The sequence below is a fragment of the Aquarana catesbeiana genome, linkage group LG10 (genome assembly GCF_042186555.1).
Source record: "Aquarana catesbeiana isolate 2022-GZ linkage group LG10, ASM4218655v1, whole genome shotgun sequence".
Lineage (NCBI taxonomy): Eukaryota > Metazoa > Chordata > Amphibia > Anura > Ranidae > Aquarana > Aquarana catesbeiana.
Genome location: NC_133333.1, coordinates 231,148,375 through 231,270,270, shown reverse-complemented (window position 1 = coordinate 231,270,270; position 121,896 = coordinate 231,148,375). Strand labels below are relative to the sequence as shown.

Sequence of the window (121,896 nt, the reverse complement as noted above, 5' to 3'; positions counted from 1 at the left end):
CACCAAGTACTAAGTCATATTTTGCATGGGGATAAAATACTTATTTTACTCACTGAACTACAACTCAATTTATAGCATTTCTTTTACATGGTTTTTCTGGATTTTTGGTTGATATTCTGTCTCTATCGTTTAAAATACATCTATGATAAAAAAATTATAGACCCTTCATTTATTTGTAAGTGGGCAAACTTGATCCCCCTTGAGGGGATCAAATAATTGTTTTCCCCACTGTATAATATTTGGGTATTCTAAGTAATTTTCTTGCAAAAAATACAGATTTTTACTTGAAAACAACAAATGTAAAAAAAAGCCTGGTCTTAAAGTGGTTAAACCTTTGCAAACTCAGATGGCAATCATAGCTCAGTCAGCACTATTCCCATGACTGCTTTATAAATATATTTATGATTATATTACAATAAAATGTAACCACCTTATTTCAAAAGAATTTTAATAGAACTCAAACATTAAAGTTTAGTTGAAAGCAGAAATCAAAGAGGTGAAGTTCAGCATTGCAGGACGATGGATTCCACAACACATAAATTCTATCATGTACATGGAATGGATTCCAGAAGTCATCTTGATACATATTTCTCTAATAAGGAGGACATGGTCTTTGCAGAGGATACTTTAAAATTTCCAATGGTGATGATTCACTATCAGTTCAGCACCGGTATGTACAGCATAGATTGATATTTTAAACAAAAAATGTTGTTAATAAATCTAATGCCGCGTACACACGAGCGGACTTTACGGCATACTTTGCCCGGCGGACGGGATTTCGTCGGACAATTCGATCGTGTGTGGGCTCCAGCGGACTTTGTTTTCTCAAAAGTTGGACGGACTTAGGCTCCATTCACACTAGTGCGTTTTTTGATGCATTTTGCATTTTGCAGAAATGCACGGGAATTTTTTAACATGGGTTCCTATGGAACATGTTCACATCAATGCCTTTTTGTTTCTCTGCATTTCTGGAAAGGGTCGGGGACTTTTTTTCATGCAAAAAGCAGCGTTTTGCATGTAATGGATTTCAATGGACAAGCATCAAAAACGCAAGTGCACCGTTTTTGCAGCGTTTTTGATGCGTTTTTGATGCGTTTTTGCCAGTTTTTTTTTTTTTTTAATTTTTTTAAATTTTTCTTTAATTTTTTTTAAATTTTTTTTTAGACTGTAAAAAAAAACTGTAAAAAAAAAACAAAAAACGCAAAACGCAAATCGCGACAAAAACGCCGCAAAAACGCCGCAAAAACGCTGCAAAAACGCTGCTCAAAAACGTGGCAAGCATGAAAAAAAAACCTCCAAAAACGCTCAAAAGCAACATGCATAGGTGTGAATCGAGCCTTAGATTTGAAACATGTTTTAAATCAATCCGTCGAACTCGAGTCCGGTCGAAAAGTCCGCTGGTCTGTATGCTAGTTCGACGGACGAAAGGCTAGGCTAGGGCAGCTATTGGCTACTGGCTATGAACTTGCTTGTTTTAGTCCGGTCGTACGTCATCACGTACCAATTTGACGGACTTTGGTGGATTGTGTGTAGGCAAGTCCGTTCATTCAGAAAGTCCGTCATAAAGTCCGTTGAAAAGTCCGCCGGGCAAAGTCTGCCGTAAAGTCCGCTCGTGTGTATGCGGCATTAGAGTATCACTCACATAGGTGGCAGTCCCCATAGCTCTGATCTCACAGTTCCTATTGCTGGTAGAGGGGGAATGCTTTATTTCTTACTCAAATATCATGCTGTTTCTATAAAAAAAATTATATAACTCACTATGGGCTCTTCCACATTTTGCTGTGTTACAACCTGCAAATGAAATTGATTTGATTGATATTTTATAACACCGAGGTACATTAAATTAAATTGAATTTGTAAATAAATAACAATAACAACACAAAAACATTGGGTTTCCTCTGGAGCAACCAACCGCCCTCTGATTTAGTATAATTGGTTGAATGAAGTCTATTTTTGGGTAAATGTTCCTGGAGTAAGCAAGTCCAGGATAAGGGTTTAGACAAGCACCAATCAAGGTTGTGTTCCAGAATTTTTTTTTAGAAACTTCTCCAGAGGGTTTTGAAAAACATTTTATTGTGAAAAGCTGTCTTGGGTGCCACTTCCATGGGAGGCAAACAACAACTTTCAGATTAAGTCTCTGTCCATTTACTCCATCCAATGGCACAATGAAGAGATGGAGAACTCCAACTTGAGGTGGAGAGGTCAACAGTGGCAGCCTGATCCAAAGAAGATTATTGTAAAACAGAATCATAAACTGGTACCACATTATGATGAGACGATAACAAATGATAATTTATTTCTTATGACTGCTTTATTTGGTGAATCACTCTTGTCATTACATTATCACTTTTTATGTATTTGCTTGCAAAAGGTCAATTCACAAACATTATCATACTTGTTTTCCATCTTTAAGGCCCAGTTTACACTTGTATGACTTGTCATGCAACTTTGGACCCCAAAGTCACATGACAAGTTGCACCCCATGTTTTCCAATGAGTATTGTTCATATTTGTGCAACTTAAGACTCAGGACTATTTTCCTTCTACGTTTAGCAGCGTCATGCATTTTTTTTAGTGGCATAGGAGTTTTCAAGCTGCAAAAAACCCCAGGGCCAGCGTGTTCTTGAGCAGCAGCGTTACAGCTGTAAAAATGCCTGATGCTGCTAAAAGCATGTTAATGCTGTATACAGCGATAGGCCACGTCAAGCGTTTTTAAGCTGTAGTAATTGGATTTGGGAGTGGAAAATAGAAGAGGGCAGAGAAACGCTGCTAAATGCAGCTAAACACAGCTAAATGGGCATTAACGCCAATGCGAAATGCTTCTAAAATCGCGTTTTTCCTGGTGTCAGTACTGGCTTTGCAGCTCGTTTTTTTCATGCACTGTGTGCATGAGGCCTTACAGTCACAGTGACTTTAAAGTAGTTCCTGTATTACTTTGGTCAGACTTTTATGCAACATGAGGGCCATAGACTTCAATGTAAACCCTCAAAAGTTGCATGAAAGTCACACCTGAATCATATACATGTGTGTGCGACTTTGTAGAGCACATGCAATCACATGGTCAAAGCCAAAGTCGCAGGCAAAGTCACACTCAAGTGGCATCAAAGTGGCATCAAGTCACACTGTAAAGTCGCAGTGGAAATCACACAATTTGGAAGTCGCACAAGTGTGAATGGAGCCTAAATGATCCGAACAGATGTAGAGCAAAGTTTCTCTGCAAATGGCCCTCTGACCCCTTTATACTCTCCTTACCCTCCATCTCTCTCTCTGTCATTAAAGAGGAGTTCCCATTTAAAAAAATAAATAAAAGTCAGCAGCTAGAAAATACTGCAGCTGCTGACTTTTAATAATCGGACACTTACCTGTCCCACGGTCAAGCGATGCGGGGGATAGAAGCCCCGCTCGTCTTCCCCTCCGTTCGGTGCCACCGGCATTGCAACTGTGGGCGCCGGGCTGTGGCTTCACAGCCGAGCACCCACTGCACATGCGCGAGCGGTGCCGCGCGCCGTGATTGGCCGCTCAGTCATCTGGGACCTGTAATGTGTCCCAGATGATTGACAAGAGGGAGGGAGCAGAGCTGAGCCCTTCCTGTGCCGAGGGGAAGTGATGTCACCAGCCCATGCACTGAAAGAGGCAGACTACGAGGGACCCCCCTAGCAACAGGCATTTAGAGGTGAGTTTAAAAAAAAAAATTCCAAATTTTTTTTTATTTTTTTAAGCACATTCATGCATTTTTTTTTTTTTGGGTGGAACACCACTTTAAATGCCAAATGTTATGAAAATTTGAAATCTCTTTGGCAGTGAAATTAGTTTCGGGTAAGATAACATCTGAATCTCTAATATTCCTCCAGGTCGAGCTGAGGGTACATTTTTGATTGACATCAGCATTGGTTCCTTCATTCACCATCTTTATTCCGCCTCTAAGTTTTTCAAAAAAATAGTCCTATTAAAATTCCAAGAGAAATGTATTATGGAACTGAACAGATGGCTACATGACCGTACCGGAGCATATGATTGGTCGCATACATCATCAGCCGCAGCTGAGTTGGAAGGAACGAGGTGATTTGTCCCCTTTCTGATTTTTGTATTTTAGGTTGCAGAAGATTGTTTCTTTAAAGGCAACTTCTATTGTTTTTGAGTATATTTCATTTATTAAGTTGTTTAAAATACAAACTTTTTTCATTTTTTTAGTCAGGTAACTTTGAAATATTGTATTTCAAATGTTCAAATCTATGTTTTCATCCAGAAGATGGAGCTCTCTGCTCTTTATAATGTTTTTATTCCAGCTCTCCTTATCTACTGTGCTGAAAAAGCCTATTCACTTTTTTAAAGTAGAAGTCCAGTCAAATCTAAACTTAACCCTGCTCTCACCCCCATTCTAAGCCCTATACTAACTACCCTGAAAAACAAAGGATGTCTTTGCTTACCTATTCTGAGGGCCCTCCAGTCCAAACCGACTACGGTAGTAAGTCTATGGGTGAAGAGTAATCACTGCTCAAGGTCGATCTCCACCTATACCACCTCCACGGCACACTACCAGGTGCTGGCCCTGTCCATTACAGGCTTCACAGTAGAGGAAAAGGGTCTGGTCGGCCGCCCATTTGATAAAATCAATTTTATTAAGGAGACATATTCCAAATAGACACTCCACAATGTACAATTGAGGGAAAAAAAGCACTAGCTGGTGTGCCATTTTCCCTCGATTGTACATTGTGGAGTGTCTATTCGGAATATGTCTAAATTAAGGTGATTTTATCAGATGTGTGGCCGACCAGACCCTTTTCCTCTACTGTGAAGCCCATAACGAACAGGGCCAGCACCTGGTAGTATGCAGTGGAGGTGGTACAGGTGGAGACCAACGTTGATTACGCGCAGGCCCGGACTGGCCATAGGGCAGACCGGGCATTTGCTCGGTGGGCCAGGGCCTCCCGCTCCCTGGCCTGTTGATGATCAGGCCGCACAGCGAAAGGTAAGCGGCGCCCGCGGCCTGGAGAGTGTTAACACGGGCTGCGACCGCTGCTCACCTACCACTATGCGGTCAAGCCTGTGTCATCTCCAGGCTCCGGCGCAACTACAAATGACATTAGCGGCTGATTGGCTAGCTGTGTGTGAGAGAGACACACAGCTCAGCCAATCAGCCGATAACGTCAACTGCTTGGACACTGCTCCTCCTCCTCCAGCCTCTCTACTCCCTGTGAATGCCCCGTCCATTCCCCTGTGTCTGCCCCGCCCACGCTCCCTGTGTCTGCCCCGCCCATGCCCCCTGTGTCTGCCCTGCCCACGCCTCCTGTGTTTGCCCTGCCCACGCCCCTGTGTCTGCCCCACCCACACATCCCCTGGGAGATGTGAAGGAAGATTTAACACAAGATTAAAAGCTGCAGGCAGCCTGCGCCTGAGCCTGAGCCTCCAACCTGGGGTGAGTAAGGTCACCCTCTTTCCTGCCTCCCAGTGTATACATAAAACAAATTTAGGTGGTGCTCTGTGGACTCTGATGCAAGAGGGGGGCTTTGGTGAGCAGAGACCCCCTTACATCAGAGTTCCCCTTTACACCAGAGTCCACAGCATTCCCCTCTAAATCAGGGTTCTCAGAACACCACTGTGTGGACTCTGATGTAAGGAAGCAGAATAAAAGGGGGGGCAAGATTGCAGGGACACTGTAATATAAAGGGGACTGCACTGTAAAGGGGCACTGTAATCATTACAGTGCAGTCCCCTTTATATTTATATCATATTTTTATATGTGCAGTGTCCCTGCACATTACAGCGTGGAGGACCGACACCCCCCCTCGGGTCCCTGGGCTGCTCAGTCTAAAATGCCCGGGCGTATTTTTTGTCCCAGTCTGGGCCTGATTACGCGTAACCTATAGGCTTACTATGGGGCATCCTTAGTTAGTTGTCCCTCCAATACACTGAAGCCGACTCTGGGAGCTGATCATGTGACCAACCAGACCATTTTCCTCCACTGTGAAGCCTATGGGTGATGTCACCACCCAGGCACTGCAGCCGTTGTTGGCGATCTCTCCTCTCCAAGGAAGCCGGCTGCTGAGAAGATCATGTGACCAGACCAGAGCACCTTCAGAATAGGTACCAATTTCCTTTACAGGGTAGTTAATATAGGGTTTAGAATAAAGGTGGGAGCAGGTTGAAGTTAAGAGAGTATTTGATTGGGCTTCTACTTCAATAGCTCAATCTGTAACTTATATATAGAACTTAGATCAGCCATGCCCTGGATTTGAGCAGTTCCAGCTCTCTCTAGTTTTTCTGATATACATCAGCTTGGGTGTCACCAATGCAGATAAAGGATTTCTACTGTGTTCAAGTCAATAGGGGTACATTTTTTGATGGTCACTTTTGGCCCTTTGATAAGGGAGGTGTATTACAAAATCCCAGCAGGCTTGTATTTCATAAGCAGCTGGTATTGGCCCATTAACATGTAGAAGAGAAAAGTACAGAGATCTTGTACTTACTGTAATTGCTCATTAACCACTTGCTTACTGGGCACTTAAACCCCCTTCTTGGTAAGGGATCTGTGATCAGCCGAGTCTCATTGACTGGATGAATAAGGTGAATATTTATGCATATAAAAAAAGAAAGGTAATAATAATTTTCTATAATGAGATGTATTTTGTAATATATATATATATATATATATATATATATATATATATATATATATATATATATATATATATATATATATATTAAAACTGAATTTTAGGCAGATATAAAAGACTCAGATTAACGGAGCTCTGTAATCATTTTAAGTGCAAATGTTGTCCGCCTCTTGCAGTCTCTGTAGTACAGGACTGGAGTGTGAGAGGAAAAAGCAGCACACGGCGACGCTTGAGAAAGATACTAAAGTAAGAAGATTAGAAGAACTCATGGGATTCTGTGGCAGTGAGTAAGCAAGTCTAGTGAGAGAGACTGGGAGCTCAGTGGGCTGAGAATCTACAAGAAGTGATTGTATAAAAGTAAAGGAGTTTGTTACAATTTGTGTTAGGAACTGTTCTAAGACTGTTGCCAAAGGTGACAGCGCTCCTACACATGCAGATGTGGTGTCTTGCTGGATGCCTTTCCCTGCATGGCTGTCTACCTGTAGAAGTCTCGGAGTCTGCCAATTGACATTGCAACTACCTAAGGGTGTCCTTGCTCTAAACTCTCCCTTCCACCGTTCTGTTCAAGAAAACATAAATCTCTTTGCATTCAAGAAGTGTCTGGGGCCCATAAATCTACCTTACATTATACTCTATACAGAAGGATGTCAGCTGTCCCTGGCTCTGGAGGTTCTCATTAGAATAAAGGAGGCCTGGGACATTGCTACACCAGATATGTTAGAATAGCTGGTGGGTAGGGATGAGCTTCGAGTTCGAGTCGAACTCATGTTCGACTCGAACATCAGCTGTTCGCCAGTTCGCCGAACAGCAAACATTTTGGGGTGTTCGCGGCAAATTCGAAAGCCGCGGAACACACTTTAAAAGTCTATGGGAGAAATCAAAAGTGCAAATTTTAAAGGCTTATATGCATGGTATTGTCATAAAAAGTGTTTGGGGACCTGGGTCCTACCCCAGAGGACATGGATCAATGCAAAAAAAAGTTTTAAAAACGGCCGTTTTTTTGGGAGCAGTGATTTTAATAATGCTTAAAGTGAAACAATAAAAGTGTAATATTCCTTTAAATTTCGTACCTGGGGGGTGTCTATAGTATGCCTGTAAAGGGGCCCATGTTTCCTGTGTTTAGAACAGTCTGCCAGCAAAACGACATTTCAACGGAAAAAAAGTCATTTAAAACGCGGCTATTAATGAATTGCCGGTCCAACAATACACATAAAAGTTCATTGATAAAAATGGCATGGTAATTCCCCACAGGGGAACCCCGAACCAAAATTTAAAAAAAAAATGACGTGGGGGTCCCCCTAAATTCCATACCAGGCCCTTCAGGTCTGGTATGGATATTAAGGGGAACCCCTGACAATTTTTTTTTAAATGGTGTGGGGTCCCCCTCAAAATCTATACCAGACCCTTCAGGTCTGGTATGGATTTTAAGGGGAACCCCGCGCCAAAATTTAAAAAAAAAATGACGTGGGGTACCCCCAAAAATCCATACCAGACCCTTATCCGAGCACGCAACCTGGCAGACCGCAGGAACAGAGGGGGGGACAAGAGAGCGCCCCCCCTCCTGAACCATACCAGGCCACATGCCCTCAACATTGGGAGGGTGCTTTGGGGTAGCCCCCAAAAACACCTTGTCCCCATGTTGATGAGGACAAGGGCCTCATCCCTACAACCCTTACCCGGTGGTTGTGGGGGTCTGCGGGCGGGTGGCTTATCAGAATGTGGAAGCCCCCTTTAACAAGAAGACCCCCAGATCCCGGCCCTTCCCCCTGTGTGAAATGGTAAGGGGGTACAAAACTACCCCTACCATTTCACAAAAAAACTATCAAAAATGTTAAAAATGACAAGAGACAGTTTTTGACAATTCCTTTATTTAAATGCTTCTTCTTTCTTCTATCTTCTATCTTCTTTCTTCTATCTTCTATCTTCTTTCTTCTATCTTCTATCTTTTATCTTCCTTCGGTTTCTTCCTCCATCTTCTTCTTCTTCTGGTTCTTCTGGTTCTTCCTCTGGTGTTCTCATCCGGCATCTTCCTCAGCGGCGCCTTCTTCTCTTCATCTTCTTTTCTCGGGCCACTCCACATCCACGATTGGATGGGAGGCTCCCGCTGTGTGACGCTTCTCCTCTTCTGATGGTTCTTAAATAACGGAGGGCGGGGCCCCCACCCCAAAGCACCTTGTCCCCATGTTGATGAGGACAAGGGCCTCTTCCTGACAACCCTGGCTGTTGGTTGTCGGGATCTGCGGGCGGGTGGCTTATCGGAAACTGGGAGCCCCCTTTAATAAGGGGGCCCCCAGATCCCGGCCCTCCACCCTATGTGAATGAGTATGAGTACATCGTACCCCTACCCATTCACCTAGAGAAAAAGTGTCAATAAAAAAACACGCTACACAGGTTTTTAAAGTAATTTATTAGACAGCACCGGGGGTTTTCTTCTGACTTCGGGGGGTCTTCTTCCAACTTCGTCGCTCTCTCCGGCCTCTTCTCCCGGTGTTCGGTTCTTCTCCCTCTCTCCGGCCTCTTCTCCCGGTGTACGACCTCTTCTCCCGGTGTCCGGTTCTTCTGCTGGCTCCTCCCCTATCATCTGCCGCTCTTTTGCTAGTGGTGGCCCGGACTTCTGCGTCGTCTTCTTCCCTCTTCTCTTCTTCCGATGTTGACACGAAGCTCTCTCCCACTGTAATGCTGTGTGAGCGCTCCGCAATGACTTATATAGGTGGTGACCCCGCCCCCTTATAACGTCACAGTCCCTGGGCATGCTGGGACTGTGACACTATACGAGGGCGTGGTCAACATCACCCGGTGACCAAGGCCTCTTATGATGTCACAGTTCCAGCATGCCCAAGGACTGTGACGTTATAAGGGGGCGGGGTCACCGCCTACATAAGTAATTGCGGAGCACTCACACAGCATTACAGCGGGAGAGAGTGTCGCGTCAACATCGGAGGAAGAGAAGAGGGAAGAAGACGACGCAGAAGTCCGGGCCACCGCTAGCAAAAGAGTGGCAGAAAATAGCGGAGGAGCCGGCAGAAGAACTGGACACCGGGAGAAGAGGTCGAACACCGGGAGAAGAGGCCAGAGAGCGGGAGAAGAACTGGACACCGGGAGAACAGGCCAGAGAGAGTGGTGAAGTCGGAAGAAGACCCCCGAAGTTGGAAGAAGGCCCCCGGCGCTGTCTAATAAATTACTTTAAAAACCTGTGTAGTGTGTTTTTTTATTGACACTTTTTCCCTAGGTGAATGGGTAGGAGTACGATGTACCTCATACTCATTCACATAGGGTGGGGGGCCGGGATCTGGGGGCCCCCTTATTAAAGGGGGCTTCCAGATTCCAATAAGACCCCCGCCCGCAGACCCCAACAAACAACGGCCAGGGTTGTCGGGAAGAGGCCCTTGTCCTCATCAACATGGGGACAAGGTGCTTTGGGGTGGGGGGCCGCAGGGCGCCCCCCCAAAGCACTCACCCCCATGTTGAGGGCATGTGGCCTGGTACAGTTCAGGAGGGAGGGGCGATCGCTCGTCTCCACCCCCTTTCCTGACCAGCCGGGCTGCATGCTCGGATAGGGGTCTGGTATGGATTTTGGGGGGACCCCCACGCCGTTTTTTCGGCGTAAGGGGTTCCCCTTAAAATCCATACCAGACCTAAGGGACATCGTCACCTCCCCCTCGCGCTCGCTGCAATAGGAAAATTTATTTTTCCTATTGCAGCGAGCGTGAGATGTAGTACCCAGCCCTTGCATCGTATCTGGTCCGTCGGACCAGCATACAGACGATCGGGCTTTCCGTTAGGAACTGAGTCCAGTGGAGTTGCAACATCAAGATTTGAAGCAGGTTTCTAATCTAAAGTCCGTGGGATTTCCGACTGAAACGGTCCGTCGGAAGTCCGATGCAGCCCACATGCGATCGGATTGTCCGTCGGATTTGGTCCGTCGGACCAGTCCAGTCGGAAAGTCCGCCCGTGTGTACACGGCATAATGCTGCATCCACTGAGGTAAGTATAAATCTAAAAAAAACAAACCCTTACTTCTCTTTTAATTATTAATATTGGAAGTAGAAGAGAAAACTACAGATCTTCCAAAGTCCACCATGGTAAAGGGAATAGGATTGACCGTGTCATGTGTTAAGGAGGTAGCATAAGACGACCATATTGCTGCCTTAAAAATCTCCAATGGAGTGAAATCTTCTGCATGTTGCTATAGACAAGGAATCTCAAAACTACAGCCCTCCAGCTTTTGCGGAACTACACATCCCATAAGGCATTGAAAAACTGACATTTACAGACATGACTAGGCATAATGGGAATTGTAGTTACTGAACAACTGAAGGTTCATAGTTGTGCAAGTAAATTAATTTACTTGCACACAAACACAATATAATACCCAACTTTTGGTAAAATATAAAAGATGATGTTACGCCGAGTAAATAGATACCTAACATGTCACACTTTAAAATTGCATACGCCCGTGGTATGATGCCTAACTATGGTACTTAAAATTCTCCATAGCCGACGCTTTAAACACTTTTACAGGTTACCCGTTTAGAGTTACACAGAGTTACTTTTTACCTGCTAACCACTTGGGCCAGGTGAAGCGTGCAGCGGCTGGACTATATTTTCCTATTTCTGCAGTATGCTTTGGGTCTGGGCGGACCTCTCCTCAGCCTGCACCCTCACTAGTCAGCAGCATCCAACTCATGGGACCTTGACAACATGTGCGGGTACCCTTAAGCATTTATCATGGGTCACAGTGAGTACGTCCGGGTTCACTGGTCTCAGCTTTGGTCCATTGTGTACTTATTGAAGCTATGCACTTTAGAGCCTGATTTCTATACAGGATCTTGCTGCTTGGTCCGTTTATATTTATATTTATCCTTATCTTCATTGCTTATGATTTATGCCTCACCTGAAGGTACTACTCTGGTGAATGAGCTGTCAGCTGGGGCACATCCCAGCATGTACACAGGTCTAAACAATCTTAACAATGAGGCTACGTTCTTGTCTCTGACTGGATCAAATGGCCGGTTGTGAACAGTTGGACAAATTACCTTTTTTTTTTTGAGACTTTATGATGGTTTAGCTGCAAGTATAATGCCTCCTTGGATGTCTCAATCTGACACTTAGCTGAATGTGTGAGCCATGGCTGATATTATTAAGTTACACAGCTGGAGCATTTTTTCTTAACCTTTTAGATGCAATTTTCTGCACAATTGACCTTTGTTTAGGGGTCTAAACTTATCAGATTATTTTATATTTCATTTGTATATTCACTTTTTAGTGATCACGTATAAAATGAGACCTGGAGGAGAAAATGGACAGAAAGGCTGCATGACTAAGGGAGGAACAAGGTCAATGAACGGTCAGCTAGGTCAGTGTGTTTGGTGGGGGTGTAGCCCTTACCTGATTGGAGGCAGAAGTCGAAGTGGCAGGGTTCAGATTAGAGGGTCTTTGTGGTGAGGTAGTTCTCTCACATTCCAAGGAGTCAGGAGAAGTGACAGCTTCCGTCACCCCCCCTGCTGGAAGAGAGAGACAGAATGAGTGAAGTGGAGGCCTTGTTGGGCCAGGTCAGGGCTGCAGCAGAGGATCGGGGTCCGCAGTGGCTGCAGCAGCAGCAGCAGCTATCAGACATGCTGGGGGGGTCAGGAGCGGCTCCCTCACCTGCTTCTTCCCCATCTGCTTGGAGACAGGCTAGCAGGGTTCCCCCTCCTAAGCGCCTGAGTCCTTCACCTGTCCCCCAGGTCCAGCATCCACGTAGGAGCCCCTCCAGGGCCTGCTGCTGGTCTTCCTGCTCTAAGTCCCAGTGGTGGCCCCGGGAGGAATCCACGTCACCGGTGGGAACCGAGGGGGGAGGGGACATCCTGCTCTTACTCCCCCTCCTCCCCCTCTAATCAGATGCCAGAGTTTGTGGATGCCCCCCCTGCTGAGGTTCCAAACAGGGGAGCGGCTCAGCATGGGAGACGATCGGGAACACGCAGTTCCCAGCTGCTCACTGCGGCAGATCATCTGCCCTGGATGCTGGAGGAGATTGAACCGAGGGGGGGTCCGCTTTACTCCCCTTCCCGCCGCCACCGTGAGGATCCGTAGCCATCAGCTCTCTCTGTGGCTTCAGTACAGAGAGGAGCTCGGCCAGAAATTAGATCAGCTATGGGCAGCAGGAGGGTTCGGGCACCCTCTGCTTGCCCTCCAGCGTCGCTGCAGCCTGGTAATGCCAGTGGAAGGAGGCTGGAGACTCGAGCTGGGGGATCCGCCACTTTAAAGAGACAGCATGTCCCTGCTGCAGCTGAGGGTTCTAAGGTACCCCGCAGCTCATCATCTTTGCATGAAATGACTGGGGCAGACGATGATGCTTCCGGGAGCCCATAGCCAGAGTCACCAGAACGCAGGGTGCAAGGGACGCCAATGCAGTGGGAATCTTCTGCAGCATCCGGTGAGGTCACCAGCGAAGATGATGACCGATGGTCGACTGAGAGGCACCCTGCCTTGCGGAGCCAGCTGGGTTCCGGACGAATGGCTGAGGCAATCACGTCCTCCATTTCCAGTGTTATGTCTGCATCACAGATGGAGATGGCTGGGGGTTGGAACCCCTCAAGGCAAAGGAGCCATGGAGGATAGGGGCGGTTATCAGATGCGTCAAAGCGCAAGATCTACGTGTGCTTTGAGGGCCCACTAGGGGTCCATCTTAAGCAGGATGTCAGGGACAAATCTGAAAGAGGGAATATGTTGAACTATTCTATATCTATAGAGAAGGGTAAGGCGGATGAAAGCAAGAAAGAGGAGGAGGCGAAATGCCACTGGCGGCTTATCCCCGGCACTTTTTCTAATTGACTTCAGGCTTTTGCCATCTTGGCCAGCGTCATTGGCGAAAAAGGCACCGGAAAATTGTTCTCCACTTTTTGCTATCTTGACGCCATTGGGGAAGCGTATAAAGTTTACAGGGTGTCAGGTGAGTACTTACCGAGGCCGAGATGCCGAGAGCGGTTCGCCCTTGCCACTACGCACACCCTATCCCCTGGAGATGAAACAGGGAATGGGTGGCACTAAGGAGCATGGGCCACCAGCAGGTATGGGTCCCTTGTAGGCAACTGCAGAGCCGGGTCTGAGGATGCAGGAGTCCAGGAACCGGTGGAAGTCCCGTTGCTGGGTGGAGCAGACAAACTGTAAGCAAGCAGAGGGTCAAACACAGGCAATAAGCAAGACAAGTCCGTGGAACAGGCCGGGGGTCAAACACTGGTATCAAGCAGAGGAAGTCCATTAATCAGGCCGGGGGTCAAACACTGGTATCAAGCAGAGGAAGTCCGTTAATCAGGCCGAGGGTCAAACACTGGTATCAAGCAGAGGAAGTCCGTAAATCAGGCCAGGGGTCAATCCAGGAGAGAGGCAGCGTGGTGAGAGCAGTTCGGGTCACAACAGGAGATCAGGTGAGCATAAACAGGAAACAGGAAGCAACAGGAGCTGAAGACAAATCAGCAACCAGTCTGGGTGCTGGAGCTGATTTAAATAGCCCCGCCAGAGTGTCACAATGGGCGTGCATGAGTCACCACGCGCACCTGTGTGCTATCGCGCACACGCGCGCCGCTCCATCGGGCCGTGAGCACGCATGCGCCAAAGCCCCAATCCAGCGCGCACGCGCCCAGGGACAGGATGAATGTGACTGGAGAGGACCCTTCTCTGATAGTGCCCCCCGAAGAGGCGGACTCTGGACGCCCAGACTAGACATCATTTCAGGATGTTCCCGGTGAAAAGCTTGGATTAAACGTGGGTCATGGAGATTCCTAGCAGGCTCCCAGGAATTGTCTTCAGGAGGGTACCCCTTCCACTGAATTAGATATTAGAGCTGTCTGCCCCTCTTCCTGCAACTCAAAACAGACTCCACTTCGAATTCATTCTCCCCATCCACTTCAAACAGGTGGAGGAAGAGGTTCCTTTCTCCCAGGGAAAGAGCTGGCTACCACAGGCTTAAGCAGGCATGCATGGAAAACTGGGTGTATTCTAGAAGATGTTGGTAGTGCCAGCTCAAATGCCACGGGGTTGACCATTCTCTTGATTTTAAAAGGCCCAATGAACTTTGGCCCCGGTTTCCGTGAGGGCAGAGGTAATCTGAGATTTGTGGTTGCCAACCAAACTTCCTCACCCACTTTGAAGATTGGATTTTCCTTCCTTCCTTGGTCATACTGTTTCTTAAAATTGACCTGAGCTTTCCGTAGAGTGTCTTGGATCCTTTGGAAGTTAGATTGAATAGAGCCTATCCGGTCTTGTACGGCAGGAACAGACATTTCAGGGAGGATGTTAGGGAGGATGGAATCCAAAGTTTGCCCAGAAGGATGTTTGGTTTGTTGCGTAGTGAACGGAGTTGTTATAGGTAAACTTAGCATATGGTTGGAGAGTCGCCCAATCATGAACCAGAACAAAAACATTGGAGGTACTGCTCCAAGGTTTGATTTGTCCTCTCAGTCTGGCCATTGCTCTGAGGATGGTACGCAGAGGAGAGGCACATTTTAATTTCCAGGGTCTTGCAGAGCTCCTTCCAAAACTTGGAGGTAAATTGAACACCCCTGTCAGAGACGATGCTCTTGGGCACACCATGGAGTCTGATTATTTCCTTGAGGAAGATATTAGCCGTATCAGAAGCAGAGGGGGTGCCCACCATGGGTAGGAAATGCGCCATCTTGGAGAGGCGATCAACTACGACCAAGATGGTGGTAAACCCCTCCGAAGCAGGTAAGTCCACAATAAAGTCCATTGACACTTCCCGTCCATGGTTGTTCCGGGATGGGCAAGGGTTTGAGTAGACCCCAAGATTTGGTGTTTAGACCCTTATTGCATTGGCAAGGTAAACAAGAAGAGACATAGTCTTTACAATGCAGTCTCCACCCCGGCCACCAAAAAGAACGGGAGATCAGTTCAATAGTCTTCCTTGTTCTGAAGTGGCCTGCAAATCTGTGATCATGGAAGGTTTTGAGGGCTAGAGGCCTTACATCCTGTGGAACAAAAATTTTCTCTTTGGCCCAGAGCAGCTCATCATGTTTTTTAAAAGAATGTGTTTCAGGAGCGGAAAGGCGGCTAGATGAGGATTTGATGGAAGTCATTAGATCAGATTGGGTGACTCCAAGGAAGTTTTGCGGAGAGAGGATGGTACTAGGCACAGTGATCTGAGGAGTCTCAGAGAACATCCGAGAGAGCGCATCTGCTTTTCCGTTCTTAGAGCCCAGTCTGTAGGATATATGGAAGTTAAATCTAGAGAAGAAGAGGGCCCAGCGGGCTTGTCTGGGCCTCAGCCGTTTTGCTGTCCTGAGATACTCTAGATTCTTATGATCGGTGAAGATCATAACAGGATGAGACGCCCCTTCCAACAGATACCTCCACTCTTCTAAGGCAAACTTGATGGCCAGCAGCTCCCTGTCACCTACATCGTAATTGAGTTCTGGTGGACTCAGTTTCTGGGATGTGAAAGCTACAGGGTGAAGAATGGCCTTGGGCCCATGTCTCTGGGAGAAAATGGCTCCTGTAGCAGTTTCTGAAGCATCCACTTCTAACACAAATGGTAAAGCTGGATCAGGATGTCGTAGGATTGGTGCAGAAACAAACAAGGTTTTGAGCTTGGTAAAGGCTTCCTGTGCTTGCTGTGACCATTGGAAACGGTCGTGTTGACGGGTAAGTTGAGTGATAGGTGCCACAATGGATGAAAAGCCACTAATAAACCTTATATAGAAGTTAGAAAACCCGATGAAGCGCTGTACCCCTTTTTTGTCTGATGGAGCCGGCCATTTTTGAATTGCCTTGACCTTTTGTGGGTCCTTTGCGACCCCATTGGTGGAGATGATGAATCCCAGAAACTGCACCACAGTCTTCTCGAATTCGCATTTCTCAGCCTTGAGGTATAATTTATGATTCCTGAGTATGGTAAGGACTTTTTTAATGTGGACTTGGTGAAGCTCAATGGTGGCAGAGAAGATGAGGATATCGTCTAGGTCAGGGGTCTCAAACTGTCGGCCCTCCAGCTGTTGCGAAACTACAAGTCCCATCATGCCTCTGCCTGTGGGAGTCATGCTTGTAACTGTCAGCCTTGCAATGCTTAATGGGACTTGTAGTTTCGCAACAGCTGGAGGGCAGCCAGTTTGAGATCCCTGGTCTAGGTAAACGACTAAGAAATCATCAAGGTATTCTCGGAAGATATCATTAACTAGATGTTGGAAAGTGGCTGGGGCGTTGCATAACCCAAAAGGCATCACCAGGTACTCATAATGGCCAAACCTGGACCTAAAGGCGGTTTTCCACTCATCCCCGGGCCGAATCTGATAAGATTGTAAGCACCCCGAAGATCCAGTTTAGAGATGATCTGGGCCGACCGAAATCATTGGAACAATTCGGGAATGAGTGGTAGTGGGTAACGGTTCTTTACCGTTATGTTATTTAGTTGTCTGTAATCCACACACGGCCTTTAGGACCCATCTTTTTTCTCTACGAAAAAGATACCAGCTCTGGCTGGCGAAGAGGAAGGACGGATGAAACGTTTTTCTAAGTTTTCATCAATATAATCCTTCGGGACCTTCAGCTCGGTTTCTGACAGTGGAAAAATGCGGCCAAACAGGATTTCTGAGCCAGGAAGGAGGTCAATGGGGCAATCGTAGGGGCAGTGAGGCGGTAGGCAGTCCGCCTTCTGTTTGTCAAATACACCCCGGAACTCAAGATATTCTGAAGGGACATTGTCACGGACACTGGCTGCAAGGACCTTTTTCTGTCCACATTCACCCTGTTATTTGGTATTTCTATATTATTCTTTTATTTTTTTGGACTTGCCCAAAGACTATTCTTAGTTGTTTATTCTGAACAATACATGATTCTTGAAAGAGCTGATCACATTAACCTGCAGAGACGAACTGTCTGGTCACCAGGTCTGCCTTAAGTGTTGTGTTAATTAACATGTTAATTATATTATTGTCTTTTAAGTTTTTGCTAGAGGGGAGGGGGGGGAGTGTCCATGAGTCAGCCCTACCTCGTTATCTAACCCCTTGTGTTAAATGTGTATAAAAAGGCTGTATTCTGCCCAATAAAGCAGTCAAGATTCTACAAGCTATTATCGACTAGACTTGTATTTAATGCAGCTATAATATTATATCTGTCTGATGGTCATACTGGAGGAAGCGGTGTTATTGACGGAGGCACTCAGTGGAGTGTGGGATGGGATCCGTCACAATTGGTGGCAAGCTCTGGGATGCTTCCTCTTGACTAGGCACACCTAAATCACCACCGGGACCCCCTGCTCCTAACAGCAGATGGAACATCACTACGCCAAACTCAAGCGCAGCACCTTGAAGGATCTCTTGGAAGCCCATGGAAAAGTCTCCAGCAACAAATCCAAAGCGACTCTCATCACCGAACTAATGGAGATTGATCAGACCAGCAACCCACCAGCAGACACCTCAGAGGCGACAGAGTTCCAGCGTGACGTCCAGTGGCGACTGGCCTTGTATGGTACTCACCCCTGCAGGAGGTTATCAGTCAAGTGTTAACAGAGGTGTCCCAGCTGCGAATGGCTGAACTCCAGCAGGACCAAGGAGCGTCAGTTATGTTCAACCGGGAAGCTCCAGCGGCCCGCAAAAAGCTACCCTATGCCGCCTTCCGCATGTTTCAAGATGGTGAAGATGAGATGGATGTTTACCTGCAAATGTTTGAGCGGCAATGCAGTCTCTAAGGTGTCAATAAAGCAGCTTGGGTCACGCTCCTGGTCAGCCGTCTCACAGGAAGGGCTGCAGAGGCGTACAATAATGTCCCTGATGAGATCAGCCAGGACTATGACCGGGTAAAAGAAAGACTATTGGCTCGCTTCGGCATTACTCCAGAGGCACACCGTTTGAGGTTTCACAACCTCCGCCGAAAGGAGAGAGAGCCTTACACAGAATGGGCTCATCAAATGACCCGAGCAGCGGAGAGTTGGATGACCGGGCGCCAAGCTGTTACCATGGCAGATGCGCTCCAGCTAATCCTCCTGGAACAATTCTACGATCATACCCCACATGAGGTTAGAGACTGGGTAAAGGATCAGCGGCCAGTCACAGTACATGAAGCTGCTTACCGGACGTAGAGGACTTGGAAAGACATACGTCTTGCAAGTCACAAAAAGCTTATTTAGCCACCGGGGCTAGCAGGGTGAAAACATCAGTATCCAAAGCTTCAATAGGTAAGGAGGAAAGATCTGTAGCCAGCTTCGACCGTCCAGAGGTATCAGCAAACCATCCGGATGTATAATTGGAACCATGAGAGAAAAAAGACTCACATGGCGTGATATCGTTTTAAAAGGCATGCATTTATTAAAACAATAAAAGAAAAGCACTCACATGGTATACGATCATAAACAGCTTAAATGGTAACGGATGCGGTGATCATAGGAGGTCCACCCAACATGTTTCGGTTAAACAACCTTCATCTGGGGTGTGGACCCCCCTATTTCACCGCTATTTAAAGTAAAAATGACCTCCACTGGGAGTGTTGCAACCCAGGAAGTGACCTAATGATGTCACTTCCGGTACTCAAATTTGTGTGTATAGACTATGTATGTTTTAAACCGAAAATCATAGTCTATATAGCAATGATCTCAGCGTCAGGGTCACAAGTAAGTGTAGACTTAAAGTTTAAAATTTAGAAATTTAAAAAGTTAGCTAAGATTGTGGCCGGGCGATCCGGAAGCATTTGCCATGGAAATCCAAGCCTCCTTTTCAACATAGCCAGATTCGATAGGACGGGGCGTCATCTTGCTCCGCCCCCACTGATCGGCTAGATATTGGGGATGTGCGCAGTAGCGGAAGAGGAAGTCCGCCGCCACACTAGAGTCCGCCCACCGCCACCGCACCCAAGCCTCATTTTCAACCCAGCCAGATACGGTAGGACGGAGCGTCATCTCGCTCCGCCCCCACTAATCGGCTGGATATTGGGGATGTGCGCAGTAGCGGAAGAAGAAGTCCGCCACGACACTAAAGTCCGCCCACCACCGCCGCACCCAGGATCCGCCCGCATCTATGCTCATATTACTAAGAAACAAACCTCTCATTCACAACATACGAACTTCCTGTGTAGGGAGCCATATTGGACGGAGAAAAAACCGGAAATAGATCCCAGCAGTCTGGTGGTACAAGGCAGTGTCAGCAAAGATGGTTGTACCATAGGTCAAAAAAATATATGTTTGGCGGAAGTCCGAAAAGAGGGGCTGATGCAGTATCGAGTGGGGACAGAATTTAGTAGGGGCTGGCTAATAAGATAGCAACACTACCAATGAAGGGCACCTCATACAAATTAGCCATGCATATGAAAAAAACCAGCATTTTAGAATTAAGTGGCGCATATCGTATGTAAACGAAATCCACCAATAATGAGATTGGATGTTAAAATCACAGTAACAAGTAATTTAAGAAATCACAATATAAAAGGTAAATAAATAGGTGAAAACACCTAAAAATAAATTATAAAAGCATATTAGAAAAAAGAGTCACGATTATAATGGTTATGCCTGATTAATAAATGAATTGACGTCCCACTCCACGTTAATCCCTTGCGGGAAGTGGGAACCCAACTCATAAATCCAGTAGGTCTCCAGCCTGGAGAGCCCCCTAAGTGTTGACCCCCCCCGCCAGGGGGCAACATATTTGTCAATAATAAGGAACTGTGTGCCCTTGGGGTTTCGATCGTGAAACTCCCTATAGTGACGGGGCACAGTATGTTTCGTACTACCTGCTTTTATTAAATTAATATGTTCAGAAACACGGATGGTAAAGGACCTGATTGTTCGTCCCACATACTGCTTGCCACAAGGGCAAGTCAGAAGGTAGACTACCCCCGTCGTGGCGCATGTACAGAACTGTTTTATTTTGTGAGTACGACCGTTTACCCTAGAAGAAAAAGTATAACTGGTGCGTCTCCCACTAATATTAAACTGACAAACTAAGCATTTTTTGCAAGGGTGGAAACCAATCAGATTGTGAAAAAAAGAGGGTTTGGTTGGAGGGTTGACCACATTAGGTGCCAACTTGTTGCGGAGGGATGGAGCTCCTCTGAAAACTAGCTTAGGGATGTCGGGCAGTCTAGGGCCCAAAATCTTGTCAGTTTTCAAAACATCCCAATGATGTTCAAAAATCCTTCTGATGTATTTGTGTTGGATAGAGAAGGATGTCATGAAAGACCATTTAAAATCCTCGTTGACTTGCTTGGGTTTATCTTCTAAAAGGGATTGACGATCCACTAAGCCAGCGCCATCAATTTCCCTATCTAGGTCTGAAAGTTTATACCCCTTTTCTAGGAATCTACTCTTCAGAGACGCCGCCTGGGTTCTGAAGGTATTAGGGTCACTACAGTTCCTCCGCAAACGCAGGAACTGACTCTTAGGGACTGATCTGATCCAGGGAGCATGATGACAACTGTCGGTAGGTATATAACCATTGCGGTCGGTGGGCTTAAAGTATGTACTAAACACAAACTGGCCATCCCTTCTATCTATGACCAAGTCTAAAAAATGGATGGACGTGGCACTTGCTTCAAAAGATAAAGCAATATTCCTATCATTGGCGTTAAGATTCGTGAAGAAGGTGACCAGATCATCCTGACTCCCAGTCCATAGGAGGAGGATGTCGTCTATGTACCGCGCCCACAACAGAAGGTGTGGGCATTGCATGGCATAGACGACATCCTCCTCCCACTTGGCCATGAATAGGTTGGCCAGGCTGGGAGCAAACTTCGCTCCCATCGCGACACCCCTATGTTGGAGGTAGAATCTCCCATCGAACCAAAAATAATTATGTTGAGTTGCAAACTCAATAAGTTCAATAATGTAAGCCACCTGGGGTGAGGCGAGGGAGACGTCTCTATCAAGAAAACACTTAACTGCTTCTATCCCTCTATCCTGCGGAATGCAGGTGTAGAGAGAGGCAACATCCGCAGTTGCCATAATTAAGTCGCCGGAGTAAGAAACCCTGGAGAGTAAATTGATCACGTCCTTAGTATCCTTTAAATAGGATGACCTCAAAAATTGGGAGGTACATTGATTACTTCCTTCAACCATCAGTTGTCAAAATGCCATCCTATTTAAAGGATACTAAGGACGTGATCAATTTACTCTCCAGGGTTTCTTACTCCGGCGACTTAATTATGGCAACTGCGGATGTTGCCTCTCTCTACACCTGCATTCCGCAGGATAGAGGGATAGAAGCAGTTAAGTGTTTTCTTGATAGAGACGTCTCCCTCGCCTCACCCCAGGTGGCTTACATTATTGAACTTATTGAGTTTGCAACTCAACATAATTATTTTTGGTTCGATGGGAGATTCTACCTCCAACATAGGGGTGTCGCGATGGGAGCGAAGTTTGCTCCCAGCCTGGCCAACCTATTCATGGCCAAGTGGGAGGAGGATGTCGTCTATGCCATGCAATGCCCACACCTTCTGTTGTGGGCGCGGTACATAGACGACGTCCTCCTCCTATGGACTGGGAGTCAGGATGATCTGGTCACCTTCTTCACGAATCTTAACGCCAATGATAGGAATATTGCTTTATCTTTTGAAGCAAGTGCCACGTCCATCCATTTTTTAGACTTGGTCATAGATAGAAGGGATGGCCAGTTTGTGTTTAGTACATACTTTAAGCCCACCGACCGCAATGGTTATATACCTACCGACAGTTGTCATCATGCTCCCTGGATCAGATCAGTCCCTAAGAGTCAGTTCCTGCGTTTGCGGAGGAACTGTAGTGACCCTAATACCTTCAGAACCCAGGCGGCGTCTCTGAAGAGTAGATTCCTAGAAAAGGGGTATAAACTTTCAGACCTAGATAGGGAAATTGATGGCGCTGGCTTAGTGGATCGTCAATCCCTTTTAGAAGATAAACCCAAGCAAGTCAACGAGGATTTTAAATGGTCTTTCATGACATCCTTCTCTATCCAACACAAATACATCAGAAGGATTTTTGAACATCATTGGGATGTTTTGAAAACTGACAAGATTTTGGGCCCTAGACTGCCCGACATCCCTAAGCTAGTTTTCAGAGGAGCTCCATCCCTCCGCAACAAGTTGGCACCTAATGTGGTCAACCCTCCAACCAAACCCTCTTTTTTTCACAATCTGATTGGTTTCCACCCTTGCAAAAAATGCTTAGTTTGTCAGTTTAATATTAGTGGGAGACGCACCAGTTATACTTTTTCTTCTAGGGTAAACGGTCGTACTCACAAAATAAAACAGTTCTGTACATGCGCCACGACGGGGGTAGTCTACCTTCTGACTTGCCCTTGTGGCAAGCAGTATGTGGGACGAACAATCAGGTCCTTTACCATCCGTGTTTCTGAACATATTAATTTAATAAAAGCAGGTAGTACGAAACATACTGTGCCCCGTCACTATAGGGAGTTTCACGATCGAAACCCCAAGGGCACACAGTTCCTTATTATTGACAAATATGTTGCCCCCTGGCGGGGGGGGTCAACACTTAGGGGGCTCTCCAGGCTGGAGACCTACTGGATTTATGAGTTGGGTTCCCACTTCCCGCAAGGGATTAACGTGGAGTGGGACGTCAATTCATTTATTAATCAGGCATAACCATTATAATCGTGACTCTTTTTTCTAATATGCTTTTATAATTTATTTTTAGGTGTTTTCACCTATTTATTTACCTTTTATATTGTGATTTCTTAAATTACTTGTTACTGTGATTTTAACATCCAATCTCATTATTGGTGGATTTCGTTTACATACGATATGCGCCACTTAATTCTAAAATGCTGGTTTTTTTCATATGCATGGCTAATTTGTATGAGGTGCCCTTCATTGGTAGTGTTGCTATCTTATTAGCCAGCCCCTACTAAATTCTGTCCCCACTCGATACTGCATCAGCCCCTCTTTTCGGACTTCCGCCAAACATATATTTTTTTGACCTATGGTACAACCATCTTTGCTGACACTGCCTTGTACCACCAGACTGCTGGGATCTATTTCCGGTTTTTTCTCCGTCCAATATGGCTCCCTACACAGGAAGTTCGTATGTTGTGAATGAGAGGTTTGTTTCTTAGTAATATGAGCATAGATGCGGGCGGATCCTGGGTGCGGCGGTGGTGGGCGGACTTTAGTGTCGTGGCGGACTTCTTCTTCCGCTACTGCGCACATCCCCAATATCCAGCCGATTAGTGGGGGCGGAGCGAGATGACGCTCCGTCCTACCGTATCTGGCTGGGTTGAAAATGAGGCTTGGGTGCGGTGGCGGTGGGCGGACTCTAGTGTGGCGGCGGACTTCCTCTTCCGCTACTGCGCACATCCCCAATATCTAGCCGATCAGTGGGGGCGGAGCAAGATGACGCCCCGTCCTATCGAATCTGGCTATGTTGAAAAGGAGGCTTGGATTTCCATGGCAAATGCTTCCGGATCGCCCGGCCACAATCTTAGCTAACTTTTTAAATTTCTAAATTTTAAACTTTAAGTTTACACTTACTTGTGACCCTGACGCTGAGATCATTGCTATATAGACTATGATTTTCGGTTTAAAACATACATAGTCTATACACACAAATTTGAGTACCGGAAGTGACATCATTAGGTCACTTCCTGGGTTGCAACACTCCCAGTGGAGGTCATTTTTACTTTAAATAGCGGTGAAATAGGGGGGTCCACACCCCAGATGAAGGTTGTTTAACCGAAACATGTTGGGTGGACCTCCTATGATCACCGCATCCGTTACCATTTAAGCTGTTTATGATCGTATACCATGTGAGTGCTTTTCTTTTATTGTTTTAATAAATGCATGCCTTTTAAAACGATATCACGCCATGTGAGTCTTTTTTCTCTCATGGTTCCAATTATACATCCGGATGGTTTGCTGATACCTCTGGACGGTCGAAGCTGCCTACAGATCTTTCCTCCTTACCTATTGAAGCTTTGGATACTGATGTTTTCACCCTGCTAGCCCCGGTGGCTAAATAAGCTTTTTGTGACTTGCAAGACGTATGTCTTTCCAAGTCCTCTACGTCCGGTAAGCCTCCTCAGATGTTATGGTGGTGGTTCTGACACATACATAGATGTCACATTGGATTTGGTGTTCCTCCGTTTCACCCACCAGTAACACCCTGTTGCTGCTCTCATCAACCTACCCTCAGAGACTGTTGGTGGTGGCCTTTTTTCGATTTCCATTAAGGACACAATTTATTTACATGGACTTTATTTAATGTTGATTTATATTGTGTTTGTTGTTTTCACCCTTCCACAGGCGTTTTTTATTATGCTCCGTACATAAATTTGTATTTGTGCAACCAAATTCTTTTTCAACTCACCTTTTTAAATTAATTTTTTTGCTTGCTTTCTGGCCATTGTCAGTTGGCCCGATTTCAACATCTCACCTTGATCTACCCATACACATAGCGCTACACTATATATATATCTGTTGAATTCTTTACTTCTTTGTCTTAGAGGTGTGTTAGCTGCTTACTGTATTATATATAATTAATTTTTTTAGCATCTCTGTAGCAGCGCTGTACTCATCCCTTAACAGTACATGAAGCTGCCACCCTAGCTGACCAATACGTGGATTCAAGGCAGACTGTACAACCAGAGCCTAAGACCCCAGCTCGGCCTGTCCCCAACATTCCATGGAGCGTTGCCCCTCCACACCAGCCGTCAATCCCCGGCCCCACTCAGCTACCATCTTCACTAGGAAAAGGGGACCTCTACTACAGATGCAACCAAGCAGGGCATGTTAGGAGGTATTGTCCGCAGAATGTTTCCCAGGACGCGCGGAACAACAGGCCCCTTGGACCTGCCCGGGCTGCTGCACACTGTCTGGAGAGAGATGATGTGACTTACCCAAGCGAGGAGAATATTGGAATTCTACATGAGGCAGACCCTGTGCAAGCTGCCACTACAGATAATCGTTTGCACCATCGACAAGCCGTGTGGATTAATGGTCGGGCTGCCCAGGGACTGCAGGACACAGGAGCTACTATTACCCTGATACAGTCCCGAATGATAAACCCGGCAGAGCAGATGGGACGGTCTGTGGCTGTGCGGGTGGCCGGGGGAAATGTTATGCGGGTCCCCACTGCCAGGGTTCACCTTGATTGGGGTTCGGGGGCCAAAGAAGTGGAAGTGGGAATAATGCAGAACTTACCTGCAGAGGTTTTGTTGGGCAACTATTTGGGATGTTTAAATTCAGCCTTCTCCCTGGATGTATCCCCGGAAGCCTATCCTGTTACCACCCGCCAGCAAGCCCGGATGGAGGTGCGCTCCCTCGAGGACGAGACCCAGGTAAGACCTGTCACCCCTGACCTAGACTGTACTACCCCAACTATCCCTACCCCAACTTGGGCTTCTCCCCAAGAATTTGCTCAGGCAACTCTTAGCGACCCTTCCTTAGCTAGCTATAGGGAAAGAGCAGGATTGGACCCTGGGGGGTTGGAGAGGGAGCGAATAGAGTGGGTCCAGGGATTACTCTATCGGGTTACTGAGGGAAAGACAGCCTCCCATCCACCCAAGCGGCAGCTGGTTGTGCCGCAGAAATATCGTCATGACTTGCTGCGCATTGGGCATGACATACCCTTAGCTGGACACCTGGGGATGTCCCGGACCCTCCACCGTCTGACTCAGTTGTTTTTTTGGCCAGGGATTACAGGGGATGTCCGACAGTATTGCCGGACCTGTGACACATGCCAGCGGGTGGGTAAGCATGGGGGCCCGCTGAAAGCTCCCTACACCCTTTACCAATCATTGATGAACCCTTTAGCCGCGTTGCCGTAGACCTGGTTGGACCATTGCCCAGACCTAGTCCTTCTGGGAAGAGATATATCCTTACTGTGGTGGATTATGCCACCCGGTACCCGGAGGCCATTCCCCTGGCAAATATCCATGCAGAAACTGTGGCTGATGCTTTGCTCCGGATCTTGACCAGGGGACCCAGTTCACTGCTGAGCTCACTCAGCAGTTATGGAGGCTCTGTGGAATAAAGCCCCTACAGAGCTCTCCCTATCACCCCCAGACCAACGGACTGTGTGAGAGGTTCAATGGAACACTGAAACAGCTGCTTAGGACATTTGCAACCTCTCACAGGGATTGGGAGAGATATCTGCCACACCTTCTCTTCGCTTATCGGGAGGTGCCGCAGGAATCTACCGGGTTCTCCCCATTTGAGTTACTGTATGGGAGGTGGGTGAGGGGGCCCCTAGATCTAGTCAGAGCCCACTGGGAAGGGGGAATTGATCCCCAAGGGTCCTCTATCGTAGCATACGTTCTTGAGTTTAGGGACAGACTGAAGGAGCTCACGGACACTGTCCAGGAGAACCTTCGGGCTGCCCAAAGGCGGCAGAAATTATGGTACGATCGTACTGCTCGGAACCGCACTCTGGAGGTTGGGCAGAAGGTTCTTGCCCTCAGGACAAGTTACAGGCCACTTGGCAGGGACCTTACCGGGTTGTGGCAAAGCTCTGTGACACAACCTACCTAGTGGCTAAATGTTCGGATGAGAGAGTCCGACGGACCTTTCATGTGAACATGTTGAAAGCATACTGGGAAAGATCAGGAGAGGTAGCCGCTATATGTGCTCCAGCTGTGGAAGATTCTGAGAATCTTTCCCTGCTGGTGCTCCCGGAGCTAAATAGAATTACTGCAGGGATAGAGATGATAAAGCTTGACGACCAGCTAGGGTTGACGCAGAGAGAACAAGCTAGACAGGTCCTTAGTCAGAGAAGGGAAATGTTCTCCACAGTCCCCGGGTACACTACTATGGCAGTGCACCATGTGGAGACCCCGGGACAACTGCCGCTAAGACAGGCGGCTTACCGGATACCTGACGCAGTGAGAGAGGGGATGCGTCATGAGATTAAGGAGATGCTTGAATTGGGAGTCATTGAGCCATCCAGCAGCCCCAGGGCTTCCCCGGTGGTCTTTGTACCGAAGCGGGATGGCACAACTCGCTTCTGTGTAGACTACCGCAGATTAAATGAGTGCACCACCACTGATGCTTACCCTATGCCCCGGGTCGATGATCTGTTAGATCGCATTGCTCGGGGAAAATTCCTGACAACCCTTGACCTATGCAAAGGATACTGGCAAATTCCACTGGATGCGGAATCTATTCCGAAATCGGCGTTCATTAACCCATTTGGCTTATACCAGTCTAAAGTAATGCCATTTGGGATGAAGAATGCACCGGCGACTTTTCAGAGGATGGTAGACCAACTCCTCGATGGCCTCCAGGACTATGCTTGTGCATATCTGGACGACATTGCAATCTACAGTGATACCTGGGAGGACCATCTGGTTCACCTGGGTGTCGTGTTAGACCGCATCAAGGCTGCAGGACTAACCCTTAAGCCAGAGAAATGCAGCATAGGGATGTCCGAGGTACAGTACCTTGGACATCGAGTAGGCAGTGGACAACAACGACCTGAGCCTGCTAAGATTGAGGCAGTTGCCAAGTGGCCGACCCCCCGTACTAAAACCCAGGTCCTGGCGTTCCTCGGCACAGCTGGGTACTATAGGAAATTTGTCCCGCAATATAGTTCCATCGCTAAGCCCCTGACAGACCTGACTAAGAGGCACCTTCCCCGACAGGTACTGTGGTCCCCCGAGTGTGAAGCTGCCTTCCAACGATTAAAGAATGCACTAACTTCAGCTCCTGTTCTAGCTGCCCCTGACCCATCCAAACGTTTTTATGTCCACACAGATGCCTCTACATTCGGGCTGGGGGCAGTACTGAGCCAAGTAGGACCTGATGGCGGTGAGCACCCAGTGGCCTACAACAGTCGGAAGCTGCTACCCAGGGAAGTCGGTTATGCAGCCGTGGACAAGGAGTGTTTGGCGCTGGTGTGGGCTCTCAAGAAATTCCAACCTTATCTCTACGGACGATCTTTTACGGTGCTCACCGACCACAATCCATTAATCTGGCTTAATCGGGTCTCCGGGGATAATGGACATTTGTTACAATGGAGCTTGGCACTGCAGCCCTACAATTTTACCATACAGTATCGGCCAGGAAAGCAGAATGGGAACGCTGATGGACTTTCCCGGCAAACTGAACTATAAAACTCTCCCGGACAGCCCCAAGCTGACCCGTGGTGGATCTAGTTGGGTCTGCCGGACTATGGGACGGGGGGGGCACTGTCGCGGACACTGGCTGCAAGGACCTTTTTCTGTCCACATTCACCCTGTTATTTGGTATTTCTATATTATTCTTTTATTTTTTTGGACTTGCCCAAATACTATTCTTAGTTGTTTATTCTGAACAATACATGATTCTTGAAAGAGCTGATCACATTAACCTGCAGAGACGAACTGTCTGGTCACCAGGTCTGCCTTAAGTGTTGTGTTAATTAACATGTTAATTATATTATTGTCTTTTAAGTTTTTGCTAGAGGGGAGGGGGGGGAGTGTCCATGAGTCAGCCCTACCTCGTTATCTAACCCCCTGTGTTAAATGTGTATAAAAAGGCTGTATTCTGCCCAATAAAGCAGTCAAGATTCTACATGCTATTATCGACTAGACTTGTATTTAATGCAGCTATAATATTATATCTGTCTGATGGTCATACTGGAGGAAGCGGTGTTATTGACGGAGGCACTCAGTGGAGTGTGGGATAGGATCCGTCACAGACGTGTTGGAGATTGTCAGGCACGGGTGAAATGGCTGAGCAAATATCAGGAGCAGGGGTGAAGCAGTGCTGGGAGCAGTCTTGAGAGGAGAAGGATACTTCCTTGTTCTTCCAGTTAATTTGAGGTTCATGCACCTGGAGCAAAGGCAGGCCTAAGATTACAGGAAAGATAGGTGAATGGATAAGGTCAAATTGTAGAAACTCTTGATGGCCTGAGTCGGTGGAGGTAAGGATGGGCTTGGTTTCTCGGGTGATGGGTCCAGAACGGGGAAGAGACCCATCAGCCAAATGTACCAGGAGACTTTGAGCCTTAGCCTGAAAAGGGACATGTAGATTTTGGGCCAGCGAAATGTCTAGGAAGCAGCTACAAGCTCCAGAATCAATTATTTCTGGCAGACGGGTTTCCTCTTCCGGTAGCTGTAGAGAAATAAGGAGAGAAACATAAGTCTTGGGTATACTCATGAATCGGTAATTCATAGTGTCTTGCAGGTATGACTTACTAGGCCTCACTGGACAGCTGCGGAGGAAATGACCGGAACCTCCACAGTACAGGCACAGATTGGATTGGCGTCTGCGTTGCCTTTCTTCAGGAGTCAGGGGGGCACGGACCAGTCCGAGTTGCATTGGCTCGGCTTCAGGAGCCGAGGAGGTAGCAGCAGTAGGAGGTGGAGTATGGATAGGCATTGGCCTGAAGGGGGTCCAACTAGGTCGTGGCCCTTGAAAATGTTCTGCGCGTCGCTCACGTAAATGCCTATCCAGTTTGGTGGCTGATTGAATTAGTTCCTCTAGAGAGGCTGGGGTTTCTATCCTAGCCAGTTCATCCTTAAGGACCTCAGACAGACCTTGACGGTATTAGCACCTCAAAGCAGGCTCATTCCAACCCGTATCGGCTGCCCAGTTGTGGAATTCCACTGTGAAATCCTCTATGGGCCTCTTTCACTGGGAAAGGTTATGCAGGGTTGCTTCAGCTGTAGCAGTGCATTGTGGATCATCATAAAGTTTAGCCATGGTGCCGGAGCTGCGGCTGCAGGTAGAGGCGGACTGGATTGTTGCTGAAGGCGGCTGTCAATTTGGGTATAGCCCTCTTGTAGTTTCTGGACTGCATCAGTGAGGGCTGACACCTGCTGGCACAGGATCTCTAAAGGGGAACGCGCTCTGTCGGCCTCAGACATCTGGCTGGTTTGTACTGTCAGGTGAGTACTTACCGAGGCCGAGATGCCGAAAGCGGTTCGCCCTTGCTACTACGCGCACCCCGTCCCCTGGGGATGAAACAGGGACTGGGTGGCACTAAGGAGTACGGGCCACCAGCAGGTATGGGTCCCTTGTGGGAAACTGCAGAGCCGGGTCTGGGGATGAAGGAGTCCAGGAACCGGTGGAAGTCCCGTTGCTGGGTGGAGCAGACAAACTGTAAGAAAGCAGAGGGTCAAACACAGGCAATAATCAAGACAAGTCCGTGGAACAGGCCAGGGGCCAAACACTGGTATAAAGCAGAGGAAGTCCGTTAATCAGGCCGGGGGTCAAACACTGGTATCAAGCAGAGGAAGTCCGTTACTCAGGCCGGGGGTCAAACACTGGTATTAAGCAGAGGAAGTCCGTAAATCAGGCCGGGGGTCAATACAGGAGAGAGGCAGTGTGGTGAGAGCAGTCCCGGTCACAACAGGAGATCAGGTGAGCATAAACAGGAAACAGGAAGCAACAGGAGCTGAAGACAAACCAGCAACCAGTCTGGGTGCTGGAGCTGATTTAAATAGCCCTGCCAGAGTGTCACGGTGGGCGTGCATGAGTCACCGCGTGCACCCGTGTGCTATCACGCACACGCGCGTGCCGCTCCATCGGGCCGTGCGGACGCATGCGCCGAAGCCCCAATCCAACGCGCACGCGCCCAGGGACAGGATGAATGTGACTGGAGAGGACCCTTCTCTGACACAGGGGTACCGATTGGCTGCGTTATGATGAGCAGTTCTGCCAGCAGAACGCCCTGCGGCCTGCTTGCGCTGGGATCATAAGGACATTGGACTTTGGATGAAGCTCATGGCTCCAGGCGAGGGCTCCAGGGCGGCCCTTTTTCAGGGGGGCTGGTGGTGCGGGTGCTGCTGGACAGTTGGCCAACCTTAAAAAGGAGTTTGGCAGTTCAATGAGGGGTCATGCCGAGCAGCTGTGGAGACTGGCATTGGAGTAGCAGGGGAGCTATTACGTCGATTTGTGAGGGACTGTACGTGGGCTGGATAATCGTTGGTTTGGGGTTAGTGGTCTGCTTTTATAAGTTCGGTCGGTGGTTGTTTTTTCCACTCTGGATCAATTGTCTTTGCTTTTGGATTTTTTCGTTGGGATGGAATTTGCCAGGGGCACATCAGTTTTGCAACTGAACAGGGGCTTGGCCGCTTTAGCTTTCCTCTTCTGGATGCATGGCTTGAGTGATGTTGCCAAAGACTTTATGGTAAGAAAGGCCATGAAGGGTTTTCGGCACGGGAGGGTGAAGTTAGATACCAGGTGCCCGGTCTTGTTTGATTTGCATCAGGAATTAGTGGAGGCAGGGCCGTCTTTAATATTGATTGGACCCTGTGCAAAAATTTTCTTGGGCCCCCCATGCAATTTCGTTCTCCACCTGCTCTGAGACATACAATAAATAGCAGCTAGACTCAAAATCAGTTTACTGAATCAGATCAGGCAGCTATTGCGATTGGTTGCTAGAGGTTACAGTGCATCATTAAAACTTACTGACTGGTTGCTAGAGGTTACAGCACACATTACAGCTCACTGAGTAGTTGCTAGGGGTTACAGCACATAATTTTTGCGCTGAAAAAACATTTATATCCCAATAGTTGGGAGGTGCATATATAGTGTAAAACTATACTACAAAATTTCAATATAAAAAAAAAAAAATGCTAGTAATATATAAATTATAGAATGAATACAATCCTTATATAAAAGTATCCCATAAAGTGCAACATGCAAAAAAACAATATATATATGTGGTTATAAATATAAGATCAAAGTGCAAAATCAAGTGTCCACATTTAAAAAGTTCAATTCATTGATATCAACACATAAAGTGCAAGTAAGTAGTGTCCACAAAAAACAGTGTTCCTCATGCTCCTCCTTAATGGTGTTCACAATCTAGCATGCTTCAGTGCTCTCCTGTGACCCCCCACTTGTGCTTGCGCTCACCTCTGAGCGCGTGACACGGTAATTAAACAGTGTCTAAACACGCATTGGAGCCACCCCTTGGGCTCATACAGGGTATGCTGGTATAAATTCCACCACTCTCAGATGTCATCAGATAGTCTCACATACAAGAAAGAAAAAGCTCCATAGTGTGATACAGTAGGGATTTATTTAAAATATATTAAAACTTCCCTCCAGAAGGGTACTCACAATATGTAGGTGCGTGAGTGCACCAATCTTTCCAGAGAGTGTTTGTATAAAACAAGCGTTTGTATGGCGTGTGGTGTGTCGTTCCTCATCTACCTCTGTTGCTGACAGCTCCGTCCTACCCCTCCTCGACGTGTATTCGGCACAGGGATCACGTGCCTTCCTCCGGGGGATCTAATTGGAAGGCACAAACGCTTGTTTTATACAAACACTCTCTGGAAAGATTGGTGCACTCACGCACCTACATATTGTGAGTACCCTTCTGGAGGGAAGTTTTAATATATTTTAAATAAATCCCTACTGTATCACACTATGGAGCTTTTTCTTTCTTGTATGTGAGACTATCTGATGACATCTGAGAGTGGTGGAGTTTATACCAGCATACCCTGTATGAGCCCAAGGGGTGGCTCCAATGCGTGTTTAGACACTGTTTAATTACCGTGTCACATGCTCAGAGGTGAGCGCAAGCACAAGTGGGGGGTCACAGGAGAGCACTGAAGCATGCTGGATTGTGAACACCATTAAGGAGGAGCATGAGGAACACTGTTTTTTGTGGACACTACTTACTTGCACTTTATGTGTTGATATCAATGAATTGAACTTTTTAAATGTGGACACTTGATTTTGCACTTTGATCTTATATTTATAACCACATATATATATATATTGTTTTTTTGCATGTTGCACTTTATGGGATACTTTTATATAAGGATTGTATTCATTCTATAATTTATATATTACTAGCATTTTTTTATATTGAAATTTTGTAGTATAGTTTTACACTATATATGCACCTCCCAACTATTGGGATATATATGTTTTTTCAGCGCAGGCACGTTTATTTATGTTTTTTGGTTTATGCACGCAATGAAACGTGGTTAGTGTTTGCAGCTTATCTAGAGGCATCAGTCCATCTTTGGCTCACAAGACCCCCACATAATTAGCACATAATTTTTGCTTGTTGATTGGTTGCTAGAGATTACTGTACAGTAATACTGCTCACTGATTGGTTGCTAGAGGTTACAGCACATCATCTCCTCTTTGCCTGCACACCATGGACTGGGGAGGTGAGCGGACCCATCAATAGACAGAAAACTCCTCGGGATCCTAGAACTCCTGGGATCAGTGGCAGTGCTGGGGGGAGGGTGAGATAAATGGCAATGCTGATTTTTTTACCGACTACCAATTTAAAGAGGAGTTTCAACACTGGCCACCAATGTAATAGGGGTTTACACTCACCACTAATGTAATAGAAGCATTCACAGTAACCACTAGGGATGAGCCGAACACCCCCCTGTTCGGTTCGCACCAGAACATGCGAACAGGAAAAAAGTTCGTTCGAACACGCGAACACCGTTAAAGTCTATGGGACACGAACATGAATAAACAAAAGTGCTAATTTTAAAGGCTTATATGCAAGTTATTGTCATAAAAAGTGTTTGGGGACCCGGGTCCTGCCCCAGGGGACATAGATCAATGCAAAAAAAAGTTTTAAAAACGGCCGTTTTTTCAGGAGCAGTGATTTTAATAATGCTTAAAGTCAAACAATAAAAGTGTAATATCCCTTTAAATTTCGTACCTGGGGGGTGTCTATAGTATGCCTGTAAAGGGGCGCATGTTTCCTGTGTTTAGAACAGTCTGACAGCAAAATGACATTTTGAAGGAAAAAACTTATTTAAAACTACCCGCGGCTATTGCATTGCCGACAATACACATAGAAGTTCATTGATAAAAACGGCATGGGAATTCCCCAAAGGGGAACCCCAAACCAAAATTAAAAAAAAAAAAATGACGTGGGAGTCCTCCTAAATTCCATACCAGGCCCTTCAGGTCTGGTATGGATATTAAGGGGAACCCCGGCCAAAATTTAAAAAAAAAAATGACGTGGGGTTCCCCCTAAATTCCATACCAGACCCTTCAGGTCTGGTATGGATTTTAAGGGGAACCCCGCGCCAAAAAAAAAAAAAAAAATGGCGTGGGGTCCCCCCAAAAATCCATACCAGACCCTTATCCGAGCACGCAACCTGGCAGGCCGCAGGAAAAGAGGGGGGGATGAGAGTGCGGCCCCCCCTCCCTCCTGAACCGTACCAGGCCACATGCCCTCAACATTGGGAGGGTGCTTTGGGGTAGCCCCCCAAAACACCTTGTCCCCATGTTGATGAGGACAAGGGCCTCATCCCCACAACCCTGGCCGGTGGTTGTGGGGGTCTGCGGGCGGGGGGCTTATCGGAATCTGGAAGCCCCCTTTAACAAGGTGACCCCCAGATCCCGGCCCCCCCCTGTGTGAAATGGTAAGGGGGTACATAAGTACCCCTACCATTTCACGAAAAAAGTGTCAAAAATGTTAAAAATGACAAGAAACAGTTTTTGACAATTCCTTTATTTAAATGCTTCTTCTTTCTTCTATCTTCCTTCATCTTCTGGTTCTTCTGGTTCTTCTGGCTCTTCTGGTTCTTCCTCCGGCGTTCTCGTCCAGCATCTCCTCTGCGGCGTCTTCTATCTTCTTCTCCTCGGGCCGCTCCGCACCCATGGCATGGGGGGGAGGCTCCCGCTCTTCTCTTCTTCTTTTCTTCTCTTCTTCTCTTCTTCATTTTCTTCTCCGGGCCGCTCCGCAATCCATGCTGGCATGGAGGGAGGCTCCCGCTGTGTGACGGCGCTCCTCGTTTGACAGTTCTTAAATAACGGAGGGGGCGGGGCCACCCGGTGACCCCGCCCCACTCTGACGCACGGTGACTTGACGGGACTTCCCTGTGACGTCACGGGGAATGCCACAGGGAAGTCCCGTCATGTCCCGTGCGTCAGAGGGGGGCGGGGTCACCGGGTGGCCCCGCCCCCCGTTATTTAAGAACTGTCAGACGAGGAGCGCCGTCACACAGCGGGAGCCTCCCTCCATGCCAGCATGGATTGCGGAGCGGCCCGGAGAAGAAAATGAAGAAGAGAAGAAGAGAAGAAAAGAAGAAGAGAAGAGCGGGAGCCTCCCCCCCATGCCATGGGTGCGGAGCGGCCCGAGGAGAAGAAGATAGAAGACGCCGCGGAGGAGATGCTGGACGAGAACGCCGGAGGAAGAACCAGAAGAGCCAGAAGAACCAGAAGATGAAGGAAGATAGAAGAAAGAAGAAGCATTTAAATAAAGGAATTGTCAAAAACTGTCTCTTGTCATTTTTAACATTTTTGACACTTTTTTCGTGAAATGGTAGGGGTATAAGTACCCCCTTACCATTTCACACAGGGGGGGGACCGGGATCTGGGGGTCACCTTGTTAAAGGGGGCTTCCAGATTCCGATAAGCCCCCCGCCCGCAGACCCCCACAACCACCGGCCAGGGTTGTGGGGATGAGGCCCTTGTCCTCATCAACATGGGGACAAGGTGTTTTGGGGGGCTACCCCAAAGCACCCTCCCAATGTTGAGGGCATGTGGCCTGGTACGGTTCAGGAGGGAGGGGGGCCGCACTCTCGTCCCCCCCTCTTTTCCTGCGGCCTGCCAGGTTGCGTGCTCAGATAAGGGTCTGGTATGGATTTTTGGGGGGACCCCACGCCGTTTTTTTTTTTTTTTTTTTGGCGCGGGGTTCCCCTTAAAATCCATACCAGACCTGAAGGGTCTGGTATGGAATTTAGGGGGAACCCCACGTCATTTTTTTTTTAAAATTTTGGCCGGGGTTCCCCTTAATATCCATATCAGACCTGAAGGGCCTGGTATGGAATTTAGGGGGATTCCCACGTCATTTTTTTTTTTTTAATTTTGGTTCGGGGTTCCCCTTTGGGGAATTCCCATGCCGTTTTTATCAATGAACTTCTATGTGTATTGTCGGCAATGCAATAGCCGCGGGTAGTTTTAAATGAGTTTTTTCCTTCGAAATGTCATTTTGCTGTCAGATTGTTCTAAACACAGGAAACATGCGCCCCTTTACAGGCATACTATAGACACCCCCCAGGTACGAAATTTAAAGGGATATTACACTTTTATTGATTGACTTTAAGCATTATTAAAATCACTGCTCCTGAAAAAACGGCCGTTTTTAAAACTTTTTTTTGCATTGATCCATGTCCCCTGGGGCAGGACCCAGGTCCCCAAACACTTTTTATGACAATAACTTGCATATTAGCCTTTAAAATTAGCACTTTTGATTTCTCCCATAGACTTTTAAAGGGTGTTCCGCGGCATTCGAATTTGCCGCGAACACCCCAAATTGTTCGCTGTTCGGCGAACTTGCGAACAGCCAATGTTCGAGTTGAACATGAGTTCGACTCGAACTCGAAGCTCATCCCTAGTAACCACCAATGTAAGGAGGGATTTACACTGACCACTAATGTAAGGGGAACATTCACAATGGCCACTAGTGTGAATGAAAATATTCTACACCAAGCACCAATGTAATGAGAAGATTTATATTGACCACCAATATAACTGAGAAATTTAGCCAGCATTCACATTTGTGTATCGGAAACGCATGCAGAATCGCTTTTTCTGACACCACAGAAACGTGCTGCCCTTTAGCAGATACACAGCAGTGCCATTAATTGTTAATGACACCCTTACGTATCTGATGACATGTGCCTTGGCACCGTGTGATTTTGAAAAAGGGTTAGGGACTTTCTTCGGCATTTCTTGCGCATAGAGCAGCTCATTGAAATGAATGGGCTGCCCTACATACCAACTACATCTTTATCCACCCTGTCAGTACACCTTTGCATCCTAAAACTCCTGCTAACCTCCACACCCCAAACCTCCCCCATCCTCTCCACTCCAACCCCCCCTTAACTCTACCTGCCTCCTCTGCTCATCTTTGCACCCACCTTCCTTACCTCTATATATCCCGTCCTTGCTCCCTGTGCGCCCCAAACTGTAATTCCTTCTCTGCCTACCTATGCTCACCCCACACTACTCCCCCCCCCACACCAATTTTCTTACCTTTGCACAACAGGTGAATGTTAGGCTTAATGACCACAGTTGCAGGCAGGACTTTCAAGCATGCCCCTTTACCTCCTCAGTGGGCAGCATTCAGTATAGGTGATGGTGGATATGACCTCAGGGGGGCATGATATACATATGAATGCCGCCTTTGTTTACATATCAATGCTGCTGGCCACCACTATTTAAAAATGAATGTCGTTGCTATTTACATATGAATGCCGGTTATTTACATGTAAACACAGGGTCTGCAGGTGAGTCATCCGTACACAACAATAGGGCAGAGCTGGGCAGCATAAGTAGCTGCACTTCACACTGAGATAACGGGACAAAGCACGGGACTAAAACTTCAAGGGACAAGGAAATTTAAACCAGGAGAGTTGGCAAGTATAAGCCAGCTGCTTTGGGCCCCACAACAATGACAGGGCTCAGGGCAGCTGCCCCTTTTGCCCTGTCTTAAAGACAGCCCTGAGCAGAGGAGTTGCCCGGGGTCTGCACCTCTGCATATGAGGTGCGGCTGTTTACTGTGGCTTTTGCACTGGCCTTTTTTGGATTGGGTAAATGGTTAGCAAGAACAGGTGTGGTGTGGGTGGGCTGCGAGCCTCGGATATGACAGTGGCTGACAACTGTGTCCGGATTTATATTGGGAAATCTAAAACTGATTAGTTCGGAAAGGGGTTTATTGTGTCCTTGTTTCAGGTGCTGCCAGCCTCGGTTTTCCCAGTCTCTTCTGTTCAGCAGTTTGTCGAGGCAAGGGAGTCGGTGCCTTTTTTGCTGCACGAGGATGGATTGTCCTTGTCGCGATTTCAGTTTTTGGCAGCTTTTCGCTGTCGTTTGGCTGGGACGGGCAGCAGGGTTTTTCTCAGTTCAATACTTATTCCTTTCGTGTGGGGGCAGCTACGGAGGTGGCCAGATGGGGTTTCGACCCTCAGGTTTTGAGACCCATAGGGAGGTGGGAGTCCAATCGTTTTAAGATTTATGTTTGCCCTCATTTGCTCTGAAGTTGTCAGCTGTTCTTTACATTTTATGTGGCTCTCTGTTTTCTTTTGTTTTATTTCAGATCTTCCTCCTGGGCTTGTCTGGATCTTGGGGGATTCTTATATTTTTGGGGGGCTGTGAGGGCTGACACTCATCCTGCAGGGAGGCAACTTGGCAGTCTGCAGAGTGAGGCTATTCTGAAATGGCTGGGGATTCGGGGCATGATGTGGGGCCGGGTTCTCCCTGCATTTCATTACTATTCTAAAGTTGACAGGCCCCTGGATGTTTTAGTGCTGTGGGTTGGGGGTACTGAGTTGAGGGTCTGGGCCGCCAGGGACCTGGTGAGGGAAGTCAAAATTGACATTTGCGCATGATGCGTATTTTATCCAGATGCATCATTTTATGGTCAGATATCGTGGCTAAAAAGGTTTGGCGTTTGGCGTTTTGCTCACTCCATTGGTCATCTGAACAAGAGAATTAAGTTAAACAGGGAGGTAGGTGGGTTTGTGGCTAAGCTCCGGGGCATGGTGGTTCACCACCGGGAGCTGGAGGATCAGTCTGTCTGCTATTGGAGGGATGATGGTGTTCACCTGAATGCAGTAGGGACAGATATTTGGTCTTTGGGCCTAAAGGAGGGGGTGCTGAGGGCACTGCAGGTGTGGAGGGATTCACTTGAATAAGGTGTCACTCAAGCTCATGTGGCGGGTCAAGGGGTCTTTGGGGGGTCAGTAATTACATGGTTACAAAATTGTGGGGCCCATCTAAGGCATGGCGCTTCCACTTGGTTAGTGGTTGTTCTCCCAGGAGTGAGGTCTCCTGGGTGAGGGGAATATGGAATTATGTGTGATGTCAGAACATCTTCGAGCTGGTTGGGGCATGGCTGAGGACAGTTAAAATTGGTCCTTAAGGACACCTGAAGAATTCTTGTTGTTGGGCATTACATTGTTGAATTTCTACTTATTGGTATGTTTTAATATTATGTTATTTTATTCTTTGGTTAATAAAATTGGCTGCTGTGGCCGTATAAAACCCATGTCACTCAGTCTGTGTCTTTATTCTAAGTTTGTAAGGACCTAGGTTTAGTCAGGTGAGACCTGGAGGAGAAAATGGACGGAGGAACTGCATGACTAAGCTCCGGGGGAGGAACAAGGTCAGGGAACGGTCAGCTAGGTCAGTGTGTTTGGTGGAGGTGTAGCCCTTACCTGATTGGAGACAGAGGTCAAAGGGGCAGGGTTCAGATTAGAGGATCTTTGTGGTGAGGTAGTTCTCTCACATTCCACGGAGTCAGGAGAAGTCGCAGCTTTCCACCCACCCGCCCTGGTGTTAGGGGTTTACCGAAGTGGATAGCTAAGTGGTTGTATTTATGTGTCTAAAGTTTTTATCAAGTTTATACAAAGCAAAAAACAAACAAATAATAATAATATAACATAATATAATATATATATTAGCAATGTGCCTGTAAAACGGGTTAAAATTACAGGAAATGTGATTGATGGGATATATGTTCCTCCACGGATTCTTAGATTTGCAATCTAAGATAATTCCAGCAAAAACTTTAGGGTAAAGAAGGATAGTTCTTTGCCCTGTATTGGTAAAGTCCGTTCCGGGGCTGGTTTTATTGGGAGTCTGATAGAAAATCCGTGTGGGACAGACTCACAAGTCCATGGACCGCAGTTTAATCTTTTCTTTTCAGGTCTTGATTAAGGCAGCTGGTCCTAGCTCTCAGAGAGGGTATGTCTCCATGTGAGGAGGCAACTAGGAGCATGGCTGCTTGTTTTCCCTAACTTTGGATACAAAGTGTTTGAGTTTGGAAGGACATTTGCTACATAACCAAGGACTGGTCAGACTACAGACATAGTAAGGCTCGGTTAAGCAGAAGTTTGTTTTTGTTTGATGGCAAGATGCCCTTTTTCTTCTGTTTGGAATCTCATGTGCATTAAACATGGTGCTTTCCTAAAGAGACTGTGAGTTTGTCCCTACCTTTTTTTTTTATTTTTACTGCCACATCAGTTAACTTTATCCAGAGACTATTTTCAGAGTAATGTTCATATATGTCTCTACTCCAGTCACATCATTGTGGCCTTTCCAAGTTTACCCCTTTTTTTTCTTTTTTTTTCTTTTTTTTTTTTTCCTCTTTCTTCCCTTCTCCCCTTTTTTTTTTTTCCTCTTTTTTTTTTTTTTTAACTGTAAGTATTATTACAGTATACATTTCAGCATATATGTAATTACAACAGTGCCACATTACAAAGTGCATAGCATACGTCCTATGTCTCAAAACCGCTTAACCGCATGCCCTCATTTTACTACTATGCGTATAATGTATTGATACTTTTCTTTCTAAAGATACCGCCCCCCCACCCTCCTGTGACCCCCTGCCCTTTAAACCCCTATAATTCCAAAGCACGTCCGGTGGACAACATAGGGTCGTACATTATTCTCTCTCAGCTCTAGACTCTAAACTGCTCCTAGCTCAGCCTCTCCCCATTAATAGGGAGACGGATATTCTCAGCACTAGGATAGCACTGATAACGGACAAGGCATTGTTTGGACCCACAGGTTCCACATTCTTGCAAACTTATTATAGTTGCCAGACCTAGTGTAGAATGTTCTTTCGCTCCACACTGTGGAGTTGACAGCTCCTATCCACTCTTCCGGGGTAGGGGGGGTCCTAGATTGCTAAGACTGTGCAATTAGTTTTCTAGCTTGGAACAGGCATCTTGCTACCGCTACCACCGTGCTGCTGTCTCTCAGTCCTTTAGTAACATATCCCAGCACACAGGTCTTAGGGTCTAGCTCTAGATTAACTTTAAATGTAGCGTTTATTTTCTTTAGGATCTCGGGCCAGTACCTGACTAGTTTTGGGCACCTCCAGAACATGTGGATCAAATCGCCTGTTCTTCTACATCTGGGGCACTCGTCGTTAGTTCGGCGACCGAACATAAAGAGCTTTTTTGGTGTATAGTAGGATCTGTGCAGCAGCATCAGATGGGAGGCCTTTTGTGAGGGAGAGACCAACACCTCTGGTCCCAGTTCCAGAATCCTTTTCCATTGTGTGTCCGTTATCTCCCCCACATCGGCCGCCCACCTGTCTCTACCCCCGGAAGAGCCCACCTGCGTGTTTATTTTCTTTATTAGCTGAGTATATATCTCTGTGGTTAACCCCTTGGAGGTCTCTGATTTAATTATTGTTTGTAGTAGTGGGATCTTGCACCATGTGGGAGGTTGCCTTCCAAACTGCTTTCCCAAGGCGTGTCTAATCTGTAGGTAGCTATAGAATATGCGATTTGGCAGCCCGTACTCATGCCTAAGTTCCTCGAAGGGTTTCAGGGTGTCCCCCTCGTATATCTGTATCAACCGACATATCCCATTCCTCTCCCAAAGCTTATTCCTGTCGACAGATAGTAATTCCTGCAAGTTCTTATTGTTCCAGATTGGTGAGTATTCTGAGATTCCCTTGTACCCCATTATTCGCTTGGCAGTCTGCCAAACCCTGGTGATCATTTTAAGTGTCGGAATCTCTCTTTGTAATGAATCTGCCTCCAGTGCTTCAACTAGTGAGCTATGTGGGCTTCCCTGTAGGATAGCCTGGGCGCTCTTGCTTCCCCCTCCCTCAATGGCACATCCCCCAAGTTGTTGTAGCTGGGCTGCCAGGAAGTAGGTAAACGGGTGGGGGACCCCCAGTCCCCCCTCCGTGACGGGGCACTGCAGTTTTTGTAGGCCTATCCTGGCCTGCCCTTTTTTCCAGATTAGTTCCCTAAAAAGGGATTGGGTTTTTTGAAACCACTTCTCCCCGATCCACACTGGGGAGTTGTGGAGCAAATATAACAACTGAGGCAGCCATACCATTTTGATCAGATTGGCCCGGCCCGCCACAGAAAGGGGGAGTCTACTCCAAATATCGCATTTTTTTCTAAATTTTAATAGGAGAGGGACCAAATTGTCCTCTATAAACGCACCGGGGTCCTTGGACATCACGACACCGAGGTACTTCATTTTCCCCGTGACTCTCAATTGGGGCAGGCTCGTTAGGATAGAATTGGCCATTGGGTCGACCGGCAGGAGCGATGATTTCTCCCAATTGATAGTCAATCCTGAGAATTTTCCGAAGTCCTTCACCAGGTGCATTACTTCCTCCAATGAGGAGGCCGTGTCCCCAAGGAAAAATAGGACATCGTCCGCAAAAAGGGCTATTCTCTCCTCCTCGCCCTTCCTGTGGAAGCCCTGCAGTTCAGATGATGATCTCACCGCTCCAGCCAGTGGCTCCATGGCCAAAACAAACAACAAAGGAGACAAAGGGCAACCCTGTCTGGTCCCTCTTTCGAGGGGGAAAGTTTCCGAGTAGTCATTATTTATCTTGAGTCTTGCCTTTGGGTGATTATATAGGATTTTTAACCAGCTAATAAATACGGGGCCGAATCCAAACCTCTATAACACCCACCAGAGATATTCCCACTCCAGGCTATCGAAGGCCTTGGCGGTGTCCAAAGACAGTATGGCTCTAGACCCCGCATTCTCCGCTGGGACCTTGAGGTTCAGATACGCCCTTCTGATATTAATGCTGGTGGACCGACCGGGGATAAACCCTGATTGGTCTGGGTGTACGAGTTTTGCAATGCACTTGTTTAACCTGGACGCCAACACCCTTGCTACGATCTTGGCGTCCGAACACAGTAATGATATCGGTCTATATGAGGTGACTTCCAGTTGGTCTTTCCCCTCTTTTGGTATCACCACTATATCAGCCTCCAGCATTGATGGGGGTAGCCTTCCACCCCTTGTCGTCTGTTCCAGTACTTTTAAAAGCTCCGGAAGTAAAACCTCCCCGTACTTCCTGTAGATTTCCAATGGCAAGCCGTCCGGGCCAGGAGATTTCTGGCCTGACAGCTCTGCGACAGCCTTTTGCAACTCCTCCAGAGTCAGGGGAGACTCCATCTCACTCCTGTCCCCCTCCGAGAGCACAGGCAAAGCTACCCCTTCCAGAAATCCATCCATATCGCGCCGGTCCGACCCCCGGCGCGACCTATACAGGTCCCTATAAAACGTGGAAAAGGTCTTTAGGACCTCAGCGGGGTCTGAAGTAATCTCTCCAGCCGGCGTCCTAATTGAGAAAATGGCCGATGGGGATAGGTTAGACTTGGTTATAAGTGCCAACATCCGACCTACTTTCTCCCCTTCGCCATAGTAATTTTGTTTCTGGAAGAGTCTTTTATTTTCTGTTCTTCTGTTAATTAATTCTCTGTACTCTTGTTGTCTACTGAGCCATACCTCCCGTTTTTCAGGGGTTGGGTCCACCACGTATTGTGCTTCTGATTCCATGGCTTCCCTGCTAACTCTCACCTCCCATTCCCTTGACGTTTTCTTTACTGTGACAACCTGCTGGTGTAGCAGTCCCCTAAGGAATGCTTTTAAGGTGTCCCACACTACCCCCGCAGGGGCTGTACCTGAGTTAAATGTTACAAACTCTTTTAATTTGGATGTAACTTCTTCTGGGCTGCTTATTAAATCCAACCATAGTGGCTTTATTGTCCACCTTTTCCGACTAGGTCTAACACTTAAGTTCAGAGTCAAGGTCAAAGGAGAATGATCTGAAATACCCCTCGGCTTATACTCTATATTCCCTATTAGTTGCAAAGCCTCATTGTTGCCTATTGCCATATCTATACGCGAGAGAGTAGAGTGTGATCCTGAATAGCAGGAATACTGCCGGGTTTTTGGGTTATGGGATCTCCATAGGTCACACCACCCAACCTCTGCCAGGAGTTGGCCTAATCGGCCCTCCGATAGCCTTTCCGCCTGGTTCATAGGCGGAAACCGGTCCATTTTATTATTCAAAACTGCATTGAAATCTCCCACCAATATTATCAGTACATCTAACTTACTTTCCACAAATTCCAACAAATCTAAGATGGTCTCTGTTTTAAACGGAGGAGGAATATAAATGTTTGCTATTACCAGAGGCTTATTTTCCACTACACAGCTCAAGAAAACATAGCGTCCCAACGCGTCAATTCTGGCTTCCCTGCAGGAAAACGAGATACTTCTCCCCACCAATATGCTCACCCCTCTTGAGTATGAAGTATAAACTGAGTGATACTGTTCTTGAAATTCGTGGTTCCGAACATGTAGTTTAGTATCGTTGGTAAGGTGGGTTTCCTGCAGGCAAGCCAGCTCAACGCCGTAGGCTTCTAATGCCGTGAAAACTGCTGCCCTTTTGGCGGGATCAGCCATGCCCCTGATGTTCCAGGAGCCTATCTTTAGCGTTTTAAAAGGCATCTAGAAGAGAAAGGCAAGAAAAATAACGAGAAAAGCCAAAAAAGAGAAGAGGGGAAAAAATGCCAGATAAAAAAAAAGAGAAAAAAAAAAAAGAAAGGGCATTTCCTTGGTGCATTTGTGAATACCAAATTGGTCGTGGGCGCTGTGGTTGTGTTAACCAAAGAAAGGAAAAGAATAATAGATAGACAAAGTGGGGAAGGGCAGGAGGCCCCTGCGTCCAGGGACCCCCCCCCCCACATTTCCTAACTGAAAATGCAAACCACCTGTGCTGATATACTTTGCTTTTGCTATTGTGAACCCACCCTTCGTAGTTCTGTGTGCCTTACAATCACCCCGTTGCCTAGCCCTATGACTCGCTGTAAGCCCCCCATCCCCCCCACACTCTGCTTTATACAACCCCCTTCTTACCGCCCTTCTTCGTGACCCCCCCCTCCTGCCTGATTAGGCTAGCCCTAGGGGCTGTGATTGTGACCTTTTTCCCCCCACCCGACCACGCAAAAAATACCTCCCCACACATATACTGAAAAGATACATTGTGACTCACTACCACACTCATCCCCCCCTCCCCCCCTTCCACGACCCTCCCCCAAACCCCCAATACAGCACTTGAAACATACAAAACTAGTGGGATCACGTTTTTTATCCGTGCTTCCGTCTCACATACCCCCCCTTCCCCCCTCCTCCGTGCCAGCTGCTCATTATTGTGAGAAAGGAGAAAAAAAAAAAAAAAAAATCGCATTTTCCTCCTTTCCTATCCAAATTTAAATAGCCTTATTTGACCCCTAACTCTACAGGTCCACTTTGTTATCCTCCAGCCACTTTATTGCCCCTGCTGTTGTGTCAAAAAAATGGGTAGACCCTAAGGCAGTGACGCGTAACCGTGCAGGATACAGCAGAGCGTATTCTATTTTATAAGTCCGTAGGTTACGCTTAATGTCCCTGAATTCAGCACTCCGCTTCTGGAGGTCTGGGGAGTAGTCAGGAAAAAATGAAATCTTGACTCCGTTGTATAGGATCTCCCCCAGCTCCCTAGCCCTACGCATCAATGTTACCTTGTCTCTGAAGTTAAAGAGCTTCATTATTATTGGCCTAGGATGCCCCCCTGACGGTGAGGCCCTGATTGGCACCCTGTGGGCTCTTTCAATGGCAAAGAGGTGGGAGAAGGTTTCCGTCCCGAATATTCCCTTGAGCCACTTCTCCAAGAATTCCTCCGGGTGGGGGCCCTCACACCGCTCCGGTAGGCCTACCACCCTCACGTTGTTCCTGTGGGACCTATTTTCAATTTCCTCCATTTTAATTTTGTGCAAACCCATCTGTGTTTTCAATGCTTTGAGCTCTTGCTTCAGTGGGGTTAATTCGTCCTCAGCCTGGCTAACTCTCTCCTCCAGAGCAGTAGTTCTAGCAATAGTCCTTTGCAGTTCTTGGCTTACTCTAATTAGCTCTTCCTTTAGTCCCGTCAGCTGATCGCACAAATCGCTTAGGGAGGCCTTACAGGAGTTGACGGCACATAGGACATCTTTCAGTGTGGGTTCCGCTTCTGCTGGTGCATCTTGCGCAGCAGCATTATTAATTGCTAATCCCGCAAGCTCACCCACGGAGCTTTTACCGCTCGTCGTTTTTAATGTGTGCATTGCTGCTGGTCCTTTTCCTAGGCTCTTCCTGTCCCCTGAACCCCCCATATGCGGTCTATCCTGCTGCTGCTGGTTGTTTTTAGATGGTGATGAGGTGGAGGGGTGCGCAAATTTTTCCAGTTTAGCCGCTGCGGCAGCTGCTGCCTGGTTCACCTTTTCTTTTGAGGTACGGGTCATTTGGGAGCTAGTATTGTCCTGCTGTTGCAGTTCCTCGCCCTTTTTTCTAGTCATGACTATTTATATAAGCAAGGGAAGTATGTAGAAGAGTCGAGCCGCTCGTGGGGTTGGTATCTGCCCCCGCCCTCTCCTCACCCCTCTCTTCACCTTTCCCTTACTCTACCTCCCTTCCCTCAGTACTGTCTCAGCCCCAGCAGTGCGCTTCTGGTTTGCAGCTGTCACTAGACTAATTGCCCAGTTTAGAATAGCCGGTATTTCAGTTCTATTGAGGTTGTATAATGTGGCAAAAGGTTAGCAATTTTCTCATTAATGCAGCCCTCCACCAGCCATCGAGGGGTGTCTTCTCCCTGGTGGACACAAATCGCTATGTGCCAGTGTGTCAGGCTGCCCAAGCCTGCCAGAACCCGAGGACAGTTCGTTAAGTGACGAGGTAGCCGGCTGCCAGGGCCCACCCGTACCTCCACCCCCCCTCGTCCGTGGCAATAGGCTAGTCCTTGGGGAGAGGCAGTCCACCTCTAAGTTAATCAACGAGGGTTGGTACCTTGATGCTGCCGGGGCCTGGGCAGTACAGGGACGCTTCTAGTGGCGGTTCCTCACGCTGATGGCGCACGCCGTCCCCGCCGCCTCTTCCTGTTGTTGCCGTTGCCCGGGTAACTTAGCCCGAGCTCCTCCTTGCCGCTCCGAGGGCCCTTGTCCACGTCCTTTCCCGAGCGGCTGTACCGAAACACCGCCAGCACACACTCCAGCCAGGTAGGCGCGAACACTGCGGGGGAAGGGAGGCTCAGACAGCCGAGCCAGAGCACTAAGTTAGCTCCGATGAGCACGGAGGCATCGGGCTGGGGGAAGCTCACTCGCCCCTCCTCTCACTCCTGCATCCGGTCACACCCCCGAGTTTGTCCCTACCTTGAGTCTGATCCCTTACAATTGGTGGAGAATGCGGGCACAAGACCCAGAGACTGTACCTCTTGCAGTGGCATTTTTGAAAAAATAAATAAGAGCCAGCGCTCTTAAAGGGACGGTATGTTAAGAAAATATTTGTTTTTGTTTTTTCACTGGTACCAGTAAACTGATAAGAGAATGGAGGAACCAATCAAACAGCTGGTGCAAGCACGTATAGACCATCAAGAAACTAACTGCTTGTTGATAACTACTACCCAAGTGGCCATGCAGGAGCAGAAGAATTTCAATAAGCTTATACAGACTCAGCTGCAGTCCTTGACTGACAAAGTCCTACGTGTGGACAATGTTGCAGATTTACGCAAGCGAGTGCAGGCTGCATTACAGAAAATGACGGCCGAGGATGATGTGGAGGCTTTCCTCACGGTTTTTGAGAGGGTGGCAGAGCGTGAAGGGCTACCCCCGGACCAATGGGCTGAGGTCCTTGCCCCCTTTTTGAGACCCACAGAAGGCCTATTTTGATTTAAATGCTGCTGAGGCCCGGAAATATGAAGCTCTGAAAACTGAGATTCTAGCCCACCTTGGCGTAACAATGGCTGTGAGAGCTCAGCGTGTCCATGCTTGGCAATTTAAGGTGGACCAACCTGCAAGGTCCCAGATGTACGACCTCATTCACCTCACACAGATGTGGTCAGGGCCGTCTTTAATTTTGATTGGGCCCTGGGCAAACATTTTCTTGGGGCCCCCCCTTCATTCTGAGACATACAAAAAATAGCAGGTAGACTCAAAATCAGTTTACTGCAGCAGATCACGCAGCGATTGCAATTGTTTGCCAGAGGTTACAGCCTATCATTACTGCTCAATGGCTGGTTTCTAGAGGTTACAACACATAATTTCTGCTTGCCGATTGGTTGCTAGAGGTTACTGTACATTATTAGCGCTCACTAATTGGTTGCTAGGGGTTACAGCACATCATTAGCACTTACTGATTGGTTGCTAGAGATTAAAGCAGATCACTACTGTTTGCTGAGCAAGTAAAGGGGCACATTAATACACATACTACATCAGAGACTGCGGACATACTGCAGGAGACAATCAGAGACTGCGGACATACTGCAGGAGACAATCAGAGACTGCGGACATACTGCAGGAGACAATCAGAGACTGCTGACATACTGCAGGAGATTACCAGAGACTGCGGACATACTGCAGGAGATTACCAGAGACTGCGGACATAATGCAGGAGACAATCAGAGACTGCGGACATACTGTAGGAGACAATCAGAGACTGCGGACATACTGCAGGAGATTACCAGAGACTGCGGACATACTGTAGGAGATTACCAGAGACTGTGGACATACTGCAGGAGGCAATCAGAGACTGCGGACATACTGTAGGAGACAATCAGAGACTGCGGACATACTGTAGGAGACAATCAGAGACTGCGGACATACTGCAGGAGATTACCAGAGACTGCGGACATACTGTAGGAGACAATCAGAGACTGTGTACATACTGCAGGAGACAATCAGAGACTGCGGACATACTGCAGGAGATTACCAGAGACTGCGGACATACTGCAGGAGATTACCAGAGACTGCGGACATACTGCAGGAGATTACCAGAGACTGCGGACATACTGCAGGAGATTACCAGAGACTGCGGACATACTGCAGGAGATTACCAGAGACTGCGGACATACTGCAGGAGATTACCAGAGACTGCGGACATACTGCAGGAGATTACCAGAGACTGCGGACATACTGCAGGAGATTCCCAGAGACTGTGGACATACTGCAGGAGATTCCCAGAGACTGCGGACATACTGCAGGAGACAATCAGAGACTGCGGACATACTGCAGGAGATTACCAGAGACTGCGGACATTATACAGGGGATGGTCAGAGAACTTTCAGCAATGCACAGCTTTACAGTTAAATAACACAGCTCAGGGTTTAAACAGTCAGGCATTCTATGGTTGTAAGGCCATACCTGGCCAGCCAAACACTACATACATTCAGGACTGTGGGCGGGGCTTCCACTCTCTGCTCTCACTAAAGCAGCTGGGAGCTCCACTGATGCTTCGTTGGGGGGCCTACATCACCCGTGAATGGTCGCCTCGATGACAGCTTTGCAGAGCGCACAGAGGACATGGGAGGATGTATTCCGCGCTAGTCAGCTGAGAGGGGCGGGGCCGGAGCTACACTGACGCTCTGACCCCGCCCACGTGCAGCCTGTGTACTGGGAATAGAGCGCCTGTAGTGAGAGCCAGTGATCGGAGTGGGAGTGTCATTGGAGCTCCCGGCCCCGCCCCCGGACCTCTGTATTCACCAGCCAGTATAGAGGGGGCGGGGCTGGAAGCTCCACTGACACTCCCACTCTGATCACTGGCTCTCACTACAGAAGCTCTTTTCCGAGTACACAGGCTGCACGTGGGTGGGGTCAGAGCGTCAGAATACATCCTCCCGTGTCCTCTGTGCGCTCTGCAAAGCTGTCATCGGGGCCCCAATTCACGGCTAGCGCGGGCCCCCCATCAAAGATTGGGCCCAGGGCAAGTGCCCCGTTTGCCCTGCGCTAAAGACGGCCCTGGATGTGGTTAGAGCCAGTGGTCATCACCCCAGCCCAAATCTTGGAGAGGGTCGTAGTAGACCGCTTTGTGAGAGCCCTTCCAACCCCTATACAGCGGTTTCCTGGGAAAGCTGATCCTAAAGATGCCAATGAATTGGTGGCCCTCGTGGAGCGGTGCTTGTGTACTGAGGACTTTCTTTGGGTGTAGTACCCACAGAATCCTTCTCCAAGAGACAGAAGCCCACCAACCCGGGAAAAAGCGATCCCCCTAAAGTGGGCGAAAAGGGAAGTAAATGCGATGGAGGTTCCTAGGAGTGAAGAGGCTCAATCACCAAAGAGAGACCCACCAGGACAGGGGTCCTATAGTGTGCTGGCGTTGCCAAGAACCAGGACACCTCACCGCCAGTTGTCCGCTAAACCAGAAATCTATGGATTACAGTATGACCCAGAAAAGCTCTTTTGTTGCTACACCAGGAGACACCCCACAACAGCCAGGCAGCACTGAGAAACAAATTTGTGCCATTAAAGAGGACGGTTGCCAAATGACTGCCTTGCTGGATTCTGGCAGTCTAGTAACTCTAGTGCATGCCAGTCTCGTGAACCCCCAAAAGTTACAGCGACAGTTATTGGGTGTGGTTTGTATTCATGGGGATACCAAGTGCTACCCCACGGCCATTGTATCTATCAAATCTCTATGTGGCACTATGGACCATGAGGTGGGAGTAGTCCCATATCTCATGTACTGTATAACACTGTACTTGGACGAGACTTCCCCTTTTCCTTGGATTTATGGGATAACACCAAGGGAGCAAGGCCCCAGCGGGATTGGATTCCTACTGCCCAGAACTGTTGGAGGAGCAGAACAAAGAGAGAGTCTGCCCATTTTCCCTTGGAGGTCCTTGCAGGTGACACAGAGAACCCCCATCCAGAGTTAGACCTGCAGGACCTGCCCACGACCCGGGAAAACTTTGGCACAGCCCAGCTTAGGGACCCCACTTTAGCTAGGGCAAGGGAACAGGTAAAAGTGATAAATGGGGTATCCCAAGAGCTTGGGGAGGAGGCCATATTCCAACATATTGCTATGGAAAATGAACTGTTATACAGAGTCGATGAAGTTCGAGGAGAGAGACTTGAACAGTTGCTAGTACCCCAACCTCATAGACACATGGTACTGGACCTGGCACATTCTCATTTTCTTGGGGGACATCTGGGGGTGGATAAAACTAAGAAAAGAATATTGCAACATTTTTATTGGCCAGGTTTACACAAAGAGGTAAAAGTGTACTTTGAATCTTGCCCAGTTTGTCAGCTCACTGCTCCGGTCTTTTGTTTCTGGAGTCCATTGGTACCTTTACCCATCATTGAGGTGCCCTTTGACAGGATTGCCATGGATATTGTGGGTCCCTTGGTTAAGTCCGCTGGGGGGCACCAGTATATCCTGGTTGTCTTTGACTATGCTACCCAGTATCCAGGGGCAATCCCGTTAAGGAACCCCTCAGCTAAGAGTATTGCTAAAGAGCTTTCTCTTATATTTTCATGTGTGGGTATTCCTCAGGAGCTGCTAACTGACCAGGGCAGGCCCTTCATGTCAAAGGTTACTAAAGAGTTATGCCAATTGTTTAAAATTAATCACTTACGCACTTCTGTGTACCACCCACAAGCGGATGGACTAGTGGAAAGGTTCAACAAAATGCTGAAATAAATGTTAAAATTAGTGGTAGTGGCGAAAGGTAGGGACTGGGACTGCCTCTTGCCCTATCTCATGTTCGCTATACCGGAGGTACCCCAAGCCTCCACCGGCTTTTCCCCTTTCGAGTTGCTGTATGGCAAACACCCGAGGGGCCTATAAGATATAGCAAAAGAGACCTGGGAACAAGAGGCAACTTCACTCAAAAGTGTAGTGGAACATATTGCTCAATTGCAAGACTGGATTGGAAAGGTCATGCCCATTGTTAAGTCCAACTTGCAACAGGCTCAGCAGGCTCAGGCTAGAGTGTATAACCTTTCCGCCAAGATCCGAACCTTTAACCCCTGTGACAGAGTCCTTGTGCTGGTACCTACAGTGGAGAGCAAATTTCTAGCGAAATGGCAAGGGCCATACGAGGTCGTAGAACAGGTGGGAGAAGTTAACTATAGGGTACATCAGCCTGGTAAAAGGAAACCCTACCAAATCTACCATGTCAATCTATTGAAGCCCTGGAAAGACAGAGAATCCCTTATGGTCCAAGCACCCTTGGCGATGACTACCACAGGTCCTTCTACCATGCCAGGGGTAGAGATCGCTGAGGCCTTGTCCGTAAGCCAAAAACAAGAAACCAAGGAATTTCTGCTAAGAAATAGGGAGTTCTTCTCTGATCTTCCAGGGGTAACTTCAGTAATAAAGCATGATATTGTGACCGAACCAGAGGTGAAAGTTAACTTAAAACCTTATCGCATCCCTGAAGCTCAATGCCAAGTAGTTTCAGAGGAAATAAGGAGGATTTTGGATCTTGAGGTAATAGAGTCCCATAGTGAGTGGCGTAGTCCAATCGTCCTTATTCCCAAGCCGTATGAAAGCATCCATTTTTGTAATGATTTCCGAAAGTTAAATGAGGTGTCAAAATCTGATGCTTATCCAATACCCAGGGTAGATGAATTAATTGAGCGTCTAGGACATGCTCGATATATCACCACCCTGGACCTTACGAAGGGGTATTGGCAAATACCACTTACAGAACGTGCAAAAGAGAAGACAGCCTTTTCTACTCCTGAGGACCACTGGCAGTACATGAGGATGCTATTCGCCCTACATGGGGCTCCAGCCACTTTTCAGACGATGATGGATCGCATCTTTAAACCCCACCAAGCCTATGCATCTGCGTACTTAGATGACGTGGTAATTTTTAGCGCAGACTGGGAGAGCCACTTATCTAAAGTGCAGGCTGTTATTAACACACTCCAGGGTGACGGTCTGACAGCCAATCCTAAGAAGTGTGCTGTGGGTTTAGAGGAGGCCCGGTATCTGAGGTACAATATTGGCAGGGGGATAGTAAAACCCCAAGTCACAAAGATCCAAGCAATTCAAAGTTGGCCAAGACCCCCGAATAAAAAACAGGTCAGGGCTTTTTTGGGGTTAGTAGGCTATTTCAGAAGGTTTGTCCCCAATTTTGCTACATTAGCCACTCCCCTTACCAAGGGGGGGAGGTCCACAGGAGTAACTTGGTCCCCAGAAGCTGAGAAAGCTTTCCAGAACCTAAAGACAGCTCTGTGTAATAGTCCTGTCTTAATCACCCCAAATTTCACACAGGAATTTATAGTGCAGACGGATGCTTCAGAAGTGGGATTAGGTGCAGTGTTGTCCCAAGTGGTGAATGGGAGGAACACCCCATAGCGTTCTTAAGCAGAAAATTGACCCCCGCTGAAAAAAGGTACGCTATTGTAGAACGGGAATGTTAAGCCATCAAATGGGCTCTTGAAAGTTTAAAATATTATCTGTTAGGGAGACAGTTTAGGCTCCTAACTGACCATGCCCCACTCAAATGGATGGCCCAAAATAAGGAAAAAAATGCAAGAGTTACTAGATGGTTCTTGGCTCTACAGAATTTTAAATTTTTAGTAGAACATAGACCAGGTAGCCAAAAAACTAACGCTGATGCCCTCTCCAGAGTTTACAGTCTGTTTACCCAAGGTGCTCAACCCCCCAAGTTTGAGCAGAGGGGGGAGATATGTAGCAGAGTGCCTGTAAAATGGGTTAAAATTACAGGAAATGTAATTGATGGGATATATGTTCCTGCACGGATTCTTAGATTTGCAATCTAAGATAATTCCAGCATAGACTTTGTCACGTACCTGATGGTGGAGCCCGATATGCAGGGAGAAGCCTCTCTTACAACCCTGACTCGAGAACCCCTGATAGGACAGACAGGAGGCTCGGGAGTACAGCGCAGCACAAGTGCCTGACAGGAACTCTGGTGCTGGAGCTGAGCTGGGTCTCAGAAGACTCTGCGAAGATACTGGCAGTGTAGAAGATGACTGAACTGCAGACTGGTTGAAGACAGGAACAGCTGTAAGCCGGTCACAGCAGTCAGAGAGGGAGGTGTTCTGTAGATCGGAGCACAAGCAGATGGAGACAGGCCGGGTCGGTAACAGGCAGGCAGATCAGGTACAAGTTCAGAGGCAGAAGCAGAGTCATGGTGCAGGCCGGGTCGGTAGCAGGCGGGCAGACCAGGGGGAAGACAGGAGCATAGTCAGGACAAGCCGGGATCAGAGGCAGGCAGAAAGCAGGGGTAGTCAGGAATAGACATGTGGAGGATGAAAAAATTTGTTTAGTTTAGTTTAGTTTCGGTTCGTTATTTAACTAAATTTGTTTAGATAAATTAGTTGCATTCATTACATTCATTTTCGGGATTCATTTAGTTTCGTATTCGAATTCGAAAAAAATTCTACCGCATTCGAAAAAAACTATCAAATTCGAAAAAAATTTGACTGAATTTGAAAAAGTAAACTATATATAACCATTTTGCGAAATTCGAATTTCATATAGAATGAAATCAAATTTCAATAGAAAAGATTCAAATAGAATAGAAAATAAGAATAGCATGCAAAAACAATAGAACAGAATAGAAAAAAAATATAATATATTCTATTCTAATCTTTTCTATTCAAATTCGAATTAATTCTGTACCAAATTCCAATCCCGGAAGATGTTTTATATATATTGTTCTATTGTTTTTTCTATTCTAGTCTTTTCTATTAGAATTCGATTTCATTCTATTTCTATATAACCATTTTCTGGAATTCGAATTTCGTATAAAATGAATTTGAATGAATTTGAATTCGAATAGAAAAGATTAGAATAGACTAGAAAAACAATAGAATAGAATAAAACTATATATATATATATATATATATATATATATATATATATATATATATATATATATATATATATATATATATATATATATATATATATATATATATATATATATATATATATATATTTTATTCTGTTCTATTGTTTTTCTAGTCTATTTTCTATTCTAATCTTTTCTATTCAAATTCATTCTTGAATTTCGTCTAGAGTGAATTCAAATTCGAATGTAAAAGTTTAGAATAGAAAAGAATACCATAGAAAAACAATGGAACAGAATAGAAAAAAATAATCTATCTAATCTATCTAATCTATCTAATCTATCTAATCTATCTAATCTATCTAATCTATCTAATCTATCTAATCTATCTAATCTATCTCTGACTGATCTAAGGAAGAGTGCGAACAAATCAGCCTGAAATGTAATCTTTGTCTGAACAAATGATTGTAATGATTCTGTTTGGAATGACTCTACTTGCTTTGTAATCTTTTTCTAAAGATTTGATGGAATAAAGCAACACATTTTTAAGTGCAGCAACCTTTGGAACTTCTTTTCTATTCTTTACTTATATTCTAATTCGGTATTAGAATTTCTGAAAATGGTTATATATATAATATATATAAAACCATTTTCCGAAATTCAAATTTCGTATAGAATGATTTTGAATAGAAAATAATAAAAAAATAGAATAGAAAAACAATTGAACAGAATAGAATAAAATACAATATATGTTTTTCTAGTTTATTCTTTTCTATTTTCTATTCTAATCTTTTCTATTCAAATTCATTCTATACGAAATTCGATTTTCGATTTTCAGTATAGAATGAATTTGAATTTGAATAGAAAAGACTATTAAAGAATAGAAAATAATAGAAAAGAAAAGCATAGAAAAACAATAAAACAGAATAAAAAAAATATTATATATATGTATTCTATTGCTTTATGATTTTATATTCTATTTTATTGTATTTTTTAGAAAATCGATTTCTATTGTTTTCAAATTCGAAAATGGTTTTGAATTCGATTTGAATTTGTCTTCGAATTCGATTCAAATTCGTTTGCTTTTTTTCGGATTTGTTTAAATTCATAAATAGGAAAAACAAAAGGAAAACACCGCGCTGTGAAGGGATATTAGTGAATGATACTTGTGCAAAGACAAATTAAAAATAATGAAACCATAGAACAATCAATGATCAAAAACAATATACAAAAGCAGCTGCTAAAAGTAAGATACACGTTACTTATATAAATGGTTGTAAAGGAGCAGCGCTGTGACAAACCATGTAATACGGAGGCATACAATAAATATTCTCAAAAGTTCATTATTTGTATAATAAACAAAGTGTAAATAGGTATAGAAAGTCCCATTCAAAGGATCCTAGACAGCAGATACGTGGGTAGGTAGATGGCAGTTAATTCTTAGTCCTTCACCGCACCACTGTGATAATAATACAAATGCGCGCTTACCAAACAGCAAGCTTAGGAAGCTTGTGACCTTAACCCGGTCGGGGCCTTTCCAGGAGGGACCATCAAAGGAGAAACAGACCACCTTCGCTTGGGATAAGCACGCTGTTCAGCAGTTATCACTAATAGGAGAAATACCCCTGGCTAGGGATAAGCCTAAGTTTTATGTGTTGATCTTGTCTTGGCCTCTTGCTATTCTGACTTATGAAGCAATTCATCACTTTTGTAATTCGGAAATTCGGATGCATCCGAATTTCCGAATAATGAAAAATTCGTCCGAATTTCGATTTGGAACGAAACAGAATGCACATGTCTAGTCAGGAACAAGCAGGGTCAAACAGAAACAGGTACAATATACAGGAATAAACAGGCAGCAGGGATCTCCAGGAAATATTGTAGACCGAACAGCAAGAGGCCTGGGCATCAGTCTCCTTTAAATAGCGCATCTGGCGCTAAGAATTGTCACTATGCGCGTTCGCCTGCCGCCTAATGCACGTCTGCGCACGCGCGTGCGCCAAACAACTCTTCTTGCGGGAGACCTGCACACAGGTGTTCTTCTGCCATCTTGGTTGCTGGCTGCCCTTCTTGACAGACTTTAGGGTTAAAGAAGGATAATTATTTACCCTGTATTGGTAAAGTCACTTCCGGGGCTGGTTTTATTGGGAGTCTGATAGAGATTCGGGTGGGACAGACTCCCAAGTCCATGGACCGCAGTTTAACCACTTGAAAACTGGGCACTTAAACCCCCCTCCTGCCCAGACCAATTTTCAGCTTTCAGTGCTCTCACACTTTGAATGACAATTACTCAGTCATGTAATACTGTACCCAAATTAATTTTTTGTCCTTTTTTTCATACAAATAGAGCTTTATTTTGGTGGTATTTGATCACCTCTGGGTTTTTTATTTTTTTGCGCTATAAATGAAAAAAGACTAAAAATTTAAAAAAAAATGCATTTTTCTTAGTTTCTGTGATAAAATTTTGCAAATTATTAATTTTTCTTCATAAATTTTGGCCACAATTTATACTGCTACATATCTTTGGTAAAAATAACCCAAATTAGTGGATATTATTTGGTCTTTGTGAAAGTTAGAGAGTCTACAAGCTGTGGTGCAAATCATAAAAAATTGATCACAACTGATGTACTGACGGCCTCATTTCTTGTGAGCCGAACAAGTCAGGGAAATACAAATACCCCCCAAATTACCCCTTTTTTGAAAGTAGACATTCCAAGGTATTTAGTAAAATGCATGGTGAGGTTTTTGATGTTGTCATTTTTTCCCACAATTCTTTGCAAAATGAAGATTTTTTTCCCCCACAAAATTGTCATTGTAATAGGTCTGCTACTCCATTCTGCTACTCCTCCTGAGTATTACGATACCACATGTGTGGGACTTTTCACAGCCTAGCCACATAGAGAGGCCCAACATGCAGGGGAGCACCATCAGGTGTTCTAGGAGCATTAATTACACATCTAACTTGTTGACTACCTATTACACTTTTGAAGACCCTGGAGCACCAGGACGATGACACATGACACTGACTTGGCACTGATGGCAGATGGCACTGATATGTGGCACTGATGACACGTGACACTGATGTGACACTGATGACAGATGGCACTGCTACGTGGCACTGATGACACGTGACACTGATGTGGCACTGATGACAGATGGCACTAATATGTGGCACTGATGACACGTGACACTGATGACAGATGGCACTAATATGTGGCACTGATGACAGATGGCACTGATGACAGATGGCACTAATACGTGGCACTGATGACAGATGGCACTTATACATGGCACTGATGACAGATGGCGCTAATACGTGGCACTGATGACACGTGACTCTGATGACAGATGGCACTAATACGTGACACTGATGACAGATGGCACTGATACCTGGCACTGATGACACGTGACATTGATAACAGGTGGCACTGATGACAGATGGCACTGATATGCGGCACTGATGACAGATGGCACTAATATGTGGCAATGATGACAGATGGCACTTATACGTGGCACAGGGGACAGATGGCAGTGGGGACAGATGGCAGTGGGGACAGATGGCAGTGGAGACAGATGGTAGTGGGGACAGATGGCACTGAGGTACTGTGATCACTTTATTTGCCTTTTTTTTTTTTCCTGACACTTACAATCTGCAGCCGTTAGCCGGCGATGAGAGATGATCTCATATGTTTACATATGAGATCATCTCTCATTGGAAGCTCCGAACGCGCTGTAAACGGCCGCTGTGATTGGCCATTTACAGCGATCTGTGACTGGCTGTGTCCAAGGGACACGGCCAGCACAGAATTTCCCAGATGCGCGCCTGCGGGAAGCATGCATCGCGGAAGTAAACAGGAGAACGTCCAGGGATGCCGTCCCGGCAATTGGCGTCCGCGTTGTAGCCATCTTTTGTCTATAGAGCGGGCGCGAAGTGGTTAGTCTTTTATTTTCAGGTCTTGATTAAGGCAGCTGGTCCTAGCTCTCAGAAAGTGTATGTCTCCATGTGAGGAGGCAACTAGGAGCATGGCTGCTTGTTTTCCTTAACTTTGGATACAAAGTGTTTGCGTTTGGAAGGACATTTGCTACATAACCAAGGACTGGTCAGAAGTTTGTTTTTGTTTGATTGATGGCAAGATGCCCTTTTTCTTCAGTTTGTAATCTCCTGTGCATTAAACATGGTGTTTTCCTAAAGAGAGAGACTGTAAGTTTGTCCCTACCTTGAGTCTGATCCCTTACAATATATATATATATATATTTACTAAATGGTGTATGTTGCTTATTTTGTCACAGCATTTGGCGGGTCAAGGGGTCTTTGGGGGATCAGTAAATACATGGTTACAAAATTGTGGGGCCCGTCTAAGGTATGGCGCTTCCACTTGGTGGTTCTCCCAGGAGTGATGTCTCCTGGGGGAGGGGAATGTGGAATGTGTGATGTTGGAACGTCTTCGAGCCGGTTGGGGCGAGGCTGAGGACATGGATGATTCCAGTTAAAATTATGCCTTAAGCACACCCAAAGACCTCTAGTTGTTGGGCATTACATTGTTGAATTTCCACTTATTGTTATGTTTTAATATTATGTTATTTTATTCTTTGGTTAAGAAATTTGAATGCTGTGGCCGTATAAAACCCATGTCACTCAGTCTGTGTCTTTATTCTAAATTTGTAAGGACCTAGGTTGACAAATCCTCTAGTCATGTTTTACACTTTTTTTTTTTTTTTGGTAGAGGTTTCAGTACTTCGGCATGCCCCTACAGGGATTATCATATTATATTTTATATACCAAACACTTAGCTTATTGCTTCCACTTTTCTCAGTGGACACTCTGATTGGTATGCATTGTTTATTATGCTTTTTTTCAGTGCCGTCACAAAGTAATCTAGAGCGATGTTGAGATGTATGAGCATTATGTGTCAGCAACCCCCCCCACCCCCAAAACTGAGCACTAATCTGCATGCTTACCCCCAAGTACAAATTTTCCCCCCTGCTGAAATCCCCCCTCTGAGCACAAATCCTTGCCCCCATCCCCTAAATCCCCCCAACACAAATACCCCTCCCCCAAAAAAGTCACGTCTCCTACCACAAATCCTCTACCCCTAAAAATTCCCTCCAAGTCTACATAGCCTCCCTCTCAACCTCCTTGCAGCGTCCCCCTCCCTCACATGAACCCACAGTGCTTTTTATTTTTCCCTCTTTTTATTATTTTCTTTCTTCCTTTATCATTTTTTGTTTATTATCTATTAATTAATTAATTCCATTAGGGTAATTAAATATTTTGGTATCAATACAGATATCATCCATGAGTCATACAGACATTCTCATTATCAATCATCAAGAGGAGTTGTCTACATTTAATTTTATTAAGTCATAGGTTTTGGTTTCTTCATAATTTTTAATATTTTTTATTTTTATGTTTGGTTTGTAATAGGTCTTTATGGGGATTTTTGGCATTATTATATATATATATATATATATATATATATATATATATATATATATATATATATATATAGTTATATAATATTTAATTCTTATTTAATTAGATTAGATTTATCATCAGCTCTGGACGGCTTACAATGAGACGTTCTGCATTTCGTTTAGATATGCAGCATCGTTTATGTGACAGCAATATGCATCTTGACATGCACTCTGGGTCAATCTGGCTGTATGTGTGATGGAACAGCGTCACTGTTTGTCACTTCATCCATAGGATATAACACTCGTACGTTGTTCAATACGAGTGCCACATTCATAACAATGTTTGGAACGCACGTCTCGGCAACATATCGAGTCGTGGAACGCATGTCGGTCCGCCATTTTGGACGAACCGGAAGTAACTACCAAATCTGTCCGTGACGCGGCGTGAGCTGGATTCTCGTTATTGGGGTCACATTTCTTTTATAAGTAAATTGGGCTGCAGTGGAGGGACACCCCAGACGAAGTCTAATGAGACTAAACACATTGGGAGGACTCCACTGCCGCCATTATTTTATACAAGTGCTTTGTCCTAAATGTGAGTTTGTTTTTTATATTAATACATTTTAACAGTTCATACGGAATTATGCTATGTGGCTCTTCTTTCTGCATTTCTCCTATCTTATCAATTGAAATCTGATATCACTCGATGTGCAATCACCTACATATGGAGACGGATTGTCCATGCGTTTTGGGATGTATTTGGTTCGAAGTCAGAGAGGATTCCTAATACTACGCACTGGTTGTCGGTTGATAACACAAAGTATGTTTGACTCATAGAACGTATGTTCTTTTGAGTTCAAACCATTTGGTAAGCTTACATCTGTCTCTGTGGAGGTTTTGCTGCACTGGTGTTCTCAGCCTTTTTTCGTTTATATATCAGATTGGATGTCTAAGCGGTGATTTAGAACTTTCCTTTCATTCAGTCAACACTGTGGATCGTTCATTTTATTTCACGGACACATTTATTTGCATTTTTCCTTTTCATCATCACTTTTCTGCAATATTTAATTTTTAGTCATTCACATTTGTGGAATTTTGTGATTTATTTATGTATTTATTTATCACTTTAAAGGGTTACATATCAATTTATTTACGGTCATTTGTGATTATTCTTGATATATATATGTGTGTGGTTAAGTTTAGTTTAGCCAATTTTAACACTTTAGCGCTACAAGTTTACCTTAACAATTAGCAAAATGATCTGTTTGTTGTGCTAGCTGCTATCACTTATTTTGGCAGCATGGGGTACCCTTTTTTAATATAAAGTACTTCGGCATGCTCCTACAGGGATTATCATATTATATTTTATATACCAAACACTTAGCTTATTGCTTCCACTTAGACTTTTCTCAGTGAACACTCTGATTGGTACGCATGGTACACATGAACTTCCCCACCAGTGTAGCACATTGAGAGGGTGGTCTTGTATTTACACTAGTAATATTTGCATATTTGAGCCATTTTGAAGTTTTTTTGGGATTATAGTCTATTCCACTATCAAGGAGAGTATCACCATCCTTTCATACGCATTTAATCAGATCAGGATTGAAAATATTTCTACCATGAGGACTTGTTCACACCATACATGCATGAAAACTGATGGGAACTGAAGTGAAAACCGCACAGATTTCACTTGGAGAGACATCAGTTTCACATCAGTTTTCATGCGTGTTAGTTCTGTGCCCTGTTCACACCAATGTTGATGCCATGTCAGTTTTTTTCCCATGTAGAAAACTGCATACAGGTTGCAGATTCCTACACAGAAAAAATCTGCATGTTGAGGTGTGAGGCCTTAACCCCTGGATCACACCATTGTGCAGAGACTCCAGTTTTTCTGCATGTGTTCTGAAAGGGCACAAAAAAAATAATGGTTCTCTATGTGCCCTGTTCACACCACAACACTGGTATCACGTGTGGATTTTTTCTGTACAGAAATCTCATAAGGGACCCCTTTAGCACCTGTGGTATGAGGAATTCAGGGAGGAGAATTTATGAGAACCTGCTTGGAAAGGACCAAAGGAAGCAGTCAGGTAAGGGTAAAAATAGTACAAAAATATTTTTTATTAGTAATTGATTTCTTGTTAGGGACAGTAGCTGCATCCTATTACTGTGAGGATAAAAAAAAGGATTCTGGTGCTAGGTAGAGTTTTTTTATTTATGGAATAGTCAGTCGTGTAGCCCTGTAAGGTTTGACCCATCAATATGCTGCCATGCCATGCACAGGAAAGGACTATTAAGCAGGCTGCAAAAATGAGAAATGTATTTAGTCAAAGGTAAAATGTATTGAAATACAATCACAGTGAATAACCAGTTATGAGAATGAACTTAAAGAGGAGGCCCCTGAAAAATTAAAAGTCATCAGCTACAAATACTGCAGCTGCTGACTTTTAATATATGGACACTTATCTGTCCAGGGAGCCTGCAATGTCGGCACCCCAGGCGATCTTCTGATTGACTGTCGGGTGCAGTTGCCACCATTGCAGGTAAGGGAACCCGGCTTTTGGCTTCACAGCCAGGTCCCTACTGCGCATGCGTGTAGCGCGCTGTGCTTTCTAATTGGTACGGCGGCGGAGGAAGGAGTAGGGGGCCGAACTTCCGAGAGACGGGGCTGCGGCCCCCTCTCCTGGAAGTGGGAAACAGTACCTGTCAAAAACAGGTACACGTTCCCCCCCTAAAAGGTGCCAAATGTGGTAATGGAGGGGGGGAGAAGACGGATAAGCAGAAGTTCCACTTTTGAGTGGATTTCCACTTTAATAAGCGCTGACCAAAGAAACAAATTGTGTGTGATAAAGGGACAGCAAGAGCTTGGATTGTGTGTGGATGTATTGTACGCTATGTGGTAAGAAATATCAAATAACATTTAAATAAATGCACACATTATATTGCCTCTTTGTTTTTTAGGGTGCTATTATCACACTTTTTGGAGTTAATTTCCTAAAGACAAATAGACATTGCAAGGGAGGTTGTAGTTTGCAAGGGAATTTTACATTGCACTTAGCGAATAAGGTGAAGTTCTGCTGGCTTCCATCATCTAATACATGCAAGTAAAACATTTTTTTTTCACTTTTTTCGTGCTTGATTGGATATTGTTTGCAAAGTAAAATATCACCTCATTCACTAAGCTCTGGGAAAATGCCCTTGCAAAGTTCAACTTCACTTTCAAAGTCAACAGCCTTTTTGCCTTTAGTAAACCAACCCCATTGTCTTACCAGTTCAAGGAACAACAAGCAAACACAAATATGTTATTTCAGTGACAATAGCTTGTCAAGCAGCCCTCCAAAGGACCTAATTTAAACATAAAATATGACCTCCTATTGACTGCAATGTAATTCAATTTCAAAATCCTAGTGTAGCACCCTCCAGTGTGTGCTAATAGAAGGGAGAGTAGGGAAACTATAATCTAGCCCAGGGATAAACCTGAGTCACTGGATCTAGGTCAAGGTTATTAGAGGCCAGGGCTGGATGACTCACAGCAGCTCTCTAATGCCCCCACCCTGTTTCTAGAATGTTGAAGAACATTCTGGAAGATAGTGGGTGAAAGCTGGGAGGGTTTGCTTTGAAGGGTCCTTAGCCAATACCCAGGTTGGGGGCCTGCCAGGGAACTAATGAGCCATGCCAACAGAGGAGTTGAGTGGCTGAAGGACAAGCAGTGTTGAAGAGAGTCTCTCGGTGGCCCTTGAGGGACCCCAGCCAGGAGGGGTTTTACCTCAGGCTGGAGTTCGCGAGGCTGACCTGGTAGAATCCCATTACAGGAGTGGGAAGAGAAAGCAGCCAGGTGGGCTGGTGGCAGCCAGGTGGGATAGCATTTCTGCAAGCAGTAGAACTGGGACAAATGTCTACAAAGAGGCAGAAGGTTGTGTGAGATGCTGTTCACTCCACATTGCAAGTTTACCAAGGGACTGTTCCTAGCCTGTAATGGGCTTTCGCTGAACTAACTAGGAACAGTTAGTTCCCACAGGAGTGAACCAGCAGGATCTGTACAATAGAACCAAGTTTGTGCAGGTGGAAGGAAGAAAAGGAATCTGTAAATAGGTAGGAAGTTGTCCCAGGTTTTAATTGTTGGACATTTTTCAAGTTGGGTGTCCCATAATCCCTTTACCAGGGCCATCTTAATGCAAGGGCACTCCTGGGCACTGCCCAGGGGTCCCAGGTGCATGGGGCCCCGCAATAATCTTGCATTACATCATATTTGCCAACTGTCTGGAACATTCATGCTTTTTACTAAACTGTCCCGAGATGGTTGTGTCCCAGGAAGCATCCCAGAACCTATAGTGTGCCCTCCTGATCCCAGTATTGTGCCCTCCTGACCCCTCCTGTACTGTGCCCTTCTGCATTCCCCACTGTACTGTCCCCGTTGTGTTGTTTAGTCTTTGATTTATGGAATGTTTTCTTTTTGAAAAATTTATTTTATTGAAAGTACTAATGAATCTATGTTTAATTCTATCAACTATTTCTTGAAAGTAGGTGCGTAAGTTGGGGCAAGCTGTTAGGGGCCCCGGTGCATTACTTTGCCCAGAGGCCCATGATGCTATTAAGACGGCCCTGCCCTTACCCCATCCAAGTTATTATCCCATAATAAAACAACAAAAAAACAAGCCAAAGGTCTGCTCACTGTGTCTGGCTACAAGAAGGAAATTATGTGTGTGTAGTAGTGGGGATTCCTGCCATTAGCAACTCCTACAGGGGTAGTGCTACACTAGTATGACAATTTTATTTTAACTTGTCAAATTAAAGTCTAACTGAATTTTAGCAGAATTGCTTATCACACCATAACACTTTATACTGAAATATTTCCTGTAATGTCCATATTATGTTTTTTTTTTTCTTTCAGAGATCAACTTCAGGAGCAAGACATGCGCCTAAGGTCATCCATCAAGCAGATTTTGAAATGTGATTTTGAACAGGAAAACATATCTAACCAGGTGCTATTACCACTTGCTGATTGTATTATCAGTGCGTGGATATTGGAAATTATCAGTAAAAATGAAGATGAATACATGAAGAATCTGGAGAAGATCATAAAGCTGCTAAAACCCGGAGGCCAACTGTTACTTATTGCGGCATTAGATATAACGTACTGGTTTGTTGGAGCAGAACTGTTCCATAGTTTTAAATGTAATGAGGAGTTTGTGAAAAACGCCTTTGTTAAGCTGGGTTTAGTCATTAATTACTGTGCAGTGCAGAGGAGACGTAATGTCAGCAATCTCACTGATTATAAAGCTATTCTATTCATTGCAGGACGCAAAGGGCAGTAGATTATTGGAGCCAATAGCATTATTCTGGAGCCAAATCGAGCCAAATAGAATTATGTTGGCCTCCGGGTTTTATTGCAGTCAGAAATCACAGCAGTTGCGCTAAAGTCAGCAATGTTATTTTGCATTAATCTGTGTTAAATTGTGTTAACAAATATCGCTATCTTAATAAAGATCATTCAGAATATAAATGTGTGTTGACTTGTCTTGGAACAATATTGTAAATCTTTTATGTATACAATAAATCTTTTTATCTATTTATTGATAACCAATGCATTTCAGGACATTTACTGTGTGCCTTTCATCAGAATATGGACAAAGATTTTTCTTGACTTAACAATCTCTATTGACGCCAATGGCAAACTAGACTCCTCACTCTATAGAAAACCCTCTGCGGGTAATACAATCCTCCATGCGACTAGCTCGCACCCAGACTCATTGATAAAAAGTATTCCGTACAGTCAATATCTGCGACTCAAACGCAATTGTAGTAAGGATTTAGACTTTCAAGTAGCGGCCAAAGATTTGTATAAAAGATTGCTCGCTCTGGGTTATAGCCATGCGTACCTCAAGAGAGCATACAATCGTGTTAACCCCCAAAAAAGAGATTCTTTAATTCTCTCTAAAAGACCTCTCAATAAGGTAGACACAGTCAGGATAATCACCCGTTATTCGAACCAACACAATGAAATCAGGAAAATTTTGAATAGATTCTGGCCTCTTCTGTCAGCTGACCCTGTAGCCAAGAAGTATATAAAAGAATTCCCAGAGATAACTTTCAAACGAGTTCCTTCTTTGAAGGACCGTCTTGTTCATAGTCACTTCAGTGAGATCTCCTTATCAAGTAATTTAACAAGTACAGGCATCTCCCCATGTGGGAATTGTGATATGTACAATTTTGTAGACACAAAATCCAGATTTCTGCTTCCCAATGGAAAGTGGCACTCTATCAAATCTAAAGTTACTTGTCAAACTCCCGGTGTCATTTATCTAGCTCAGTGTGTTTGTGGGGGCTTCTATATTGGCAAAACAAAGCGACAATTTTTCAAACGTATAAGAGACCACATAAGACCCATTTTAAAAAAGAAAATGAACACCACTATAGGTAGACATGTTGGTACATATCATGATTTTAACCCCCATACCATCAAATTTCTGGTCTTGGAGCATGTCCCATTGGATGAAAGAGGGGGCAGCGTGAATCGAACACTGCTCCAGCTTGAATCCCGCTGGATATACGACCTTAGAGCTACCACCGGGTTTTAATGAGAGCCTGAGCTATAGACCTTTCTTATGAACCCTGCATTGGTTTTCCAGTCCCTTGTTTTACCTGCCCCCCTCTCCCCTTGATCCTCTCCCTCCTCTGTTCATTTCATATCCACCCCCCAACTGTTATCAGTAAATTTTGAATTTTGAGCCCTATGATTTTAGGATTTTTTGATTTATATATGTGTATAGGTTTCATCTTCCTACATTGTTTGAAAAGAAACTTTATTGGTTGTGTAATCAATTTAATAATTGCTTGTAACTTTGTTAAATGTTGTGTAGTTGTTCTTCATCAAGCGCTTTGTCCCATTGATACAATGCTGGAATTGGTTTGAAAGTGGTCTTGTACCGCTCCCATCATTTGCCCCTTTGTTTCTCTCTCATCCTGTCCAGTTTTCAGACCCTCCCCTTCACTGACTCTGGCTTGGTCCACTCGCAATCATACGGACGCCCGGGGCACTTTCCATCTATGTGCCCCATTTTGCACTGCGCTATCAGGATAGATCGAGATACAATGGGTTACGCCTTGGCGTCCCATTGCCATCCTCTACAGCCCAGGTACCACGGCGGACTGTGTGGTCCCATGCAGCGCCTGTGCGCATATTGGCCGCCGTAGGCGGCCGCGGTACGCCCTGGGATGTGTAGTTGGAGTGGACTTCCGACTCCCTGCACATGCGAATTGGCACTCTCTATGTCCGCATCGCGCTGGTGACGTCACACGCCAGCGCGATGGGGGACAGCATAAAGCCGGCTTATCTGACAGTGTTCAGCTGCCAGAGCCGGAGGGTGAAACTTGTTTTATGCAGTGCGAGTGACGGGTAGGTCTCACCACAGGCTTGAATGGAGGAGAAGATTTGGATGCCGCACACTGGATGTAGTCAAAAAAACTTCACTTTATTGAAAAAATGGGATCATCAAAACAACAAGACTGTCATGCAGAAAGTACAGGTAAGCTGATGCGTTTCGCACTCAGGACTGAGTGCTTACTCATAGCATAGCAGCTATGAGTAAGCACTCAGTCCTGAGTGCGAAACGCGTCAGATTACCTGTACTTTCTGCATGACAGTCTTGTTGTTTTGATGATCCCATTTTTTTCAATAAAGTGAAGTTTTTTGACTACATCCAGTGTGCGGCATCCAAATCTTCTCCTCCATTCAAGCCTGCTTTGCCTAGCATTCAGCCAGCACCTGGAGCTCTTCTGCTCTGAAACTTCTACTTACACCTGGGTCAGTGTCAGCCTGAGCGGTGGAAACACTTTCTTTGTAGGTCTCACCACACACTGCATTATCTTGATTTTTTCATATCTTATCCTGACTTTCAGCTTTGCATGCATTATCCAGCAACATATTGGTTCTCTACTTTGAGGAAATAAAAGGTAAAATTTGAAGGCTTTACCAGCTGGTTGCCACATTTGAACTTGATGAGACAGTCCCTTACTATCGGTTTAGCTTAACTGGATAATGCATTTTTTGATCTTATTTTATTTATTTTTTTATTTTTTCAGGCTACACTTTGATATTTTTCTTTATTTATTTTCACTTTCACTTCTTTTCATCTATATCTTGAACCTTAATTTTTTTATATATATACATACAAATTTTGTCTTATTTACTAGCAACTTGAATATTTTCCTGCATTACCAAAAAAATCTTTTGAAGACCTGTATCCACCATCAGGCTTTGTTTAAATAGCTTAAAGTAAGTACCTAATAATTTTTTCTAGTGGCCATTGTTTTTTGGTTTTTCCTTTTTTGGGTTTTGTTTTCCCTCTCCCCCCTTTTTTTGTCATAATGCCTAAACTACTTTACCTTGTCACCAAAAGCCATTAATCTATACCCTATCCTTATCTCCCACCTTACTTTACCCTACAAAATAATTTTGTAAGGCCTTACATATATATATATATATATAATTTTTTTTTATTCTTTGCCTTATCCACAGTTTTACCTTCCTGTCCCCTGTGATTGCACCCAAAGTGGCCAAATCAGTTTTTCGGTGTGAGTGGATGGTTTGGCGGCGACACGGGGGTAAGCACCCTTTCTGTGCTGTACTGGAGGGGACATTGCGCTTTTTGATTGGTCCATTATAACATATACTTTTTGTCTGTTTTATCATTTTATCATTAAATACCTTTAGGTAGTTGTAATTTTTGTTCGTTAAACCTTTGTTTTCTATTATAGAACCATATGAGCAGTGGCGGCCCGTACATAGGGGCGCATGGGAGCCACACCCCCCCCCTCCAGGCAGTCCCAAAAAAAAAAAAAAAAGTCAAAAAAAAAAAAAAAAATTTTAATACCGGCCCTTTAAAAAAAAAAAACACAAAACAATAAAAGGTCCTTTAGTGCACTGTGTGCGGACACCAGACACAGTGCGACGCCGGACACATTGCACTAAGGGGAAGCGCCACGTCTATGCAATCATGAGATTGCAGACGTGGCGCTGTATTTGCGGGTGTTGAGCCCGCCTTGCGGCGCTTTCTGAAGCAATGATTAGCTTCCGCCCGGCGATCGTATTATATGTTACTATGGCCAGGTGGTTTGATTGACATCTCAGTTTGATGTCACTTCCTGTTCTCATTCTCCCATTGCACCCGGGAGAAAGGAAACAGGAAGTATGAAGAAGACACCGCTGGAGAGGACAACAGCAAGGTAAGTAGTACACTACCGCTGTGCTCCCGTGGAGAACAGGGAGGGCTGCACAGGCTGCATTGGGGGACACAGGCAAGGCTGCATTGGGGGACACAGGCAAGGCTGCATTGGGGGACACAGGCAATGCTGCATTGGGGGACACAGGCAAGGCTGCATTGGGGGATACAGGCAAGGCTGCATTGGGGGACACAGGCAAGGCTGCATTGGGGGACACAGGCAAGGCTGCATTGGGGGACACAGGCAAGGCTGCATTGGGGGACACATGCAAGGCTGCATTGTGGGACACAGGCAAGGCTGCATTGTGGGACACAGGCAATGCTGCATTGTGGGACACAGGCAATGCTGCATTGGGGGACACAGGCAATGCTGCATTGGGGGACACAGGCAAGGCTGAATTGTGGGACATAGCCAATGCTGCATTGGGGGACACAGGCAAGGCTGAATTGTGGGACATAGCCAATGCTGCATTGGGGGACACAGGCAATGCTGCATTGGGGACACAAGCAAGGCTGCATTGTGGGACACAGGCAATGCTGCATTGGGGGACACAGGCAATGCTGCATTGGGGGACACAGGCAATGCTGCATTGGGGGACACAGGCAAGGCTGCATCGGGGGACACAGGCAAGGCTGCATCGGGGGACACAGGCAAGGCTGCATCGGGGGACACAGGCAAGGCTGCATCGGGGGACACAGGCAAGGCTGCATCGGGGGACACAGGCAAGGCTGCATCGTGGGACACAGGCAAGGCTGCATTGGGGGACACAGGCAAGGCTGCATTGGGGGACACAGGCTGCATTTCGTGGACACAGGCTGCATTTGGTGAGACACAGTCTGCATTTGATTAGACACAGACTGCATTTGGGGGACACAGGCTGCATTTGGTGGGACACAGGCTGCATTTGGTGGGACACAGGCTGCATTTTGTGGGACACAGGCTGCATTTTATGGGACACAGGCTGCATGTAAGGACGGACTCCGCTGGGGACACCTGATGGCATCTGGTGGCAGGCAACATGGCTAGTGACACGCTCAGGGCTCCCACTGATTCTGCATTATGGTGAGTTGAATTATTTCATTTTATATTACAATGTAATAATAGAATTAATGCGCTTCAATTATCCTGACACCATAACAACCATGGTGCCGGGATGATTGAAGTGCTAACACCAGGTGTTTGGAATATCTTTGTCTGCTGATTGTTAAACTTTCTAGAATACACATATTTCTATTGTGTAGGATCTGGGCCTGCTGTCCCTCCATCCCTCTCTCCCTCCATCCCTCATTCATCTCAGATGCTAACCACACCACCTTAGAGCCACGCCCACTATTTTGCTGAAACCACTCCCATTTTCACCAAGTGGGAGGGGTCAAAAAGGAAGGGTGGAGTCTGGCGCCCCCCCATCCTAAAACTTCACCAGCCGCCACTGCATATGAGTGTTGGATGATATTACCTTCTCTGGCTTGCATATCCCTTGATGAAGCGATAAAGCGAAACATGTCGGGCTAGTATGCTTGCAACTGTATCATCTCCCAAAAATTTAAATACACTCAAAATTTTGCTTGACCACTGTAACTGTACAAAAACTGTATTTTATGTGATTCCATGTATTTTCTATATATGTTTTTTAACTTGAAATGTTAAATTAAAATTAGCTTTTTTAGAAAAATTATTTTTTGTCTACTTGCACCGTCAAAATCCCTTTCCTCCCCCTTGCTTGCCATTTATAACTTTTCAGGGATGTGGTGCCTATTTACGTGGCTGTTTCATTCCTAAATCAGAACCAACCTTTTGCCATTTGTATATTTATTGTTTCAATACACCCCCTTTATGGTCCGATTGGGGAAACACAACATAAATATAATTGAATTCTTTAATGTGTAAAAAAAATCTTTTTTCCTACCAATTATTTGAATTTCCTCAACACATTGCTATATTTAAACTTTAGAGCTCTAATATCCTTCTCCCCTTCTCCCCCCTTTTTTTTTCCCCCCTCCCCCCTTTTAGAATCGTTCTATCCCCACAACCTTCCTCCCTCCCTTCCCTTCCATGGCAGCCTTCAGTGGAGAGGCCTGGGACGGCCTCATGGATAAAATTCAACAATCCCAAAATTCTGGGGAGGTCTCAGACAGGGATCTGAAACTGGCTTTTCCAAAACTTCAACATCTTTTGGAACGTAAAGCTAAAATCTTTTGGCATAAAAGATACTTCAATAAATACATTGATAACAAGATAGTCCCCTGGGGACTGAGAGTTCAAATTTTTCCCAACATACGTAAAGTTGAGGAATCTTTGAAACTAAAATGGGAGGAAAATCTTGTTCCTTTGTAATGATGGAGTTATTGGGTGCCCAATATGAACAAGAATTGGGCATTTTGGACGAATCTATACTATAATGGTACAATGATTATGTTCTCATTATGAACAGTGCTAGATTCAAGAAAAAAGAAAATGAGCTAAAAATACATATAGAACAATACACTACAGAAATCATTCGCACCAAAGAAGGTAAATTTGCACACGATACAAATGCCCATGTAAATGGATCAGCATATAGATGGACCCAAAATGCCAATACCAGACCATATAGATCTGCTAGTAAACACAATACCAGAAATGAAAATGATATGTCTAATTTGTCACCTTCTTCCTCCCTCTCTTCCAGTCAGTCCACGGTTTATCGGGATTTATCTGAAGACAGACTGTCAAAAAAACGTAAAGGCAATTCGGATACAGCCTCTACGGAGTCTCTAAAACTCCAAACGGGCACCTCGCTACCCCGTCGGTCACAGCCTAATCATCCCAAACAAGTACCACTGCGTACCTCTGGTACATCTCACCTCTCATCACAAACACCAAGAGGCCCCCCAACTCACGGCCACTCACATGATCGTTTCCACGGCACCCTCCACCTCGGTCACTGCCTCTCCTCTACATTTGAACACCGTCACCAAGGTAAGCAATGCTAATGCAATCAATTCTCCCTCAGGCACACCAGTACCAGTGAACATGAAGCTAGCACCCATTTTTTTAGGGAAAGAATAAGAGTTAGCCCCAATACAGATCGATTTCAAGATGTCCCAGACTCTACATCTAACGAGCATGAATTGTCTATCATTAACCTTTCCTCTTACACTCTGACTGAGGCAGAAGAACAAGTACTTAAATTGGGCCTAACTTTTTGCCCTGACTTCCAATTGGATAAATTTCATCTCATTAAAGACCTCCATCTATTTGCCCGCAGACTTTTATACAAAGTTATCTTTGATAAACCCCTAGATGAATCACTTCCTTTTGGTAAGACTTCTACTATTCAAGAAAATATGGAAGAACAACAAGCCATGGAGAACTTGATGGCTCTTTGGGAGGAGGGACACACTGAAGACGACAGGCTCGGGTTTTCCTCTGCTCCAGACCTGCCTGTCACGGGTGTTTCCTTCCCCCCTCCACAGTCCTTCAAACCGAAATCAAGGGCTTTTCCCCTTCTAAATACCAACCCAAACATTTGGGCATTTGTTAGACAAACTTCTCAGGCGATAGAAGAATCACATTTTCCCCCTTTGGGGATTTCAAATCTAACGGCTGAACAGAAAGTAGCGATTAAGTCACTTGAATCTAATCAGAAAATAATAATTAAACCTGCGGACAAAGGCGGAAATTTGGTCATCATGGAAGTGTCACAATATGTCAATATGTGTAAGAAAATTCTATCAAATCGTGACTGGTACCGACCTATATCCAAAACATTAATAAAAATTTTTTATGCACAATACTACAGTATAATCTTTAGAGTGTATCATAAGGGAATCATTGATCAAAACACCTGGAATTTCCTAAATGTGAAGGATCCAAGGATCCCTACCTTTTACGCCTTACCCAAGGTACACAAGTCGATGGTGGAACCCCCATGACGCCCCATAATATCGGGGTGTTCCAGTCTTACTGAAAGTAGTCTGGTGGATAGTTACTTACATCCCCACGTTATATCCCTTTTTTCCTACATTAAAGACACTATTGACCTATTAAGAACCATTGAGGGCATCATACTTCTCCCAGGTACTTGGCTTGTAGCACTTGACATTGAAAGTTTGTACAACACTATTCCTCATAACAAGGGCATTGAGGTAGTTAAAAATCACTTGATTGAGAGAGGTCCCTCCTTTTGTAAATATAATGATTTTGTTGTGGAACTTCTTGATTACATTCTAAAACACAATGTCTTTCTGTTTGATTCTTCCCACTACCTCCAGGTGCAGGGGGTTGCGATGGGGACTAAATGTGCCCCATAGTATGCCAACCTGTACCTGGGGGGGTGGCAAAAGGATGTTTTTTCGAGAGAGGACCTTGTGCATCTTTTGGAGAGGGTCATCTCATGGCATCACTATATAGATGATGTTTTGATCTTCTGGTCTGGATCGGAATTTGAACTTAATGAGTTTCTGAGACTGATCTCTATAAACGAGTTCAACCTCAGATTTACCATGGAATACAGTGAAGCTAAAATCAATTTTCTTGACTTAACGATTTCTATTGACGCCAATGGTAAACTAGACTCCTCACGCTATAGAAAACCCTCTGCGGCTAATACAATCCTCCATGTGACTAGCTCGCACCCAGACTCATTGATAAAAAGTATTCCGTACAGTCAATATCTGCGACTCAAATGCAATTGTAGTAAAGATTTAGACTTTCAAGTAGTGGCCAAAGATTTGTATAAAAGATTGCTCGTTCAGGGTTATAGCCATGCTTGCCTCAAGAAAGCATACAATCGCGTTAACCCCCAAAAAAGAGACTCTTTAATTTTCTCTAAAAGACCTCTCAATAAGGTAGACACAGTCAGGATAATCACCCGTTATTCGAACCAACACAATGAAATCAGGAAAATTTTGAATAGATTCTGGCCTCTTCTGTCAGCTGACCCTGTAGCCAAGAAGTATATAAAAGAATTCCCAGAGATAACTTTCAAACGAGTTCCTTCTTTGAAGGACCGTCTTGTTCATAGTCACTTCAGTGAGATCTCCTCCTCAAGTAATTCAATAAGTACAGGTATCTCCCCATGTGGGAATTGCGATATGTGCAATTTTGTAGACACAAAATCCAGATTTCTGCTTCCCAATGGAAAGTGGCACTCTATCAAATCTAAAGTTACTTGTCAAACACCCAGTGTCATTTATCTAGCTCAGTGTGTTTGTGGGGGCTTCTATATTGGCAAAACAAAGCGACAATTTTTCAAACGTATAAGAGACCACATAAGACTCATTTTAAAAAAGAAAATGAACATCGCCATAGGTAGATAGGTTGGTACATATCATGATTTTAACCCCCATACCATCAAATTTCTGGTCTTGGAGCATGTTCCGTTGGATGAAAGAGGGGGCAGCGTGGATCGAATGCTGCTCCAGCTTGAATCCCGCTGGATATACGACCTTAGAGCTACCACCTTTCCGGGTTTTAATGAGAGCCTGAGCTATAGACCTTTCTTATGAACCCTGCATTGGTTTTCCCAGTCCCTTTTTTACCTGCCCCCCCCTCTCCCCTTGATCCTCTCCCTCCTCTGTTCATTTCATATCCACCCCCCCCAACTGTTATCAGTAAATTTTGAATTTTGAGCCCTATGATTTTAGGATTTTTTGATTTATATATGTGTATAGGTTTCATCTTCCTACAATGTTTGAAAAGAAACTTTATTGGTTGTGTAATCAATTTAATAATTGCTTGTAACTTTGTTAAATGTTGTGTAGTTGTTCTTCATCAAGCGCTTTGTCCCTTTGATACAATGCTGGAATTGGTTTGAAAGTGGTCTTGTACCGCTCCCAACATTTGTCCCTTTGTTTTTCTCTCATCTTCTCCAGTTTTCAGACCCTCCCCTTCACTGACTCTGGCTTGGTCCACTTACAATCATACGGACGCCCGGGGCACTTTCCATCTATGTGCCCCATTTTGCGCCGCGCTATCAGGATAGATCGGGATACAATGGGTTACGCCTCAGTGTCCCATTGCCATCCTCTACAGCCCAGGTACCACGGCGGACCGTATGGTCCCACGCAGCGCCGGTACGCATATCGGCCACCGTAGGCGGCCGCGGTACGCCCTGGGATGTGTAGTTGGAGTGGACTTCCGACTCCCTGCACATGTGCATTGGTGCTCTCTATGTCCACATCGCGCTGGTGACGTCACACGCCAGCGCGATGGGGGACAGCATAAAGCCGGCTTATCTGACAGTGTTCAGCTGCCAGAGCCGAAGGGTGGAACTTGTTTTATGCAGTGCGAGTGACGGGTAGGTCTCACCACACACTGCATTATCTTGATTTTTTCATATCTTATCCTGACTTTCAGCTTTGCATGCATTATCCAGCAACATATTGGTTCTCTACTTTGAGGAAATAAAAGGTAAAATTTGAAGGCTTTACCAGCTGGTTGTCACATTTGAACTTGATGAGACTGAGTCCCTTACTATCGGTTTAGCTTAACTGGATAATGCATTTTTTTATCTTATTTTATTTATTTTTTAATTTTTTCAGGCTACACTTTGATATTTTTCTTTCTTTATTTATTTTATTTTTCAATTCTTTTCATCTATATCTTGAACCTTAATTTTTTTATATATATATATATATATATATATATATATATATATATATATATATATATATATATACATACATACATACATACATACATACATACATACATACAAATTTTGTCTTATTTACTAGCAACTTGAATATTTTCCTGCATTACCAAAAAAATCTTTTGAAGACCTGTATCCACCATCAGGCTTTGTTTAAATAGCTTAAAGTAAGTACCTAATAATTTTTTCTAGTGGCCATTGTTTTTTGTTTTTTGTTTTTCCTTTTTTGGGTTTTGTTTTCCCTCTCCCCCCTTTTTTTTCATAATGCCTAAACTACTTTACCTTGTCACAAAAAGCCATTGATCTATACCCTATCTTTATCTCCCACCTTACTTTACCCTACCAAATTAATTTTGTAAGGCCTTACATATATATATTCTTTGCCTTATCCACAGTTTTACCTTCCTGTCCCCTGTGATTGCACCCAAAGTGGCCAAATCAGTTTTTCGGTGTGAGTGGATGGTTTGGCGGTGACTGACCAAGGCTGGGGCTACACGGGGGTAAGCACCCTTTCTGTGCTGTACTGGAGGGGACATTGCGCTTTTTGATTGGTCCATTATAACATATACTTTTTGTCTGTTTTATCATTAAATACCTTTAGGTAGTTGTAATTTTTGTTCGTTAAACTTTTGTTTTCTATTATAGAACCATATGAGTGTTGGATGATATTACCTTCTCTGGCTTGCATATCCCTTGATAAAGCGACAAAGCGAAACATGTCGGGCTAGTATGCTTGCAACTGTATCATCTCCCAAAAATTTAAATACACTCAAAATTTTGCTTGACCACTGTTATGCCCCGTACACACGGTCGGACTTTGTTCGAACATTACGACAACAAAATCCTAGAATTTTTTCCGACGGATGTTGGCTCAAACTTGTCTTGCATACACACGGTCACACAAAGTTGTCTGAAAATCCGATCATTCTGAAAGCGGTGACGTAAAACACATACGTCGGGACTATAAACGGGGCAGTGGCCAATAGCTTTCATCTCTTTATTTATTCTGAGCATGCGTGGCACTTTGTCTGTCGGATTTGTGTACACACGATCAGAATTTCCGACAACGGATTTTGTTGTCGGAAAATTTTATATCCTGCTCTCAAACTTTGTGTGTCGGAAAATCCGATGGAAAATGTCCGATGGAGCCCACACACGGTCGGAATTTCCGACAACACGCTCCGATATTTTCCATCAGAAAATCCGACCGTGTGTACGGGGCATAACTGTACAAAAACTGTATTTTATGTGATTCCATGTATCTATATATGTTTTTTAACTTGAAATGTTAAATTAAAATTTAAAAGCTTTTTTAGAAAAATTATTTTTTGTCTACTTGCACCGTCAAAATCCCTTTCCTCCCCCTTGCTTGCCATGGATAAAGATTATTTAAAACTAGAATAGCAGATACAGTGTATGGACAATATATTAGAAAACATAAAAACATTTACATTATCAGGTTCAATACCTAAACATTATTAAAAGTTTGTGAAGAGAAAAAATATAGAAGAGATTAAATTGATATGTGTTGTACAGGACGGCAGGGATGGGTCCTGGATGGCAGCTATATTTCCCCACTATTTGTTCCCTTTGTGCTCCCTTTAACCACTTGCTTACTGGGCACTTTTACCCCCTTCCTGCCCTTGCCAATTTTCAGCTTTCAGCGCTGTCACACTTGGAATGACAATTCGAATGACAATTCAGCACGGTCATGCTACACTTTACTCTTATGACATTTTTATCATTTTTTCACACAGAGTCTTTTGGTGGTATTTAATCACAACTGGGTTTTCAATTTCTTTCTAAACAAATGAAAAAAGTCTGAACATTTTTCAAAAATATTTTTTTTTCATAGTTTGTTATAGATTTTGGCAAATGTAATTTTTCTCCTTCACTGATGGCCATTATTAGGCTGCACTGATGGGGACTGATGAGGCGGCACTGATAGGAACTGATAGATGGCACTGATGGGAACTGATAGATGGCACTGATGGGAACTGATAGATGGCACTGATGTGCACTGATAGATGGCACTGATAGGTGGCACTGATGGGCACTAATAAGTAGCACTGGTGGCATTAATGAGGCTGTCCTGATAGGTGGCACTGATAGATGGCACTGATAGGCAGCACTGATGGGCACTGGTAAGCAACACTGATAGGTGGCACTGATGATGAGGCACTGAGGGTCACTGATTGGCAGCACTGGTGGGCACTGTTGGGACTGCATTGATAATCAGTACACTGATAATCAGTGCCCTAATTAACAGTGTTGATGTCCCTTTAACACAAGCCGGTTTTTGGTTTCCTTCCTCTCTCCTAGCACTGTCAGTGTGAGGTAAGAAATGCAGATAACCGGCTTATGTCTACATCTGTGATCAGCTGTCATTTGACACAGCTGATCACGTGGTAAAGGACCACTGTGATTGGCCCTTTACCCCAAACTGTGATCAGTGAGTCTGAACCCAAGGGAGAGCAGAGGACTGACTTATGGTGCCCTCTGGATCCATAAGTCCTCATTTGTGACCAAAAACTTGGATTTTCAGAGAGATATTTGGGTGAGAAAGAACTTCCATCCCTCATTACAGGGACTTTTACCCTGAAAGGGTTCACCCGTTTGCATCAGAGTCATGTTTTGTTCCAACAATTGATCGACAGTTTTTGTTTCTGGAGGACCAGCTGTTTTTTCTGTTTGCCTGTTTTTGACCGTAAAAGGGACTGTTTGCTTTTACTAAGGTGCTTGGCTGATGATCTCCGGCTCCAATATCACAGTGTATATATAATAAATAAACTATGTTTTGTAAATAGCATGCCAAATAAATTACTTTAAATATTAATTAGATATACACATCATAGAAACTAAAAAGTAAATGTTTACATTATCACAAAAGGTGACTTTCTTTAGTTATACTTTTTCGATTCTATAATGTGTTTATATATGTAGTAATAACTAATGATTTGTTATTACTATAGTTAGATAAAGCTTTAGGTTAGTGGGTTTTTTGTAAACCAGTACCAGGGACAGTACTAACATAAATCACTTTTGCAAAGTATCTGCAAAAGGGCATCTGCAGGTCTTCAGGCAGAAGCTGCATAATAGCCAATTACAAGATGTGCTGACCAGGATATTTGAGGCCACATAAATGGAGTGATGTAAGTAAAGAACTATACTTTAAAAAAAAAGGATGTGTTTTTCACAAGATAGAATATACAAGGCTACCGGGATTGTTATAGAATAAAAATCACACTACATAGGTTTAACTTGATGTATTTTTTTCAACATTATAAACTGCATAACTATGTAAAGGAACATAAATGAGGGTAATTACAAGATGCAATAGGCCAGGCCTAGTCTTATCTATACCTGTTTGCCAATGCTGTGTCTTAGACCAATAGAATTGGAAAAACAAATTATCAAAGTAATCTCTACCTCATGGAGTTGGTGATGTTTGAGGTCCTGCATTCAGAACCTTCCTAAAAGATAGCACTGAAATTGACAGCTGCAGTCCTCATTTTCTATGACCTTGGCGCCAGTGCCTCCTGGCCCTTTAAGGGGTTTCAGATGCCGGGAGGCAGGGCGGGGTTTATGATCATGTGACCACCATGATTGTCTGTCACAGCAGTCACATTATTGGAAAGCTTTCTGTTAGTCGCTGGTAACTGTGCTGGGAGCGCACAGGGCGCGCGCTCTTGGTACAGCTGTGTTTACAAAATGATATGAAAATCTGCAGCCAAGAGCTGTGCAGCGAATACTCCAAGTGTGAGGTCTGTTACACAGGCTGGTGTGGGTGGACATAATATACTGTATAAGTGCAGCAGAGATTGGGGGAAGGGTGTTAGGGTGATGTGAGCTAGTCCATCTTTTCATAAAAATTCAAAAATTATTTGGTTTTCACTTGTTAGAGCCTCAAAATTATTACATATACCTTCTCAATGAATTATACTAATAAACCTCTGGATAAACCTTTTAATACAGAAAACTAAAAGACTCTGAGAATTTGCCCAGAGTCTAAAAGGTTGTTTGAACTTCAGACCTTAAGAACTTAAGACCTGGACCCAGAAAGAAGTAAACTTTTTTTTAAACTGAAACTATTCCATTTTTACAAGGCTTTCAGAATGTACAAGTGTTACTGCTGCCAACCTTTCTATTTAGCTTACCAAGAGTCAACACTCTTAAATTCGATGACGGTGTCCTCTATTGTTCAACTTAAAGTGAAAGTAAACCCAACTATCATTTTCAGCCAAGGAAGCTGTCATCTTGGTCTCTGTTTACTCCTCAACTGCCATTAAGCTGCACATGTGATCAGTTGATTGGATGGTTTATCGGGTTCTATTGGGTTGAGGTCAGAACTCTCTGCAGGCCAGTCAAGTTCCTCCACACCAAACTCGCTCATCCATGTCTTTATGGACCTTGCTTTGTGCACTGGTCCAAATCCTTGGGTGGAGAGGGGATTATGGTGTGGTGCAGTGGCGGCCGGTCCTGTGTAGTCACAAAAAAAAAAAAAAAAAAAAACATTTTTAAAATTGCCCCTTTAAGAAAAAAAAAGTCCTTTAACTTTTTCTTTATAATCAAAATTTTTTATTTTTTTATTATAAATTTCATCTTCACAATTCAATATTATCTATACCTAATATGCCTGGACACATGTTCAGCCGCTGGTACCATGCAACATCACCTATTGCTAGGGCAAGGGGGGTTACAATAGTGTTCAAGAAAACTTGCCCATGGGTATTGATGTCTGCACAAGCAGACAGAGAAGGTCGCTTCCTATTTGTCAAAGGTACAATACATAGCCAGCAATACACATTTGCTGCAATTTATGCTCCAAATACAGGGACAGTTAATTTTCCTGCCAAAATGTTGAAGACGCTGGAGAAATTTAGGGAAGGGTGTTGGATCTTGGGTGGAGATTTTAATATTGTGCTGGATCCAGGTCTAGACACAACATCAGGGAAAACTTATCTAGCCTTTAGAGCCCTAAAGCATTTAAAACAACTTTTACGCACTCAACATCTGGTTCATAGCTGGCGGGTAATGCACAATGGAGTAAAGGATTATAGTTATTACTCTAAAACACATAAAATGTACTCGCGTATCAATGTATTTATGGTAGATCAATTCTATTTAGAAAAGGTTCGAAATTGTACCATTGAGTCTATAACTATCTCAGATCATGCCCCAATAACGTTAACATTCTCTCCGACCCAGGCAGGCTACATAGAACAAACCTGGAGATTGAACGAATCAATAATAGATAACAAAAGGATAGCCGAAGAATTATTAGTCAAAATAAGGGACTATTTTGAGAGGAATATGCCAGGTGAGGTGTCAGACCAGTCAGTATGGGAGGCCTATAAATCGGTCATAAGAGGAGAATTAATAGCTTATGTATCCCATATTAAGAAAGAAAGAAAGAAAGAAAGAAAGAAAGAAAGAAAGAAGTGACAGAGTTATTAGAGAAAATTAATACACTGGAGCTTAAACATAAAAAAAATTAGACCCCTTAGATATCCAACAATTAGGGAACCTTCGAGCAGAACTTGCACAATGTCTAGATCGAAAAATAAATAATAAAATACAGATACTTTGCCCATAGGTTCTATGAGCAAGGGAACAAATGCGGGTGATTGCTGGCTAAACAACTTAAAAAGCAACAAGAATCTAGACATGTCCATAACCTATTAATAGGTAACAAAAAGGTAGTGAAAACACAGGCCATAGCGACAGAATTTCATAGATTTTATGAAACCTTAAATAATATTCAGACACCTGAGACCGTACAATTAGAAGATAGGGAGGACCAAAGAAGGGAAGAAATACGAGAGTACATTAGGGAATCATTAATGCCGACCCTAACGGAGACAATTACAGCAGAAATCCAATCACAGTAGAAGAGTTGAGCAGAGCAATAGCAGCCTTACCGACAGGGAAAAGTCCTGGTCCGGATGGTTTGACAAACATTTACTATAAAAAAAATTTTCTTCGGAGCTGATAAAACTGTTATGCAATTATTTTAACACATTTAATGCAGTTAATCCATTGACTACAGAAGCCCTGTTGGCGTGCATTACTGTACTCCCGAAGGAAGGGAAAGACTCTCAGTACTGTGCCAACTATAGGCCTATTTCTCTGCTCAACTCGGATACTAAACTGCTCGCCAAAATTTTAACTCTGAGATTGCAAGAACATATCAGGGATTTGGTGCACCCTGACCAGACAGGTTTTATGAAAGGACGTGAGGCAAGGGATAATACCATCCGGGCACTTCACCTGCTCTATTGGATGCAGCATGGCCCAGAGAAAGCCCCAAAGATCATACTATCGATGGACCCTGAAAAAGCCTTCGATAGGGTGAACTGGGGCTTTATGAATAAAGTCTTGAGGGGGGTGGGTCTGGGTGACCGTATGATGGGATGGATAATGGCTCTCTATGCGGACCCAAGAGCAAGAGTCAAAGTAAATGGTACAATATCTGACTTAATATACGAAATGGAACAAGGCAGGGGTGCCCACTCTCACCATTAATATTTGCTATAATATTATAGCCATTTCTATGTAGGATCAGAAGCAATGGGGAGATATTGGAGATATGTATTGGGGATGTGGAACATAAAGTTTCGGCCTACGCTGATGATTTACTATTCTACCTTTCGACGCCTCAGGCATCCTTAATAGCTCTCATGCAGGAAGTGGATAGATATGGGCATTTATCTAACTTTAAAATTAATTATGAAAAGTCAATACTCCTACCCAGCCATGTCCCTCAAGAGATGGCGAGGATGCTTAGGAGGGAGTACCCCTTTGTGTGGAAGAAGGATTCCCTGTTCTATTTGGAGGTACATATCACTTCGGATCAAAAAATGTTATATGACCTTAATTATGCCTCCCTAATGGCAGGGTTAAGGGGGGACTTGAAATGGACAGGACAATATCTAACATGGTTTGGAAGGGTGAGTGCCATTAAAATGTGTATATTACCTAGAATTATCTACATATTACACACAGTTAAGTTGCCAGGAACCTTTTTTTAAACAGATACGGAAGGCTTTTGTAGCATTTGTGTGGAATAGTAAACGACCAAGGTTGACTTATGACATCTTGCGTAGAAGCAAGGCAGATGGAGGAAAGGGGCTGCCTGATATATCAGTGTATTATAAGGCAATGTCGCTGGGTCGAATCTTAAATTGGTGCCACGACTCCTCTAGTAAAATGTGGGTGCCACTAGAAAAAGGATGTCGAAATGGACGTCTCCCCTGACTTGGAACTCTTTGTCAATATGGGATAATTTGAATAAAATAGGAGAGTACTCCCCCCAGGTGTTCCCCTTAGCTCCACTGGAGGAATTCCCATGGTTTCCACCGGGGGAGGGAGGGGGATTTCTGGGGGCATGGGGGAGGGATGGAGATGTCACATGTGGCAAGTTCGCCCGGCGGGGTATCCTGGCGACTTACCCGGAGCTGGTTACAGCTCTAGGGAATATACCCATATCAGGATGGAGATACAATCAAATGAGAAGCTTCTTTAAAAAGATGAAACCCCCACTAAGATCATTAAACTCAATTACAGTGTTTGAGAGCCAGTGTGTGCTCCTGGGGGAAGCTAGACATCTGTTGTCCCAGATGTACAGTCTGATACTCGGTGCCCAAAAGAGTACAGTCCCATAATTTATTAGGGAATGGGAAAGAGAATTAAATAAGGAACTGTCAGATGAACACATTAAAAAAATGATTAAAAATGATTAAATCAACGTATTCAACATCCATAAGTCCTTATGTTCAGGAAATGGCATATTAAGACTAAATAAGATGTATCCAGCGGCAGATGCCCGGTGTTGGAGAGGGTGTGAACAAAGGGGTACATTTCTCCATCTGTGGTGGGAATGCCCCAAGATCAAAGCATTTTGGGTAGCAGTTGCACCATGGATTGAGAGGTTGACCCCTAGACCTATGGAGTTTACACCTCTGGACTTCTTATTCCATGTAACAACCGGCTCAATTAAAGCTTATAGGAAGAGCATTACACCAAACCTTTTGAATGCAGCTAAATTATTAATCCCCAGATTTTGGAAACAGATTGCTTGTCCAACATTAGAAGATTGGAAAAAGGAGGTTAACCGGACAATGGAAGCCGAGAGGTGGATTCATGTAGTAAGGAACGAAAAAGGGGAATTTGAGAAGATATGGGCAGGCTGGATACAGTGTGGGCTAGGAGAAAAGATAGGGAATGGAAAGGTAAGGGTGGTAATGGTTCCATAAGGTCCTTAGCATAGCTGCTTATGGTTTTAGCCATAGAGGAATAAAGAGTCGAATTATGAACCTTGACCAGGATAGATTTATGTTGGGTTTTTTCTTTTTTTTTTTTCCTTTCTTCCCCCCTCCTCCTTTACCTTTGGCCCCCCCTGCCATTTTTTTTAGTGTGGAGTGAGATGCCTGCCCCTAACAAGGGGAGAGCGAGAGAGAGAGAGATAGAGAAAGGGAGTTAAGTTATGTGGAGGTGGTGAGGGAGGGATGGGAAGGTGGGTGGAGGGTTTGGCACTCAAAGTGAGGGGAGTAGTGGGCTGTGAAGTTTGTTCATATGTAACTAGGTTGTATTTTTTTTTTTATCACATGGTATAAGTTTTATTTAAACTATGGCCATTAGAGGCCTCTTATATTATATGAAGTTGGATAAACACATGGAAGTAGGAGAGGGGATTATCCCTCTTTTCTTTCTTCCTTTTTTTTCTTGTTTGTTTGTGTTTGGAGTGTCACTTAGAGTTGAGGAATTATGCCGATATACACAATCATGGATAATTATTATTTAATCACATGGCACAATTTTTATTATTATATTATTTATTTATTTATTTTTGGAGTGTCACTTAGAGTTGAGGAATTAGGCCATGAAGGCCGATATACACAATTATGGATAATCAATATTTAATCACATGGCACATTTTTTTTTTTTTGACACAGAAGGACACAGTCGGAGAATACATGATTTAAAGTGGAAGGAATGGAGTGGGAAGGGACAGAGCAGACTTACCCCATGGCAGGGAGAGGGGGGGAGGAAGAAATTGACAAGCTTTCTTGGAATCTTTTTTCCTTTCCTTGTTTTTTTTTTTTTTTTTCTTGGGAGGGGGGAGGGATAGTATAACTGGTTAACTGTTGACAAGACAAGCTTTTTTCTTGTTTATGTTTATTTCTGTGTATTTTTAAGTAAACCATGGAATGCAAAAAAGTCCTTTAACTAAGTGCACTGAGTTCGAGCGCCAGACACAGTGCACTATGGGAAGCGCCATATCAATGCAATCATGAGATTGCAGATCAGACGTGGTGCTTCATTTGCAGGCTTGTAACCCGCCTTGCGGCGCAATACAAAGCACCGAGTAGCTTCTGCTCGTAGAATCAATACGGGCGGGAGCATTGTTGTTTAAATCTTGAAGTTACTTCCGGGTTTCGTGTAATAGATGAAAACCGGAAGTGACGTCTGCAGCTCCGTTCTTTGGCCTGAGCGGAGCTGTTGGAAGCCAGGTAAGGTATTGAGATCTCACGTGCCATGCAGCATGAGGGTCAGTTCAGTTCTTAAGTTATTTAGGGGCTTTTGTTTTTTTTACCCCCTCCCCACTTATCTACAACAGTCTCCACTTATAAAAATGGAAAAAGAACCTGCGCTAAAAACCAAGTGTTGAAATAAAATACAATAAACAGCAGCAACCTTCACAAAAACATCAATTGTAGGAAAGCATAAAGAAAAAAAAGGTTGCGCTAGTGTTAATAAAACATGATGAATAATTGGCAGTGACAAAATTCATATAAATCAAAGGAAACCAGTGTACAGAACTCTAATAGTGAAAAAAGTCCATAAGTTGAAACCTCAATTGGGTGTTATAAGGAGTCCAAAAAAAAAAAAAAAAAAAAAAAATAAACATCAATGAAGTGTTTACAAAACGTCCAAAAACCCCATCAGGAAAAATAAAATAAAAATAAATGTGAAAAGTAAAAGATCCAAGTGATGAATAATGAAGATCAGTAACAGCGAAGAAGAGTCCACCACCAGGTATTGAAGGGGTTACTCCTTACCGAAATGCCATGACCCCCCACTACAGAGGATCACAGCAAGCAGGGATCTTTTAAAGCCAGAGTGGAGATTAACAGCGGTGTCCACCAGGGGTCATCACTACAGCAGCCGCTCCAACAACCAAGGGCATTGATACCATGAAATAAAAAGGGGCTCACATAGTGTAAAACCACTTAACGCTTTATTAAAATAGATAAAAAACAGATGTACACTTACAAAGTGTCAGATGAATGAACAGCCTTAAGTCCGGCTCCGTGGCCACCGGAGCTCGGACAAACCCGTCCTACTGGAAATTGACTCGCTTGGGGGTGACGTCAGCGCGTCGTCTGGCTCCGCCCTACGCGTTTCGTGACATCATCACGTCTTCCAGGGGCACAGGCGGCGCGCTGCGTCACCCTTCTTAAATAGTGCTGGGTCAGACCAAGCCTCACTGTGGATCACTACACTTGCTGGACCGCACAGACACCGCATACACTTCCGGTGTCAAAGTGCGTCCAACAGTGCAAGCGACCGGCGGAGACTAACAGCCCAGCCAGCACGAATCTAAATCAATGTATATTCACAAAGCCTTATGCATTAGACTATTACCCAACAAAGTGCCCAATACAGGGTGAGCCTAGTGACCAATGTTTATACATACATATGCACAATCACACAAAAAACGAACAAAGCATACTATATTAAAAAATATTATATTAAAAAAAAATTTTTTTTTTTCTCCGGTTCATACCACCATAGACTCGCCAATTAGCATCAAACGATCCAGATTGTATGGGTTGAGCTAAAGGGAATCTTGGTCACATTAAGGGGTAATGGGTGGAAGGCCAATAAGAGCCTCCAAAGGAGGGGTTAATGAAGGGCCAATGTAAGCCTCTAGCCCAATACCATCTACTGGGAACGACAACGCCAGAGGGCGTATGTCGTTCGCCTTTGTGATTGGAGAAAGGTTTAGATATATAAACAAAAAATTAAAAATGTATGCACAGTATAAATAGGATAGGATCGGTTGACTCCAGATAGATGAATAGGAACTGGAGCAAAGGGGATCAGCAAGATCCAACCCTCAGGGCCTCCAACAAACTCAAATAGCTTCAAAGGTGCTCATCTCCACCCCAGACAACGGGGCTCCGAAACCGGAAATGGGATATTTTGGCAGCTGTAGCCACCAACTGCCAACACCTAGTGAGTAGCACCATCTAGTGGGTGTGCCAGAAATTACAACAAAGAACTATATTTCAAATGGATATGTCAGTGTATAGGTCCTGGTGTAAATAAAGGCAAATTTAGCAAGAGGTGTATATAAAGTAGGTCTCTTTTTTTTGGAGAATTAGGGATGAAAGAAATATAGTAAAATGAATTATGAGAAATTAAGAATGGATTACAACCAATGGGCGTATATTGTACAAAAGGGCATTCGTAACACACCATAAAATAAAAAGGAAAGTTGTGCATATGTATGTCCCACAATGTGACCCTGCAGACACTGACGTCAACCTACGTTAGGAGTTATTAATAAACGCATTGACGTCAGTGTCAACATTTAACCCAAAAGGGGTATAAGTTCGAAGTCGGTAAATCCAAGACATTTCACATTTGGAGATTTCTCTTACAAGAGAGCTCCCCCTCCAATGTGGTCTGTACTTGTCAATCCCAACGTACAGAGTATTGGAGGGGTCCCTACCATGTACTTCGTCAAAGTGTCTCGACACGGGGTGCTTATCAAAACCCCTGCGGATATTACCAATGTGCTCAGACAGTCTAACTCTGAGGGCCCTCTTGGTCCTGCCCACATATTGCAATCCGCAGGGGCATTGAATAAGATAAATGACCCCCTTCGACGAACAGGTTATAAAAGGTTTAACCTGATAGGTTCGTGAGGTACTGGCAGACATAAATTGATTTATTTTCCTACCTCTATCGCTGTTATGGGAGCAGGCTTGGCAATTTCTGCATTTATAGTACCCTGTGAGGTCATGAAAAAAGGACCTATTGGTAATGGGTGGATCCTGCACTGTTGGGGCGATTTTGTTGCCCAGCGTGGATGCACCCTTGAATATAATACGAGGATTGTTGGGTAGGACCGTACTCAAAATTGGGTCTGTGGTTAGAATGTGCCAGTGTCTCTTTATCAGGTCTTTGATCTGGCGGTGCTGGGTGGAGAAGGTGGTGATAAAAGGTAGACTGAAATCTCCTTCATTGTCACGTCGTTGGCCTGTATTTAATAGCAGGGATCTATCTTTTTCCCTCACTTATGCCAGCGATCTTAATAGTGCAGCCTGATCGTAGCCCTTCTCAACAAACCTCTTAGTCAGAGAAGCTGCTTGGTTATCAAAGGTCTCGATTTCGGTGCAATTCCGCCGGAGGCGTATATATTGCCCCAATGGGACCGCCTTCAGCCAAGACTCGTGGTGACAACTGTCAAGGGGAATAAAGGAGTTTCTGTCCGTAGCCTTAAAATGGGTGGACATCACCAATCTATCCCCCTGGACCTTGACTTTAAGGTCGAGGAAGCTAATCTCTTCCCTACTTGTCTCAAAGTTCAGCCTAATGCCCCTGTCATTATCGTTCAAAAAGGTCATAAAATTCTCAAGTTCAGTCTCGCTGCCATCCCATAGGAGGAGGACGTCGTCAATATATCTGGCCCACAGGACCACCTGTGGTCTAGTCCAGACTTTGACGACGTCCTCCTCCCACTTGGCCATAAAGAGGTTGGCCAAGCTGGGGGCATATTTAGCCCCCATGGCCACCCCTCTATCCTGGCGAAAAAATTGATGATTGAACCAAAAATAATTGTGGCTCGCTGCATAATGGAGTAACTCCATGATGAAATTCCTTTGGGGTGGAACGAGATCAGAATCTCGAGTTAGGTACATCTCTACTGCCTCAAACCCCAACTCGTGGGGTATGATGGTATAGAGTGAAGTCACGTCGGCAGTGACTAACCTAATACCTGGCTTCCACACTACATGAGACAACATGTTAATGACCTGTGTAGTATCCTTGACAAAGGAGGGGACTTTCTGAACAAGAGGCTGTAGGAAATGGTCTATATACTTGCCCACCCGGGACGTAACCGAATCAATGCCACTGACAATCGGCCGTCCCGGGGGGCAAGTGAGGCTTTTATGGACCTTGGGGAGATAATAGATTACAGGGGTGCGGGGGGCCCTCGGTATCAAAAAGAGTCTCTCCTTCTTGTCCAGGATCCCCTGGTGAAAACCCCTGTCTACTATTAACTCTAATTCTTTCTTATATGTAGCACCAGGATCTCTCGTAAGGGGGGTGTACGTATCTGGGTCATCCACGATCCGATGCATCTCTGCAAGATAATCGCTTCGGTCAAGGATGACGATCCCCCCGCCCTTATCCGCAGGGCGGATAACCAATGACTTGTTGTTACACAAAGAGTCTAAACCAGCTTCCAAGGTCGCGCTCATTTTTGTTTTTCTGACCCTAATACGTTCCAAATCCCTCAGAACTACCTCCTTAAAGGTTTTCACCGCTGGAGCGATGGACCCTGGAGGGTTGAAAAGTGAGGCATTAGCAAGGCCTGAATGCCTGAAACCTGAGCCTGAACCACTCACATTACTCACAATGGGATTGTTTAATATATACCTCTTAATATTAATTTTCCGTATATATTTGTGTATGTCCATGTATGTCTGGAACTTGCTCAGATTCCTGGGCGGAGCAAATTTCAGACCCTTGTCCAACAATTGTAATTCAGAGTTGGTCAGTGTCTGTTTGCTCAAGTTGAACACTCCTGTTCCTAGGGGCGCCTTCTTTTTGATTTGTTGGATCCGCCTCCCCCCTCTGACTCCTCTTTTCGTTCTCCTGGCCTTTTTTGGCCTTGATTGGTCCTGGAAAAACCCGAATCCGAAACGCCCTGTGCCCCCTGTGGTCTGGGGACGGGTTTCGATCTTGGTTGATCATAATCGCCTGCATATCTAGCGGGATAGTGAGGCCCCACGTCTCTCTCAGCCCCATTGTAGGTACGTCCCTGGGACTGCTGGTCATAAAAGTCTGGAGCCTCAGCATCGGAGAGGGGAAAAAAAACGATTTTGATTGGGGATATTGGACCCAAAATCCCTATCTTGAATCGGGTAATGGGTGTAGTTGTTATAGTCAGGACCAGGTCGACGCTGAAACCCGCCTGGTCTTGGCCCCCCCCGTGGGGTACCCCAAGGGCGTGGTGAATTAACCCTTTGCCTATCAAACTGGTTGGCGTAGCTGTAATCATAATGATTACTAAATGTATTGGGGGTTAGACCTGAGTAAGGATACATAGGTGCAGGTACCGGGGGTCTACCCTTAGTTTTATTGTTCCTCTTATTTTTGCTCCTACCGGAAGTGTTCCTCACCGGAGAGTGCTGATACTCCCTTTCTCTATGGACAGGGGTAGGTTTTGGTATAGATCTCGAACTTCCCCCATTCGCCGGTTGGGTGTCCATAGTTGTATCTTCTGCCTGTTCTGAGGCAAGTTTTTTCTGCCAGGCAAAGACTAGGCCAGCCTGGTAGTCTTCCCTATCTCTTAGATATTTTTTCTTCTTTTTAACTTTTTGGTCTCTTTCTTCCTTCTCCAATGTTTTGAGAAGGGTTTTAGAGCACTCCCTATACTCATCACTGGAGGTAGAGGGTGTCAGTTTCTCCTTGACAATCCTAATTTCATCGTCCAGACGGGCCAATTTATTAGTCTTCCTCTGGACGAGGAAACGCAGGAGGCCAAGTCCGGAGTCATTGAAGAATTTAAACCACCCCTCTAGGTCAACATCACCTTTTTGGGGGGGTATTTCCCACCTCAGACTCCTGGGAACCATGGCCTCCCTAATGTAGGTCTCAAGATAGGCTATGTCCCATTGTGTGTGTAGTTCGGATATGGTCAAATTCTTTAAACGGACAAAGAGACCACTTGTTCCTGAGTCAATAGGGGTGGGGTTGGAATCGAAAACCCCGGTGGTGTCAACCACCCTCTGAGCCCTGAACTCAAAAATATCCATGTGTTTAGACTACTGAAGTCTAAAGGGTTAAGAGCAGCAGTTACTAGGATGTTTGCAAGTGAATATAAAAATGGAAAAAGAACCTGCGCTAAAAACCAAGTGTTGAAATAAAATACAATAAACAGCAGCAATCTTCACAAAAACATCAATTGTAGGAAAGCATAAAGAAAAAAAAGGTTGCGCTAGTGTTAATAAAACATGATGAATAATTGGCAGTGACAAAATTCATATAAATCAAAGGAAACCAGTGTACAGAACTCTAATAGTGAAAAAAGTCCATAAGTTGAAACCTCAATTGGGTGTTATAAGGAGTCCAAAAAAAAAAAAAAAAAAAAAAATAAACATCAATGAAGTGTTTACAAAACGTCCAAAAACCCCATCAGGAAAAATAAAATAAAAATAAATGTGAAAAGTAAAAGATCCAAGTGATGAATAATGAAGATCAGTAACAGCGAAGAAGAGTCCACCACCAGGTATTGAAGGGGTTACTCCTTACCGAAATGCCATGACCCCCCACTACAGAGGATCACAGCAAGCAGGGATCTTTGGAGGCTCTTATTGGCCTTCCACCCATTACCCCTTAATGTGACCAAGATTCCCTTTAGCTCAACCCATACAATCTGGATCGTTTGATGCTAATTGGCGAGTCTATGGTGGTATGAACCGGAGAAAAAAAAAAATTTTTTTTTAATATAATATTTTTTAATATAGTATGCTTTGTTCGTTTTTTGTGTGATTGTGCATATGTATGTATAAACATTGGTCACTAGGCTCACCCTGTATTGGGCACTTTGTTGGGTAATAGTCTAATGCATAAGGCTTTGTGAATATACATTGATTTAGATTCGTGCTGGCTGGGCTGTTAGTCTCCGCCGGTCGCTTGCACTGTTGGACGCACTTTGACACCGGAAGTGTATGCGGTGTCTGTGCGGTCCAGCAAGTGTAGTGATCCACAGTGAGGCTTGGTCTGACCCAGCACTATTTAAGAAGGGTGACGCAGCGCGCCGCCTGTGCCCCTGGAAGACGTGATGATGTCACGAAACGCGTAGGGCGGAGCCAGACGACGCGCTGACGTCACCCCCAAGCGAGTCAATTTCCAGTAGGACGGGTTTGTCCGAGCTCCGGTGGCCACGGAGCCGGACTTAAGGCTGTTCATTCATCTGACACTTTGTAAGTGTACATCTGTTTTTTATCTATTTTAATAAAGCGTTAAGTGGTTTTACACTATGTGAGCCCCTTTTTATTTCATGGTATCAATGCCCTTGGTTGTTGGAGCGGCTGCTGTAGTGATGACCCCTGGTGGACACCGCTGTTAATCTCCACTCTGGCTTTAAAAGATCCCTGCTTGCTGTGATCCTCTGTAGTGGGGGGTCATGGCATTTCGGTAAGGAGTAACCCCTTCAATACCTGGTGGTGGACTCTTCTTCGCTGTTACTGATCTTCATTATTCATCACTTGGATCTTTTACTTTTCACATTTATTTTTATTTTATTTTTCCTGATGGGGTTTTTGGACGTTTTGTAAACACTTCATTGATGTTTATTTTTTTATTTTTTTTTTTTTTTGGACTCCTTATAACACCCAATTGAGGTTTCAACTTATGGACTTTTTTCACTATTAGAGTTCTGTACAACAGTCTCCACTTATCCGGGAAAGCTTCCAGCATGGTTTTAGATTTTATCTGTGGGCATTGCATTTTTAACGTTAGGCACTGATGTTGGATATAAGGACTTGGTTCACAATTGGTGTTTTATTCCACCCAGCTGGCCTTGTGGGTAGTCATGTTGGCGAACCCCCATCCAAAAACTTCACCAGCCGCCACTGGTGTGGTGTTGCTTTTCAGGGGTTGGGCTTGGCCCCTTAGTTTCAGTGAGGGGATCTCTTAAGCCATCAGCATACCAAGACATTTTGTACAATTTCATGCTCCCAACTTTGAGGGAACAGTTTGAGCAAGGCCCCTTCCTGTTCCTACATGACTGTACACCAATGCACAATGCAAGGCCCATAAAGCCTTCCCAGAAGAGTTGAAGCTGTTATAGCTGCAAAGGGTGGGCCAACTCAATATTGAACCCTACGGACTAAGACAGGGATGCCATTAGAGTTCATGCACAGGCAAAGGCAGGTGTCCCAATACTTTTGGTAATAGAGTGACTATACCCAGGTGCATGTGCAAAATTCCTTTTGCTGATATACCTTTTTGTACATTGGGTGTATGTACTGTTAATAACCTTTTCTTATATAAAGCTTGTATTATTTCCATACAGGTGTGCATCTTTATACTTATACAAGAGGAAAAGGAAAAAAAGCGCCAAGCAGGCATCGTGAAGCATAATTTATTAAAGGATAAAAAATTATATAAACAGCAATGGCACTCACAAGCGGATGTGGTGGGGGATGAAGTATGCAGTGGATGGGAAGTCCAAGTGTGAACCGAGAGCTATGGTCTTTATCCATTATAGGAAGAAGGCAAGCTGTATAGAGGGAGCGAGATCAGCCTGAGATTTGTCCAGAGGGAGCCGGCGTCGAGCTGCCCTGATAGCTGGGATGGTTTATCCGGTGTTCGGATATCCATCCAAAGTATGTATCTCCAGCGGGAGTGTAGAGAGGAGCTGCCAGTCCGTCTGCCATGAGAACCAATGGGAATGCGTTTTGGAAGCAAACCACACTACCTTCAACAGCCTCTTTTTTTATTATTGACATTTATTCCTCAATCTCCGAGAATAAGACTTTTTTTTTTATGCATTAAGATAAAAAGCCTTCTGTGTGCAGCAGCCCCCCCCAGCACCCTTAATACTTACCTGAGCCCCATCCCCGACCATCAATGTCCATGAGTGTCTCGGGCATCTGAGACTCTCCCACCTGATTGGCTGAGACTCAGCAGCGGTACCCACTGCTGTCAATCAAAATTAGTCAGCCATTCAGGAGAGAGAGGGGGTGGGGCCGACCCACAGTTCCATGTCTGAATGGACACAGGGAGCTGTGACTTGGCTTCGGTGCCCCCATAGCAAGCTGATTGCTGTGGGGGCACTCAACAGGAGGGAGGGGCCAGTAGAGCCTAAGAGGGACCTCAGAAGAGGAGGATCCGGATTGCTCTGTGCAAATCCACTGCACAGAGGAGGTAAGTATGACATGTTTGTTATTTTTATAGAAAAAAATGAGACTTTACACTCAATTCTGAATATAACTTGTAGATGTTGCTGATAAATTCATTGCGGAACCAAAATTTACGTTCTTCACTTGCAGAGTATTGGAAGCTTTCCCTGTAATGCCCATTTAATATTTTATTCAGAGAGGAAATTCAGGGGAAAGAAATGCACCTAAAATAGTTTATCAAGCAGGGTCTTAAATGTGATTCTGAACAGGAAAACATTACCTCTCCGGAGGTGTTATCACTTGCTGATTGCATTGTTAATGCACGGATACTGGATTTCATCAGGAAAAATGAAAATTAATGCATTTTAATCTCTGACCACCTCTGTACCATGTGAATATCCTCTGACCATCTCTGTATGATTCATGTCTGCATCCTCTGACTACCTCTGTACCACATTCACATCCTCTGACCTCCTCTGTACCATGTCTGCAGCCTCTAACCATCTCCTGTATCATGGCTGCAATCTTTGACCATCTCTTGTCTTGTATCATATCTGCAGTCTCTGAGGGGGAGCCTGGAGAGGCATTGAAAGTTAGAACGCCGCTGGGATGGGGATTACGGGAGGAGTCAATGTGAACTGTGGAGAGGAGACTATGGGATAAAACCAGAGCCACCAAGCTGGATCCGACTGACTGAGCCCTGCACGATGCACCTGAGAGGTCAGTGACATCACCGTCAGGCCAGACTGAGGGGGGGGCACTGGTGTAAGGGGGGAATGAATACAATAATGTAAGGGGGCTCTGATATAAAGGTTCCCCCTTATATCAGGGACCCCCCTACCTTAGTGTATTCACTCTGCAGAAGGTGGCCTCTGGTCACCAGAGTGCCCCCCACATCAGAGTTCCAGGTGTTCCCCTTTCCATCAGTCTGCAGGGGGAGTTCTGCAAAACCTAATGTAAAGGGGAACTCTGATGTAAAAGGCAATGCTGCAGACCCTAATGTAAGTGGGAACTCTGGTATAAAGGGGAATGGAGTGGGCTCTGATAAAAGGTGGTCTCTGGTGACCAGAGCCCCCCCCTTACATCAGAGTTCCCCTTTAGATTATGATCTGCAGAATTCCCCTTTATGCCAGAATTCCCTTGCACTGTAAGGGGGAATCCTGCAAACTCTGATGTAAGCAGGAACTCTGTGTTTTTGACATTTGTTTAACTTAAACACTACAACTTTAAACATTACTAATAGCACTAGCTATATGTTTATAGTGGAAATATTAATATTTGCACTGTTTAGCACTGAAAACTGGCATTTTAGGTACTTTTGCAGTGTCAGTAAAAAAACTGGCTGTCAGGAAATGTCATGATTTTTACCAGTAAAAAATTGGTGCTGTTTGCAAATTTTGGTATCCTGACAGTAAATTGCACTTCACGGGGGGTTGGCAACACTGAGTCCTGGTAACCAACTACAAGAAACCTCTTACCTCTGTGCTTGCCAACAAGGTTTTCTCCACAAAGTACTAAGTCATATTTTACATGGGGATCAAATACTTATTTTACTCACTGAACTGCAACTCAATTTATAGCATTTGTTTTATGTGTTTTTTCTGGATTTTTGGTTGATATTCTGTCTCTATCATTACAAAAATACACCTACTGTATGATAAAAATTATAGACCCTTCATTTCTTTGTAAGTGGGCAAACTTACAAAATCTACAGGGGATCAAAAAAATATTTTCCCCATTGTATAATATTTGGGTGTTCTAAGTAATTTTCTAGCAAAAAATACAGATTTTTACTTCAAAACAACAAATGTAAAAAAAAAGCCTGGTCTTAAAGTGGTTAAACCTTTGCAAACTCAGATGGCAATCATACCTCAGTCAGCACTATTCCCATGACTGCTTTATAAATATATTTATGATTATATTACAATAAAATGTAATCACCTTATTTCAAAAGAATATAAGAACCAGGCAAGGATGTCCCCTCTCCCCTCTCCTTTTTGCAATTACCTTAGAACCCTTCTTAGCTACAATTAGGAACAATGCTAATATCAAAGGCATACAAATAGGCAAAAATCCCATAAATACGCAGCTTATGCAGATGATGTTCTATTTTTCATTCAACAACCACGTATTTCCATCCCCAATTTGATGTCTGCATTTTCCTCGTTTCATCTAAATCCGAAATTTTAAACATTAACATCCCTAAATCTGAGGCTCTCTCTCTTAAACCCCTCTTTCCATTTAAATGGGAACCAAAATGTATGAAATACTTAGGCATTTATCTTACTTCTAATCTCCACTCCCTTTTTCGATATAATTATATTCCCATGCTAAACAGGATCAGAAATGACTTACGAAATTGGTCCAACTTGTCTCACGCCTGGTTAGGGAAAGTAAATATAATTAAAATGAACATTTTACCTCGCATCCTCTTTCTCTTTCAAATGCTGCCATTGAGTGTTCCAGTGGGGTTTTTTACTATTTTACAATCCATGGTTTCCCGCTTCATCTGGAAGGACAGACATCCTAGAATATCCAGGGAGTCGTTGTTTCGTACCAAATGCTCAGGTGGTCTGGCACTTCCCAATTTCAAAGCATATTACCAAGCGACTGTATTGGCCAGACTAGCTGAGTGGAAATATGCTCTTAACTCGAAGTTATGGGTACAAATTGAGTACTCCTTAAGTGGCACGGATCTTTCAATGGCTCCCTGGATACCCAGATCCCACAGGAACCTTGCTCGTACTACCTCGGCTCTCACCATATCCTCTTTAGATGTATGGGACTCCTTACATAAAAAACTTTCTTGGCCTTATGACTCCCCCCCTATTACCTCTCCTCAATCATACATACTTTTTGCCAGGTCTTCTGGATCCAGGTTTTAAGTCATGGAGGCCGGAAGAGCCTCTTTTGCTCCACCATATTCTTAATGGCAATGTACTAAAACCATTACCTACAATCCTCGCCCCTAAACCTGCCACGTTTCTAGATAAATGGAGATACCACCAGATACAACACTTCCTAAGCTCTCTTGCTACTCCACTTAGGGGCGTTAGTGATTTAAACGCTATAGAAGTTATATTTTATCCAAAAGATCCTCCTCTACATAGCATTTCGTTATTTTATAAAGCCCTAATCACTCTTCAAAATCCAGGATTCCCACATTACTTGACTAAATGGGAAGCTGAATTTGATCTTTCCCTGACTGACAATCAAAAGGATAGGATCCTACAATTAGCCCACACCTCGTCCCTAGCCTCAAAAATGTCAGAGGTCAACTATAACGTACACCTCATGGAGAGTATCACCCATAATATCAGAGGGACCTCTCAGAAACATTCTCTCATATGGGATTCTTGGAAAAAATTTCAGACCACTTCCTCATATAAAAATCTCATTACAGAAACCCCTTAACCACTTGAGCCCCGGACCATTATGCTGCCTAAGGACCAGAGGTCTTTTTCCAATTTGGCACTGCGTTGCTTTAACTTTTAATTGCGCGGTCATGCAATGCTGTACCCAAACGAAATTTGCGTCCTTTTCTTCCCACAAATAGAGCTTTCTTTTGATGGTATTTGATCACCTCTGCAGTTTTTATTTTTTGCGCTACAAACGGAAAAAGACCGAAAATTTTGAAAAAAAATGATATTTTCTACTTTTTGTTATAAAAAAAATCCAATAAACTCAATTTTAGTCATACATTTAGGCCAAAATGTATTCGGCCACATGTCTTTGGTAAAAAAAATGTCAAGCGTATATTTATTGGTTTGCCCAAAAGTTATAGCGTCTACAAACTAGGGTACATTTTCTGGAATTTACACAGCTTTTAGTTTATGACTGCCTATGTCATTTCTTGAGGTGCTAAAATGGCAGGGCAGTACAAAACCCCCACAAATGACCCCATTTTGGAAAGTAGAAACCCCAAGGAAATTGCTGATAGGCATGTTGAACCCATTGAATATTTATTTTTTTTGTCCCAAGTGATTGAATAATGACAAAAAAAAAAAAAAAAAAAAATATTTACAAAAAGTTGTCACTAAATGATATATTGCTCACACAGGCCACGGGCCTATGTGGAATTGCACCCCAAAATACATTCAGCTGCTTCTCCTGAGTACGGGGATACCACATGTGTGGGACTTTTTGGGAGCCTAGGCGCGTACGGGACCCCGAAAACCAATCACCGCCTTCAGGATTTCTAAGGGTGTAAATTTTTGATTTCACTCTTCACTGCCTATCACAGTTTCGGAGGCCATAAAATGCCCAGGTGGCACAAACCCCCCCCAAATGACCCCATTTTGGAAAGTAGACACCCCAAGCTATTTGCTGAGAGGCATACTGAGTCCATGGAATATTTTATATTTTGACACAAGTTGCGGGAATGTGACACTTTTTTTTTTTTTTTTTTGCACAAAGTTGTCACTAAATGATATATTGCTCACACAGGCCATGGGCATATGTGGAATTGCACCCCAAAATACATTTAGCTGCTTCTCCTGAGTATGGGGATACCACATGTGTGGGGCTTTTTGGGAGCCTAGCTGCGTACGGGGCCCCGAAAACCAATCACCGCCTTCAGCGTTTTTAAGGGCGTGAATTTTTGATTTTACTCTTCACTGCCTATCACCGTTTCGGAGGCCATGGAATGCCCAGGTGGCACAAAACCCCCCCAAATGACCCCATTTTGGAAAGTAGACACCCCAAACTATTTGCTGAGAGGCATGGTGAGTATTTTGCAGCTCTCATTTGTTTTTGAAAATGAAGAAAGACAAGAAAAAAAATTTTTTTTTTTTCTTTTTTCAAATTTCAAAACTTTGTGACAAAAAGTGAGGTCTGCAAAATACTCACTATACCTCTCAGCAAATAGCTTGGGGTGTCTACTTTCCAAAATGGGGTCATTTGGGGGGGTTTTGTGCCACCTGGGCATTCCATGGCCTCCGAAACTGTGATAGGCAGTGAAGAGTGAAATCAAAAATTCACGCCCTTAGAAAGCCTGAAGGCGGTGCTTGGTTTTCGGGGTCCCGTACGCGGCTAGGCTCCCAAAAAGTCTCACACATGTGGTATCCCCGTACTCAGGAGAAGCAGCAGAATGTATTTTGGGGTGTAATTTCACATATTCCCATGGCATGTTTGAGCAATATATCATTTAGTGACAACTTTGTGCAAAAAAAAAAAAAAAAAATTTGTCTTTTTCCCGCAACTTGTGTCGCAATATAAAATATTCCATGGACTCGACATGCCTCTCAGCAAATAGCTTGGGGTGTCTACTTTCCAAAATGGGGTCATTTGGGGGGGTTTTGAACTGTCCTGGCATTTTATGCACAACATTTAGAAGCGTATGTCACACATCACCCACTCTTCTAACCACTTGAAGACAAAGCCCTTTCTGACACTTATTGTTTACATGAAAAAGTTATTTTTTTTTGCAAGAAAATAACTTTGAACCCCCAAACATTATATATTTTTTTTTAAAGCAAATGCCCTACAGATTAAAATGGTGGGTGTTTCATTTTTTTTTTTTTTCGCACAATATTTGCGCAGCGATTTTTCAAACGCATTTTTTGGGGAAAAAACACACTTTTTTAAATTTTAATGCACTAAAACACACTATATTGCCCAAATGTTTCATGAAATAAAAAAGATGATCTTAGGCCGAGTACATGGATACCAAACATGACATGCTTTACAATTGCGCACAAACGTGCAGTGGCAACAAAATAAATACATTTTTAAAAGCCTTTAAAAGCCTTTACAGGTTACCACTTTAGATTTACAGAGGAGGTCTACTGCTAAAATTACTGCCCTTGATCTGACCTTCGCGGTGATACCTCACATGCATGGTGCAATTGCTGTTTACGTTTGATGACAGACCGCCGCTTGCGTTCGCCTTAGCGCAAGAGCAGGGGGCGACAGGGGTGCTTTTTTTTTTTTTTTTTCTTTATTATTTTTTTGCTTTTTTATCTTATTTTTAAACTGTTCCTTTCATTTTTTTTTTTTTTTTTTAATCATTTTTATTGTTATCTCGGGGAATGTAAATATCCCCTATGATAGCAATAGGTAGTGACAGGTACTCTTTTTTGAAAAAATTGGGGTCTATTAGACCCTAGATCTCTCCTCTGCCCTCAAAGCATCTGACCACACCAAGATCGGTGTGATAAAATGCTTCCCCAGTTTCCCAATGGCGCCATTTACATCCGGCGAAATCTAAGTCATAAAATGCTCGTAGCTTCCGGTTTCTTAGGCCATAGAGATGTTTGGAGCCACTCTGGTCTCTGATCAGCTCTATGGTCAGCTGGCTGAATCACCGGCTGCATTCTCAGGTTCCCTGTTGAGACAGGAGAGCCAGAGAAAAACACGGAAGACGGTGGGGGGGGGCATTCCCTCCCACGGCTTGTAAAGGCAGTCTAGAGGCTAATTAGCCGCTAGGATTGCTTTTACATGAAAGCCGACCGCTGGCTGAAAAGAATGATACCAAGATGATACCTAAACCTGCAGGCATCATTCTGGTATAACCACTCAAAGTCGTGAATGGCGTACCTGAAGACAAAAAAATGGTTAACAATAAAGCACAGTAAACGGTAAAGTATAAATAATTACATACCTGAAAAACAAACATGATAAAACATAATAACAATAAAACATTGCAGAATAGAATACAGTAAAAAAGAGCAGAACAATAGAGAGAGAGAATAGAGAGAGAGAACAATAAAACGACAACAATTTTTTTTTTTATTTTATATATATTTTTTTTTTTACACTTTTTTGTAACTAACTTTTATAACGGTAACCGGTTCCAGGTTCGGGTCTCTCAAAATGCGATGGCATCTTGGGAGACCCTGTGAAAGTGTGCCTAGTCTGTGCAATGCTGTACCCTACGCTAATACTCAACTAGTGAATGGTAGCGTTCAAAACATTCACCAATGCAAAGACCAGGATTGTCAGGACAGGAGGGACAATAATAGCGGGTGTCACGCCTATATCCGCGCTTGCTGCAGACACGACATCTTTTTTGGGGGGGTTCGTTGGGTAGGGGTACTCGGGAGGACATAAAGAAAATGCCTCTCATGCAGCCGACTGCATTTGGTTGGGGATGTGAATGGGGGAAGTACGGGCGCTGCAGAAGCGGTGGGTTCCCAATTAGGATTGGCGAATGCAGCAGGAAGGGCATTATGGGCATGACGGGCCTGTGTTTGTCTTTTTGGTGGCAGCGGGACACTACTTGTGCTTGCCACCTCACCAGCTTGAACTGCACTTATGGGACTCGCCACGTCACCAAGTGTTACTGCAGTGCTGGTTTGACTACGACCGGGGTGTACTAGGCCGCTGGTGCTTGCCAGTTCACCAAAACGCTACAAAAAAAACTGTTAGCGATCGCAGGGATCAGGCCTGACTCTGCGAACGCTGCAGTTATGCGTTTAGTGTTTTGTAAGTGACAGTGATCGATCGATACTGCACTTGGGTGGGCTGGGCTGGGCTGGGCGGAGGGGCAAAACGTAGGTGCTAGCAGGTATCTGGGCTGATCCCGCTAACACTGCGTTTTTGGGAACCCTAAACTGCTGGAGATGCTAGTATAGATCTGATCGGATCAGATATTGATCCGATCAGATACTATACCACTAAGGGAGGTGTACGGTGCGTGCGTGGGTGTTAGCGGTACTGGCGCTAAACTGACGCTGCCTGGGGCTGGTGCTTGCCAGTTCACCAAAATGCTACCAAAAAAACTGTTAGCGATCGCAGGGATCAGGCCTGACTCTGCGAACGCTGCAGTTATGCGTTTAGTGCCTTGTAAGTGACAGTGATCGATCGATACTGCACTTGGGTGGGCTGGGCGGAGGGGCAAAACGCAGGTGCTAGCAGGTATCTGGGCTGATCCCGCTAACACTGCGTTTTTGGGAACCCTAAACTGCTGGGGACGCTAGTATAGATCTGATCGGATCAGATATTGATCCGTTCAGATACTATACCACTAAGGGAGGCGTATGCTGCGTGCGTGGGTGTTAGCGGTACTGGCGCTAATCTGACACTGCCTGGGGCGACGCATATCACCGCCGGGCGATCGGGGGGCTAAACCTTTATTCGGTAATAAACGGCGGGTTCCCTGACACTATAAAAAATAAACGAACTAACCAGCGTCACCCGTAACGGTTATATGGTGATCAGTGGTGAAAGGGTTAACTAGGGGGCAATCAAGGGGTTAAAACATTTATTAGATAGTATATGGGGGTCCCTGTCACTATAAAACGCTGACGGCGAACCTAAATATTTACCTCACTAACTAGCGTCACCAGCGACACTAATACAGCGATCAGAAAAATGATCGCTTAGCAACACTGGTGACAGGGGGTGATCAAGGGGTTAAAACTTTATTAGGGGGGGTATCCTAGACCTAAAGGGGGGTAATACTCACTGTTCCAACACTGTAACTGTCACAAACTGACACCAATCAGTAATCAGAAAAAAAAAACAAAAAAAACAAAAAACTGCTGGTGTCAGTTTGTGACAGGGAGGGGGGGGGTGATTGGGGGGGAACGGGGTGTTTTGTGTGCCTGGCATGTTCTACTGTGTGTGTAGTGTTGGTGCACTCACAGTGATGTCTTCTCTCCTCGGCGCTGCAACGGAATACCGAGCCGAGGAGAGATGACATCATTTCCTTTGCTGCTGTTTAGCATACAGCAGCAAAGGAAGTGATCTGATTGGCCGGCGGCGATCGCGAGGGGGGGGGCCACGAACGGATGGCCTCCCCCTCATCTCCGATCGCCGGGGGACCAAACGGGACCGCCTCGGGCGGCGGGGGGGGGTCCGATTGGACCCCCCACCCGCGGGAGGCAAATCACGTACATGTACGTGATTTTGCCTGCCCGTGCCGCCTTGCCGACGTACATCGGCGTGAGGCGGTCCTTAAGTGGTTAAACTAATCAATCAGACTTAGCCACCTAGCATTGTCTTTAACTTCGCTAATGCAACCCTCTTTTCAATACATGGCCCTGCATGCCGGCAGCCTTCCACCTCCCTTCTCCTCCCTTTTCACCTTTCTCCCCTCACTTTTTTCTCTTATATTCCTTTTTATTTTTTCTCTCTTCTATTCTCTTTCTCTCTACATTCTTTACCCAATACTCTCTTTTAAGTGCCTATTTTCAATAAACCAAAGCATTATGTTTTTACTCAATTACGTTCGATTCATGGTACTCACATAGTTTATATCCTTTGCCTAGCCGGATAGTGCGCTGATTTTATGTATCTTCCTAGAGGCAATTACAGAATTATTCTAACTGGTACAGTATGTGAGTACTGTTTTTCTTTCTTTGTGTTATTGTAAAAATGGAAATGTTCTCTATTTTGAGTTATAATTGTATCTCTGTTATATTTTTCTTTAATAAAAATTTATTAAACAAAAAAAAGAATATAAATAGAACTGAAACATTAAAGCTTAGTTGAAAGCAGAAATCAAAGAGGTGAAGTTCAGCATTGCAGGACAATGGATTCCACAACATATAAACTCTATCATGTACATGGAATGGATTCCAGAAGTTATCTTGATACGTATTTCTCTAATAAGGAGGACATGGTCTTTGCAGAGGATACTTTATAATTTCCAATGGCGATGATTCACTATCAGTTCAGCACCGGTATGTACAGCATAGATTGATATTTTCAACAAAAATGTTGCTAATAAATCTAATGCCGCGTACACATGAGCGGACTTTACGGCAGACTTTGCCCGGCGGACTTTGACGTACTTTACGACGGACTTTCTGAATGAACGGACTTGCCTACACACAATCCACCAAAGTCCGTCGAATTCGTACGTGATGACATACGACCGGACTAAAACAAGGAAGTTAATAGCCAGTAGCCAATAGCTGCCCTAGCGTGGCTTTTTGTCCGTCGAACTAGCATACAGACGGCGGACTTTTTGACCGGACTCGATTTCAACTGATTAATTTAAAACATGTTTCAAATCTAAGTCCGTCCAACTTTTGAGAAAACAAAGTCCGCTGGAGCCCACACACGATCGAATTGTCCGACCAAATCCCGTCCGCCGGGCAAAGTCTGCCGTAAAGTCCGCTCGTGTGTATGCGGCATAAGAGTATCACTCACATAAGTGGCAGTCCTCATAGCTCTGATCTCACAGCTTCCTATTGCAGAGGGGGAATGCTTTATTTCTTATTTAAAAATCAAGCTGTTTCTATAAAAAATTATATACCTCACTATGGGCTCTTCCACATTTTGTTGTGTTACAACCTGCAATTGAAATTGATTTGATTGATATTTTATAACACCGAGGTACATTAAATTAAATTTGTAAATAAATAACAATAACAACACAAAAACATTGGGTTTCCTCTGGAGCAACCAATCGCCCTCTGATTTAGTATAATTGGTTGAATGAAGTCTACTTTTGGGTAATTGATGTTCCTGGAGTAAGGAAGTCCAGGATAATGGTTTAGACAAGTACCAGTCAAGGTTGGGTTCTAGAAATCATTTTTGGAAACTTCTCCAGTGGGTTTTAAAAAACTTTTTTTATGAAAAGCTGTCTTGGGTGCCACTTCCATGGGAGGCAAACAACAACTTCCAGATTAAAGAGGGAGTCCACCTAAACCGCCAAAAAAAAAATATTAAAAGCCAGCAGCTACAAATACTGCAGCTGCTGACTTTTAATAAATGGCCACTTACCTGTCCCAGGGTCCAGCGATGTCGGCAGGCGACGCCGAGAACCCGCTCGGTTCGCGGCAGCTGCTGACGCCATCCTAGGTGAGGGAATCAGGAAGTGAAGCGTTGCGGCTTCACTTCCCGGTTCCCTACTGTGCATGCGCGAGTCGCGCTGTGCATCGTAACTGGTCTCTGCTATCTCCTGGGAGCTGTGTGCTTCCCAGGAGACAGCGCGGAGGGACAGGAAGAGGCATAGACTCCCATGGGAGTCTATGCCGGAAGTGGGTGCAAATACCTGTCTTAGACAGGTATCTGCACCCCCCTCCCCCCTGAAAGGTGCCAAATGTGACACCAGAGGGGGGGAGGGTTCCGAAAAGTGGAAGTTCCATTTTTCTGTGGAACTCCGCTTTAAGCCTCTGTCCATTTATTCCATCCAATGGCACAATGAAGGGATGGAGAACTCCTACTTGAGGTGGAGAGGTCAACAGTGTCGGCCTGATCCAAAGAAGATTATTGTAAAACAGAATCATAAACTGGTACCACATTATGATGAGACGATAACAAATGATAATTTATTTGTTATGACTGTTTTATTTGGTGAATATGTCACTCTAATGCCGTGTACACACGCTCGGACTTTTCAGCAACAAAAGTCCGATGGACTTTCGACGGACTTTCTGACGACCGGACCGGACTTGCCTACACACGATCACACCAAAGTCCGACGGATTCGTCGATGACGTACAACCGTACTAAAATAAGGAAGTTGATAGCCAGTAGTCAATAGCTGCCCTAGCATCGGTTTTTGTCCGTCGGACTAGCATACAGATGAGCGGATTTCTGGGTCCGGTGGAGTTACGACGTAAAGATTTGAAGCATGTTCCAAATCTAAAGTCCGTCAGATTTTCAACTGGAAAAGTCTGCTGCAGGTCCGATGAAGCCCACACACGATCGGATTGTCCGCTGCACTCGGTCCATCGGACTAGTCCGGTCGAAAAGTCCGACCGTGTGTACGCTGCATTAGTCATTAGATTATCACTTTTTATGTATTATCTTGCAAAAGGTCAATTCACAAACATTATCATACTTGTTTTCTATCTTTAACCACTTCAGCCCCGGAAGAATTTACCCTCTTCCTAACCAGAGCACTTTTTGCGATTCGGCACTGCGTCGCTTTACCTGACAATTGCACGGTTGTGCGACGTGGCTCTCAAACAAAATTGACATCCTTTTTTTCCCACAAATAGAGCTTTCTTTTGGTGGTATTTGATCACCTCTGCGATTTTTATTTTATATAAAAAAACATTTTTTTTTCCTCAGTTTAGGCCGATACGTATTCTTCTACATATTTTTGGTAAAAAAAAAAAAAATCACAATAAGCGTTTATTGATTGGTTTGCGCAAAAGTTATAGCGTTTACAAAATAGGGGATAGTTTTATGGCATTTTTATTAATATTTTTTTTTTTACTAGTAATGGCAGCGATCAGCGATTTTTATTGTGACTGCGACGTTATGGCAGACATGTCGGACATTTTTGACACATTTTTGGGACCATTGTCATTTATACAGCGATCAGTGCGATTAAAAATGCACTGATTACTGTGTAAATGACACTGACAGTGAAGGGGTTAACCACTAGAGGGCGGGGAGGGGTTAAGTCAGTACTAGGGAGTGATTACTAACTGTAGGGGGGATGGGCTAGTTGTGTCACTATGCTGATCTCTGCTCCGATGACAGGGAGCTGTGATCAGTGACACTTGTCACTAGGCAGAACGGGGAGATGCTGTTTACATCAGCATCTCCCCGTTCGTACTCTCCATGAGGCGATCGCGGGTATCCCCACAGCGATCGAGTCCGCGGGATCCGACTAATGGAGTTCCCGGCTGGCACGCACGCACGCCGCCGGCGGCGTGCATACAATGGCGCGGTGGGTAATTCAAATGGACGTACCTGTAAGTACATTTGCCGAGCCATGCCATTCTGCCAACGTACATCGGCGTGCGCCGGTCGGGAAGTGATTAAGGCCCAGTTTACACTTGTACGACTTGTCATGCAACCTTGGACCCCAAAGTCACATGACAAGTTGCACCCCATGTTTTCCAATGAGCACTGTTCATATTTGAGAAACTTAAGACTCAGCACTCTTTTCCTACCACTTCTAGGAGCGTCAGGCATTTTTTTATTTTTTACAGATTAAAAACGTCTCTCCATGTTATTCTATGTGTCCACATAGGCTTTTAGGAGCTTTTAGTGGCATAGGAGTTTTCAAGCTGCAAAAAACCCAGGGCCAGCGTGTTCTTGAGCAGCAGCGTTACAGCTGTAAAAATGCCTTACGCGGCTAAAAGCATGTTAATGCTGTATACAGCGTTAGGCCGCGTCAAGCGTTTTTAAGCTGTAGTAATTGGATTTGGGAGTGGAAAATAGAGGGCAGAGAAATGCTGCTAAACGCTAACACAGCTAAATGCAGCTAAACACGGCTAAAGGGGCATTAACGCCAATGCAAAACGCTTCTAAAAGCGCGTTTTTTCTGGTGTCGGTACTGGCTTTGCAGCTCGTTTTTTTCACGCACTGTGTGCATGAGGCTTTAACCACTTGACGACCGCCTCACGCCGATGTACGTCGGCAAAGTGGCACGGACAGGCAAAATCACGTACAGGGTACGTGATTTGCCTTCCGCGGGTGGGGGGTCCGATCGGACCCCCCCCCGGTGCCCGAGGCGGTCGTCTTTTGTCCAGCGGCGATCGGTGATGAGGGGGAGACCATCCGTTCGTGGCCCCCCCCTCGCGATCGCCGCCGGCCAATGAAAACACTCCTTTGCTGCTGTATGCTAAACAGCAGCAAAGGAAGTGATGTCATCTCCCCTCGGGTCGGTATTTTCCGTTCCGGCCCGAGGAGAGAAGACATCTATGTGAGTGCACCAACACACACACACACAGTAGAACATGCCAGGCACACAAAACACCCCGATCCCCCCCCCGATCGCCCCCCGATCCCCCCCCAATCACCCCCCCCCCCCTGTCACAAACTGACACCAGCAGTTTTTTTTTGTTTTTTTTTTTTTTTTTTTCTGATTACTGCATAGTGTCAGTTTGTGACAGTTACAGTGTTGGGACAGTGAGTATTACCCCCCTTTAGGTCTAGGGTACCCCCCTAACCCCCCCTAATAAAGTTTTAACCCCTTGATCACCCCCTGTCACCAGTGTCGCTAAGCGATCATTTTTCTGATCGCTGTATTAGTGTCACTGGTGACGCTAGTTAGTGAGGTAAATATTTAGGTTCGCCGTCAGCGTTTTATAGCGTCAGGGACCCCCATATACTACCTAATAAATGTTTTAACCCCTTGATTGCCCCCTAGTTAACCCTTTCACCACTGATCACCGTATAAGTGTTACGGGTGACGCTGGTTAGTTCGTTTATTTTTTATAGTGTCAGGGCACCCGCCGTTTATTACCAAATAAAGGTTTAGCCCCCTGATCGCCCGGCGGTGATATGCGTCGCCCCAGGCAGCGTCAGATTAGCGCCAGTACCGCTAACACCCACGCATGCAGCATACGCCTCCCTTAGTGGTATAGCATCTGATCGGATCAATATCTGATCCGATCAGATCTATACTAGCGTCCCCAGCAGTTTAGGGTTCCCAAAAACGCAGTGTTAGCGGGATCAGCCCAGATACCTGCTAGCACCTGCGTTTTGTGCCTCCGCCTGGCCCAGCCCAGCCCACCCAAGTGCAGTATCGATCGATCGCTGTCACTTACAAAACACTAAACGCATAACTGCAGCGTTCGCAGAGTCAGGCCTGATCCCTGCGATCGCTAACAGTTTTTTTGGTAGCATTTTGGTGAACTGGCAAGCACCAGCCCCAGGCAGCGTCAGATTAGCGCCAGTACCGCTAACACCCACGCACGCAGCATACGCCTCCCTTAGTGGTATAGTATCTGAACGGATCAATATCTGATCCGATCAGATCTATACTAGCGTCCCCAGCAGTTTAGGGTTCCCAAAAACGCAGTGTTAGCGGAATCAGCCCAGATACCTGCTAGCACCTGCGTTTTGCCCCTCCGCCCGGCCCAGCCCAGCCCACCCAAGTGCAGTATCGATCGATCACTGACACTTACAAAACACTAAACGCATAACTGCAGCGTTCGCAGAGTCAGGCCTGATCCCTGCGATCGCTAACAGTTTTTTTTGTAGCGTTTTGGTGAACTGGCAAGCACCAGCCCCAGGCAGCGTCAGATTAGCGCCAGTACCGCTAACACCCACGCACGCACCGTACACCTCCCTTAGTGGTATAGTATCTGATCGCATCAATATCTGATCCGATCAGATCTATACTAGCGTCACCAGCAGTTTAGGGTTCCCAAAAACGCAGTGTTAGCGGGATCAGCCCAGATACCTGCTAGCACCTGCGTTTTGCCCCTCCGCCCGGCCCGGCCCAGCCCACCCAAGTGCAGTATCGATCGATCACTGACACTTACAAAACACTAAATGCATAACTGCAGCGTTCGCAGAGTCAGGCCTGATCCCTGCGATCGCTAACGTTTTTTGGTAGCGTTTTGATGAACTGGCAAGCGCCAGCGGCCTAGTACACCCCGGTCGTAGTCAAACCAGCACTGCAGTAACACGTGGTGACGTGGCGAGTCCCATAAGTGCAGTTCAAGCTGGTGAGGTGACAAGCACAAGTAGTGTCCCGCTGCCACCAAAAAGACAAACACAGGCCCATCGTGCCCATAGTGCCCTTCCTGCTGCATTCGCCAATCCTAATTGGGAACCCACCACTTCTGCAGCGCCCGTACTTCCCCCATTCACATCCCCAACCAAATGCAGTCGGCTGCATGAGAGGCATTTTTATGTCCTCCCGAGTACCCCTACCCAACGAACCCCCCAAAAAAGATGTCGTGTCTGCAGCAAGCGCGGATATAGGCGTGACACCCGCTATTATTGTCCCTCCTGTCCTGACAATCCTGGTCTTTGCATTGGTGAATGTTTTGAACGCTACCATTCACTAGTTGAGTATTAGCGTAGGGTACAGCATTGCACAGACTAGGCACACTTTCACAGGGTCTCCCAAGATGCCATCGCATTTTGAGAGACCCGAACCTGGAACCGGTTACAGTTATAAAAGTTAGTTACAAAAAAAGTGTAAAAAAAAAAAAAAATATGAAATAAAAAAAAATAGTTGTTGTTTTATTGTTCTCTCTCTCTCTATTCTCTCTCTCTATTGTTCTGCTCTTTTTTACTGTATTCTATTCTGCAATGTTTTATTGTTATTGTTATTGTTATTGTTATTATGTTTTATCATGTTTGTTTTTCAGGTGTGTAATTATTTACACTTTACTGTGCTTTATTGTTAACCATTGTTAACCATTTTTTTGTCTTCAGGTACGCCATTCACGACTTTGAGTGGTTATACCAGAATGATGCTTGCAGGTTTAGGTATCATCTTGGTATCATTCTTTTCAGCCAGCGGTCGGCTTTCATGTAAAAGCAATCCTAGCGGCTAATTAGCCTCTAGACTGCTTTTACAAGCCGTGGGAGGGAATGCCCCCCCCCCCCCACCGTCTTCCGTGTTTTTCTCTGGCTCTCCTGTCTCAACAGGGAACCTGAGAATGCAGCCGGTGATTCAGCCAGCTGACCATAGAGCTGATCAGAGACCAGAGTGGCTCCAAACATCTCTATGGCCTAAGAAACCGGAAGCTACGAGTATTTCATGACTTAGATTTCGCCGGATGTAAATAGCGCCATTGGGAAATTGGGGAAGCATTTTATCACACCGATCTTGGTGTGGTCAGATGCTTTGAGGGCAGAGGAGAGATCTAGGGTCTAATAGACCACAATTTTTTCAAAAAAGAGTACCTGTCACTACCTATTGCTATCATAGGGGATATTTACATTCCCCGAGATAACAATAAAAATGATTAAAAAAAAAAATATGAAAGGAACAGTTTAAAAGTAAGATTAAAAAAGCAAAAAAATAATAAAGAAAAAAAAAAAAAAAAAAAAAACACCCCTGTCGCCCCCTGCTCTCGCGCTAAGGCGAACGCAAGCGGCGGTCTGTCGTCAAACATAAACAGCAATTGCACCATGCATGTGAGGTATCACCGCGAAGGCCAGATCGAGTGCAGTAATTTTTCCAGTAGACCTCCTCTGTAAATCTAAAGTGGTACCCTGTAAAGGCTTTTGAAGGCTTTTAAACATGTATTTATTTTGTTGCCACTGCACGTTTGTGCGCAATTTTAAAGCATGTCATGTTTGGTATCCATGTACTCGGCCTAAGATCATCTTTTTTATTTCATCAAACATTTGGGCAATATAGCGTGTTTTAGTGCATTAAAATTAAAAAAAGTGTGTTTTTTCCCCAAAAAATGCGTTTGAAAAATCGCTGCGCAATTACTGTGTGAAAAAAAAAAATGAAACACCCACCATTTTAATCTGTAGGGCATTTGCTTTAAAAAAATATATAATGTTTGGGGGTTCAAAGAAATTTTTTTGCAAAAAAAAAAAACTTTTTCATGAAAACAATAAGTGTCAGAAAGGGCTTTGTCTTCAAGTGGTTAGAAGAGTGGGTGATGTGTGACATAAGCTTCTAAATGTTGTGCATAAAATGCCAGGACAGTTCAAAACCCCCCCAAATGACCCCATTTTGGAAAGTAGACACCCCAAGCTATTTGCTGAGAGGCATGTCGAGTCCATGGAATATTTTATATTGCGACACAAGTTGCGGGAAAGAGACAAATTTTTTTTTTTTTTTTTTTTTTTTTTGCACAAAGTTGTCACTAAATGATATATTGCTCAAACATGCCATGGGAATATGTGAAATTACACCCCAAAATACATTCTGCTGCTTCTCCTGAGTACGGGGATACCACATGTGTGAGACTTTTTGGGAGCCTAGCCGCGTACGGGACCCCGAAAACCAAGCACCGCCTTCAGGCTTTCTAAGGGCGTGAATTTTTGATTTCACTCTTCACTGCCTATCACAGTTTCGGAGGCCATGGAATGCCCAGGTGGCACAAAACCCCCCCAAATGACCCCATTTTGGAAAGTAGACACCCCAAGCTATTTGCTGAGAGGTATAGTGAGTATTTTGCAGACCTCACTTTTTGTCACAAAGTTTTGAAAATTGAAAAAAGAAAAAAAAAAAATGTTTTTTCTTGTCTTTCTTCATTTTCAAAAACAAATGAGAGCTGCAAAATACTCACCATGCCTTTCAGCAAATAGCTTGGGGTGTCTACTTTCCAAAATGGGGTCATTTGGGGGGGTTTTGTGCCACCTGGGCATTCCATGGCCTCCGAAACTGTGATAGGCAGTAAAGAGTGAAATCAAAAATTTTCACCCTTAGAAATCCTGAAGGCAGTGATTGGTTTTCGGGGTCCAGTACGCGGCTAGGCTCCCAAAAAGTCCCACACATGTGGTATCCCCGTACTCAGGAGAAGCAGCTAAATGTATTTTGGGGTGCAATTCCACATATGCCCATGGCCTGTGTGAGCAATATATCATTTAGTGACAACTTTATGAAAAAAAAAAAAAAAAAAAAAAAAAAGTGTCACTTTCCCGCAACTTGTGTCAAAATATAAAATATTCCATGGACTCAATATGCCTCTCAGCAAATAGCTTGGGGTGTCTACTTTCCAAAATGGGGTCATTTTGGGGGGTTTTGTGCCACCTGGGCATTCCATGGCCTCCGAAACTGTGATAGGCAGTGAAGAGTGAAAGCAAAAATTTACACCCTTAGAAATCCTGAAGGCGGTGATTGGTTTTCGGGGCCCCGTACGCGGCTAGGCTCCCAAAAAGTCCCACACATGTGGTATCCCCATACTCAGGAGAAGCAGCTAAATGTATTTTGGGGTGCAATTCCACATAGGCCCATGGCCTGTGTGAGCAATATATCATTTAGTTACGACTTTTTGTAAATTTTTTTTTTTTTTTTTTTTTTTGTCATTTTTCAATCACTTGGGACAAAAAAAATAAATATTCAATGGGTTCAACATGCCTCTCAGCAATTTCCTTGGGGTGTCTACTTTCCAAAATGGGGTCATTTGGGGGGGTTTTGTACTGCCCTGCCATTTTAGCACCTCAAGAAATGACATAGGCAGTCATAAACTAAAAGCTGTGTAAATTCCAGAAAATGTACCCTAGTTTGTAGACGCTATAACTTTTGCGCAAACCAATAAATATACGCTTATTGACATTTTTTTTACCAAAGACATGTGGCCGAATACATTTTGGCCTAAATGTATGACTAAAATTTAGTTTATTGGATTTTTTTTATAACAAAAAGTAGAAAATATCATTTTTTTTCAAAATTTTCGGTCTTTTTCCGTTTATAGCGCAAAAAATAAAAACCGCAGAGGTGATCAAATACCATCAAAAGAAAGCTCTATTTGTGGGAAGAAAAGGACGCAAATTTCGTTTGGGTACAGCATTGCATGACCGCGCAATTAGCAGTTAAAGCGACGCAGTGCCAAATTGGAAAAAGACCTCTGGTCCTTAGGCAGCATAATGGTCCGGGGCTCAAGTGGTTAAAGTCACAGTGACTTTAAAGTAGTTCCTGTACTACTTTGGACAGACTTTTATGCAACATGAGGGCCATAGACTTCAATGTAAACCCTCAAAAGTTGCATGAAAGTCACACCTAAATCATATACATTTGTGCGCAACTTTGTAGAGCACACAGTCACATGGTCAAAGCCAAAGTCGCAGCAAAGTCGCACTTGTCCAAAGTGGCATCAAGTCACACTGTAAAGTTGCAGTGGAAATCACACAATTTTGAAGTCGCACAAGTGTGAATGGAGCCTAAATGATCAGAACAGATGTAGAGCAAAGTTTCTCTGAAAATGGCCCTCTGACCCCTTTATACTCTCCTTACCCTCCCCCTCTCTCTCTCTCTCTGTCTCTCTCTGTCATTAAAGAGGAGTTCCCATTTTTTAAAAATAATTAAAAGTCAGCAGCTACAAATACTGCAGCTGCTGACTTTTAATAATCGGACACTTACCTGTTCCACGGTCCAGCAATGCGGGGGATAGAAGCCCCACTCGTCTCCCCCTCCGTTCGGCGGCACCGGCATTGCAACTGTGGGCGCCGGGCTGTGGCTTCACAGCCGGGCACCCACTGCACGAGCGGCGCCACGCGCCGTGATTGGCCGCTCAGTCATCTGGGACCTGTAATGTGTCCCAGATGACTGACAAGAGGGAGGGAGCAGAGCCGAGCCCTTCCTGCACCGAGGGGAAGTGATGTCGCCAGCCCAGGCACTGAAAGAGGCAGACTATGAGGGACCCCCTAGCAACAGGCATTTAGAGGTGAGTTTAAAAAAAAAAAAAAATTATTTTTTTTTTAGGCACATTCATGCATTTTTTTTTTGGGTGGAACACCAAATGTTATGAAAATTTGAAATCTCTTTTTTGGCAGTGAAATTAGCTTCGGGTAAGATAACATCTGAATCTCTAATATTCCTCCAGGTCGAGCTGAGGGTACATTTTTGATTGACATCAGCCTTGGTTCCATCATTCACCATCTTTATTTCGTCTCTAAGTTTTTCAAAAAAATAGTCCTATTAAAATTCCAAGAGAGATGTATTATGGAACTGAACAGATGGCTACATGACCGTACCGGAGCATATGATTGGTCGCATACATCATCAGCCGCAGCTGAGTTAGAAGGAACAAGGTGACTTGTCCCCTTTCTGATTTTTGCATTTTAGGTTGCAGAAGATTGTTTCTTTAAAGGCAACTTCTATTGTTTTTGAGTATATTTAATTTATTAAGTTGTTTAAAATACAAACTTTTTTCTCATGTTTTTAGTCAGGTAACTTTGAAATATTAGAAAATAATAGAAACCTTCGCGCCAGTGGTGTCGATAGCAGATAATATATATGAATTACATATACTGGTGGTACATCTAGTAAGAAAACATTCCCAACAATAAAAAAATTTGTGGAAATGTATAAACAATCAGTGTAAGCTGCTCCCCAATTTTTGAATAATCAAAAAAATAGATAATCAAAAAAAGGAATGTAAGAAAGCTAGGGGGCGCTAGATACCATACTATTCAAGTGCTCTAAATAAATATATCTCCTGTGTTACCAAAAAAAATGAAAATCATAATATTGACAAATCATAGTTAGATTACACATTGAAGTGTCCACATTAGTGAAAACATATATAGTGATTGATTGTCCACATAAAAAAGTGATTGAAGTAGTTGAAGTGATATCTTTCAATATTATCCCAATCTTGTTGCTGTAAACAAAAGGTTTTCCATCACCAAAGAAACAAAAGAAAAGGAAAACACCTCGAAGTAGTAGATATCTGCTTACCAGATACCAATGACTCCTTTAGTTAAAAAGAGAGTCACTAGCGCTTGTGCAGGGTTGTGCCTGCTCACATGGATGGCCGGGCTGTGGTTGGTATTATAGGCATGGATCATTCCCGTCAGGCTCATTCAAGATAGGATAAGGATACATAGGAAACAAAAACAGTCTCCATAGCGTAAAACCATTTATTAAAAAAGTAAACAAATTAAAAAGCCAAATGGCCGCTTACATTGGTGGGTGCCTATCCGGCACTGGGGCTGCTTGCATGTCAGGGTGACTTCGCAGTCAGAAAAAACCTTTCGTGTCTCCTCCACGCTGGCGTGCGTTCCAGCTTACACAGGGGGGCAGCCAAAGGATCCGGATGTTGTTGGATGATAGGACATGTGACCACGTACCGCTCCGACGTACGTTTCGTAGTGAACGTCTTCAGGGAAGCGTACGTTGGTCACTAAAATGGTGGCTTTTATTAGGAACAGGAAGGGGGCGGGCAATTGGCAAATGAGCCACAGGAACTGTGCTCATAGCAATAAAGTTGGAAAGTTCAACTATGGTTTGGAGCTTGGCTCCATCTTGTGGATATTTACTATATTGTTCACAAACAAACTCCTTATTTAAAAACGAATGTGACTTCATATCAACCATCTCCTAGGGGGAGATGGCATGTTATTATAGTCCCCCTACTGGTTAAAAACAGGTAAGTAAATCCATCCATATAGGTGGTGGGGAAGTGAGAAAAATATATAAGTGAATAAAATTAATGGTGGTGTTTTTTATATAGAGAAAAAAACGGGGGGGGGGGGGGGGGGGGGACTCCTGTAACTCTGAATACTATAACAGCCCCAGTCTCGGTTTACATACAAAAATTATTACAAAACTCAATAGTATTTAATAAACCTTAAAAGGCTGCAATATAACTTATCCCCATCTGACTCAAATAATAAAGAGGACAAAGAAGCGGGGGGGGAAGAGTATTCCATCTTCCACCCTGGACAACTATCTCTGACCACAACCATAATACAAGTGGTGCCCAACTCACTCTCACGATCTGACGTGGACAGATAATAATATTCCTAGACACTCCTGGACTCAATCATTTGTAAGAAAGCAATTAAGGTCCAGATCTATATTCATCCCATGTGGTTGCATAGTCCGTAATTTATAAAGCCAGTACGTTTCATTCCTAGATATTGCCCTTTTCATATGGGTACCTCTCCAATCCCTAGAGATTTTGTCGCTTTTATCACTTTTTAATATTTGTTAAATGTTCATTTATTCTTACTTTCAGTTGGCGTGTGGTTCTGCCCACGTATTGAAGGGAACATGGGCATTCCAGAACATATGTTACGTGGTCAGAATCGCATGTGATGAGAGGTTTGATATCAAATTGTTGTTGTGTTACTATAGATTGGAATTGGGTCATCTTTTTCTTGGTACCTGGTTTTCTGGTTATTTTACAAGCATTGCATCTAGTGCAATAGTGAAACCCAGAACCATCCAGGAAAGTGGGAGGTTTCCCGGGGGGATCTGATACATTTGGAGCCAAGCGATTCCTAAGGGTAGGGGCCCTTCGGTAGAAAAACCTCTCATCACATGCGATTCTGACCACGTAACATATGTTCTGGAATGCCCATGTTCCCTTCAATACGTGGGCAGAACCACACGCCAACTGAAAGTAAGAATAAATGAACATTTAACAAATATTAAAAAGGGATACCCTAACCATAGTGTCTCAAGACACTTCAAACTTTACCATGATAGTGACCCATCACTATGTACATTCTATGGGATCGACAAAATCTCTAGGGATTGGAGAGGTACCCATATGAAAAGGGCAATATCTAGGAATGAAACGTACTGGCTTTATAAATTACGGACTATGCAACCACATGGGATGAATATAGATCTGGACCTTAATTTCTTTCTTACAAATGATTGAGTCCAGGAGTGTCTAGGAATATTATTATCTGTCCACGTCAGATCGTGAGAGTGAGTTGGGCACCACTTGTATTATGGTTGTGGTCAGAGATAGTTGTCCAGGGTGGAAGATGGAATACTCTTCCCCCCCGCTTCTTTGTCCTCTTTATTATTTGAGTCAGACGGGGATAAGTTATATTGCAGCCTTTTAAGGTTTATTAAATACTATTGAGTTTTGTAATCATTTTTGTATGTAAACCGAGACTGGGGCTGTTATAGTATTCAGGGTTACAGGAGTCCCCCCCCCCCCCCCGTTTTTTTCTCTATATAAAAAACACCACCATTAATTTTATTCACTTATATATTTTTCTCACTTCCCCACCACCTATATGGATGGATTTACTTACCTGTTTTTAACCAGTAGGGGGACTATAATAACATGCCATCTCCCCCTAGGAGATGGTTGATATGAAGTCACATTCGTTTTTAAATAAGGAGTTTGTTTGTGAACAATATAGTAAATATCCACAAGATGGAGCCCAGCTCCAAACCATAGTTGAACTTTCCAACTTTATTGCTATGAGCACAGTTCCTGTGGCTCATTTGCCAATTACCCGCCCCCTTCCTGTTCCTAATAAAAGCCACCATTTTAGTGACCAACGTACGCTTCCCTGAAGACGTTCACTACGAAACGTACGTCGGAGCGGTACGTGGTCACATGTCCTATCATCCAACAACATCCGGATCCTTTGGCTGCCCCCCTGTGTAAGCTGGAACGCACGCCAGCGTGGAGGAGACACGAAAGGTTTTTTCTGACTGCGAAGTCACCCTGACATGCAAGCAGCCCCAGTGCCGGATAGGCACCCACCAATGTAAGCGGCCATTTGGCTTTTTAATTTGTTTACTTTTTTAATAAATGGTTTTACGCTATGGAGACTGTTTTTGTTTCCTATGTATCCTTATCCTATCTTGAATGAGCCTGACGGGAATGATCCATGCCTATAATACCAACCATAGCCCGGCCATCCATGTGAGCAGGCACAACCCTGCACAAGCGCTAGTGACTCTCTTTTTAACTAAAGGAGTCATTGGTATCTGGTAAGCAGATATCTACTACTTTGAGGTGTTTTCCTTTTCTTTTGTTTCTTTGGTGATGGAAAACCTTTTGTTTACAGCAACAAGATTGGGATAATATTGAAAGATATCACTTCAACTACTTCAATCACTTTTTTATGTGGACAATCAATCACTATATATGTTTTCACTAATGTGGGCACTTCAATGTGTAATCTAACTATGATTTGTCAATATTATGATTTTCATTTTTTGTGGTAACACAGGAGATATATTTATTTAGAGCACTTGAATAGTATGGTATCTAGCGCCCCCTAGCTTTCTTACATTTCCATTTGTTTGGTAATGCAGGAGATATATATATAATTTTTTTTTTTTTTTTTTTTTTTGGAGCACTTGAATATTATGGTATCTAGCGCCCCCTAACTTTGAAATATTGTATTTCAAAAGTTCAAATCTATGTTTTCATTCAGCAGATGAAGCTCTCAGCTCTTTATAATGTTTTTATTCTGGGCTCTCCTTATCTACTGTGCTGAAAAAGACTATTCACTTTGTTTAAAGTAGAAGTCCAGTCAAATCTAAACTTAACCCTGCTGTCACCCCCATTCTAAGCCCTATACTAACTACCCTGTAAAGGAAGGATGTCTATGCTTACCTATTCTGAAGGCCCTCCAGTCCGAACCAACTACGGATGCCCCATAGTAAGCCTATAGGTGAAGAGTAATCACCGCTCAAGGTTGGTCTCCACCTGTACCACCTCCACTGCACACTACCAGGTGCTGGCCCTGTCCATTACAGGCTTCACAGTAGAGGAAAAGGGTCTGGTCGGTCGCACATTTGATAAAATCACTTTTATTAAGAAGACATATTCCAAATAGACACTCCACAATGTACAATTAAGGAAAAATAGCACTAGCTGGTGTGCCATTTTCCTTCGATTGTACATTGTGGAGTGTCTATTCGGAATATGTCTAAATTAAGGAGATTTTATCAGATGTGTGACCGACCAGACCCTTTTCCTTTACTGTGAAGCCCATAACGAACAGGGCCAGCACCTAGTAGTATGCAGTGGAGGTGGTACAGGTGGAGACCAACCTTGAGTGATGATTACGCGCAGGCCTGTACTGGCCATAGGGCAGACCGGGCACTTGCTCGGTGGGCCAGGGCCATCCGCTTCATGACCTGTTGATGATCAGGCCGCACAGCGAGAGGTAAGCGGCACCCGTGGCCTGGAGAGGGTTAACACAGGCCACAGCCGCTGCTCACCTGCCACTAAGCGGTCAAGCCTTTGTCATCTCTGGGCTCCGGCGCAACTACAAATGACGTTAGCGGCTGATTGGCTGAGCTGTATGACTCTCTCACACATAGCTCAGCCAATCAGCCGCTAACGTCAACTGCTCGGACACTGCTCCTCCTCCTCCAGCCTCTTTACTCCTGTCTCGCCGCGCCCACACTCCCTGTGAATGCCCCATCCATACCCCTGTGTCTGCCCTGCCCATGCCCCCTGTGTCTGCCCTGCCCACATCCCTGTGTCTGCCCTGCCCACACATCCCCGGGGATATGTGAAGGAAGATTTAACACAAGATTAAAAGCTGCAGGCAGCCTGCGCCTGAGCCTCCAACCTGGGGTGAGTAAGGTCACCCTCTTTCCTGCCTCTCAGTGTATACATAAAACAAATTTAAGGGGTGCTTTGTGGACTCTGATGCAAGAGGGGGGCTTTGGTGAGAAGAGACCCCCTTACATCAGAGTTCCCCTTTACACCAGAGTCCACAGCATCCCCCCTAAATCAGGGTTCTCAGAACACCACTGTGTGGACTCTGATGTAAGGAAGCAGAATAAAAGGGGGGGCAAGATTGCAGGGACACTGTAATATAAAGGGGACTGCACTGTAAAGGGGCACTGTAATCGTTACAGTGCAGTCCCCTTTATATTTATATCACAGTGTCCCTGCACATTACAGCGTGGAGGACCGACACCCCCCCCTTCGGGTCCCTGGGCTGCTCAGTCTAAAATGCCCAGGCGTATTTTTTGTCCCAGTCTGGGCCTGATTACGCGTAACCTATAGGCTTACTATGGGGCATCCTTAGTTAGTTGTCCCTCCAATACACTGAAGCCGGCTCTGGGAGCTGATCATGTGACCAACCAGACCGTTTTCCTCTACTGTGAAGCCTATGGGTGATGTCACCACCCAGGCACTGCAGCCATTGTTGGCGATCTCTCCTCTCCAAGGAAGCCGGTTGCTGAGAAGATCATGTGACCGGACCAGAGAACCTTCAGAATAGGTACCTATTTCCTTTACAGGGTAGTTAATATAGTGTTTAGAATAAAGGTGGGAGCAGGTTGAAGTTAAAGTGGGGTTCCATCCAAAAAACAAAAATGCCTGGAAGAATTCTAAAAAAAAAAACAAAAAAACATTTGGATATTTTTTTTTTTCACTTATCTCTAAATGCTTGTTGCTAGGTGGTCCCTCATAGTCTGCCTGTTCCTTTGCCTGGGCTGGTGACATCACTTCCCCCCCAGGCACAGGAAGGGCTCCGCTCTGCTCCCTCCCTCCTGTCAATCATCTGGGACCCATTACAGGTCCCAGGTTTATTGAGCGGCCAATCACGGCGCGCGGCGCCGCTCGCGCATGCGCAGTGGGTGCCAGGCTGTGAAGCCACAGCCCGGCGCCCACAGTTGAAATGCTGGCACTGATGAGCGGAGGGGGGGGACGAGCGGGGCTTCGATCCCCCGCATCGCTGGACAGGTGAGTGCCCAATTAAAAGTCAGCAGCTGCAGTATTTGTAGCTGCTGACTTTTAATTTTTTTTTTTTTTGACGGCCCCCCTGGGTGGAACTCCTCTTTAAGAGAGTATTTGATTGGGCTTCTACTTCAATAGCTCAATCTGTAACTTTTATATAGAACTTAGATCAGTGATGCCCTGGATTTGAGGAGTTCCAGCTCTCTCTAGTTTTTCTGATAGACATCAGCTTGGGTGTTCCCAATGCAGATAAAGGATTTCAACTGTGTTCAAAGTCAATAGGGGTACATTTTTTGATGGTCACTTTTGGCCCTTTGATAAGGGAGGTGTATTAAAAAATCCCAGCAGGCTTGTGTTTCATAAGCAGCTGGTATTGGCCCATTAACATGTAGAAGAGAAAAGTACAGAGATCTTGTACTTACTGTAATTGCTCATTAAACACTTGCTTACTGGGCACTTAAACCCCCTTCTTGCCCAGGCCAATTTTCAGCTTTCAGCGCTGTTGCACTTTGAATGACAATTGCGTGGTCATGTAACACTGTACCCATATGACATTTTTGTAATTTTTTTCACACAAAATGAGCTTTCTTTTGGTGGTATTTAATCACTACTGGGGTTTTTATTTTTTGCTAAAACAAATGAAAAAAGACCAAAAAAAAAAGAAAACTGTTTCATAGCTTGTTATAAAATTTTGCAAACAGGTAATTTTTCTCCTTTTATTGATGTGCGCTGATGAGGCTGCACTGATAGGCATTGATAGGCTGCACTGATGGGCATTGATAGGCTGCACTGATGGGCATTGATAGGCTGCACTGATGGGCATTGATAGGCTGCACTGATAGGCATTGATAGGCTGCACTGATGGGCACTTATAGGTGGCACTGATGGGCACTTATAGGTGGCACTGATAAGCACTTATAGGTGGCACTGATGGGCACTTATAGGTGGCACTGATG

At 44.5% G+C, this 121,896-nt stretch overlaps 1 protein-coding gene across 1 annotated transcript; it reads left to right on the top strand.

The window, feature by feature from the left end:
• Positions 1-454: 454 nt before the first annotated feature.
• On the top strand, positions 455-65,751 carry LOC141111264 (indolethylamine N-methyltransferase-like). The gene is made up of 3 exons (XM_073603407.1): positions 455-670; positions 3,851-4,058; positions 65,140-65,751. Exons 1-3 carry the CDS (start codon positions 520-522, stop codon positions 65,561-65,563), a joined length of 783 nt encoding a protein of 260 aa, XP_073459508.1. The 5' UTR covers positions 455-519; the 3' UTR covers positions 65,564-65,751.
• The last annotated feature ends 56,145 nt before the right edge of the window (positions 65,752-121,896 follow it).

What these genes read in the sequence shown, in the direction of transcription:
- LOC141111264 (XM_073603407.1), top strand. Translation starts at nt 520, where the DNA reads ATGGATTCCACAACACATAAATTCTATCATGTACATGGAATGGATTCC. An exon ending in TCACTATCAGTTCAGCACCG is followed by an intron (nt 671 to 3,850) that starts GTATGTACAGCA and finishes ATATTCCTCCAG; the next exon opens with GTCGAGCTGAGGGTACATTT. An exon ending in GCTGAGTTGGAAGGAACGAG is followed by an intron (nt 4,059 to 65,139) that starts GTGATTTGTCCC and finishes TTTTTCTTTCAG; the next exon opens with AGATCAACTTCAGGAGCAAG.